Below are 144,179 nucleotides of genomic sequence, written 5' to 3'. Positions count from 1 at the left end.
TTTGGCGCCTGAAGGACCTCATTGGTTTTGGCGCCTGATGGACCATTAGGTTCTGTCAAATGGACAGAAATGTTGGCATTTTTCTAGTCATATTTCAAAAAGTCTCAGCTGCTCTGGGTGAAACTATCACTTTGCTATAGGTAGATGATGTGTACAGGTTGACATTACGGTATGTTGTCATTTGTAAGAAGCAATTTCAATTGTGGCAAGCAGCATAGGCCGCTCTTACACTTCTGCAGAGAAAAATGGTATTCTACAACTACTCTATCTTCTGATTTACGGATACATGACAAATACAGTACAGACCAAAAGTTTGGACACACCTTCTTATTCAAAGAGTTTTCTTTATTTTCATGACTATGAAAATTGTAGATTCACACTGAAGGCATCAAAACGATAAATTAACACATGTGGAATTATATACATAACAAAAAAGTGTGAAACAACTGAAAATATGTCATATTCTAGGTTCTTCAAAGTAGCCACCTTTTGCTTTGATTACTGCTTTGCACACTCTTGCCATTCTCTTGATGAGCTTCAAGAGGTAGTCACCTGAAATGGTCTTCCAACAGTCTTGAAGGAGTTCCCATAGATGCTTAGCACTTGTTGGCCCTTTTGCCTTCACTCTGCGGTCCAGCTCACCCCAAACCATCTTGATTGGGTTCAGGTCCGGTGACTGTGGAGGCCAGGTCATCTGGCGCAGCACCGCATCACTCTCCTTCATGGTCAAATAGCCCTTACACAGCCTGAAGGTGTGTTTGGGGTCATTGTCCTGTTGAAAAATAAATGATGGTCCAACTAAACGCAAACCGGATGGAATAGCATGCCGCTGCAAGATGCTGTGGTAGCCATGCTGGTTCAATATGTCTTCAATTTTGAATAAATCCCCAACAGTGTCACCAGCAAAGCACCCCCACACCATCACACCTCCTCCTCCATGCTTCACGGTGGGAACCAGGCATGTAGAGTCCATCGGTTCACCTTTTCTGCGTCGCACAAAGACACGGTGGTTGGAACCAAAGATCTCAAATTTGGACTCATCAGACCAAAGCACAGATTTCCACTGGTCTAATGTCCATTCCTTGTGTTCTTTAGCCCAAACAAGTCTCTTCTGCTTGTTGCCTGTCCTTAGCAGTGGTTTCCTAGCAGATATTCTACCATGAAGGCCTGATTCACACAGTCTCCTCTTAACAGTTATTCTAGAGATGTGTCTGCTGCTAGAACTCTGTGTGGCATTGACCTGGTCTCTAATCTGAGCTGCTGTTAACCTGCGATTTCTGAGGCTGGTGACTCGGATGAACTTCTCCTCCGCAGCAGAGGTGACTCTTGGTCTTCCTTTCCTGGGGAGGTCCGCATGTGAGCCAGTATCTTTGTAGCGCTTGATGGTTTTTGTGACTGCACTTGGGGACACTTTCAACATTTTCCCAATTTTTCGGACTGACTGACCTTCATTTCTTAAAGTAATGATGGCCACTCGTTTTTCTTTACTTAGCTGCTTTTTTCTTGCCATAATACAAATTCTAACAGTCTATTCAGTAGGACTATCAGCTGTGTATCCACCTGACTTCTCCACAACGCAACTGATGGTCCCAATCCCATTTATAAGGCAAGAAATCCCACTTATTAAACCTGACAGGGCACACCTGTGAAGTGAAAACCATTTCAGGTGACTACCTCATGAAGCTCATCAAGAGAATGCTAAGAGTGTGCAAAGCAGTAATCAAAGCAAAAGGTGGCTGCTTTGAAGAACCTAGAATATGACATATTTTCAGTTGTTTCACACTTTTTTGTTATGTATATAATTCCACATGTGTTAATTCATAGTGTTGATGCCTTCAGTGTGAATCTACAATTTTCATAGTCATGAAAAATGAAAAAAAAAGAAAACTCTTTGAATGAGAAGGTGTGTCCAAACTTTTGGTCTGTACTGTATGTCGTATTTTTATTGTTTTGGGTTTTTTTGCAACATTTTTTTCAGAACGACAGTATATTTTCTACCCGTAAAAACACTAGAATCACCTCATGCATTTTATTTTTACACCTAAGCTTTTTGCCATGTTTTTGGTGATATTTTTTTTAAAGTTTTTTTTGTTTTTGCCTTTTGTTCATGGTGTTTTTCCCCTATAGAGAAGATGATGAGTTAACGCCTGAAACAAACACCAAAAGGCCCCAGCATAATGCGCTTTGAAAAGAAGTCAGAAAAAACACCTAATGAACATCAGGAGCAAAAATAAAAAACGCTTTTGTGTGTCCTATCTTTCATATTTCCTTTTGACCTTCAGTAAACAATCTGGAGCTGGTGTTTTTGCTGCATAGATGCTCCAAAAAATTTAAAAAATAAATTACACCGGAACACCACCGGTACCTATGTGAACTCATCCTTACCAGTGTATCGTTCCGTGGGATGAATAGTGATCATAATGTCTTTTCTTTGCAGATGTTGCTCCTGTGGGTTTGCTGCAGGGACTGCATCCAGGTGCAGCACAATATAAGTAGGTGCGTATAAAGTATTGCGAAATGCGAAATACGACATGAGATATTGTTGAATGGGATCAAAGAGGTTTCAAGGACTTTCAGTGAAAGGGGTTTCCCCACAATTCACCTATATCCACAAGAGGAATAGGCGAAGCTCGGGACCACCGTCCTAGCCACCAATGGGACCTCCATCAATCAGATAGAATAGGTGACAAATATTGATTGTTGGACAACCCCTTTTATTGACTTATTCCCTGATAAAGGGTGCACTCACACGTGGCAGAATTTTCTGCCAGAAAATCCACAGGTGCAGATTTGTTTTGGTGCGAGTTAAGCCTCTTGCACATGACTGTATGGCTTTTTAAATTTTTTGCGGTCCACAAAAAACAGATCCGCCCAAAATACGGATGACGTCCGTGTGCATTCCTGATAGAACAGTACTATCCTTGTACGTAAGGCTACTTTCACACTTGCGGCAGAGTGATCCGCCAAGCAGTTCCGTCGCCAGAACTGCCTGTCGGATCAGGCAATCTGCACGTAAACGGACAGCATTTGTAGACGGATCCGGATGCAGATCCGTCTCACAAATGCATTGCAAGAACGGATCCGTCTCTTCGTTTGTCATATGGACAAACAGATCAGTTTCTATTTTTTTTTCACATTATTATCGGTCTGCGCATGAGAAGACTGGAAGGACGGATCCGACATTGAGGTATTTTTTTACATTTCAATGTAAATTAATGCCAGATCTGGCATTCCGGCAACTGATCCGGAATTTTGGACGGAGATAATACCACAGCATGCTACAGTATTTCCTCCGTCCAAAACGCCGTTCAGTGACTGAACTGAAGACATCCTGATGCATCCTGAACGGATTTCTCTCCATTCAGAATGCATGGGGATAAAACTGATCAGTTCTTTTCCAGTATTGAGCCCTTATGATGGAACTCAGTGCCGGAAAAGACAAGGATAGTACTGTTCTATCAGGGGCCAGCTGTTCCGTTCCGCAAAAAACGGAATGCACACGGACGTCATCCGTATTTTTTGCAGATCCGTTTTTTGCAGACAATACTGAAAAAGCCATACGCCTTAGGCCTCTTTTACACAGGCACCATGTTTTAGGGCCGGATAAGATACGGGTGCATTGCGGGAAAATGCGCGATTTTTCCGCGCCAGTGCAAAACATTGTAATGCGTTTTGCACGCGCAAGACAAAAATCTGCATGTTTGGTACCCCGACCCAAACCCGGACTTCTTGACAAAAGTTTGGGTTTGGGTTAGGTGTTCTGTAGATTGTATTATTTTCCCTTATAACATGGTTATAAGGGAAAATAATAGCATTCTTAATACAGAATGCATAGTACAATATCGCTGGAGGGGTTAAAAAAAATAAAAATAATTTAACTCACCTTAATCCACTTGTTCGCAAAGCCTGGCATCTCTTCTGTCTTCATCTTTGCTGTGCAGTAGGAATAGGACCTTTGATGACTATGGATCATGTGACGGACCATGTGATGAGCGCAGTGACGTCACCACAGGTCCTTTTCCTGTGCACAGCAAAGATGAAGACAGAAGAGATGCCGGCTGCGCGAACAAGTGGATTAAGGTGAGTTAAATTATTATAATTTTTTTTAACCCCTCCAGCGCTATTTTACTAAGTATTCTGTATTAAGAATGCTATTATTTTCCATTATAACCATGTTATAAGGGAAAATAATAATGATCGGGTCCCCATCCCGATCATCTCCTAGCAACCGTGCGTGAAAATCGCACCGCATCCGCACTTGCTTGTGGATGCTTGCGATTTTCACGCAGCCCGATTCACTTCTATGGGGCCTGCGTTGCGTGAAAAACACACAATATAGAACATGCTGCATTTTCACGCAACGCACAAGTGATGCGTGAAAATCACTGCTCATGTGCACAGCCCCATAGAAATGAATGGGTCCGGATTCAGTGCTGGTGCAATGCGTTCACCTCACGCATTGCACCCGCGCGGAAATCTCACCCGTGTGAAGGGGCCTTATGTGGACAATAATAGGACATGTTCTATCTTTGAACGGAATGGAAAAACAGAAATATGGAAATGGAAGGCATACGGAGTACCTTTCGGGTTTTTTGCAGATCTATTGAAATGAATGGTTCCGTATATGGTCCGTATATGGTCCGTATATGGTCCGTATACGGAACGCAGAAAATGGAAAGGAAACAGAAAAAAAAATGTTTGTGTGCAAGAGGCCTGTGGATTTTGTTGCGGATTTTTTCTGTATGAGAATTTCGCCATCAAATTCAATGGGAAACGGATTCTGTAGTGGAAAATGCTGCAGAAAATAACACAACCAAATCTGTGCAGATTTTGTCTCAGATTTTCCCCCAGCTTTTTCTACTTAGGGCTCATTCACACGACGGTATATTTTTTCTGTTTACGTTCCGTTTTTTGTGTTCCGTATGCGAAACCATTCATTTCAATGGTTCCTCAGAAAAACAGAAGGTACTCCGTGTGCATTCCGATTCCGTATGTCCGTATTTCTGTTCCGCCAAAAAATATAACATGTCCTATTATTGTCCGCATTACGGACAAGGATAGTACTGTTCTATTAGGGGCTAGCTGTTCTGTTCCGCAAAATACAGAATGCACACGGACGTCATCCGTATTTTTTGCGGATCCGTTTTTTGCGGACCGCAAAATACATACGGTCGTGTGAACAAGCCCACTATAGTTGTCTGAAGGTTTACAACAGTGCTTCTCAACTCCAGTCCTCAGGGCCCATTTACCAGTCATGATTTGAGAATATCCCACAGAATGAATACCTGAGGTAAGTCCTGATGCACTGACACTAATTAGATCACCTGCTCAATACTAAGGCCCCTTGCAGACGAGTGTGTCCGGATTAGGTCCGGATGCGTTGCGTCTGCGATCAGGGAAAATCGTGCGAGTAGGTACGCAATTGCGGTCAGTTTTGACTGAGATTGCCTTCCGATGTTCAGTTTTAATCGCGCGGGTGCAATGCGTTTTGCATGCGCGTGATAAAAAACGGACTGTGGTACCCAGACCGGAACCCGGACTTCTTCACTGAAGTTCGGGTTTGGGTTTAGGTGTTCTGTATATTTTATTATTTATTATTTTCCTTTATAACATGGTTATAAGGGAAAATAATAGCATTCTTAATACAGAATGCATAGTACAATGTGGCTTAAAAAATGTGGGGTTAAAAAATAAAAAAAAACATTAACTCACCACATCCTGTTGTTAAAACATTAACTCACATAAAACATTAACATTCAGCAGGACCTGCGCTGACGTCACCGCGCGCACCTCGTGGTGAGTGCGATTACGTCATGAAAGGTCCTTTTGCAGGTCCTGAAAGAAGATGATACCAGCTGCGCGAACAAGTGGATGAGGTGAGTTAATGTTTTTTTTTATTTTTGAACCCCTCCAGCCCTATTGTACTATGTATTCTGTATTAAGAATGCTATTATTTCCCCTTATACCATGTTATAAGGGAAAATAATACAGTAAATTGACTTTTATCAATTAACTTACATCATCTCCTAGCAACCATGCGTGAAAATCACACCGCATCCGCACTTGCTTGCGGATGCTTGCAATTTTCATTACGCGAAAAACGCAGAATATAGAACATGCTGCGATTTTCACGCAACGCATAAGTGATGCTGAAAATCACTGCTCATCTGAACAGCCCCATTGAAATGAATTGGTCCGGATTCAGTGCAGGTGCAATGCGTTCACCTCACACATTGCACCCGCACGGAATTCTCGCCCGTGTGAAAGGGGCCTAAGGAAATCCTGAAAACATGACCGGCAAGTGGGCCCCGAGTACTAGAGTTGAGGAACCCTGGTTTACAGGACAAATGTTACAATTTCACCATTGTCCTGTCAGATGCTCACTTCAGTTTCATTTCCAGATGGGGCATTATGTTAACGCTGGCCACCCATTTACTGCTTTGGCTCCTGGCTGTGATCAATGACTCTGTGCACCAAGACATGGAGAGCTTACATTCAAACACCACATCAGGCAAGTAATCCTGACCCAAAACCTACAATGCCTGTGCAATATTTTAGGACTTTTTCCATCCTTTTTGAATACTTAATGGTCATTGAGTTCCATAATTAACTTAATGTTACCTCTGTCTCTAGATGAAGTTGAAGGCACCGGATGCCTATGCCCTAAATATTCCACATGTTGGACCTTTCAGCGAGGCTATGTAACGTTATACCCTTTCAACCTTGAGTACAGTCTGATTTGTGCATCCATGCTTTTCATAATGTGGAGGAATGTTGGCAGGAGAGAAGTTCACCACTCTGAATCCTCCCACCCTGCCTTTCGTCTGCACGGAGTCCTTTATGGTCCACTTCTAGGTGTCAGTGCGCTACTAGTTGGAATTTGCATCTTCATCCAGTATCAAGTACAAGCTTCAGGGGGAGTTGTGGTCACTGGCTCCTTCATCTTATATTTTATGTACAGTATCATTCTGCTCTCCATCATGGTTATAGCCTGCATCATAGGGATAATTGCCCAAACATTTAAAGATAAACGGCACCTGGAGCACACAAGAAGGGATAATGAAAATAGTGAAACCCCTGAAAAACAGAGCAAAGAAAAGAGGCAGAAAAAGAGTAAAGAATGTAGGCATAGGAACGTGGAGAATAAAGACCATGGACAGTCGGAAGGAGAAGTAGAGGAGAGCAGACAGTCAAAAGAGGTAGAAAATAGTAACATTGAGTTTCAGGAACATATTGGGTGTAGCACGACAGCTGAGGAGGAAAACTGTGAGCATGATGAAAAACAAGCAAACAATGAAACACACAATGGAGATACTGAAATGCATGACCTGCATAAAGAACATGAGGAACATCTAGACCTCAATAATCATCCGACAAAGAGAAAAGTCAGCACAGAGATAAACACACACCAAAGGGAGAAGAACATCCACCACAGAAGTCTACCTAAAAACTACACCCGCAGTCTGGAAATTATTCTCCTGCTTGGAGCTGCCCTTGGTCAATTCTCCATTTCTTATTATTCCATAGTCGCTATTGTAGCCACTGGTTCATGGAATCTGCTCAACTCTTTAAACCTGTGGTCCTCCATCCTGATGATCCTACAGCATATATTTCAGAATATTTTTATTATAGAGGGAATGAGGAAAGAGCACAAGGAGCATTACTATCTACAGGCCCACAAGGAGAACAAAGAGGAACATGAGGAAGCCCCTCGTAGGCTCTCCATGGTTGAGATTCGAAGGGCATCTGTGGCTTATTTGCAAAGCGTTGGACAACTCAGTGTCAGCCGCAGATTGGTGAAGGAGGTGGCGCTTTTTTTAGTGCTCTGCAATGTTATGGTGAGTTATATTCTTTCCCAAAAAGTTTTCTAGCCCCAAATGAATGTGAAAAAAGAAGTAATTACAGACTTAATGTCCCCATACACATGCCAAACTTTCCTTTTTTTGGGACCCACCAACACTCTAATATGCATGGTGAGCTTCCAACTCTTTCTCAACAGATGATGTACAATAATGTATGATCATTTGGTTTCCCGAAAGATAAACCACCATCAGAGGTGTCCAGCAGTGAGCAGCTTCACCTCTATCCCCAATGAAAACACATACGTGCTCAGCCAAGCCAGACGTGTATGTGTATGGTGAAGTCGGCAGCTACAGAAGTTGTATGGTTGCTTTTGTTTCTCCAAGATCTACCAGAAAAAAATAACATGGAACCCACCTATACGTTAAAACATGTTATCATCTATCCTCGGTCCGGTTTGTATTTTCTTGTGCTAGGCCTCCTTTTAGAGGGACATATAAACCAAGATTGTCTGCATGGATTTGAGCAAATGCACTAAGGAGGGTTCTCCTTAGAAGTCTAGAATTGGAAGGATTGGTCGGTCTATTGCAAATCTGGTTATATATTGTATATAAGGAAAGTCTTCATTTGTATGTCCATCTAAAAGGAGGCCTACCACAAGAACATATAAACAGGACCTTTTCGTGTAAATTACATGAAATCAGTGTGGGCGGGTGACATCACTTTTACAACTTTAAGAACAAAGAAATTTGTAACTGACTGACCAATCCTTTAAATTCCAATTCCACGAAGACAACCTTCTCTAGCACAGCACCTCCCCCCAACAGTGAGCTGATCACCATAGATCAGTGATGGCTATTTTTTTTGCGGATCCGTTTTTTGCGGACTGCAAGATTCTGAAAAAGCCATACGGTTGTGTGCAAGAGGCCTAACTCTGTTCATTGGTAATAGTGGTGGCCAGCCCAGTAGATGTCAAGTGTCTTTAGGTGCCCTCTAAGGCTATTTTTTTTATACTAATGATGGAGGAAAATGAGACGACAGACATTCTGTAGATGTAAACTGGCATACACACTGCATTATGATGGTTTACCTTTCCATATTACAAACCATGATTATTTTTTTTTCTTTTTTGATTTGCAGTTCTGGATCATGTCCGCTTTTGGAGGTCATCCTCAGTATGTAAATGGTCTGGAGCTTGAATATTATGGCTATTCAGTCTGGTTTGCAATTCTCAACGTTGGGCTCCCATTATCAGTCTTTTACCGGATGCACAGTGTTGGAGGGTTGCTGGAGGTCTATGTCACTGCGTAATGCAGTTCTCTCATCTCAAGGTCTACAAAGATCTACATTGCAATATGTCAACCACAGAACGTTTTGACAGCGCAGTAGACACTACTACAATCCACAATCGTGTAGCATTATTGAGTATTCATAAACTGATGACAATAATATGGGGAGCTTTCTGCTGATTGTAGACATCAAGTTTTCTGCTTAACATCCTATACAAACCTGTGTTGCCCTATATGTTATCATGAGGACACCAGTGGTTACTCATAGTGTTGGGCTGCTGACTGGTATGGAAGCGAGTAGACATTACCCTGTAAGCCTGTCTTGGGGATAGCAAGGTTTTGGACCACAAAAAGGTACCAATGTGATATCTGCACAAGGTTTAGGGGTAGACTGATATAAATAAATCTGGCAGGTTTTTGGTGAGATGACCTGCAGACTACAATGTTGTACAACAAATAGCCCCCTTATGCATCCTAAGGGACAGCTACATGATCATACCTCTTTACTTTCAAGGAAAGGCCCCACCATGAATGGAAAGCATGCCGCACATGCGTAGCTTTCTCCATTGACTGCTATGAGACTACCAAAACTAGCCAAGGCTACCTCGGAGCTCACTGGCTTGGATATTTTCCGAAGTCTTATAGCGATGAATGGAGGAGTGGCCATGCATGCATCATGTCCTCTCCATTGTTATGAGACGTCCAAAAAAAGCTGAGTGCACTCACTTGGCTATTTTGGGAAGTCTCATAGCAGTGAGTGGACATGAGACATCCAAAAAAAGCTGAATGCACTCAATTGGCTATTTTGGGAAGTCTTGTAGCAGTGAGTAGACAGAAAATTCATGGTGGGGCCCTATTTTTGACATAGCAGTAGGTTTCAGAAGAACCAGTATGTTTTGCCAATGACGTGGCATCTTTAGGGGTATAGGGGCTCTAGCATCAAGACCACCACCACTCTATTAGAAATTTATTAGCTATCCAAAATCCTCCCATGGACCGGGATCATTTGGAGGCATGATATGAGCTATATCATTCATAGATAAATAGAAAAGGCTATATTGTTGCGCCCAGATATAAAATTAGCTCTCCTCTAGAAGGAAGAAAGCTGCCTGTAAGCCAATGTCTGACCCAATAAAGAGCCTTGAAATGAAACTATGGCTTGGCTAAAATCCCTAGTCATTAGAGTTGAGCAAACCCGAACTGTAAAGTTCGGGTTCATAACAAACTTTAGGGTTTTCGGCACCCGGACCCGAACCCGAATATTTACGTAAAAGTTTGGGTTCAGGTTCGGTGATTTTTATGCACAGCAGCCAATCAACAAGCATCATACTACTTGCCCCAAAAGGCCATCACAGCCATGCCTACTATTGGCATGGCTGTGATTGGCCAAATACAGCATGTGACCCAGCCTCTATTTAAGCTGGAGCAGGGGCGTACACAGAAATCACTGGGCCCCATAGCAAGAGTCTGAATTGGGCCCCCAACCCCGCCCACTACCCACCCCTGGCCCATCCCACCTCCTGGCTCCTCCCCTGCCACACCCAATAAAAAATGTTATACATGTTCTACTGAAACTATTAGAAACCTTTAAGAAATAGGTGCTGAATTCAGGTGCCTATAGCGCTTTATAATCCATACTCTCTCTGTATGGGAGTAAGGATCTCCCTGGGGCTGCAGTGAGCCATGTACAGCACACATCACTGCTCCTGCCTGTCTGCTTTGGTAAAGTTGGGCATAAATGGACGATGTCAGGCTTTAGTAGAGTGGGCACAGGGCGTCATATGTATGCGAGCACAACTGAATGAGTGCAGGGCAGGAGCCCGCATATATATCACTCCTCCTGCCTGTGCCCACTGCGGTAAAGCCTGACACAGCCCATTCCCCACATCTTAACCCCTTTGTTACCAGCGCCATTTTTTCATCACTTCTCTCACCCCAAAAAAATGTAATAAAATGTGATTTAAAAAGTCACACACACTCCAAAAGGGTATCAATAAAAACTACAGTTCATCCCGCAAAAAATGAGCCCCCACACAGCTCAGTAGATCATATAACTATAAAAAAGTTATGGGGGTCAGAATATGGTGATGTAAAAAAGTGTATAATTTTTTTTTATCAAAGTGTTAATGTATTTTTACACTATTTAGACATAAAAAAAACCTATACATATGTGGTATCATTGTAATCGTACTGACCCAGAGAATGAAGGGCACAGGTCAGTTTTGCCACAAAGGGAAAGCTGTAGGAACAAAACCCATAAAAAGGTGGAAAATTTGTGGGGTTTTCCCACAAAAAAAAAGTTATGGCTCAAGGAAGATAGGGAAGGAAAAATAAAATGCAAAAATGAAAAAACCTCTGGTATCTTAAGGGTTAAAGGGGCTATCTTATCCCTATTATGCCCCCCAAATTGCCCAGGCACCACATACAGTTAATACTTATGCCCAATGGGGGGGTGCAGACAATAGCAGGCTGCGTCGGAAATGAGCCTCCCTAGCGTCACCCGCGATGCTAGGGAGGCTCGTTCCCATTGTGGCCTGCTATTGGCTGCTCCCCCCTATGTCGCTGGATGTATTAATCTGCGTGACGGGAGGGAGGCAGTGGCGGCTGTGTGGGCATCAGGAGCAATGCAGGTGCTGGGGAATGAGGTAAGTAAGGTGCCTGGCCCCGAGCATTTTGGGGGGCATTATAGGGGTTGGACCCCTTTAACTCATTGCTGCTGATGCTAAGTGTGCACCAATCATATTCTCCCCCCGCCCCTGCAAGGTGACTGATATGATGGGGGGCCCTATAGGATCATAGAGCACTCAGGAGGACAGTGTGCTTCCACCCTCTTCTCCCCGGGGAGTGAGGGGGGGGGGGGGGAGTAGGAGGAAAGCACACTGTCCTCCGGAGTCCTCTATGATCCTACAGGCCCCTTTCCCCCCAAACCCCACTGCTTGCTGCTGCCCTCCCCCTATCAAGAATACCCATATCCAACCAATACCATATATGAACTTTATATTAAGTCTGCTGCTGTCCTCTTACTGTGGCACACTTCTGTGTTCTCTGGCCGGTCTTTCAGTATGGGCCAGGGGTGTGCGGCACTTACTGGCTGATGACTTGAGGGCTGATGTCTTGAGGGCGGGTGGCAGATGGCGGGCAGCACGTGAGCGCAGAGCATAACTCTGCCACGCCGAGTGCACTCCTCTATTAGGGTGACCAGACGTCCGGTTTTTAGACTCCTGGTCCTCCGTCCGGCACAAGGCCAGGATGGACTGCCAGAAGTCCTCCTTTTTTGTGGTCATCAGCGACTCTAGACTCGACGAGTATGGGGCACTTTAAGGATCACTCACATCACGGCGTAGAGCGCACCGACATCAGTCGCACTTCCGGCAGCACCTGCATCGCGCCAGTCAATTCTGGTTTGAGCAGGCGCGGCCACGCAGGAAGTGGAGGAACAGACTCTGAGGAGCGCAGCTGCGCTGAGGTACTCACTGGTCTGTGCTGTGGGCCGTCGGGGATTGCTCAAAAGGGGGGAAGGGCAGGCACTGGTAATTTTGAAAGGGGTTAATAATACCTACTGTGTGGGTCCTGGGAACAGCTGAAAGGGGGAAATAAATAAGTGTGAAGACGGGACTGAAAGGGGTTAAATACTGTGAATGAGGGACTGCTGAAAAGGGTTTATGTTAAGGCCCTTCACAGTATTTATTAACCCCTTTCAGCAGTTCCCCATTCACAGTATTTATTAACCCCTCGGGGGACTGCTGAAAGGGGTTAATAACTACTACTGTCCCTCCAGGACACCCATGACCCCTCCACAAGTTCTTGCCTCTCCTCCACCCGGTTCCCGGCAGGCAATTGGGGCGTGGCTTCGCAATGGTGGGCGTGGTTTGTAAGTTTAGGGGGCGTGGCCGGCGAGGTCCGTGAAGCCAGTAGCCACCCTAGTCTGCAGAAATTCATTCACAACTACCCCGACATGTCTGAGCTGCTGCATAAAGTGCGGGCCGTCTGTGCGCGCTTCCGGCGTTCACATCCTGCCGCTGCTCGCCTGTCTGCGCTACAGCGTAACTTCGGCCTTCCCGCTCACCGCCTCATATACGACGTGCCCACCAGGTGGAACTCCACCTTGCACATGCTGGAGAGACTGTGCGAGCAGCAGCAGGCCATAGTGGAGTTTCAGCTGCAGCACGCACGGGTCAGTCGCACTGCGGAACAGCACCACTTCACCACCAATGACTGGGCCTCCATGCGAAACCTGTGTGCCCTGTTGCGCTGTTTCGAGTACTCCACCAACATGGCCAGTGGCGATGACGCCGTTATCAGCGTTACAATACCACTTCTATGTCTCCTTGAGAAAACACTTAGGGCGATGATGGAAGAGGATGTGCCCCAGGAGGAGGAGGAGGAGGAGGAAGAGGGGTCATCTCTAACACTTTCAGGCCAGTCTTTTAGAAGTGACTCAGAAAGAGGATTTTTGCAACAGCAGAGGCCAGGTACAAATTTGGCCAGCCAGGGCCCACTACTGGAGGAGGAGGAGGATGGGGATGAAGCATGTTCACAGCGGGGTGGCATCCAACGCAGCTCGAGCCCATCACTGGTGCGTGGCTGGGGGGGGATACGGAGGACGCAGACGATACGCCTCCCACAGAGGACAGCTTGTCCTTACCTCTGGGTAGCCTGGCACACATGAGCAACTACATGCTGCAGTGCCTGCGCAACGACAGCAGAGTTGCCCACATTTTTACGTGTGCGGACTACTGGGTGGCCACCCTGCTGGATCCCCGTTACAAAGACAATGTGCCGTCCTTAATTCCCTCAATGGAGCGTGATTGGAAAATGCGCGACTACAGGCGCGCTCTGGTAGACGCGCTACTGAGAGCATTCCCGACTGACGCCGGGGGACAAGTGGAAGCACAAGGCGAAGGCAGGGGAGGAGGAAGAGGTCGCCAACGCAGCTGTGTCAGCGTCAGCACCTCAGAAGGCAGGGTTAGCATGGCCGACATGTGGAAAAGCTTTGTCACCTCGCCGCAACAACCGGCCCCAACTGCTGATATGGAGCGTGTTAGCAGGAGGCAGCATTTGAACAACATGGTGGAACAGTACATGTGCACACGCCTACACGTACTGACTGATGGTTCTGTATCTCCAAATTGTCCACATGACCAGAGCTTGCCCTGTATGCCTTGGAGGTGCTGGCCTGCCCTGCAGCCAGTGTACTCTCTGAACGTGTATTTAGCACGGCAGGAGGCGTCATTACAGACAGACGCAGCCGCCTGTCCACAGCCAACGTGGACAAGCTGACGTTCATTAAAAGGAACCAGGCTTGGATCCCACAGGACTTGTCTGTACCTTGTGCAGAATAGACATTTATACCACCATCAAACATACATTCTTGTACTCAAGTCAAGTACAATGATTCTTTTTTTATTTTTTTTTATTTGTCCCAATATTTTGGGGGCTACCTACCCCAATAAAAAATTAAAATAAAACATTGTTGGCTACCTCCTCCTCCTTCATTGCTGCCTCCACCTACAACACCACATCACCGCCTCCACAACCTCCGACTCCATATCCACCTCCTTCTCTGAGTTGCAGGTTAATCATTTGTAATTTTTAGTTATTTTATTTCATTTTAAGTTATTTCCCTATCCACATTTGTTTGCAGAGCAGTTGCCATGCTCTTAAGCACATTTTACTGCCTTTTACATCCCTCTAGCCTTTTCAAGGACTATTTTAGAGCCATTTAAAAAGAAATTTAAAAAGTGCCAATTTTAGTGCCCTAAATTGAAAAATTCTTATTTTCAATTGTCAGGTGACATTTTACCATTTTTGGCGTATACAAACCCCTGCTGTGCCTGGGTGACAGGGGCCTAAATCTCACAAAATCCTCTGTTCTATTGCTCGGTGACATGAACCCCCTTTTGCCGTGAATGAACCCCTGCTGTGCCTGGGTGACAGGGGCCTAAATCTCTCAAAATCCTCTGTTGTATTGCTGGGTGACAAAAAAAACTTTTGCCGTGAATTAACCCCTGCTGTTCCTGGGTGACGGGCCTAAATCTCTCAAAATCCTCTGTTGTATTGCTGGGTGACATGAACCCCCTTTTGCCGTGAATGAACCCCTGCTCTGCGGGAACTAAATTTAGTGAAAACTTCTGTTACTGATCGGAAGATGCGCGATTACAAGCGCACGCTGACGATAGCATTCCCACCTGACAGCGGGGGCACAGCGGAAGCACAAGGCGAAGGCAGAGGAGGAGGAAGTGGTCGCCAACGCAGCTGGGCACCACCAGCACCTGAGAAGGCAGGGTTAGCATGGCCAAAATGTGGAAAAGCTTTGTCAGCCTTGGGGGTGCTGACCGGCCCTGCAGCCAGTGTATAGTGTGAACGTGTGTATAGCATGGCAGAGAGCATTATCACAGGCCACAGCCAATGTGGACAAGCTTACGTTTATTAAAATGAACCAGGCTTGGATCCCACATGACTTGTCCGTACCTTGTGCAGAATAGACATTTATACTAGCCTCAACCATCCATTCTTGTACTCAAGTGCACTTATTCTTAGTTTTATTTTGTTATATGTCCCAATATTTAAAAATAAAAAATAACACAAATCTGTGTTGGCTACCTATTCCTCCTTCACCGCCGCTTCCACCTACACCGCCACATCCACCGCCTCCTCAACCTCCTACTCCTAGATCCAGATTGTTATTTTTAATTTTTCTGTATTTTATGTAATTTTAAGTCATTTCCCTATCCACATTTGATTGCAGAACAGTTGCCATGCTCTTAAGCACATTTTGATGCCCTTTGCAGCCCTCTAGCCCTTTCCAGGACTATTTTAGAGACATTTTAGTGCCCAAAAGTTCGGCTCCCTATTGATTTCAATGGGGTTGGGGTTCGGGTTCGGGGTCAAGTTCGCCGAACCCAAACTTTTTTTTTCAAGTTCGGCCGAACCTGCCGAACCCGAACATACAGGTGTCCGCTCAACTCTACTAGTCATGTATCAAGATTTTTCTTTATGGGTCAGGGTAGTTACCAATAGGTGGCACTAGACATGTTTTCTTTCTTCTGGAAGAGAGCTAACCTGCATATCCAGGGAGCATTATCTGGAAGACTCCTGGCACCCTTATCCGCAAGGAAAAATAGTAGAGCGAGAGCTGTGCTTGGATATAGTACACAGCATGACTTCCCCTTTATTCTGATCAGTGTGCATCTCTATCTTCAGTGGCATCACCTGAAGCTCCTGGGCTCTGATTCAGTCTGTTAGCGGACCCCCACCTATCTAGCGCCATTAACACTACTGGTCTCCTCTTAGGATCTTTTCAGCTCTTGTAAGCTACATGGCCTGGCTGCAGCATCTGGGCAAAATTGATCAGAACTATCAATGTGTTTCTATAATGGGGGTGATTATAGATATAGAACTTCTGAGTGCAGATCATGTGTTGTTGTTGTAATTTACTGTCTTTAAAAAAAATCTTTAATTTAAAGTTATATTTTTAAAGTAAGGCTTCATTAACGTGAGCCTCCGGTTCCAAATAGAAATGTACAATTAGCAGGGGAATGCATGGTACACTTACACCGTGCCCTGCATTTCACCGACTGAGCTCCTGATCTGCCAATTCCTGGGCTCCTCTTCTGCCACCCAATATGGTTGTGCCACTTCTCAGACTACCTGATGCACGCTGCGCATGAGTAGTTTGAGGCACTTCCTGCCGCTTCCAGATTGGCTAGCGCTACTCACATGAGCAGCAATAACCAATCAGAGAGCAGAGCTGGACAAAGGAGACGTGTCCTGGACTACTAATACACAGTGTGCATCATGCAGTCCATGCCTTCCCCAGCTAATTGGAAATTCATGTCTGGAACCAGAAGGTTTCTTTAAGAGCTCATGCACATGACCATATGTATTTTGCAGTCTGCAAAACACGGATCCGCAAAAAATACGGATGACGTCCGTGTGCATTCCATATTTTGAGGAACAGAACAGCTGTCTCTTAATAGAACAGTCCTATCCTTGTTCGTTATGCGGACATACGGAAACAGAAAGAAGACGGAGTAACTTCCGTTTTTTTTGCGGACCCATTGAAATGAATGGTTCCGCATACAGTCCGCAAAAGAAATAGAACGGTCAAGGAAAGAAAATATGTCATAAGGTTGAATTTTAGAGTCTAAATTTGGCTTATGGCTCATGCACACAAACATATTTTTTGTCCGCATCCGCATTCACTTTAACGGGGCCACAAAAGATGTGGACAGCGCACCGTGTGCTGTCGGCATCCGTATGTCTGTTCCATGGCCCCGCAGAAATATAGAACATGCCCTATTCTTGTCCGCATTACAGTCAAGGATAGGACAGTTCTATTATGGGCCGGATGTTCCGTTTCAAAAAAATGCAGAACGCACACAGCTGATATCGGTTGCGTGCATGGGCCCTTAAAAAAAAAGTTACTCAAATACGCAGGTAAACGATGTACACTCACTACAGCACGCTGCGGTTTTTGTCCGGCCGCCTCTTGGCATGTTTGCCCGGCCCGCCCCCGTTATAGCGAATGGGGCCGGAGTGGACTTCCGCCAGCACGGTAGACTTGCTGTAGCACGGATCCGGCAGGCTGTTCCCCCGCCAGAACAGCCTGCCGGAAAAGGCTACCGCAAGTGTGAAAGTAGCCTAAGCTACAAGTTGTCAGTACTACAAAGCCCTGGAAGTCGTGCCGGATTTTCATTTTTATTATTGCCTATTATAGGGAGAGAAGAAGCAGGATAATAAACTGCATTTCTTATATTATTATTTAATTATTGTTAATGCTTTTGGAAATGTCTCACAATTTCTGTTGATATTGGTTCATGTTTTGAAACATAATAAAAATATGACTATTTTTTAGTAAAGCATAAAAACAAGGCAGTTTTGTGAACGGCAAGGTCTATGGTTTACTTAATCCGGATTTTGATTTTTGTTATGGGGCCCCACTCTGCTATGGGCACTATCGTTTACTTGGTAAGCGATCTCCGCATTTGGCATTGTGACTTGCATTGTCATGAAACAGACAGGATACTATCTTCTAGGCCTTAAGGCTAGGTCTACACGACGACATTTTGCGCAACATTTTGTTGCACCAATGTCGCGCGACAATTTTTATAATGGCAGTCTATGGTGTCGCACTGCAACATGCGACATGCTGCGACTGCGACGCGACAGTCGCAGAAAATCCATTCAAGATGGATTTTTCTGCGACTGTCGCGTCGCAGTCGCAACATGTCGCATGTTGCAGTGCAACACCATAGACTGCCATTATAAAAATTGTCGCGCGACATTAGTGCAACAAAATGTCACACGAGAACTGTTGCACCCTATCTGTCGCGCGACAAATGTCGTTGTGTAGACCTAGCCTTAGTGGGCGCTCATGCTTGGCTGTCTAATTTAGGGTCCTTACACGCCCTCCTTCCCTATGTCTTCCTAAGGGCTCTTTCACACAAGTGAGTCCCTTGTGGGAATCGCGCTCCGAGTGTGAGAGAGATCATGCGGTCTTGACTACCTAAGCGCACAGATTTATCATGATTGATAATGCGGTGTGCTTCTGCCTGACCTTTCTGCAATGGAATCATACTGACATAAAGCTGTCAGTATGATTCAGATACACAAAGGTCAGGCAGAGTAACACCGCATTATCAATCATGATAAATCCCTGCGCTTCTGTAGTCCAAACCTCATAATTAGTGTTGAGCGAACTTGTGTTTTAAGTTCGGCGTCTAAAGTTCGGGATCAGGTTATCGATGAATCGCGTTATGGATTCCGCTACCCCGGACCAAGTTATGGTCTGTGGTAGCGGAATCCATAACGCAATTCTTCGATAACCCGAACTTTAGACGCCGAACTTAAAACACAAGTTCGCTCAACACTACTCATAATCCCTCTCTCACACAGAGCGCGATTCCCACAAGGGACACGCTCGTGTGAAAGAGCCCTAAGGGCTCATGCAAATTGCGGATCCACAAAACACTGATACCGGCCATGTGCATTCCGCATTTTACGGAAAGGCCAGCCCCTTATAGAAACAGTCCTATCTTTGTCTGTAATGCGGACAATAATAGGACATGTTCTAAATTTTTGCAGAACGGCCATGCAGATACGGAATGCACACAAAGTCATTTCAGTTTTTTTTTGCAACCTTTGAAGTGAATGGTTCCACATATGGGCTGCAACAAAAAAAAACAGACACAGAAAAAAAAATAAGTTTGTGTACATGAGCCCTAAGGCCTCTTTCACACGGGCATTATGGATTAGGGCCGGGTGCGTTCAGTGAAACTTGCACTATTTTGCAAGCAAGTTCAGTCAGTTTTGTCTGCGGTTGCGTTCAGTTGCTCAGTTTTTTCAGCGCGGGTGCAATGCGTTTTGATGCGTTTTTCATGCGCATGATAAAAAAACTGAAGGTTTACAAACAACATTTTTTAGCAACCATCAGTGAAAAACGCATCGCACCCGCACTTGCTCGCGGATGCAATGCGTTTATTCACGCAGCCCCATTCACTTCTTTGGGGCCTGCGTTGCGCGAAAAATGCATCGCACACGCACTTGCTCGCGGATGCAATGCGTTTTTCACGCAGCCCCATTCACTTCTGCGTGAAAATAGAGCATGCTGCGATTTTCACGCAACGCGCAAGTGATGCGTGAAAATCACTGCTCATGGGCACAGCGCCGTCGAAATTAATGGATCCGGATTCAGTGCGGGTGCAATGCGTTCACCTTACGCATTGCACCCGCGTGGAAATCTCGCCCATGTGAAAGAGCCCTAAGAGTTACCCTGCAGAAGAGAAAACACGTGACTGATCAATAGTACGCTGTATCAGTTATCATTTGGCATCCAAACATAGTGGACTTTGTTAGCAAATTATCTGCTTTTAGTGTACACAGAAAGATGCCAGCTCCCGGGCAGATTTATTGGGTAGACCTCAGATAATGAAGTGGAGGTGGGGATGCTTGAGTCCAAACAAGTTCTAACGCTTAACCCCTTCAGGAACCTGCCATTTTTCACCTTAAGGACCAGGCCGTTTTGGGAGAATTTTGATATATGTCACTTTATGTGGTAATAACTTTGGAACGCTTATCCAGGCCATTTTGAGATTGTTTTCTTGCGACACATTGTACTTCATAACAGTGGTAAATTTCAGTCAATAGGTTTCTTATTTATTTATTTTTTATCCCAAATTTACCAAAAAATTGGACAAATTAGCAATTTTCCATATTTCAATTTATCTACTTTTAAAACAGATAGTGCTACCTCATATAATAGTTACTAGAAGAAGGACCCGGCTTCGCACGGGTATATTTTATTGAATGTTTGTGTGTGTCGTTAAAAGATATAGACAGTGTCCCCCATAAGAGTGACCTCTACAGCACCCCGTCCCCTAAACAGTGACCTCCACAGTACCCCGCTCCCTTAACAGTGACCTCCACAGCAGTTGCCCCTTTAATAGTGGCCCCTGCCCCTTTAACAGTGACCTCCACAGTGTCCTCCCCTTTAACAGTGACCTCCACAGTGTCCACCCCTTTAACAGTGACCTCCATAGCGCCCTGCCCTTTTAATGCTAGGGCTACACGACGACATGTGTCGCGCGACATTTTGTCTCAACAATTTTTATAATGATAGGCTATGGTGTCGCACTGCGACATGTGACATGCTGTGACTGCATCGTGTCGCAGTCGCAGCAAGGCACATGTCGCAGTACAACACCATAGACAATCATTATAAAAATTGTCGAGTGACATTGGTGCGACATCAATATCGCGCAACACATGTAGCAGTGTAGTTGTGCCCTATATGTCATGCGACTTATTGTCACGCGACACATGTTGTTGTGTAGCCCTAGCCTAAAGCTGACATACAGCAGTGAAGAAAAATGGCTGGGTTGTTATGGAAACCTGGAGTAAAACTGTGTGTATGTGGAGACTAAGGGCCTGAGAGCTTCTATTGGCTGATAAGGGACATGTGACCGTGTGTATGGCAGTTGGGATATGAAGAGAAAGATTTGCAGGCTTGTATTGGCTAATGCAGGTCATTTTTTTGGGAATATCTCAGGAACGTTACGTCCTAGAGAACTGTGACCCCCCCCACAAGATTTCTTTCCAGGTAGCAAGGGATGTGTATACCAAGTTTCATTGAAATCGATGGTTGTGTTTTTGAGTAATCGCGGAACATACATACATACATACACACACAAACACATATATATATATACACACACGTTATATATATATATATATATATATATATAGATACAAAAAATTGGACTGCACTTCCAGCAATTCGTGAAGAAAATCTGAGTTTATTCACCCATCTTGTGGCAAAGCAACGTTTCGGCTCCAACTGAGCCTTTCTCAAGCTTGAGAAAGGCTCAGTTGGAGCCGAAACGTTGCTTTGCCACAAGATGGGTGAATAAACTCAGATTTTCTTCACGAATTGCTGGAAGTGCAGTCCAATTTTTTGTATCTACAAACGTGGGGTAAGCACCTGCTGCCGTCCTTGGATTTTGCACCCACATACTAAGGGTGGTGCCGCCTGTATTTTTATTTTTTTATATATATATATATATATATATATATATACACACACAGTACAGACCAAAAGTTTGGACACACCTTCTCATTCAAAGAGTTTTCTTTATTTTCATGACTATGAAAATTGTAGATTCACACTGAAGGCATCAAAACTATGAATTAACACATGTGGAATTATATACATAACAAAAAAGTGTGAAACAACTGAAGATATGTCATATTCTAGGTTCTTCAAAGTAGCCACCTTTTGCTTTGATTACTGCTTTGCACACTCTTGGCATTTTCTTGATGAGCTTCAAGAGGTAGTCACCTGAAATGGTTTTCACTTCACAGGTGTGCCCTGTCAGGTTTAATAAGTGGGATTTCTTGCCTTATAAATGGGGTTGGCACCATCAGTTGCGTTGTGGAGAAGTCAGGTGGATACACAGCTGATAGTCCTACTGAATAGACTGTTAGAATTTGTATTATGGCAAGAAAAAAGCAGCTAAGTAAAGAAAAACGAGTGGCCATCATTACTTTAAGAAATGAAGGTCAGTCAGTCAGAAAAATTGGGAAAACTTTGAAAGTGTCCCCAAGTGCAGTCACAAAAACCATCAAGTGCTACAAAGAAACTGTCTCACATGCGGACCGCCCCAGGAAAGGAAGACCAAAAGTCACCTCTGCGGAGGAGGATAAGTTCATCCGAGTCACCAGCCTCAGAAATCGCAGGTTAACAGCAGCTCAGATTAGAGACCAGGTCAATGCCACACAGAGTTCTAGCAGCAGACACATCTCTAGAACAACTGTTAAGAGGAGACTGTGTGAATCAGGCCTTCATGGTAGAATATCTGCTAGGAAACCACTGCTAAGGACAGGCAACAAGCAGAAGAGACTTGTTTGGGCTACAGAACACAAGGAATGGACATTAGACCGGTGGAAATCTGCGCTTTGGTCTGATGAGTCCAAATTTGAGATCTTTGGTTCCAACCATCGTGTCTTTGTGCGACGCAGAAAAGGTGAACGGATGGACTCTACATGCCTGGTTCCCACCGTGAAGCATGGAGGAGGAGGTGTGATGGTGCTTTGCTGGTGACACTGTTGGGGATTTATTCAAAATTGAAGGCATACTGAACCAGCATGGCTACCACAGCATCTTGCAGCGGCATGCTATTCCATCCGGTTTGCGTTTAGTTGGACCATCATTTATTTTTCAACAGGACAATGGCCCCAAACACACCTCCAGGCTGTGTAGTGTAAGGGCTATTTGACCATGAAGGAGAGTGATGGGGTGCTGCGCCAGATGACCTGGCCTCCACAGTCACCGGACCTGAACCCAATTGAGATGGTTTGGGGTGAGCTGGACTGCAGAGTGAAGGCAAAAGGGCCAACAAGTGCTAAGCATCTCTGGCAACTCCTTCAAGACTGTTGGAAGACCATTTCAGGTGACTACCTCTTGAAGCTCATCAAGAGAATGCCAAGAGTGTGCAAAGCAGTAGTCAAAGCAAAAGGTGGCTACTTTGAAGAACCTAGAATATGACATATTTTCAGTTGTTTCACACTTTTTTGTTATGTATATAATGCCACATGTGTTGATTCATAGTTTTGATGCCTTCAGTGTGACTCTACAATTTTCATAGTCATGAAAATAAATAAAACTCTTTGAATGAGAAGGTGTGTCCAAACTTTTGGTCTGTACTGTGTGTGTGTATATATATATATATATATATATATATACACACACACACACATACATATATATACACATACACGATCACTTTACATTTCCCATATGTCTACTTTATGTTTCGATCATTTTGTTAATGCCATTTTATTTTTGTAGACGTTAGAAAGCTTAGAAGTTTAGAAGCAAACCCACTTTTTAAGGACCAGTTCAGGTCTGAAGTCACTTTGTTGGGCTTACATAATAGAAACCACCCATAGATGACCCCATTTTAGAAACTACACCCTTCAAGGTATTCAAAACAGTTTTTACAAACTTTGTTAACTCTTTAGGTGTTCCACAAGAATTAAAGGAAAATGTAGATGAAATTTCAGAATTTCGCTTTTTCGGTAGATTTTCCATTTTAATCCATTTTTTCCAATAACAAAGCAAGGGTTAACAGCCAAACAAAACTAAATATTTATTACCCTGATTCTGTAGTTTACAGAAACACCCCAATTGTGATCGTAAACTGCTGTACAGACACACGGCAGGGCGCAAATGGAAAGGAACGCCATATGTTTTTTGGAGGGCAGATTTCACTGGGATAATTTTAAGTTGCCATGTCACATTTGAAGACCCCCTGATGCACCCCTAGAGTGGAAACTCCAAAAAAGTGAGCCCATTTTGGAAACTACAGGATAAGGTGGCAGTTTTGTTGGTACTATTTTAGGGAGCATTTGATTTTTGGTTGCTCTATATTACACTTTTTGTGAGGCATGGTAACAAAACATAGAAACATAGAATGTGTCAGCAGATAAGAACCATTTGGCCCATCTAGTCTGCCCAATATACTGAATACTATGGATAGCCTCTGGCCCTATCTTATATGAAGGATGGCCTTATGCCTATCCCATGCATGCTTAAACTCCTTAAGCAGGAAGGCTATTCCATGCACCCACTACTCTCAGTAAAGTAATACTTCCTGATATTACTTTTAAACCTTTGCCCCTCTAATTTAAAACGATGTCCTCTTGTAGTAGTTTTTCTTCTTTTAAATATTCTCTCCTCTTTTACCTTGTTAATTCCCTTTATGTATTTAAAAGTTTCTATCATATCCCCTCTGTCTCGTCTTTCTTCCAAGCTATACATGTTGAGGTCCTTTAATCTTTCCTGGTAAGTTTTATCCTGCAATCCATGTACCAGTTTAGTAGCTCTCCTCTGAACTCTCTCCAAAGTATCAATATCCTTCTGGAGATATGGTCTCCAGTACTGCGCACAATACTCCAAATGAGGTCTCACTAGTGCTCTGTAGAGCGGCATGAGCACCTGCCTCTTTCTACTAGTAATGCCTCTCCCTATACACCCAAGCATTCTTCTAGCATTTCCTGCTGCGCTATGACATTGTCTGCCTACCTTTAAGTCTTCTGAAATAATGACCCCTAAGTCCCTTTCCTCAGATACTGAGGTTAGGACTGTATCACTGATTTTATATTCTGCTCTTAGGTTTTTACGCCCCAAACGCGCCCGGCATCTGGGCGCGGGCGCGTTTGATACAGGATGTCGGGCGCATGCGCAGTGCGGCGAAAGTAAGACGGCGCGTAGTACGCGCGGCAGCCGGGACCGCGCTCCTGCCGCCCTTTACTGCGCATGCGGCCGTTGAGCGCGGTCCCGGAATCGGATTTCGGCTGTCAGTCACAGAGGCAGGGGGCGGGGAGAGGGCCATGTAAGACGCCGAGGCCGCTGCCCCCGTGACTTCAAGCCTGACTTGAAGCACGGGGCAGCAGCTGAATATAACATCGATTTCTGACTGAGCATACATGCTGCAAAACTAACAAAAAGTGCATCAGGAAACGACTATACAGCACTATAAGGTACTGTAAACAGCTTAATAGGCGATTTTTGGGTGACAGGTTCCCTTTAAGTATGGTTTCCATTAATTTCCCCACGATTGAGGTCAGGCTTACTGGCCTATAGTTGCCTGATTCCTCCCTACTACCTTTCTTGTGAATGCACACATTTGCTAATTTCCAATCTTTTGGGACGACTCCTGTTACCAGTGATTGGTTAAATAAATCTGTTAATGGTTTTGTTAGTTCACCGCTAAGCTCTTTTAATAGCTTTGGGTGTATCCCATAAGGCCCCTGTGACCTATTTGTATTAATTTTAGACAGATGACTTAGAACCTCTTCCTCTGTAAATACACATGCATCAAAAGATTAATTAGGTCTTCCTTCCTAACTGAGGTCCTTTTCCTTCATTTTCCTTTGTAAAAACTGAACAGAAATATTCATTGAGGCAGTCAGCTAGTTCTTTATCTTCTTCCATATACCTTCCTTATTTTGTTTTTAATTTGGTAATTCCTTGTTTTAGTTTCCTTTTTTCATTTACAGTTGCAAGAAAAGTATGTGAACCCTTTGGAATGATATGGATTTCTGCACAAATTGGTCATAAAATGTGATCTGATCTTCATCTAAGTCACAACAATAGACAATCACAGTCTGCTTAAACTAATAACACACACATAATTAAATGTTACCATGTTTTTATTGAACACACCATGTAAACATTCACAGTGAAGGTGGAAAAAGTATGTGAACCCCTAGACTAATGACATCTCCAAGAGCTAATTGGAGTGAAGTGTTAGCCAACTGGTGTCCAATCAATGAGATGAGATTGGAGGTGTTGGTTACAGCTGCCCTGCCCTATAAAAAACACACACCAGTTCTGGGTTTGCTTTTCACAAGACACATTGCCTGATATGAATGATGCCTCGCACAAAAGGGCTCTCAGAAGACCTACGATTAAGATTTGTTGACTTGCATAAAACTGGAAAGGGTTATAAAAGTATCTCCAAAAGCCTTGCTGTTCATCAGTCCACGGTAAGAAAAATTGTCTATAAATTGAGAAAGTTCAGCACTGCTGCTAATCTCCCTAGGAGTGGCCGTCCTGTAAAGATGACTGTAAGAGCACAGCGCAGACTGCTCAATGAGGTGAAGAAGAATCCTAGAGTGTCAGCTAAAGACTTACAAAAGTCTCTGGCATATGCTAACATCCCTGTAAAACACTAAACATGAATGGATTTCATGGAAGGATACCACAAAGGAAGCCACTGCTATCCAAAAAAAACATTGCTGCACGTTTACAGTTTGCACAAGAGCACCTGGATGTTCCACAGCAGTACTGGCAAAATATTCTGTGGACAGATGAAACCAAAGTTGAGTTTGGTAGAAACACACAACACTATGTGTGGAGAAAAAGAGGCACAGCACACCAACATCAAAACCTCATCCCAACTGTGAAGTATGGTGGTGGGGGCATCATGGTTTGGGGCTACTTTGCTGCGTCGGGGCCTGGACGGATTGCCATCATCAAAGGAAAAATGAATTCCCAAGTTTATCAATACATTTTGCAGGAGAACTTAAGGCCATCTGTCCACCAGCTGAAGCTCAACAGAAGATGGGTGTTGCAACAGGACAACGACCCAAAGCATAGAAGTAAATCAACAACAGAATGGCTTAAACAGAAGAAAATACGCCTTCTGGAGTGGCCCAGTCAGAGTCCTGACCTCAACCTGATTGAGATGCTGTGGCATGACCTCAAGAAAGCGATTCACACCAGACATCCCAAGAATATTGCTGAACTGAAACAGTTCTGTAAAGAGGAATGGTCAAGAATTACTGCTGACCGTTGTGCACGTCTGATCTGCAACTACAGGAAACGTTTGGTTGAAGTTATTGCTGCCAAAGGAGGGTTCACATACTTTTTCCACCTGCACTGTGAATGTTTACCTGTTTACCTTTTCTTTGTGTGTTATTAGTTTAAGCAGACTGTGATTGTCTTTTCTTGTGACTTAGATGAAGATCAGATCACATTTTATGACCAATTTGTGCAGAAATCCATATCATTCCAAAGGGTTCACATACTTTTTCTTGCAACTGTATATATACAGTACAGACCAAAAGTTTGGACACACCTTCTCATTCAAAGAGTTTTCTTTATTTTCAGGACTATGAAAATTGTAGATTCACACTGAAGGCATCAAAACTATGAATTAACACATGTGGAATTATATACACAACAAAAAAGTGTGAAACAACTGAAAATATGTCATATTCTAGGTTCTTCAAAGTAGCCACCTTTTGCTTTGACTACTGCTTTGCACACTCTTGGCATTCTCTTGATGAGCTTCAAGAGGTAGTCACTTTAAATGGTCTTCCAACAGTCTTGAAGGAGTTCCCTTTTGCCTTCACTCTGCGGTCCAGCTCACCCCAAACCATCTCGATTGGGTTCAGGTCCGGTGACTGTGGAGGCCAGATCATCTGGCGCAGCACCCCATCACTCTCCTTCATGGTCAAATAGCCCTTACACAGCCTGGAGGTGTGTTTGGGGTCATTGTCTTGTTGAAAAATAAATGATGGTCCAACTAAACGCAAACCGGATGGAATAGCATGCTGCTGCAAGATGCTGTGGTAGCCATGCTGGTTCAGTATGTCTTCAATTTTGAATAAATCCCCAACAGTTTCACCAGCAAAGCACCCCCACACCATCACACCTCCTCCTCCATGCTTCACGGTGGGAACCAGGCATGTAGAGTCTATCCGTTCACCTTTTCTGCGTCGCACAGTGACACGGTGGTTGGAACCAAAGATCTCAAATTTGGACTCATCAGACGAAAGCACAGATTTCCACTGGTCTAATGTCCATTCCTTGTGTTCTTTAGCCCAAACAAGTCTCTTCTGCTTGTTGCCTGTCCTTAGCAGTGGTTTCCTAGCAGATATTCTACCATCAAGGCCTGATTCACACAGTCTCCTCTTAACAGTTGTTCTAGAGATGTGTCTGCTGCTAGAACTCTGTGTGGCATTGACCTGGTCTCTAATCTGAGCTGCTGTTAACCTGCGATTTCTGAGGCTGGTGACTCGGATGAACTTATCCTCTGCAGCAGAGGTGACTCTTGGTCTTCCTTTCCTGGGGCGGTCCGCATGTGAGCCAGTTTCTTTGTAGCGCTTGATGGTTTTTGTGACTGCACTTGGGGACACTTTCAAAGTTTTCCCAATTTTTCTGACTGACTGACCTTCATTTCTTAAAGTAATGATGGCCACTCGTTTTTCTTTACTTAGAATTTGTATTATGGCAAGAAAAAAGCAGCTAACAGTCTATTCAGTAGGACTATCAGCTGTGTATCCACCTGACTTCTTCTCAACGCAAATGATGGTCCCAACCCCATTTATAAGGCAAGAAATCCCACTTATTAAACCTGACAGGGCACACCTGTGAAGTGAAAACCATTTCAGGTGACTACCTCGTGAGGCTCATCAAGAGAATGCCAAGAGTGTGCAAAGCAGTAATCAAAGCAAAAGGTGGCTACTTTGAAGAACCTAGAATATGACATATTTTCAATTGTTTCACACTTTTTTGTTATGTATATAATTCCACATGTGTTAATTCATAGTTTTGATGCCTTCAGTGTGAATCTACAATTTTCATAGTCATAAAAATAAATAAAACTCTTTGAATGAGAAGGTGTGTCCAAACTTTTGGTCTGTACTGTATATACACCCATATATACACACGCACACACACACACACACACACACACACACATAAGGGTGGGCAGAGTCTGCAGCCCTATGCATGATTTAAACAATTAGAATCATTTTTAAAATTATTTTAGGGTTCCATAAGGAGATAAAAAATGTAAAAAAAAAAATTATAAAAAAAAAAAAAAAAGCATTCTTTCCACATACCTTAGGGCCCTTAAGGTGAACGCATTGCACCCGCACTGAATCCGGACCCATTCACTTCAATGGAGCTGTTCAGATAAGAAGTGATTTTTACACATCACTTGTGCGTTGCGTGAAAATCGCAGCATGTTCTATATTCAGCGTTTTTCACACAACGCAGGCCCCATAGAAAAGAATAGGTCTGCGTGAAAATCGCAAGCATCCGCAAGCAAATGCGGATGCGGTGAGATTTTCACACATGGTTGCTAGGAGATGATATTAGTAAATTGATGAAAGTCAATTTACTGTATTTTCTCTTATAACATGGTTATAAAGGAAAATAATAGCATTCTTAATACAGAGTGCTTAGTAAAATGTGACTTTAGGGGGTTAAAAAATAAAAAAATTAATTCACCTCATCCACTTGAACGCGCAGCCGGCATCATCTTCTTTCTTCTTCTTTCAGGACCTGCAAAAAGACCTTTCATGACATAATCGCGCTCACCACGTGGTGACGTCAGCGCAGGTGCTGTAGAATGAAGATAGAAATCTATCTTCATTCAGCAGGACCTGCACTGATGTCAAAGGTCCTTTTGCAGGTCCTGAAAGAAGAAGCAAGAAGACTATGCCAGCTGCGCGATCAATTGGATAAGGAGAGTTCTTTTTTTCTATTTTTTAACCCCTCAAATCCACATTTAAGTAGGCATTCTGTATTCAGAATGCTATTATTTTCCTTTATAACCATGTTATAAGGGAAAATAATAAAATTAATAGAACACCTAATCCAAACCCGAACTTCAGTGAAGAAATCCGGGTTCGGGTCTGGGTATCACATTGAGTTTTTTATCCCGCGAGTGTAAAACGCATTGCACTCGCGCGGAAAAAACTGAACATCGGAACGCAATCGCAGTCAAAACTGACTGCAATTACGTGCCTACTTGCCGTGTGAAGGTGGCCTTAGCTTTAATGCCAGAAGTTCACGTTGCTTTACTATGAAGGGCTGTACTGCGAGGGTTGCCATGCCAAACAGACAGGCCCCGGCCGCTGGACTTGTCAGTGTGACTGGGAACCGAGCCAATCAGGTTTCTGACCCTGTGTGCAATTCTAGAGCTAGGTGGGGGATTTAAGACAGCTGATTCCTATGAACATTGCCTGTGCTTGCAAGTTTTCTAGGCTCTATACCGCGCAACTTCATTCTGACATTTCTGGTCATCAGACTACTGGCTTGTTTTTGGGGATTTACCCTTTTGCCTGCTGCTCCTGTTTATATTGACTATCGGTAACGGACTTTGGCTCTCCTCTGGATTAACCACTCGTGTACTGCACTGATCATGTATGTCTTTTGGTTCTGGCTCTTTGTACCTATCTGGTCATTCCGGAAGGTCAGCTACTAGTTTGCCCACACCAGTTATCAACTCCACAGATATATCCTGGGTCCCTAGCAGCCAAGTCCATTCTGCCTTGTAGCGGGCAGGATGGACTTGGCTTCTAGGGCTCTGGTGAATACCTAGAGTATCCTTAGGGCTCACGCACATGACCGTATGTATTTTACAGTCCGCAAAACACGGATCAGCAAAAAAAAAAAAAAGAAAGACATGTGACACCAGTTTATTTTTTGCGGATCCATTATAACAATACCTGTCCTTGTACACAAAACGGACAAGAATTGGACATGTTCTATTTTTTTTTGTAGAACGGACATGCGGAAACGGAATGTACACTAAGTAATTTCCATTTTTTTTGTGGACCCATTGAAATGAATGGTTCCGCATACGGACCTGTAAAAAAATGGAACGGAAATAAAAAACGGTCGTGTGCATGAGCCCTTAGTTTCATAATACCCTGAGTGACTTTGGAAGGCTGGTAGCAGTTTTTGACACCTAATAATTCTACAATTTGAGATCTCTGTATCTTAGGATGTACGTCAAGGCCTCAATGTGCGCATGGAGCTGTCAAGGCCTCAAATGCACAGCAGCGTCCCAATGAGTGTCGGGATCAGATTAATGACTTTATGGAGTAGATAAGCTATGGTTCGGTAACCTCTGCACTGACACTTAACGACGATTAATATTTATAGATCAGTTTATTAATATAATTTAATAGATTACATCTGATTTACATAGAGGAGCCGTAGTGTTATCTAACAAGGGATTCAAAGAGCAATTCCTCCTTAAAGGGGTTGTCCTGTAATCAACACTCATCACTTTATCCCATCTATGGGATAGGCGATAAGTGTCTGATCGCTTTTGGGGGTGGTGCTCTCACTGCTGCTGAGACCCCCAATGATGGCGGGATCCTGCGTTCTCCACCCGAATAGGGCAGCGGCTGCGTAATTCAAAGTCTAAGAGACTGAGGAAGATAGCCAAACAGTGTACTCTGCTATCTCCATTAGTCCCAAAGAATTTGAATGGAGCTTCTCTATTCAAATGGGGGCATGGGCGCCTATTCTCATGATCAGCACTTACAACCCGTGGATACGTGTTCCCATAAGTACTGATTATGGGACGCCCCAGTAAAGTTATAGACGGCTTCATTCAATCAGCGTCCATGTATTATGAAGACATTACTCCTCTAGAGCTAGTAGCCCCCTAAATGTATTTTTATGGTCCACATTCAACCTTCACGTCCTGTCACTGCTGTGTAGGGAGGTGAACAGAATTTTTGGGGATAAATTTGGGGCATTTGGAGCACTTCACACATTTTAAAGTGCATGTTAACCTTCATACACTATTTTTCATACAAGAATTAGGGGGAGATTTATCAAGATCAAGGTATAAAAATCGCCACTTACGTTTTTTTTTCATGCAGTTTGCAACTTTTAAACTGCACTTTTCTGGCGCAAACTAAATGATACATGTCCCCTTTAGTCTACAGGATTTTCCGAGATTTTTTGAACTGAGACGGCCTACCCTTCAGGTCATCAGTATCTGATCAGTCAGGGTCCTACACCCGGCACGCTGACGATCAGCTGTTTGATAACAGCTTAGCCTAGGCCACGTGACGTCACGTTCATCGGTCACATGGCCTAGGCGCACCACGCCCCTTTTGAGGTGAATGGGGTGGAGCAGCGATACCAAGCACAGCCACTATACAATGGGCGGAGCTGTACTTGCTGAGCAGGTAGAAGGCCGCGGCGCTACTGTGAGCAACGATGCCTTCTCAAACAACTGATCGGCGGGTGTCGGACCTTGAAAGGCATTCCGTTATGCATTCCGTCATGGAATTGCGTTATGGTCCGTAGTAATGAAATCCATAACGCAATACAGCATATACCCAAACCCGAACTTTAAAATATGAAGTTCGCTCATCCCTACTGATGACCTATCCAAAGGATAAGTCACCAGTTCAAAAATCTTGGAAAGCCCCTTTAAGTAACTTTTTAAACACACGTATGACTTACTATTTTACAGATTTTGGCACAAAGCTTGTATTATAGTCTAGAGCTGCAATAATATCTCTGCAGGGTTCAGAGCTGAAATCTCCCAGCACTCCTTGGTGATATGCACTAAAGGATGTGCCATCTTGTGGTCAGATGCTGAATGAAGGGGGAGCTGATGGCAGAGGAGTTTTATTTTATTTTATTTTTACAAAAAGGTCAGAATAAAATAAGTGACAATCGCCACATCAATTCTCTTCCATCCTGTCCTGACACCTTCTGGGTTCCCTGCTCATCCCTAATGCCAGGAAATATGATTGCTGAAAATAGTGGGTGCCCACCGTGGGAAGCGATTGGCTGAGTGGTCCCATTTCCTGTTTTAAGAGGCACCAGGAAGTAGAAGCTAGAGGGGGGGGGGGGGGGTTGGTGGGTGTAAAGCAATGAAACGAGAGCGACGGAGGATCAGTACCCCCTTTTTTTTTATATTTTAAGCCATTCAGATTTTTTACAAGCATGGACGACCCCTGTAACAGGAGGAACTGCTCTTTCACACTCGCCTCACCCACAGTGAGGAAAGTACGCGTGGAGCAAGAACATTGCGGACATTTGGCTCAGGTGAGGTGTGGCCCATTATGAAGCTGGCAGAAGACACCAGAAATCATAATTCAAAAGCAGCTATGAAGCCACAAACTCAATCTCAACCACAAACTAAATCAATACGTAAAACGAAAAAATATAAAAAGTAACAAAAGCTTATCAGTAGTACACATGGAGTGATGGGATACGCGATCTTTCCATGAAGCAGACAGTGGTTTGGTATACAGTAGTCAATAACTTGTGCAAACACTTGAGAGCCTGGGAGGGAGCATCCTACGATGAGACTCCGTGACTTGATGGACGACAGGTACTTAGCAGTGGTTAATCTTCCATGGTGAAAGGCTAAACTCTTTGGATTTCAAACAGCCTGACGTCAGTGTCATACCAGATAGGAGGATCCATGTTCCTGAAAATGAAAGCCAGAGTCAGAACCTTCAAGGGACACACAAATTAAGGGCTCATGCACATGACCGTATGTATTTTGCGGTCTGCAAAAAAAAAAGTGGACGACATCAGTGTTGCGTCCTTTTTTTGCCGATCCACTGTAAGAATAGGACATGTTCTATTATTTTTGCGGAACAGACTTACTGACATACTGAAACGGAATGCACACATTCTGTTTTTTGTGGAAGTGAATGTGACCACAAATGGGCTGCAGAAAAAAAAAGAATAAATGGAACGGACACGGAAAGAAAATACGGTTGTGTGCATGAGCCCTAAAGGTACAAAACGAATGGCCTAGGAGAGGTCCTCAGGATCAGATTGATGGGGGTCTGAGATTTGGTACCATTGCTGCTTACCCTTCATTACCAGACACAGCGCCATACTTTTAGTAGTGGCTGTGCCTGGTATTACAGCAGTTCATTCCCAGCCACAGCCACTACCAAAACTATGGAGCTGAGCCAATGAATGGGGAACTCGAATCAGCCGATCACCAGGGGTTGCCAAGAGTTAGATACAAACCAATCTGATCTGTAGTCACAGAGAACCCTACTAAATCAAGTCACAAACCAGAACACCATCTGCACTCCAAAACCTCAAGTTCAATGGTCCATTTTACACCGTGCATAGCAGATCGGCATTCAAAGGAAGAGCTTACGTTGATGTCAAAACGCTCTTGGGCCATGTTCACACACTGACCCCTTGTATAAAATATCCAGGTTGGCAATATTCAAAATGTATGCCAACAAAATACGACTTTTGGCAATCTAAGGAGGCTAGTTTTTCATTGACAGATGTCTTAAATGGGAGCTCGCTCCTCTTCTTCTTGCATTCCTCATACAATAACAATTATGGAGCATCTCGTCTTGTTGTACTAGTCCTTTATTATTCCTTGTAGAAGTTATGAAAAAATTACTATCAGTTTTCAATAAATGTCCAGATAGGTTGTGGTGTCAGGCCCCGGCCCTAAGGGTCCCTCAATGGGGAAAAAAAAGGGGTAAAAGAAGGAACCGGAGCACTCCAATCCGATCGTGTGTTTATTGACACCGAACAAAAGCAATGTTTCGACCGAACAAGTCTTTTTCAAGCAATAATTTTCCATTTTCAAGCTAATATATAGCATGAAAAAGACTTGTTCGGTCGAAACATTGCTTTTGTTCGGTGTCAAACACACGATCGGATTGAAGATTGGAGTGCTGCAGTTCCTTCTTTTACCCTTTTTTGCCATTTAGGAGCAGATGGTGGCACGGGGGGGAGCTGATGGCACGGGGGGGAGCTGATGGCACGGGGGGGGAGCTGATGGCACGGGGGGGGAGCTGATGGCACGGGGGGGGAGCTGATGGCACGGGGGGGGAGCTGATGGCACGGGGGGGGAGCTGATGGCACGGGGGGGAGCTGATGGCACGGGGGGGGAGCTGATGGCACGGGGGGGGAGCTGATGGCACGGGGGGGGGAGCTGATGGCACGGGGGGGGGAGCTGATGGCACGGGGGGGGAGCTGATGGCACGGGGGGGAGCTGATGGCACGGGGGGGGAGCTGATGGCACGGGGGGGAGCTGATGGCACGGGGGGGAGCTGATGGCACGGGGGGGAGCTGATGGCACGGGGGGAGAGCTGATGGCACGGGGGGAGAGCTGATGGCACGGGGGGAGAGCTGATGGCATGGTGGCACGAGGGGGGGAGCTGATGGCACGGGGGGGGGAGCTGATGGATGGCACAGAGGACAGATGACATGTGGGGAGCTGATGTGCACAGAGAACTGAAGCATTGGGGGTCCGATGATGGTACGGGGGGGGGGTCTGATGAGTTTTTATAAAGGAAAACATTCTTTTAATGTGTTTTCTTATTAGAGTACTCGATTATTCGTTGGATTAATCAATAGAATATAAAATAATCGAGAGCTGCAGCCCTAGTCTCCTGGCAGCACTGATTAGATAGTGTCAGACTGTGCAGGGACACCCCCCCCCCAACTGGTAACACTCATCTGTACCTTCAATGTGAACTGTTAACAAATCATTCATAACTTCTAGAGGGAATAATAAAAGATGGGTACAACAGAGTCATAAGAATGGATGCTCCAGAATTGTTATCACAAGGGGAATGCAAGTAGATACTAAGACATGTCAGGAGAGGTGACAGGTCCTCTCCCTGTAGACATTCAAGTCCTGGGCAGTAGTTATCATGCCCCCTAGGAATCTGTACATCAAATACCATCCTCCACACAGGAAGACCTCTATGAATTTTTTATGTTGGTAGGGACAGGTTACATATAACAGGACTCCCTTAAAGGGGTTGTCCCATAGACATGTATCAGTTATCCACAGGATAGGTAATAAAGGTCTTATTGATGGATCCTTAGAATAGGGGTCCCAAATGCGCCGACAGTGAGGAGGAGTATGAATGGAGTGGTGGTGACATATGTGCCCTGTCGCTCCATTAAATGACTATGAAGCTGCCAGAAACAGCACTGTGCAAGCAGGATCCACCGCTCCATTCAACCTCCTCCTCGCTGCGGTCATGCACTGAGCAGGCGTTACCAATAGTCTGAATTAAACTGCACATCCTAATAAGTTACACTATACATCCACTGTGTTAGTCATATTTCTACTACATTAGTATAACATGCTCACCTCAGGTAGATGACCCCCCACATATACGTGCGAAACCACATAGCAGTGCCTGCATTGGCCTGATATTTGCGGATCAGAATGGGGTGAGGCACAGGCAGTAACCCCACCAGGGTCCCATGCTGTAGAAACTTTAGGATTTCAGACTCATCAGTCAGTCCCCTGCAAAGTACAGAATGCTCCTATTAAAATTCATTATCTCAAATCGCCTCTTTTCCCAAAATGAAAATAAATAAATAGAAAAATCATCATAGGCCTCGCCACGTTTGAAAACACCCATACTATTAAAGGGGTTGTCCGAGTTCAGAGCTGATCCGGACATAGCTCCATTTTCACCCCTCCGGCCCCCCTGATACAAGCATCGGAGCATTTCATGCTCCGATCCTCTCTCTTGCCCTGCGCTGGATCGTGCAGGGCAAGGGTTGTCTGTTCATATTTTTACACTGCTAGAAGGAGGCTTCCACCAAGCAGTGTTACCAGTGATGTCACGGCACTGATGGGCGGGCTTTAGCGCTGCCCTAGCCGTTTTACAGGCTAGAGGAGCGCTAAAGCCCGCCCATTAGAGCCAGTGACATCACCGCATCTTCAGAAAAAAGCTTTTGCCCTGCGCGATTCAGTGCAGGGCAAAGGAGAACATCGGAGCATGAAATGCTCAGATGCTTATATCAGGGGGGCTGCCTGGGTGAAAATGGGGATATGTCCAGGTTCAGCTCTGAACCTGGACAAATTAAAATAAATATTTGTCCCATACTGCGAACGGCGTAACAGAAAAAAAAAATCAAAATGGTTGATTCGCCATTATTTCGTCACTTTACTTGCCAATTTTTTTATTTATAAAAAAGTTAATCAAAAAGTCATACACAGTAAAGTATCAGTCAAAACTACAGATGGTCCCACAACAAATGAGCCCTCACACGGCACTGTAGACGTAACTATAAAAAAAAGTTATGAGGGTCAGAATATGGTGTTAAAAAGAGAAAAAATATCCAAACTTTTATTTTATTTTCAGTATCAAAACAAAAGAATAACTATAATAATGTAGTATTTTTGTAATCATACCGACCCGATGAATGAAGGTAACAGTTCAGTTTTACCGCATAGGGAACGCCGTAAAAAGAAAACTTGTGAGACTGTAGCAGCATTTTTTTATTTCCCCAATTCCACCCCATTTGGGTCTTTTCCCAGCTCCCCACTTCATCATATGCAATATTATGTAGTGCGAATAGAAAGTGCAACTTATCCTGCAAACAACAAGCCCTCATACGGCTATGTAAATGGAGAAAAAAAAAAAGTTATGGCTTCCGAAAGCAAGGGAGTGAGAAAAGAAAATGAAGAAAAACTCTCCGGGGCTCAATGAGGTTAAATAAAAGGAGCGCTGCAGAAGTTGGTCACCTACAATGCAACTGTATGGGACGCATTTAGCCAAAATATTTTTTAACCAGCTTTACTCCCTTCTTTCCCTATACTGCTCGCACTACCAATGGCACCACAGGTATGGCTCTTCTGTCCCCAGCCCAGTCTTACTTGTCAATGCAGATCTTCTCTACTTGTGGAACCAAGACCTGCAAAAGCCTCATGATGGTCTGCAGGGGCAGCTTCACCTTCCAGGACATAACCTGTGGGTAATAACCAATAGTTGACAGGTTGCATTACATGTGGTCCATATGCATCATTGACTTTCTGTCTCTGACCAGAACATACCAACATGGAGGCCACGATTACATTTAAAGAGGTTTTCTGGGGTCTTAGGAGAAGTCATCAATATCAGTGCCAGGAGTCAGCCAACGGTTTCTTTATAGGCCAGTTGCGTCCATCTGTAACATGGCCTTTGCACAACTCAGTCCTATTCAAGTGAATGGCGCCTAGCTGCAATACCGAGCACAGCCACTATACCATGCTGTTCCTGGTATATCATGAAGAGGCTGCACCGCTCACCTAAGCACTGCAGCCCCTTAAAACAGCCGAGTCGGCAACCAACAATATTGTTGACCTATCCTAAGCCCTGGAAAATCCCTTTAAAAAACCTCTCTGCTGATTTTTCTCAGGGATGATCATTCTGATCATTGCATATCTTGCAATAAGTTCTCCAGTGTCCCAACAGTATAAATGTATTAGGACGGTGGTCAGAAAAGGGACAAAAGTGATGACATGCAATTACCGTACTTCATAGTAATAATATATGATACCTTTTTTTACCAGATAGATTTTTATTAACGTTTTAATATAAAAATAGTCAAAAACAAGTACAAACAATGACCAATACGATGCAGGAAGCTAAATCAGCAAAGTGAGGCCCAGTTCACACTTCAGTTTTTTGGTCAGTTATTTCCATCCGTGATTGTGAGCCAAAACCAGTAGTGAACCCTACACAGAGAAGGTATAATGGAGAAATGTCCTCCTGTTCTGTGTTTTTTTTTTTTTTTTTACTCGTACCCAGTTTTGGCTTACAATAAGGGCCCATTCAGACAGCCGTAGTGCTTTGCAGATCCGCGAAACACGGATACCGGCCGTGTGCGCTCCTGCAATTTGCGGACCACACCTGGCCGCAACCATAATAGAAAATGCCTATTCTTGTCCGCTATGGAGGACAAAAGAAGGACACGTTCTATCTTTTCCGCTGAGCCGCGGAACAGAACCACGGATGCAGGCAGCACGCTGTGTGCTGTCCTTATCTTCTGCAGCCCCACTGAAATGAATGGGTCCGCATCTGTTCCGCAAAATTGCGGAATGGATGCAGACTCATTTATACGGCCGTCTCAATGAGCCCTAAATGATAGAAATAACTAACCACATAACTGAAGTGAGAACTCAGCCTTAGGGCTCATGCACACGACCGTATGTATTTTGCGGTCCGCAAAAAATACGTATGTTGTCAGTGTGCATTCTGTATTTTGCGGAACAGCTGGCTCCTAATAGAACAGTCCTATCCGTATCTGTAATGCAGACAATAATAGGACAAGTTCTATATTTTTGCGGAACAGACATACGGAAACAGGAATGCACACGGAGTAACTTCCGTTTTTTTTCTCCCCCGACAGGAACATATATACTACTCGGTATGTATCATCCACTGCCAAAGCATGCACATATATTCACTACGTTCATCCCTCTAAATGACCATCGGATATTAAACTAGGGCCGGGTACATGTCACCGCTTCGTTTTCCGATCCAGCAGAACAACAGAAAAAAACAAAACAAAAAAAAACAGATCCTTTACTTTGAGCATCCTTGATGCTCAGTTATGCACATTTTGCATCTGTTTTATGAATTTTTTTTTCTATCTAAAATAAAAGGATCTCAGATGGAAATGGTTAAAACGGATGCAAAATGTGCATAACTGAGCATAATGGACGCTTAAAAGACAGGATCCGTTTTTTTTAAATCTATTTTTCTGACGGATCAGAAGAACGGAAAACAAACCCAGCCTAAGCAAGTCCTCTTTTGAAGAGGAAGAGCCAGGAATTCATCCTAGTCATATGCCATCAGTGTCACACTTTAAAGGAGTTGGACATAAATAGGATATGCCATAAACGTCTGAGACGGGCACCTATAATCAAGAATGGGGTCCTGCCATGAATGGGAAGCAAGCTATGCATATCCATGGCTTTCTGCAGTCACTGCAATGAGACTCCTGAAGATAGTGGTGGAGGGGTGGCCGCGCATGCGCAGTGCGCTCTCTGTACATGGCATGGCCCCGTTCTTGAGATAAATGCAGTTTCCAGAGGTGGGACCCGCACCTATCAGATATCACTATGCCATAAATGTCCGAATGAGACATCCCCAGTAACCTCCACGCATTGCATGATGATCCAGGCTTGTTAAGGTGATAAATATGTTCCACTTCCTCTTTTACTATTTTGGGATACATGGGATTTTACTGCTGGACTTCACTCCGAGTCACATCTAAAGGAGCCGGTGTTTGTAAAGTGATGAGCTGCGCTGTGAAATCCGCAGAGCGCTAGAATTTATGACAGGAGCATTGTCATATACCTGTCCTGGTAGGTGATGTATAAGTGCTGAGATCGCTTGGGAACAGTGACCAACCACTCCTTCTTCAGGCCCAACAGTATATAACATGGTGCTCCTGAAGAAGGCAACTGTCCGCCATGTCCTAAACTTACCGTCTCTTCAAACTACTACATCCCACAAGAAAGTTAGACAGATGATGAAAGTATGATAGGTGCAGGTCTGGTCTTCAAGTGCCCAATCTCAGCAGAAGAGATGGCAGTGTGACCAATCTAGCCTTAAAGAATCCACCATCGTAACCTCCTCTCTCATAGTCTCACTGCTCTTACAGTAAAGAATCCCCAGTGTTTTCCCTAGATGAATGCCTCTTTGTTAAAGAGCATCTGTCAGCAGGATTAACCCTATTAAACTAGGAATACTGCCTGGTGGGGTTTATCCTGCTGATTGAATCAATACCTCTTGTGTTAAAATACGTGGCCCCGTTTATGAGAAATCAGCTATTAATTAGGGCTTCAGTGCACCGGGCCCTAGCTCTTCGGAGCACCTCAGCTTTCCATCCATAGCCACTCCTCCTCTCCCGGACTGATAGGAATGGGCATCATCACGGTCCTGCTGCCTGGCCCTACAATCGCATGCCTGCGCCACTGAATCTTCACCCAGCACATGCGCAGTTAGCATCTCAGCAGCAGGGAGACAGAGATGTCCTGCACATGCACCAATTGATTTAACGGCGCATGTACAGTATTACAAGGCCAGTCAAGAGGACAGAGAGGATGCCTGGCCCTGTCCGTCATGGAGAGTGGCTAAGGGTGGAAAGCAGAACAGCTGAGGTGCTCCAATAAGTTAGGGCCCGGTGCACTAAAGCCCTCATAAGCATAATTAATAAAGGTCTGATTTCTCATAGACTGGCCCACAGAAGACAGATGTTGTTTTAGTCAGCAGGATCAACCCTACCAGAAATTGTGGCTGGTTTAATAGGATTGATTCTTTTGACCAATGTTTTTTTTTAACAAAGAAACGTCCATCTAGAGCAGGGGTGTCAAACTCAAATTCATCGGGGGCCGCATCAGCAGTTTGGTCACCCTCAAAGGGCCGGTTGTATCTGTAGGATGTATACGGTTGTATACTGTATGGGGGCAGGAGCCACAGGGTGACGTTATACTGTATGGGGGCAACAGGGAGATGTTATAGTTTATCAAGTGCCACGTGCAGTGCAGATTGCAGGCAGGGCCAGAGCCTCAGAAGACAAACAGCACAACCTTTATTTCTGACACCCCTGCAGATGAGCGTTCCTCCCGGAGCCTGTCCACATCGCAGCTCCCGGCCTGACCTGCAAGCGCTGACTGGGGTCACATAGCATTATACTAATTTATGATGCTATGTAACCCTTACAGTTCTGGAATGTGTTGGATAACACTGACAATGTGTCAGCCATAGTGCCCCCATATCAGTGGCAGCCATAGTGCCCCCATATCAGTGGCAGCCATAGTGCCCCCATATCAGTGGCAGCCATAGTGCCCCCATATCAGTGGCAGCCATAGTGCCCCCATATCAGTGGCAGCCATAGTGCCCCCATATCAGTGGCAGCCATAGTGCCCCCATATCAGTGGCAGCCATAGTGCCCCCATATCAGTGGCAGCCATAGTGCCCCCATATCAGTGGCAGCCATAGTGCCCCCATATCAGTGGCAGCCATAGTGCCCCCATATCAGTGGCAGCCATAGTGCCCCCATATCAGTGGCAGCCATAGTGCCCCCATATCAGTGGCAGCCATAGTGCCCCCATATCAGTGGCAGCCATAGTGCCCCCATATCAGTGGCAGCCATAGTGCCCCCATATCAGTGGCAGCCATAGTGCCCCCATATCAGTGGCAGCCATAGTGCCCCCATATCAGTGGCAGCCATAGTGCCCCCATATCAGTGGCAGCCATAGTGCCCCCATATCAGTGGCAGCCATAGTGCCCCCATATCAGTGGCAGCCATAGTGCCCCCATATCAGTGGCAGCCATAGTGCCCCCATATCAGTGGCAGCCATAGTGCCCCCATATCAGTGGCAGCCTTCGTGCCCCCATATCAGTGGCAGCCATAGTGCCCCCATATCAGTGGCAGCCATAGTGCCCCCATATCAGTGGCAGCCATAGTGCCCCCATATCAGTGCCCCATATCAGTGCCAGCCATAGTGCCCCATATCAGTGCCAGCCATAGTGCCCCATATCAGTGTCAGCCATAGTGCCCCATATCAGTGTCAGCCATAGTGCCCCATATCAGTGTCAGCCATAGTGCCCCTATATCAGTGTCAGCCATAGTGCCCCCATATCAGTGCCAGCTCTAGTGCCCCCATATCAGTGCCAGCTCTAGTGCCCCATATCAGTGCCAGCTCTAGTGCCCCCATATCAGTGTCAGCTATAGTGCCCTATATCAGTGCCACCCATAGTGCCCCATATCAGTGCCACCCATAGTGCCCCATACGCCTAGAGTAGTTCAAATCTTATTGGTCCTGGGCGCAGTAGGAGCCGAAGGTAGCAGAAAATTCTGGCTTCGTGCATGCGCAGTAGACTGGAATCTTCTGCTACCTTCTGCTTGCTAAACAAGATGGTTCGGCGCAGGCGCAGTAGGAGCCGAAGGTAGCAGAAAATTCCGGCCCACTGCGCATGCGCGAAGCCGGAATTTTCTGCTACGTTCGGCCGTCTTTATCGCGCATGCGCAGTGGCCCGGAATTTTCTGCTACCTTCGGCGCGTTCACGCTACGGCTGAATCCTCCACGCCTGCGCCACCAAACCCCCGGTAGAGCCAATGAGGAGCCGAGGTGAGTGACACACCTCCCACGTCACTACCGGAAGTGACGTGGGTAGCAAAAAATTCCGGAACACCGGCGGCGGCCACGCGGGCCACATGACTAGGTCTGGCGGGCCGGATTCGCCCCGCGGGCCTTGTGTTTGACACCCGTGATCTAGAGTAAAGACACATAGATGGAGATTCTTTACTGTAAGAGCAGTAAGACTATGAGGCTCTCTGCCAGGGGAGGTTGTGCGCTTTAAAATTTCATTCACGGGCATGAAATTGTAGTGAACTAATATATTTATACAACCTTTATCCCAAGCTAAGTCTGTTATTCTCAGTTCATATACTGCATATTTCACCCAATATATTTGGTGCAAACCTTTCATTCTAACAGCCTAAGGCTTTTCCCTCACCGAATAACCCAGGGGGTCTCCCCTTTCCCTCTTCCTATCAGTTAAATAGGTTTTACACCCATAATTTAACAACTGTCCACATATCAGTAAATTAAAGGTGTTATCTAAACTATAAAACATGCCCCCCCAATGCCTAGGCCCCTCATTTAGATTATACTTACTAGGGTTGTCATGATATCAAGATTTTGATACCATAAAAAAAGTATTGCGATACTCGATACCACGTGAAAAAAATAAAACACCAAAAAAGCCGCGTGCATTCTGCATTTTATGGAACATCCGGCCTATAATAGAATAGTCCAATCCTATTTTTTGGGGGAACAAGGCGACTAAAAAATTTCAAAATTGCATGGTTTTAATTTTTCTTCTGTTACAGCGTTCACCGCATGGGAGATATTTAATATTTTATTGGTTTGGACTTTTTCAGATGTGGCGATCTGTAATATGTTTATTTTTTTATTGTTTATATATTTTATATGTAAAATTGGGAAAGGGGGTGATTTAAACTTAATAATTTTAAACTCTTTTTTTTACTAATTATGAGCCCCCTTAGGGGGCTAGAACCCTTGTTCTATTCACCTTACTAGGCTGAATAAAATGTTACACTCTCCCTTGTGCCCTGTGCTTTCTGCACACAGCAGCAGGGAGCTTACCATGGCAGCCAAGGCTTCAGTAGCATCCTGGTTTGTCATGGTAACCGATCGGAGCCCCACAATTTCACTGCTGGGACTCCGATTGGAAGCTACCACTCAATGCACCACCAATGAGGAGGAGACCCTGTGGCCACTGCCACCAGTAACTATAACTAACCCGGTAATACAAATGTAGGATGCGGGTGCTGGCAGTAGCACATACCCGGCACCCGGCCTCTACGACATAGTGCTGCAATCCCCGTCAATTAACCCCTCAGATGCGGCACCTGAGGAGTTAATTGCCGCGGTTCGTCGGATCGCAGCGCACTGTCATAGAGGGCAGCTGCCAGGTATGTGATACCGCCAGACCAATGAGAAGAGAGGGGAGGAGGGGGGGACATTTTTCTTTCTTCTGCATTGCCTGATGACTGCACACCCGCTGAGTCTCTTCAATGAGAACCACTACTCCATGAGAAGTACAAACCTCTGAGCACACTAACCATTTATCGTTAATGTCCATATTATCCTATTTTAGTGACTCAAACCCCTTATCTGTTTCCTCCCCATCATCCTGACTCACCCAGTCTGTAGATGGGTTCCATTGAGAGGAGACGCTGGAGTGTCGTCTGCTCTGCCGGCCTTTTGCAGACTCCTACGGGAAGTAATGAAATCACAGATAAGAGAAAATCCATATATCGAGTCAAGTACAAGTCTGCAGATGCAGAAGTGTTGTTTAGCTAGACCATATATACGATTCCTCATCCAGAGAGAATTGTTCTTCTCGTCTCTTACCACGTTATCTGCGTATACATCTGCTTTGTACCATTTATGAATTTCAATTATTTTTTTTTAAATCTAAATTTAAAATAGACTACCAGAAAATGAAAAAGGAAGACCTGAAAAACTTGATTTTTGTACTCATCGTAAAAATCTGTTTCTCTTCCGTTCATTGGGGGACACAGGCCTTGACCATAGGTATAGCTGTTGCCGCTAGGAGGCAGACACTAAGCACACAAAGTGTAAGCTCCTCCCTCTTCAGCTATATCCCTTCCTGCAGGGACCAAGCTAATCAGTTTACTGCAAAGGCAGTAGGAGAAGCCAGACAAGAAAATCACATTATGTGCAAACCCAGAACCACACAGGCCCGAAAAGGTCCATAAACAAAAAACTGGGTGGGAGCCGTGTCCCCCAATGAATGGAAGAGAAACAGATTTTACGGCAAGTACAAAAATCTAGTTTTCTCGTCCGTCTCATTGGGGCACACAGGCTTTGACCATAGGACGTTACAGAGCAGTCCCAATGGTGGGCTTAACTTCAACCCCCCTGCCAATCAGAGAACCGCTGTCTGCAAAACTCTACGCCCCAAAGAAGCATCAGAAGATGCAAAGGTGTGCACTCTGTAAAACTTGGAAAAAGTATGCAAAGACGACCAGGTCGTCGCCCTGCACACCTGAAGGGCCAAAGCCCCGTGATGTACCGCCCAAGAAGCCCCCACTGCCCGAGCTGAATGAGCAGTCACCCGGAAGGGCGGGACCCGATCCTTAACGCGGTACACTTCCACAATAGCCAAACAAATCCATCGGGAAATGGAAGTCTTTGACGCTGCCAGCCTTCGTCTCAGCCCCTCTGGAATAACGAACAGGGAATCCGTCCGCATGCCGTCTCGGACAGATAAACCCTCACGGTTCGTACTAAATCCAGGGTATAGAGCAACTGCTCCCGAAGATGAGACGGGTCCGGACAAAACAAAGGGAGAATAACCTCCTCATTTAGATGAAATGCCGACAACCACCTTCGGCATGGAAGGACTGCACAGGGCAAAGGACCACCTTATCCTAATGGAGGATCAGGAAGGGCGACCGACATGACAGAGCCGGAAGTTCCAAGACTCTACGGATAGAAGTAATTGCAACCAAAAAAGCCACCTTATAAGACAGGAAGCGCAGCGACACGTGCTGCAAAGGCTGAAACAGAGAAGATTGGAGAGCGTTGAGCACTAGATTAAAGATCCCAATGATCCAACGGAGGATGGAAAGGGGGTGCAGCATGCGACACCCCCTGAAGAAAAGTCAGAACCGCCGAAAGCGAAGCAAAATTTCGCTGAAAAAGAATGGAGAGCTCCGACACTTGCCCTTTGAGGGAGCTGAGAGCCAGCCCCAAGTCCATGCCCGACTGCAGGAAAGCCAAAAGTCGCAGCAAAGAAAAGCGATCGGGAGACAGCCGTCGCCGTTCGCACCAGCTAAAGTAGGACTTCCAGGTCCGGTGGTAGAGTCTGGAAGACGAGGGCTTCCTGGCCCGAATCATGGTCTGGAACACTGTATCCGAAAACCCACGAGCTTTCAGTACGGCGGCTTCAACAGCCATGCCATTAAATGTACCGACCCTAAATTCAGGCAGAAGATTAACCCCTGTGATAGCAGGTCCAGATGCCAAGGTTCGTCGGCAAGAAGGGCGACTAGGGACGTGTGCCACACCCTGCGCAGCCAATCTGGGACCACGAGAATGACGCGCAGTCCCTCGGACCTGATCTTCCGGAGAAGACGCAGAATGAGAGGAAGAGGCAGGAACATGTATGGAAACGTGAACCGTCTCCACGGGATCACCAGCATGTCAGATGCCAGGGCCATGGGGTCCCTGGACCATGCGACGAAGTCCTCGACCTTGTTGTTAAAGCGTGAGGCTATGAGATCCACATCCGGCTGACCCCACCTCTCGCAGAAGGCCCGAAAGATCTGCAGGTTAAGAGCCCACTCACAGGATAGAGACGCTCCCGGCTGAAGAAGTCTGCAATCCAGTTGTTGACGCCGGGTGTGTGAACCGTCGACAGTGCCGGAATAGGTTTCTCCGCCCAGCTGAGCATTAGCGCCGTCTCCACCATGACTGCCGGACACCGGGTGCCGCCCTAGTAATTGATGTACGCCACCGCCGTGGAGTTGTCGGACTGCACCCACACCGGACAACCCCTGAGATGGTCGGCACAATGGAGCCCGGCAAAGACGAATCGCCCTCAACTCCAGAACATTGATTGAAGAGAAGCGCTCCTCGTGTGACCATACCCCTTGAACAGAGAGATTTTCCAACACTCCCCCCCTAACCCTTGAGGCTTGCGTCTGTTGTTAACATCTTCCAAAGGAAAGGGAGGAACGAACGACCCGACATCAACATCGGAGACACTATCTGAGGGCCCGGCGCACTGGGGCAAGGAGACGCATTGGCCAATCCAAGGAGGCTGGGGAGCGATCCAAGCTGGACAGAATGGCTCGCTGAAGCGTTTTGGTAAGGAACTGCTTCAAAAGGTAGAGACCATGTGCCCCAGAGCCCGCATGCAGCGACGAATGGGAACCAGAGCTGGCCACAACAAGGGGAGAATCTGAAGATGGAGAGCGGATAGTTTTTCCGGAGGCAAGAACACTATGGGCTGACAAGTGTCCAGTACCATGCCCAGATAAGTCAACCGCTGTGATGGATAAAGACAAGACTTCTGCCTGTTTAGGATCCATCTGAAGCGCTCCAGGGTGTCTAGAACAATGTTCAAGCTGTCCACCGTCCCCTTGAACGACAGACCCTTCACCAGGATGTCGTCTAAGTAAGGGATAGCCACGATCCCCCTGGCATCCAGCAGAGCCATGACTGCCGCCAGAACCTTCGTAAAGACCCGGGGAGCCGTGGCCAGGCCAAACGGGAGGGCTACAAATTAGTAGTGAAATGGAGCATCCCGCCAGGTGCTTAACATCCCGGAAGTGGGCGGAGCCTCCTCTTCCCCTGCTCTGCTGTTGGTGTGGGGGCGGGGAGAACATAAGCCTCACCCCCAAAATGATGCCTGCCCACCCATTATCTCTTGCCCCCCCCCCCCCCCCTGTGCCGAAACACACGTCAGCATCCCCGGCCGAACCCAGACGCCGGCCAGGGAAAAATAAGCCGCACAGAAGCCGGGGCCTCAATTGACAATGGCCTCGGCTGCCCCCGAACCGACACGCCGACCAGGAAGTGGCGCTCAGGAGGAAATTCCGCCCCCCTCCTCTCCCAGGTGCGTTCAGGAGGACACCGCTGTGGAAACGGACGCCCCCAGTAGTAGGACCCAAATGAAGCAGGGGCCTCAATTACTAATGGCCCCGGCGGTCCTGGGGAAGCGGTTATATCGTGCGGCCACGCAACCGGAGCCGTCCTCTGAGCCTTGCACCAGGTGCCACTTAATTACTGCCCATGGTAGAGGGCGACCACATGGGGACCATAACACATGGGGAGGAAAGGGAACTGGAGGGGGGCACTGTGGGCAGTCTCCTACTCACCTGTCCGAAGTCTTCCACCCCCCTGGCTCCAGCCGAATGACCACCTTCGGTGTGGGGCCCCTTGGTGAGGGACACTACACCGTAAACAGAGGGGACTTTCACTGGAGCGGCCGTGGTGATGCGATTGCTGGCAGGAGACAGTTTTTTTTACGGGAACCTCTGGTCTTCCTTTTCTTCCGGAGAGCGGGAACGAGCAGGGGGTTTGGGTGACCCGCTGGTCTCCCGTCTAATGCTTGGGAGTGGAGGCTGTTTAAAAAACTGCCTGAATCTTCCCGCTAGAAGGGGAAAAAAAAAGAGACAAAATTAGTAAACTGGCAGACCTGCAACGCAGGAAGGTCTGCCTCCTACAGACACTAAGCTAAAGCTGATTAGCTTAGTCCCTCCAGGAAGGGATATAGCTGAAGAGGGAGGAGCTTACACTTTGTGTGCTTAGTGTCCACCTCCTAGCGGCAACAGCTATACCCATGGTCAAGGCCTGTGTCCCCCAATGACACGGATGAGAAAACTTAATGTGATTGAGCAGAGACTGACAAATTATAAATGGCTGGTGGTGCTTGGTCAATGATCGCACAACCAAGCTGGTGCCCCCTTTTTTTGGGGTTCTGCAGAAGGGTATATATTGAGGCAGGATCACATTAATAGTGGGTGGCATCTCCCCTTGCTGCAATACAGGGGACCACTCTGGCATGGTAATGGTCATGCAGATGCTGGATATCCTCCTGTGGTCATTCCAGGCTTTTTCAACTTGGACCTGTAGTTCAGCCAAGGTGGTTGTTGGCTGCTGTACACGATCCGTCGCCCCATCCAGTCCCAGACAATCTCTATCTGGGGATCGAGCTGACTAGTGGATCTGCTGGATATCCTGAAGAGCACATTGCGTAGAGTGGGCAGTGTGTGGGCACGTCTCCCGAGTCAAAAAAGACAGTAGGTCTGGTTCCACGATATCCTGAACATACCGAAAGCTGGTCAATGTTCCCTCCACAAATCCTAGACAGGAACGGCCACAGCAGCTAATAGCATCCCACACCCTGACACCTGGTCCTGATGGCAATAGGCTCTCCTCAGCCATCAATGGCGAACAATAATGTTCATTGATGAAAGCAGGTTTTCCCTTGGTAGTAATAATGGCTGCTGACCAAGCACCACGAACAGTTTATACATGATCAACCTCAGCTGAATTTCATGACATTTTCCAGGAGTTTTTTTCATTTTCCGGTAGTGTACAATGAGAGAGAATGTAGGAAAGGAAGGAGATATAATGAGGTCACACACACACCTCACTCTGAGACTCTGTGTCGCTCAATGGACGAGACTGGCTGCTCTCTCCAGGTGATGAAGGAGCTTCAGGGTCAACAGCTCGTAAAGTCCCATCTTCTGATACTTGGGCTTTCTCTGTCAGCTTTTCTATACCTGTTTGGGCGAACAGTCATAATGAATTTTAACAAGACTGATGGACACGTTAGCACAAGATCAAACAAACTTAAAGAGGTCGTCTCCCTTCAGCAAATGGCATTTATCACGTAGAGAAAGTTAATACAAGACACTTAGCAATGTATTGTTATTATCCATATTTCCTTCTTTTACTGGACCATTTTCCATCACATTATACACTGGTCGTTTCCAGGGGTGATGACCACCCTACTATTAATCAGCGGCGGTCATGCTTGCACACTATAGGAAGAAGCACCGTCCTTTCTAATGGCTGGGAGCGCACATAGGCACGCATGCGCAGCAGCTCCCATCCCAGCCACCAAGCATCTGCACTGCAGCGATAGACATAACCATGGATACGAGCAGTGTATAAAGTGATGGAAAAATGAATCCAGCCAGCAAAGGAGGCAATATGGACAATCACTATACATTAGTAAGTGCCGTGTAACAACATTCTCAACATGATAAATGCCATTTAGTAAAGTGAGACAACCGCTTTAAAGGGTGTAGTCTGAGGACAACCCCTTAATGGAATGAGGCAGCCACACTGATTAATTGATCGTCACTAGTAAGCTCCTAGTAGTAGTATATGGTGATAGCGAGTCCACTGGCATGGAGGACCCTCCTTCACAGGACCAATAAAGGGGCACTTGAGAGGGGCTTACTTCTTGGTAAAATGTACACATGATAACCAAGGATCACTGGTGTTTGGGGAAAAAAGAACTAGTAAATGTCCTATAGAGATACAAGATACCCGTATAGTCACAAGGAAAACTTACCAGGGGTGGCTATTAAACTGGTCTTTAGGGTGCCAGGTTCTGCTGGGGCAGCAGGCCGGGAGCCCTCCATGGATGCTCCATCTTGAGAATTGGTGCGTGATAAGGGTTCAGCCGTTTTCTTTTTTCTCTGAAGTGCTCGCTGGATGGACGAAGTGTCTGATGGGAGGTTTGCTAATTGGTGAAATACATTACGTTTCCGGATGATGGCATAAACTAGACTAGAATTACCTGGAAAGTAATAAGAAAGAATAGAAAGATATAAATACAAAAAGGGACAGAAAAAAAAAATGAGTCCCCATTCACAGTCAGAGAGGAGGTCCCTTCTTCCCAGCAAATAATAGGCGTCTAGCACCTGGAGTCCACAATCTCCTGACATGTCTCTAAGAAACCACATACAAAAAAAGAAGTACAGTAAGTGAAACTCACCGTCAAACTGATACTGGATGATATTGTTAAAAACTTCAAGAAGGAAGAAAACAAGATGATGATTCTGGGGAGAGGAGAAGAGGAACCATGGATTGGAGAAAGCTTCCAGGAGATGTAGAAGCTTGTTAGATGCCACCATGGAAAGAGACTTCAAGTACGGAGATACTGTACAATGAAAGAGAGCAAACGTGAGCACAAGACGAGCACTGCAAAAATATCAAGAATTTTAAAAAATCCTTCATTTACCAAGCCCTGTGAGATCAAGCGTCACGAGGGAGAACAACAGATTTGTTACAAAAAAAACAAACAGAAGTTGCAGACGTGTTCTATATTTTTTTGGAACAGTCATGTGGATAGCACAAGCATCACCCATCATGTGCTTTCCGCATCCGTACGTCCGTCTAAAAAGACAGAGCAAGTCCTATACTTGGCTGCAAAATGCGGACCACAGACACACTGAAGTCAACGGTCTCCAAAGAAATGTGGATGCAACCATGACGGTCGTGTGCATGAAGCCTTAAAGCTGGGGCGGCATGGTGGCTTTTGGCCACAGATCTCAGTGCCGCGCTGCCTACATCACAAGTAATCACAATTAATGTCAGAGAATGGGGTCAGGATGCAAAGTAGTGGATGCAACCATGACGGTCGTGTGCATGAAGCCTTAAAGCTGGGGCGGCATGGTGGCTTTTGGCCACAGATCTCAGTGCCGCGCTGCCTACATCACAAGTAATCACAATTAATGTCAGAGAATGGGGTCAGGATGCAAAGTAGTGGATGCAACCATGACGGTCGTGTGCATGAAGCCTTAAAGCTGGGGCGGCATGGTGGCTTTTGGCCACAGATCTCAGTGCCGCGCTGCCTACATCACAAGTAATTACAATTAATGTCAGAGAATGGGGTCAGGATGCAAAGTAAATGTAACCGCAACACAACAAGAAATCCAGAAGGGTTGGGTTTATTTCTACGGTCGTGTCGCAGCAAAATTCACTTAAATTGGTGTAGAAAGTGCGACATGGTAATCTTTGGCCGTGTCACTGTGTAGTCCCTGCCTAAACTGGTCGCACGACAGCAAACTACATAATGTTTTTGGTCGGCCGACACCTGATGTTGTTTGGCCCTAACCTTCTGCAAACGCTTCTGACACAGACAGAGCTGCGGTATGTAACCTTGTCAGGTTTGCTCTAGGCGCCACCTAATGGACAAAAGATAAAAGCAATCTTTCTTAAAAGGGACAAATTTGGGATTTTTAAAGGAGTTTCCTTGTGCACAGCTCCCTCAATATATGATCTAGAGTGGTTTAGCAGGCTAATCCTAGTCCTAGTGTCTCTGGTGGGGAAGATATTCATTCGGACATACCTGGATGTCTAGGGTGGTCGTGGTAAACACTTGGGGAGCCTTCACACACTGCAGATTGTGTAGCAGAATTTTCCATGACTTAAAATCAGCTCCATTTGAATGGGGTGCCAAGCACATGGATTTCTACAAGTCTCATACAGGTGAATGGAACCGATTTTCAGTCGCTGGAAAATTCTGCAACAAAATCCGCAGGATGTTAAGGCACCCTTAGAGAGTTTGTCCAGAATTAGAAAAACATGGCTTCTTTCTTCCAGACACAGCGCCACACCTATACATGGGTTGTGTCTGGTATTGCAGCTCAGTTCCACTGAAGTGAACGAGGCTGAGCTGCAATACCACATAAAACCAATGGGCAACCATGCTGCTGTTTCTGGAAGAAAGCATCCATGATTTAAATTCTGGACAATCCCTTTAATATTGCCTATTACATAATTTTAGTATAAGGGTACTTTCACACTTGCAGCAGAGGATACCAGCAGGCAGTTCCGTCGCCGGAACTGCCTGCCGGATACGGCAATCCGGACGCAAACTGATGGCATCCGGATCCGGATCTGTCTGACAAATGCATTGAAATACTGGATCCGTCTCTCTGGTGTCATCCGGAAAAAGAGATCCGGTATTTTTATTTTTTTGCATTTTTAAAGGTCTGCGCATGCGCACACCGGAAAGCCGGATCCGGCACTAATACATTTTAATGGAACTTAATCCGGCATTCCGGCAAGTGTTCGGGATTTTTGGCCGGAGAGGATGCTGCGATATTTTCTCTGTTCAAAAAACATAAGAGGGACTGAACTGAAGACACCCTGATGCATCCTGAACGGATTGCTCTACATTCCGAATGCATTAGGATAAAACCGATCAGTTTTTTTCCAGTATTGAGCTCCTGTGACGGAACTCAGTGCCAGAAAACAAAAACGCTAGTGTGAAAGTACCCCAAGGTTATGATTATATAGTCTTGAATAGTTAAAGGGTTAACGGGGATTGTATAGGGCAGGAACGTGTACCTATAATTTCATTTTACTTATTCTGCATAGGTACAGCATTTTTACCGGGGTCACAGCTCTGGTTTTCCATTACAGAACTCCAAATTCTCCGATTCCCTTCACACCAGTTCTTTGATACAATACAGACTGCCACCACTAGAAGGCGCACTTAGCATAGGGATATACACAGCATTAAAGGGGTCGTCTGATGAAAAATATTAATCACCGTACATATCCACAGGGTAGGGGATGATCGCAGGGACCCTTTCAATCGCTAGAACAGGAGTCCCAAGCCCTCCATGGTAGAGGAGTCTGAATGGGACCGTGATGACAAATACACCTTGGGATTGACGGTGAGGGTCCCAGGGGTGAGACCCTCAGCAATAACACATTGATCACCTATTCGCTAAATAGATCATAAATGTTTTGCTATGTGGGATAACCCCTTTAAAGAGTTTCTCTGGGCTTTTAATATTGATGACCTATCCTCAGAATAGGTCATCAATATCAGATATCGGTGGGGGTCCGACACCCGGCACCCCTGCCAATCAGCTGTATGAAGGGAATGGCTGCGCAGTGCGGACGTGTCGTTTCCCATCTCTCTTCTGCTTGCCCTAGATATAGCAGCAGTGAGCAGGTAGAGAGACGGGAGATGGCATGGGCACACTGCACGCACCTTCCCTTCATAGTTAGGCGGGGTGTTGGGTCGGAGGCCCGCCGATCTGATATTGATGACCTATCCTGAAGAAAGGTCAATATTAAAAGCCGGGAGTACCTCTTTAAGCTCAATAATAAAATCATGTGCAATGAGCTCCCCCTAGTGGTAGCAGAAAGAATTTTAGCATTTCATTAGTTAAAGGAGTTTTGTTGATCTCAAAAATTGGACTGGAAATGATGAAAAATGTAGCCTTACTGTCCTACTCAAACCTCCGCCATTTCAGTGGTCCAGGGGGCTTTGTTTCCAGTGCGGCAGCAATTATGTCCCTGACTACTCCATGTGATCACAGCAGCTAATCAATAGCATCAGCAGTCACCTGGGATAGTCGGACATGTCATCGCTGCAGTACGGGTCCTGTCACAGCAATGATATACCCAACCACTTTACATGTCTACTGAGATCAGCGACTGGCTGCAGTGATCATGTACAGCAGTCGGGGGGATCAGTGCTGTAACAGAGACCACTGGGGCCAGAATGGCAGATCGAAAACAACCCTCCATGTGCTCCCGCATCCATACAGCTTAATATACTAATACCCTGCCCTTTCCTTCCCTCCTCTACCTTATGCTGGCCGCAGATTTACTGCCAGATGATTCCACCGACAGAAACTCCTTCACCTGCTACCGGAGGAAACCATGATCACGCACAATGGATTTTCTACATGTTCTATTGTTTCCCCTGAGGTGTTTGTCTGCAGTTCATTTCCCACCATCCTTCACGTTAAAAGGATTTTCCAGGACTTTAATATTGAAGTTCTATCCTTGGATAGGTCATCAGTATGTGATCGGTGGGGTGATCAGCTTTTTCAGAAGGCACCGGCGCTCTTCTGAGTGCGCGGCCTTCTCGCACCTCACCAAGCACAGCGACGCACATTGTATAGCGGCTGTGGTTGGTATCTTGTGCAGCCGCATTCATTTCTAAGGGGCTGAGCTGCGCCTAGACACGCGACCGATGTCGTCACTGGCCTAGGAGAAGCTGAGAGAAGGTAGCGGCTCTACTGCGAGCACCGATGCCTTCTCAAACAGCTGACTGGCAGAGGTCCCGGATGTCGGATACTGATGACCTCTCCAGAGGACAGATCATCAGTATTAAAGTCTCGGAAAACACCAAAGCCTATAGCAGCCAAAAGCTATCTAATATCTATGGTCAGATTTAGAGCACTGTGCCGGCTGTGGAGTGTCCGGTCACCCCTGGAACCATGTGACACAATGTCTGGTTGAAGATCTTTCAGGAAAAACAGCTACACGTGCAGAAGAAGTCATCATGATAAAACCCCGTTCTGTTATCCCCATCCTTGTACCATTCACTATGATGGTCAGCAGGCAGTCATACAAGGGTTGTAACCGCTGGTGTCCACTGGTGATGATCTTGTGAAAAATCTGCATAGGGGGAAAAAAATATATAGTAGTTGATGGAGAGATATAAAGCGACCTATTGCCTACGTTGCAGACATCAGTCCCAGATGTAAAACTTGGTGCTCACCACAATCAGCAGGTCTGCATGTGTTCCTGTGAACACGGGGATATCCATCGGGACTCTCACAGAGTAGGGCTTGTTGAGGCGGACGCCAAAGTTCCTCTCGCCACTTAGCAGCAAAAGAATGAAAACGCCGATGTGCATCAGACCGACCCGAGCTGCAGGAAGAAACACAGTGAGCAGGAGGCACGGCGCGTGACAGAAGAGGCGACAAAAAGACCAGGGTGAGGGGCGAGCAGAGGTGAGGAAAGAAACAACGGGGGTGCAGTCTCACACTGGTCCGCTCGTGCATCGTTCAAGTAGTACAGAATGGGAACCAGAACGTCCAGGACGTCACTGCTCTTCAGAACAAAGAACAGGAACTTCTGTGGGGGTGAGAGAGACAGTAATGGTGAGAGACCAAGCACCCAGCCCGTGTGGCACCCAGTGCACCCCATCTTTTATGGACTACAGTCCAACATGGACTTAGAGCTGCAATAAGAACAAGTCCTGACCTTGTTAAAGTCACACAGTTTCCAAAACAGAACGAGCAGCTCCTGGTGGAATTGGATCTTCTTGGTGGAGTTTGGCAGATATGTCTGAGTGAGTGGATTCAGCAGAAGGCGGGCGAGTCCCTTTAAGATGAACTGGAAGTCCTAGGAGTTAAAAATAAGGTCCTGGGTCAGCATCAATATAAAAAAAAAATTATATATTATATATATCTTTGCGTTTGTATGTGTATTTCGCCATAGCAATGTGCACCTGCAAACAGGGTTGTGCTGGCTGAACCCCCCACATTTTTCTCTTTGTAGTATATATTGGAGGCGAGGCGATCTCCAAGCAGTCATGCACACCTGACCTTTTAGTCTGCCCTGGAGGTTGGTTTTAAAGTCAGTATAAAACCGAGTCTGCTCTCATAGCGCCTACCAGTAGCCATTTGGCTCCAGGAGAAGTATATAGTGGGCTCAGCATGCATGTTGGTACTTGCATCCCTGGATCCGATGAAAGCTGTAATGGCACCGGACGGGGTTAAAAGCAGAGTGTGCTTGGCGTGCATGCTGCACCTGCGCTCCCTGGACTTTGTGTGGCTGACATGGTCCATAACAGGTAGGAACTAGTGTTAGGGACCACTCATGGAGGCGACCTTGACGTGGCGAGTGGCTTATTACGCTTTGGCCAAAATGTACACCAATGCCTTATTCAACATCCAGCATAGAGGCAGGGCAGAGTGCTGGTTGCAGAGTGCGATTGCATTTGTGTTTTTGCATATATATATTTATTTATTAATTAAGTAAGCTTAATGAAAATAAGAAAAAGATGGCTGTAAAGGGGAGGAATTGTCTTTCCCCACACTCCAGAATTCTGGCTTCAAAAAGACTCAAAATAGGACTTTGCAAATTTTTGGGTTTATTTGTACTGACATTTTGCCACATTTTGCATTTGTATACTTGCTCCAGTTTAGAAAAGTGGACGTGGTTCAATTGTCGAGCTAATGGAAGTCACCCGAGGTGCTAGGGAGGCTTATCCCCGTCCCCGTCTGCCACTGGCTGCTACCCCGGCCCCCCTCCCGACAACGGATGTTTTCATCTGCTCACGGGGAAAAGCAGCGGGGGCAGGAGCGGCACTGGGAGAAGGGAGTGGGGTAAGTATATTCAGTGTGGGGGACCCGGGCATATGGGAAAGAATTTTATACTCTCAGATAACCCCCTTTAAAGTCGCAAAAATTGTCGCAATCTTACCCCAGTAAAGGGGGGTGTCATAAAAATTGTAGCAATATCTCAATAAAGAAGCAACAGACTTACAGATGCACCAAATTTGTCTCCAGCTCCAACGGTGGGACCTGCACCTATCTCGAGAACGGGACCCAGTCTTGCGGTCAAAGCAAATAGGAAAGTAGCCGAGTAGGTGTGCTTGGCTACTTTCAGGAACTCTCATAGAAGGTAAAGGAGAGCCACATATGCGCGACCACACCTGCACCTATAGGACATCTATGGCCCATCCTGTGGACATGTCATAACTGCCCAAATTGGACAACCTCATTGACTAGATTTATACCACACACCCAACCAGCATGCAGCATCCTCTTACCTCCTCCCTGTGGATCCGCGACAGATAATTCACAAACAGATTGTCCGGTGCTGGGTTCTAAGAGAACAGTGAACAGGATTAGTCTACGGTATAAGCGGTAGTGAAGAGATTAGGTGCCCTGTGTATGGCGGTAACGTACATCGCCCTCATCCATTGCAGTACTAGTAGTGGTTCCATCCATGCTGGGACTAGATGTGACAGCGGGGTCCGAGTCCAAGGTGACAATGAGCAACTGCGCAGAGACCTCGACCATCGGTTCGCGCGAATCCCAAAAAAGCAAGTGGTTGTAAGGAATTCCATAACCAACGGGGTCATATGCGCACACCACATTCAAGAGGGATGTGAAGAGGGGTAGGGCATGACTGCAGAGAGGAACGAGAGCAAAAGAAAATTAAAAATAGGCCATAAAATACGTAAGTGCTGAGAAACAAAAGGTCTGATTCCCCTATTAAAAAGGGACTCTCTACCTTCAGGGAGCCTTTTGGCCAGAACACCCCACATGCAAAGGGATCTGCAGATGGAAGCATACTTACCTGCATCCTGCTCCAGGGTTTCCACTGAAGCCGACACGCTCCAGTCCTCGCTGTAAAACTTCCCGTTTGACGTGATTGGGGCCATGTACCCGCTTGCATCAAGTCACTGGGTCACGTGACGCAAGGGGAACACCGCATCGCATACCCGATTTGAGGAAACATTGGAACAGGTGCTACATTAATATGGCACTCCATATTTCTCAATGTATTTACACCAGTCAACTGGCATCAATGCAATGATATATCCCCTCCTATGATGTTCTGCTGTTCTCTGCTTCCACTCACATATTACCAAACTGACTGCCTGCAGCCCAATAGGGGGAGCTCAGTGCACAGTAATTTATAGTTACCATTGCGCTAAACGGAAGTAGGTAAAATCTCTTTGCACCGAGCTCCTCCATGTGGCAACTTCAGGAAAATGCCACAATCTGTCTATAATGCGCCCCCATATGCCCGGGCCCCTCACAAAGATAGCAATTACCTTACTTCCCACCACCCGTCGCTTCTGATGCTGCGGCATGGCCGCAGCTGCATCTCCCCGTCGCATGGATGAAAATAGTAGGCTGCGATGGAAACGAGCATAAAGCATTATGCATAAAGCAAACTTTAGTTTCTTCTCTTACCACTGTTTTCCTTGAGTTTTCCCTTAGTTACGGCTGTTATAACCTCTACAACAGGGATCAGCAACCTTCGGCACTCCAGCTGTTTTGAAACTACAACTCCCAGAATCCTTCTTTCACTTCTATGGAAGCTACAAGAACAGCAAAGTAAATGTGCATGCTGGGAGCTGTAGTTTTACAGCAGCTGGAGTGCCAGAGGTTGCTGATCCCTGCTCTACAATATAAGGATCTTCTCAAGATTTGTCCTCTGCCAGTTCTCTGAGGCCAAAACTGCTTTCCCTCACTTCCTATACACACTTGCTGTAGCCAGCAGCTCCCTGCCAGCCAATCAGATTGGATTACTGAGAGACACGTTATCTCACTCCGCCTAATGCAGTGTGAAGGACCGCCCCCCCCCCGTTTTCTGTTTATACTAAAAGGAAGACAGTCAAGCCATAGAAACGGTCTTTTAAAAGACAGGGGACATTAATGAAAGTTAACTCAGGTCTACATGCCTAGATCTTAGGGCTGGCATCGGCACCTGGCATACCAGGGTAAGTGCCGGGGCCCACTGTGCTAATATAGCATGCTCTGCCTGCAGCGTGCATCACGTTCCCCTGCGCCGGCAGGTGCCGGCCGTATCACATACCCAGTCTTTATGACAAGGCAGGGCTGATCCGTGGCAATCAACCCCTTGGGTGTGGCACCTGAGGAGTTAATTGCCGCGGTTCGGCGGATCGCCTTGCCCCGTCATAGAGGCCGGGTATGTGATACTGCTGGCACCCGCAGCCTACGTTTGTATTAATGGTTTATTTATAATCATTTGTGGCGCAGTGTGCCCCACCCAATCCTAGTATTATAATCATTGGTGGCATTGGTCACAGGGTCCCCTCCCCTCCTCCTCAGTAATCTTATTGGTGGCAGTGGCAGCTTCCGAATGGAGCCCCAATCAGGTTACCATGGCAGCTAGGATGCTACTGAAGCCCTGGTTGCCATGGTAATCTCCCTGAGCTCTATCAGGGTGAATAGGACAGGAGTTCTAGCCTCTAAGGGGACTAATAATCTCTCCTATGCGGTGAACTCCAGAACAGGAAAAAAAAAATATATATAAAAAAGACGTAATTTGCCATTTTTTTGTCACCTTGCCCCCCCCCCCCCCCAAAAAAAAATAGGATAGGACTGTTCTATTATGGGCCGGATGTTCCATAAAATGCGGAATGCACGCAGCTTTTTGGGCGTTTTTTTTTTTGTGTGTGTGGTATTGAATATCATTATCGCAATTACCAACTCTCAGGGGGGAGGCCACTGGGGGGGTCAATACACTGTTAGGGGGCCAGGGTTATAATACTGTGTAAGGGGGCCACTAGCGGAGTAATTATATTGAATTGAGGACCACTGAAGGGTCATTATACTGTATGGGGGCCACTATACTTTCCAGGGGGGAACTGGGGGGCATAACACTGTATGGACATAAACATGGAGTGGGCCCTGCTAGGTCTAATAAACTAACAAATAAAATAAATAAAAACACAGTTCCACTTTAAGTGGCAGAAAACATTTTTGGTGACAGAATCCCTAATATGGGAGCCAGCTGGAGATTATGGTCTAACACTAAGGGAAAGCAAGAAATAATGGAACTTTGGGGACCTCATCAGTGCCAGCAACAAACACGTGAGTTCCCTGCATAAATATCCTGCCATTTACGTATTCCCAATTATGTCACAGCCGATGCCAAGTGGCAACAAGCACATTACCCTTCCCATAGACGTAATATTCTAAGGCTATTTATAACAGAAACCACAATGCACCGCATGACTGACATCAGCATCAGACGCGTCCGACTGACTTATAACTGGGGCCCTTGTTTTAAACGAAAAAGTAGTGTTTCATGCAAACATTTTTGTGAGCTCTGGAGATACGCACAATTAGGCAGTGATTAATGGGCATCAGATTTGTACCTATGACACTGGCCGGCCTGTTACATGTGCGCTTGGCAGCTGAAGGCATCTGTGTTGGTGCCATGTTCATATGTGCCCACATTGATGAGAAACATGATGTTTTAAAATATTCAAATGACCCTCTAGGAGCAATGGGGGTGTTGCCGTTACACCTAGAGACTTCGGTTCTTTTGCAATCACCTCTCCATTTTGATTGACAGGACCAGACAGCATACACATCATCAGGCCTGATCCTGTCAATTGAAGTGGAGAGGGCAATTCAGTTGTAGAGAGAGCAGAGCCTCTAGGTGTAATGACAACGCCCCCGTTGCTCCTAGTCGCTCATTTGCATATATTTAAACATCATATTTCTCAGCAATGCGGGCACATATGAACATGGGACCAACACAGATGTCTTCAGCTGCCAAGTGCACACATGTAACAGGTCAGCCAGTGTCATAGGTACAAATCTGCGGACAGATACCCTCTAAAAGGGACAGACTAGGGGTGGGCGAATCGACCCATACAAATCGATTTGTTCATCTGAATGAATTCTGTGTCTGTTAGGGGCTGTTCCTCTACAGACAAATCCCTGCTGATTGGCAGGAACAGACATCTTGCATGGCCCTGACATCCGCCCGCCTGCGCTGTTACTGCAAATAGTGGCACAGAGGCTCTGCCTCCGATTAGGAAGCAGCAACTGGTGCATGCGCTGCGAAAATTTGTTTAGTTAATTTTATTACTGTGGATTTGTAATCAGAGCTTCTGCACATGCGCCGCTAATCACAGTAACGGCACAAGCGAGACTGTGTCAGGGTCCGGCGAGATGTCCAGCCCTGTAATCCAGCGACCGGGATAGCGTCTACAGCTGTGGGGACACTCCATTCCAAGGAAAGACACTTTTCTGGAATTACCGACAGCAGGGGCACAACTATACAGGGTGCAATTGTACTCAGGTTGGACCCTGGAGCTTAAGGGGCCCAAACGGTCTCTGTACAACATACACCAATATTACAAAAAACATGTGATAGTTGGGAGACCGAATTATAAATGCTATACCGGGGCTCAGGAGCCTAAAGTAAAGCCTCTGCCCGTCAGTAGGATCTCACTGAAATAACTTCTTATAAATGACCAATAAATAGTTAAAGGGGTTGTCCAGGATTACAAAATAAGGCTGCTCTTAAAAAAATGGTCAGTATCGCTGCCCCTATACATTACAAAAATAAAAAAAGAATAAAAGTTACACTTTAAAGCATTCCTGTTTTAGGCAACTCCTCAGAATATGTTCTTGTGTGTGTACACGAGGAACAGCACTATTTCTGCCCATGATAGGACTTGTATTCAGATTTTTTCCCATCTACATGCGCCATCTCTAATTGCTCAGTTTGCCTTGAGACAGTGTGTGTAGACTAACTGCTATAATGTCTCCCATACACAGCACACACAGAAAAGAAGATCCTGCTCCCCTACATCTCTGTAGCACAACCTCAAAAGCAGCAGCATCTTTGTGTGTGTCTCTATCTCCCCTTCCACAGACTTCTATAGACAGTGGTAATCTGATCTCTCCAAGATGAAAATCCAGCTCCACCTGTTTCTCTCTGGAGACAGATTTTAAACAGTGAATTGGGAATGACTGATCATTGCAGGGTAGGAGAAAAGGAGACTGATAATTGGAGAAAGATGCATTTTTTACGTAATAAGATATATTACAAAGTTTCTGATCATCACTTGTATTATTAATTTATAGGAATAATTTGGTTATACTTTAGTACTATTATTATAACCTAATTTTTGTTCACATACCGATTCTCTGTGGAGCAAAAAAACTGCACCCATGGGTTGGTGGTACCGCTGTTCTCGGATGATGGTGGGAGATACATTGCCTCAGAGAAACATGTCAGGAGGAGTTTGAGAAGTTCAGTCCTAAAAGCAAATGAAGAACTCCAATTACATTTTTCACAAGGAAACAGCTGTCCAAATCTTACATTTTAGTTCTGGGAGAAGTCAGACTCTATGGTGTCCCTTGAATATTATTTTGGGGAAGAGGATCTCTCCTTCATCTTTCCAAAATGAGACTGGGCATCAAAAACATTACTAACTCCTGGGCAGGGTGGATTTGATTTAAATCAAACTGATTTAAATCACTAGTCAGTAAGGCTTGATTTAAATCATAGTTTTCTACATAAAGACCAATTCTTGCTGGTATAACTTATAATATGCAAGTAGATGAAGATTTTTAGAATAACAACTTTTCATATTAGTTTGATTAGGTTGATTCTGCATTCATAGGTTTGTAGGATTAAGGTCTTTTTCTCAACTCTGTTCACGTTATAACATTTTTGCTGTGAAGACGAGGCATGTGATCTCTGCTGAGTCAAATTCAGTTTTGAGAACTGCAAAAGTAAACCAAGCATCTGTGATAATATCTTGTAGGCAGAGAAACTGCCCAATAATCTTACAAAAACCTCTGGAAAGCATGACCTTGTGAATGGATTAATGGAATTTATTTACCAAAAAAATTAAACATAAAAACAGCCTTATTCTACATAATTAAAACAAACTAATCTTTATTTCATGATGGAATAACCTTTGGATGGTAATATATTTTCCTCAAAAAGCATTTAAAAATAAAAAATCAGATTTATTTAAAATAATTGATTTTTATCCACCCTGCTCCTGGGCCAGCGTATTAGTATTAGGGTTAGCGAATCATGGACCATATTACCCTATTGGTACAAATTCTGTTTTATTACTACTGGAGAAATGCTCACGTACCTGTTGAGATCATATGTGTGGTTGGGTGTTGGAGAATGAGCAAAGCCAACACCAGCTTCCCAGATGTATTCACAGCTGTCAAGAGTGTGGATGTCTTCTGCTGCATCCTACAGAGAAACAAAACTCTCATTTATAGCTGAAGGGGCAAGTTCACCACAAAGACGATTTCTACTAATCGGAGTAAGAATATCCTGTCTACCATGCTTCTGTACTCCAACTCTACCAATTAAAGGGGTATTCCCATCAAATAATTTATGGCATATCCACAGTATATGGGATAAATATCTGACAAATGCAATTCACACCTCTAGCCATTTTTTAGTTACAGGGGTTAAAAATCAGTCTGTTTGCAGAATATGAATTCTGGGTCCCATCAGCTGATGGCTCATTTGAAGCCTTATCTCAGATCCCCTGACCTCATAAACATTCATACTATCTAAATCAGGCATATCCAAACTGCGGCCCTCCAGCTGTTCCAAAACTCCAACTCCCAGCATGCCTGGATAGCTTACAGCTATTAGGGCATGCTGGGAGTTGTAGTTTTGCAACAGCTGGAGGGCCATAGTTTGGACATGCCTGATCTAAACTCTTATCTAACTGATAAGAATATGGATTAGATGAGTGTTTATGAGGTCAGGAGATCAGAGATAAGGTTTCACATGAGCTCAGCAGTGAAACTATGCAGACTGATTTTAACCCCTGTTTCTCAAAAATACGGCTGAAATTTTTTAATAAAGACCAATTGAAAAAAAAAAAACACAGGTTTTTAGCCCAAAATGAGTAAAATGCACCCCAAAGGGGTCCATAGATGTCCAAGTCACACAAAAAGGTATGCAAGAGTGAATTCATACTGCAGTACAGGCGAAACGTATCCTTAGGTTTCCATTCAGCTTATGAAGACCAAAAGGGTTAACTGCGCTATGCAAAAAAACTATATGTACAATGTGAATACACCTTTAGGCTATGTTCACACTAGGGGTGGGCGATATGGCCTAAAATCTATATTGCAATATAATTTTAAGCATGTGCGATATGCGACATATATTGCAATATATTGTTTTCTATATTGGGGGGGGCGTTTAAACTTTTTATTTAATAACTATTAGCCTCCTTAAGGGCTAGAACCCTTGTCATATTCACCCTAATAGAGCTCTATTAGGGTGAATAGGACTTTACACTCTCCCTGCTGCCCTGTACTTTGTGCACACAACAGCAAGGAGCTGACCATGGCGCCAGCCTCTCATCTGCCCCCCTTCAGCATCTGATCTGCCCCCCCAGCCTCTGATCTGCCCCCCCCCCCAGCCTCTGATCTGCCCCCCCCCCCCAGCCTCTGATCTGCCCCCCCCCCCCCCAGCCTCTGATCTGCCCCCCCACCTCCCTCCCTAGTATTAATCATTGGTGGCAGTGGCCACAGGGTCCCCCTCCTCTCCCCCCCCCCCCCCATCATTGGTGGTCTGATCCGCCCCCCCAGCCTCTGATCCGCCCCCTCTGGTAACGCAAACCCACCCCCCACCCTCCATCCCTCCATCCCTCCCTAGTATTAATCATTGGTGGCAGTGGCCACAGGGTCCCCCTCGATCGGAGTCCGATTTTCACCATATCGCCGGACCGCGATATGATCGCACTCTCTGCGCGCACCATTTTCTCCTGAGCCGGCACAGTGGAGGGAGAAGGAGGGAGTCCCTCCCTCCCCACTGTGCACGGCCGCCTGCTGAACACCAATGAGGACAGAGTAGGAGGAGGAGGGACTGTGGCCACTGCGCCACCAATAAATGTGCCGGCCATATCCCACAGGGTCCCCCCTGAAAATCCATATTGTGGCCCAAATTTATATCGCCTATACCGCCCACCCCTAGCTCACACAATGGATTTGATGGTTTTTGGCACGGTCAATATCTGCCACAGTTTCTGCAGCGTTATTTTAATTTCGATGCCAAGGATCCACTCGTGGTTTAGAGTCATTGAATATAGTCATTGAATATAGCTAAACCACGAACAAACACCCGCCACGGCTTCCACCGTGACACCGCGCCAAGAAAGAACATGTCTTTTCTTGGCATGATCATGGCTTTAAAGCTGCCAGCAGCGCGTGCAGGAGTGAAGCGGATAACACTCGGCCGCTGCCAGCTTTTTGGCGTGGAAACAGAGCCAAAATTCCTCCATCAAGAGGCGCTGTGTGAACTGGTCCAAAGTATGCATTTGCTAAATAAGCGTATCTGAGGCAGCGCTCACCGCTCCACTCTTCTTGTGACTTTGCACCGTAAACTCAGGGCAGAAGAGAAGATCGGCAATGGCAAGGAGCAGAGATTCAGCCAGCGGACGCGATCCATCGTCCTCCTCGTCCTCATCCTGAAAGAGACAGACGACGGGCAGTAAGCTCTTTACTGACTGACAACATGTAGCACACAATCAATACATAAAATAAGTATAATGAAAGGTTTCTCTGACGCTACCTGGCTACGCCCAGCGCCGGGCACTGAGGACCAGAAGAATCCTCGCCAGTCCTGGGTCCTCAAATATATACGGCAGTACACGGGTCAGCAAGCGAGCACAGTTCAACACCATCTGCTTTCCATTCTCTGAGTGACAGCCGCTGTCTGCGCCCGCCACCAGTTTCTCCACTGCCTGCCGGGCATGGATATTAAATATGTTAAGAGGGACAAATCTCCGAACCTCACCTACATGTTTCATCAGTGGTTTGTCATCAGTCACCTTGTAACATAACGTGGCCAGGTTCGATGGCGATTCCTCTCGTACTGCACGAATCTCAGCAGCTGGGATCAAAGCAAAGACATCCTGCACGGAGGTGGCCGAGTCAGACCAAAACTGGTCCCAGAAGGCATCATCTGTAGCTTCCACTGGCTGCAAGAAGCAACAAAACAGTAGAATTAAAGGGGTTGTCCCACAAAAAATATTGTACAGTTTTCAAACCAGTACCTGGAACTGAATATTTTTGTAATTGTAAAAAAAAAAAAAAAAATTTCTTTTAAATTTAGTACAGATACTGAGTTATTCAATAAAATGTATCTGTATAGCGCCGCCTGCTATTAGTTTTATTTCTTATTTCTTTGTCCTGCTCACTGAGATGGCCGCACATGCTCAGTTTCATCCTTCAACTGCCTCCTGAGCTGCGATAGGGAGAGCATGGACACGCCTCCTGAGCTGCGATAGGGAGAGCATGGACACGCCTCCTGAGCTGCGATAGGGAGAGCATGGACACGCCTCCTGAGCTGCGATAGGGAGAGCATGGACACGCCTCCTGAGCTGCGATAGGGAGAGCATGGACACGCCTCCTGAGCTGCGATAGGGAGAGCATGGACACGCCTCCTGAGCTGCGATAGGGAGAGCATGGACACGCCTCCTGAGCTGCGATAGGGAGAGCATGGACACGCCTCCTGAGCTGCGATAGGGAGAGCATGGACACGCCTCCTGAGCTGCGATAGGGAGAGCATGGACACGCCTCCTGAGCTGCGATAGGGAGAGCATGGACACGCCTCCTGAGCTGCGATAGGGAGAGCATGGACACGCCTCCTGAGCTGCGATAGGGAGAGCATGGACACGCCTCCTTGAGCTGCGATAGGGAGAGCATGGACACGCCCCCTTGAGCTGCCAGCAGAGAAGACACTCCCCCTTGAGCTGCCAGCAGAGAAGACACTCCCCCTTGAGCTGCCAGCAGAGAAGACACTCCCCCTTGAGCTGCCAGCAGAGAAGACACTCCCCCTTGAGCTGCCAGCAGAGAAGACACTCCCCCTTGAGCTGCCAGCAGAGAAGACACTCCCCCTTGAGCTGCCAGCAGAGAAGACACTCCCCCTTGAGCTGCCAGCAGAGAAGACACTCCCCCTTGAGCTGCCAGCAGAGAAGACACTCCTCTGCTGGCAGCTCAAGGGGGAGTGTCTTCTCTGCTGGCAGCTCAAGGGGGAGTGTCTTCTCTGCTGGCAGCTCAAGGGGGAGTGTCTTCTCTGCTGGCAGCTCAAGGGGAAGACACTCCCCCTTGAGCTGCCAGCAGAGAAGACACTCCCCCTTGAGCTGCCAGCAGAGAAGACACTCCCCCTTGAGCTGCCAGCAGAGAAGACACTCCCCCTTGAGCTGCCAGCAGAGAAGACACTCCCCCTTGAGCTGCCAGCAGAGAAGACACTCCCCCTTGAGCTGCCAGCAGAGAAGACACTCCCCCTTGAGCTGCCAGCAGAGAAGACACTCCCCCTTGAGCTGCCAGCAGAGAAGACACTCCCCCTTGAGCTGCCAGCAGAGAAGACACTCCCCTTGAGCTGCCAGCAGAGAAGACACTCCCCCTTGAGCTGCCAGCTTGATATAAATCTAGCAGAGCAATAGATGTGGAGATCTCTGGATCCATGTGAGGTACAGGGCTGGTTCTAGCTTTGGTAGAAAGAGAATGTCATGTACTATATGATGTCTGATTTTCATATTATACATTAGTCATGGGACAACCCCTTTAAGCATAAAATAGAAAATTAAAGGGGGGGGGGGTGTCTCCGGATGTTCAGCATCGATAGTCAATCCTCAGGATAACTCAGCAATATCTAAATCGGTAGAGGTCCAAGTCACGGACCCTGATCAGATATCAGATCCAGGTGACCTTTCCTGAAGAGAGGCCATCAACATCGAACGCTTGGAAAAAAAACCCTTAAAAGCTTGAATACTAGAAAAAAAATAATAATAATACGGCCCATGAGCTTTGGTAGGTTAGAGCGCAAAAGAAATAGTGCAAGTCCGATAATACAAATTTCCACAATCCAATGGTTGAAGAGGTATGCCCATCTGGACATGGATATGTCATGAACGTCCAGAGGTAGATTTTATTCCGCAGTTTTTGGATCTTCCATAGAAATGAAAGGAGAGAGCAGCGCATGTGCGGTATCCTCTCCGTTTCCAGCAGCGCAAGGTAGGTACATGTACCACCTCCGCACCTATCGGATATTCGTGGTACACCCGGTGAATATAACATAAGCATGCAGATGGGACAGCACCTTTGAATACCCCCTAGCCAAAGACGCTGAAGGGGAGAATTCTGAGAAGCAGCCAGGGTTGGGCAACATATAGAAGGTTTATGAGAATCATAAAGAAAACTAACAGCCCCTCAAAACCACCTAAGGTCACCAGAAAATGTCCAATTGACCCCTTCAGTGTCCTTACTTTTACACTAGGGGCTCAATACCGGAAAATAACTGATCAGTTTTATCCTAATGCATTCTGAACGGAGACCAATCTGTTCAGGATGCATCAGGATGTCTTCAGTTCAGTCTTTTTGACTAATCAGGCAATATATAAAAACGCAGCATGCTACGGTTTTATGTCCGGCCCAAAAAACTTTTTTTTCCCATAGGAATGTATTAGTGCTGGATCCGGCATTCAAAATACCGGAATGCCGGATCCGTCCTTCCGGCCTGCGCAGACCGAAAAAAGGGTGAAAAAATAAATAAATGCCGGATCCGTTTTGCCGGATGACACTGGAAAGACGGATCCGGCAATGCAATACATTTTTCTGACTGATGAGGATCCTGATCACTCTGCCGCAAGTGTGAAAGTAGACTAAACCTTCCACCACCCCAGGCCATTCATAAGGTTCTCCCTGGTCTCCATTATAGGGGTTGTCCCACGAAAAATACTCTATAGTTTTCAAGCCAGCACCTGGATCTGAATACTTTTGTAATTGCATTGAATAAAATTTTTGGCAAAGCCACCGTGTTATTCACTGAAATCTATCCGTATAGCGCCACCTGCTGTCTGTTTTTTTCTCATTTCTTTGTCTTGCTTACTGAGATGGCCGCACATGCTCAGTTTCATTTTTCAACTGCCTCCTGAGCTGTGAGGGAGTGAACTGCAGCAGAAAGGATACACCCTTTATCTGACAGCTTTAAATAAATCTAGAAGAACAATTAGAGCAATGAATGGGGAGATCTCTGGATCCATGTGAGGTACAGGGCTGGTTCTAGCTTTGTTAGAAAGAGACTGTCATGTCCTATATGATGTCCGATTTTAATTTTTTACATTAATCATGGGATAACCCCATTAACTCCTTCACCACACTAGTCCAGCAGGTATTACTGCCATTTACCCTTATAACCTAGAATTAAATCAGGGGTGTGAAAATCGTATCGCCCAACGCCCGGGACATGCAGTTTCGGGCGCTGGGCAGGTAGTTTGTTCAGTAGCTTAGCCCTGCTGCAGGCACCAGGGCTGAGTGGGTGTAGAGCAGTGACGCAGCGGCGGTGAAAGAGCAAAGAGCGGGTGTAGTGACAGCATGCTGAAGAAGAAATGACAGAGCAAGGGGCATTGATAGAACGCTCAACTCTGCCAGCATCCCTCAGAGGACCCCCTTTCTGCAGGTGTTGTCAAACTGGGAAGGTGAGGGGGGTCCTTTCCATGCCACATCAGCAGCTAATTTGCCTAAACCACCCAGAGGTACGGGTAGTAATGTGCTAAGAGCAACTGTGTGCACTAAACTAATTGCTGTGATCACATTAAGGCTCCATTCACACGTCCGCAATGTGTTTTGCGGATACACGGAGCCACGGATCCGCAAAACACGGAAAGCGGCAATGTGTGTTCCGCATTTTGCGGACCGCACATTGCCGGCACTAATAGAATATGCCTGTTCTTGTCCGCAATTGCGGACAATAGGACATGCTCAATTTTTTTTTTAATGAATGGGTCTGCACCCGTTCCGCAAAATTGCGGAACGGATGCGGATCCATTTTGCGGACGTGTGAATGGAGCCTCAGGCCTCGTTCACACCAGGCAGTGCGTGCCTAACTATATTGTGGGGCAGGAGGGGCGTAGTGGTCTGTTGAAGTGATTGGCACCATAACCATGTCCAACGGCTGCAATGCGATTGGCTGCACAGGATCGCAAGGCACATTAGGCCTGCGGTCCAGTCCAAGCAGCAGTGTGACCGGACCTCAGGCATAACTGTGCCTTGCGATCCCGTGCATCCGATCACCTGCGGCTGTGGCTACGGTGCCATTCACTTCAATGGATCGTCACGCCCCCTCCTGCCCCACAACATAGTGAGCCGGCCGCGATGCAGTGCATTCTGGACAGAATCATCTGGTGTGTACGAGGACTAAACTTAGAGTCATTTCACACCACAAAGACTGGAACGCAAGCCAACCACCACCCTGCATAAGGAAGTGTGGCGGTGCATTGAAATATGGTTTTGATTTTAAATTATTTTTTGTATCAGGACAAGTAGATTGTCATGAGGGACAAGTAGATCGAGCCCCCGCTTTAGGCTCCATTCACACGTCTGCAAATGGGTCCGCATCCGTTCCGCAATTTTGCGGAACGGGTGCAGACCCATTCATTCTCTATGGGGACGGAATGGATGCGGACAGCGGATTTGCGGAGCGCAGCCCCGATCTTCAGCTCCGCAGCTGCGGACAAGAATAGGCATTTCTATAGGGGTGCCGGGCGGGTGTGTTAATGGAGCCTTAGTCCTTCGACAAGTAGTTTTATTTTTTATTTTCATTTCCACACCCCTGTTTAAATAAACCCAGGTCACAGCGTATGCTACTAGAATTTGGACACTGAATTACAGTATTCTGTGGGCACTACAAGACTCTAGTATATTGTGGACTGTGTATGGCAGCATTATTTTGGCACTATATGGCAGTATTAGGTGGGTTATAAATGACAGTATATATTTGCACACCGTATATTATTTAGGCAGCGTAGAATGTCATTACTGTGTGGCCACTGCATGACTTAGGCCTCATGCACTTGACCGCATGTATTTTGTAGTCCTCAAAACGCAGATCTGAAAAATACGGATGACGTCCGTGTTGCATCCGTTTAGTTTTTTTCAGACACATTGACTTTAATGGGTCCGTGGTCCGCATTTTGTTCGGAACAGACATACGGATGCAGAAAGCACACAGCTCATCCACCCGTACATCCGCCCTGCAAAGAGATAAAACGAGTTCTGTTCTTGGCCACAAAATGTGGACCATGGACCCATTAAAGTCAATGGGTCTGCAAAAAAATAAAAAACACAACACAGACGTCAGATATTTTGCGGATCCTCGATTTGCGCACACAGTCGAGGGCATGAGGCTTTACTTGTATACTGCAGGAATGATTGTATAGCAGTATTATATGGGCCATCAATGCTCTGCTTGTGCACAGTATCTAAACCCCACTGCACTGTATATAGACAGAGAACAAGAGCTCCAATACACTAAAGGGGGGGGGGGGGCACCTTTCCATATAGTACCGTAATTCAATTCTATATTTTTATGCCAGTTATGTCGTCCCTTCTTGCTGGGCAACCAAATATAATAAAGCCAGAAATAGGGGACAGATGAACAGAAGCATGACTGCAGAATCAGACTACACAGGGTCTGTCTGTAGTCTGTTACCATGGAAACACATAGGCCTGCATAGCAGCTGTATCCACAAACAGAAGGATATTTAAGAAAACCCATTAGCAAATTTACCTTTCGTTTTATATGCATCAGAGCAATAAAAAAAAAGTGTGTGCAAAAGGTGAATGTCGCCTACGCCTAGAGGACAGAAGGTATGCATGCTGTTTTTACAGAACGAGATGTCTGCGCCGTCAGCTGCAACTCAGAAAACAACCAGAGGAAAGCGAACACGAGGTGCGAGGCACCGCACTCCCTACCACATGCAGCACAAGGTGACCTGTAGACCTACACTATTCTGAGATAATAGAGTGGGGGCCCTGTCAATGATCCTCATCTCCTGGCCACAAAGGAGAGACAATAACCCTCGCTCTTGGGAGGACACATCCTGTTCTGCTCCACACAGACAACACATTTTGATTAGAACTGGTACCATGTAATACTTCATTTCTCCTGAGGTGGCGCTACAGGAAAACTGAACACTAATTGCCAGGTTTCCCCATCGATCGCTGGGGGGTCGTAAAAACTTAGTAACTGCTTAAAGGAGTATACCGATGTCGTCCTTTCAAATAAAAATGGAGTCTGAGAGGGCCAAAATTAAAAATGGGGTTCATTTATCAAGGGACTGGCGACTATCTTAGTCGTAAGTCCCCTTTTTGACTGGCTGTGTCAAACTGTTTTCGACAGTTGGGCAGAGCGTATCGGGATACAGGCATACATGTTATCAAAAAACAGCCAGAGGCTGGCATAGTTTTTCCGCCGGGCACATGGACTGCTTCAGATTATCCTAATTTGTCTTAGGCCTCTTGCACACGACCGTATGGCTTTTTCAGTATTTTGCAATCCGCAAAATACAGATCCGCAAAAATGTAAGATTACACTCACCGGTAATCACTTTTCCGTGAGCCCATGACAGCATCCTTGAGAGACCGCCTCTATCCTGGACAGGAACTTTTGTGGAGAGCTCTTAAGGAGGCACTCGGCCCCCATACCACCAGTTCCTGTTTCCTGTATTTATTAATTTTTTGGGGGAGGGAATAAATGCCGGGTGCTGTCATGGGTTCATGGAAAAGTGATTACCGGTGAGTGTAATCTTAAATTTCCCTTATGCCCATGACAGCCCCCTTGAGAGAAGACTAGAATAGAAAAACAGTCGGGGGGGAGGGGGGTTGGGGGGCAACTGCCTGTAGGACTTTCCTACCAAATGATAACCGCTCTCTAGAGTCTAGCTCTAACTTGCAGTGGTGTAAGAAGGTACAAGGAGACTTCCAGGTAGCGGCCCTACAAATCTGCTCTAGGGACGCGTCTGCTCTTTCTGCCCAGGAGATAGAGACAGACCTAGTTGAATGAGCACCAAATCCTAAAAGGAGTGGGTTTCCCTGATGAGTGATAGCCTAAAAGAGATGGCACCAATTATCCATCGAGATAGTGTTCTAGATGAAACCTTATTACCTTTGTTCTTCCCCTAAAACTGAACAAAAAGTTGAGTATTTCCTCCAGACACTAGTGGTTTCAAGGTACTGTAAAAGACATCTCCTCACATCTAGACAATGTAATTTCTTCTCTTTCTCATTCTTTGGGAACTGACACAGAGAAGGTAGAACAATATCTTGGGACCTATGGAAAAAAAGAGACCACTTTAGGAAGAAAAGATGGATCAGGTTTAATGATAACTGTCATCCAAGATATTAGTATAGGGAGGAGAGGTAGAAAAAGCTGAAATCTCACTCACACGTCTAGCAGAGGTGATAGCGATTAGGAAAGCAGTTTTAAATGACAGAATTTCAATGGGTAAATCCTAAAGAGGTTCAAAAGGAGGTTCCATCAAACTAGGTTGAGATCCCACGGGGGAGCGGAAGATCTAATTACCGGATTGGTTCTGCTAACTGCTTTAAAAAAATCTCCTAACCCAAGGATGATTGGCGAGAGAAAAATCAAAAAAAGGCACTGAGGGCTGAGATCTGCACTTTGCGTGTACTGAGTCTTAGTTTTTTACTAAGCCCACTCTGAAGAAAATCCAAAATTTCTGGCATCGGAGGGGGACCCAAGGGATCTATTGGGATCTTAGAGAAGTTCAAACACGTCTTCCGTATTCTAAGATAGATTGTGGAGGTAATTTCCTTCCTACAAGACAGAAGGGTAGAGATCACTTATTTGGATAAACCTCTTTGTTCTAAGATCTTGCTCTCAGATACCAGGCGGCTAGATGAAGATTTACTACTTTTGGATGCATATTCAGACCTTAAAACAACAGATCCCGTCTGTCTGGAAGAATCCATGGGTCCGTGAGAGACAATTTCCTGAGCCAAGTGAACCAGGCGCTTCTTGGCCAAAAGGGGGCAACCAGAATAAGTGTTGTCTTGTGCGGTCTCAATTTTTAGTACTCTTGCTATTAACCTTAGTGGTGGAAAGGCATAAAGCAGATGGTCAGGCTATGGGAGAGCGAAGGCATCTATTCCTGTAGATAGATATTCTGGATTTAGAGAAAAAGAAAAAAAAAAAAAAAAAAAAAACACAACTGATGGCACTTCCTGTTCTGTCTGGTAGAAAAAAAGATCTGAGGACAGCCCCAAAGTCGCATTATCTGATTGAATATTTCCTGGTTTAGAGACCATTCGCCTTGGTCTAACCGGTTTCTGCTCAGGAAATCAGCTTTTTTGTTTTCTGTACCTTTTAAGTGAACCGCTTTGATAAATGGTACGCAGGGAATAATTAGAGAAAGAATATTTTCAGTTAGTGACATAAGGTCTTCTGATCTTGTACCTCCTTGCCTGTTCAAATAAGATACTACTGTAGTGTTGTCTGGAAAAAAAAAGCATGTATAGCAAGAAAAACCGCTCTTAGTTTTCTCATATTCTGAGAATCTTGACTTTCTAAGGGACTCCATTCTCTCTGCCAAACTTCTGACTGGCAGTATGCCCCCCATCCTGTTGGACTTGCATCCGTGGTAATTGATATTTGTTCCTGCAGATCCCAGGGAAGCCCCTGTAACAGGTTTGAGGGTTCTAGCCACCAACTTAGTTATTCCCTGACCTGAGGAATGAGAGGAAGCGGGGCATCCAAAGGGAACTGCGACCCCTGCCATTCCTTTAAGATCTGCCACTGCAGTTTTCTGGAGCGAAACAAGGCCCAATTGACCGCAGGGATCATGGAGGTCATCCTGCCCAACACCGCCATTCCTTGCCTGATGGTTCGGTTCTTTAGTGTTAGTAGAGATTTCACGTCTTTTAGCTAAGAAATATTGTGCTGAGGAAGAAAACAGCCTTGAAAAACAGAATCTAGGAGAAGTCCTAGAAAAGGACATTTTTTGGACGGAGTCAAATTTGATTTTTCCCAGTTTATCTGCCATCCTAATCCTTCCAAGATGTTTATTATTTCTTGAAGGTGGGGGGACAACATTGCTTCTGACTTCTGCTACAACTAGTATATCGTCCAGGTATGGTATAGCTAAAATGTGTTTTTCTCTTATATGATCCATAACTTCGGCCATTAACTTGGTAAAAAGCCTAGGGGGCTTGTGAAAATCCAAATGGGAGTGCTCTGTACGGAAAATGATGTATCTGCCCATCCATGGATATCGCCACTCTTAGGTATTTTTGTGAATCTGTATGAATTGGAATATGGTAAAAGGCATCCTTTATGTCTAAAGTTGCCATGACGCAATTTTTGAAGAGATGTTTCACTGTTAGTTGAATTGATTCCATCCTGAATTTTTTGTACTTCAGAAACTGGTTTAAATATTTTAGATTCATGATCATCCTGAATGATCCGTCTGGTTTGGGAACCAGGAAAAGGGACGAATAAAATCCTTCTCCTCTTTCAGCTTCTAGTACATGAACCACTGTTATGGACTATTGATACAAAATGGATACTTGCTTGTTGAGCTAAGATGGCGGCCAGGCATTCAGCCTACACCTATAAACTAGAATCTTACTTTGTGTTTTTATCATCTGTTTCTTTGTGGTTTCCGTTCAGCTCAAGCAAGCAGCTACAAAGAAAGAAGTAGGTTTCACCCAGGAGCAAGGGGGGAGTGAGGAGGAATTTCCTCTGGCCGTCAAGGTTACAGAAAAGTAGAGAGTTCATAGCCAATAGAAAATATATACTTTATCTTTCACCCCCCCTCACTCCCTCCTCTCATGAAACCCATGTTGTTTTCAGAAATAAACCAGAGATACTGATTAACTCCATGTAGTGAGTTGTCTGTCTGATCTCTCCGTGCACGTATCTTAATTAATTTGGAGCAGTACATCAAATCAAACTGGCAGTTTGGCCAGAACCAGAACAATTTTGGCGCCCAACGTGGGGCTCGAGGATTGGACCCTCTGTTCCTGTACCCCCAGAGACCAGATGAGGAGAGGCGCACTAACGGACACCGGGATCGCAACCCGTGATATGAGGTAGGAAAATTGAGTCATCTTGCCTATAAAGTGTCCCCTGGTGTAGCCTCTTGGTGTTCGTCTGAGGGAGGGGTGCGGAAGCAGTCTGGGACGTCCTCGAGGGCATGAAAGTAAGAACCCCATATGTTTTTTTAAAAGTCTTGATGTACTGTGTTGTGCCTATAAGTTGTGAAGACCCTGTTGACAAGTATCATTGACTGAGACATGGAGTTCTCCTGTGTTCCTGTATCGGAGTTCAGCCCGGTGTCTGACTCGAATCTCCATAAAGGGGACGATCACAGATGGGTGGAGAGCGGTTCGCGGTAGCCCAGAGTGTGCTGACCGGGACTCAAAGGTCTTCACGTCCAGTGATTACTCTATGCAGAGGTCTTTAGGCGGCTTCAGTAGGTACGAGAGATAATGGGAAATGAGGAAAGTGTCCCGAAGGGTTACTGTTCACCTGAACAGTACGTGGCGGACAGGAGAGGCAAATGTTTCATAAAAGGATTAAGTAAGTTGGAGAAGAGTTAAAGGTGTCTGTAAAGGAGGCATCCTATGTAGTGCTACCTGGCAAGTGTTGTTAAACGAGAAGAGAGGGAAGTTAGAAGATGATAAATTGACAGACATGGTCCGTGTGTGGTTGGACTGTAGTAAAGAATTTGAACAGACCGGGGGGAACTAAATTTTGATGAGAAAAGACAGATATTTCTGTAAGCCTGGTGTTGCATTGATACATGAATTGCCACCACCCTATAATGGCGCCGGGAAGAAAGCAGGTGGGTGGACCTGCAAAACATGTGGTCAACAGAATCCCTCCTCCCGTGATACGTGCCTTCCCTGTGGGGTTCCCCACCCACAAAACCACACCTTGGTAACTACTCCCCGGCACGTCCCATCACTTCCCGTGTTAGCTACAGCGCCATCTTGTCCCCAGGCAACGCCCATGAACGGACCTTTAATATAATTCGGTCCGGACCCCCCCGTCACTCCTATGTCACCCTTGCCCCTTCCTACTACCTTGTACCCCATGGTTAACCCGGACGGTACATTCATGCTACCCCACTCACCTGCCACCCTTACTCCTATAATGGTAGGGGGGCAACCTGATGAAGCAGAACAGGGGGATGCAGACGGTGCTGCAGAATCCACAATGGGCATACAAAATGCACCGGGTAATATGCAGACTCCTTCGCGGGGTACCCCGACAGACTACGGTGATCCACCAACTTTACCCCTGGCACCACAGTGGACTGTACCCATGACCGTGCGCCCATCACGACGTTCACAAGATCAAATACTGCAGGGTCAGATTACAGAGTTACAAAAGAACTTACAGAAAATTGAGCAGGGAAACCTTGAGACACTGAAAGAAGCCCTAGCACTTAACCGGCCACAGGTACCACCAAAATATGTGTCTTTCACCCCACAACAGTTATTCACCATAGTGAATTTACTGCCTGACCCTGAGACCCATCCCATGCCCTTTTTCAGGAAACTGTCCCAAGTGCATCAAACCTATGGGTGCACATGGTCGGACCTGCAAAGTATAGTGGAAAACAAGACAGGTGAAAACTCCACACTGATAATGGATCAAATCCACATCCCTGAACTTAAAAGGTGCTAACTTTGACCCCCGGGATCATGAGTCTGGAGAATTCTTTATAGAACAACTACAGAAATGGACAAAAGCTAAAATTAGCAGATCATTCCACATTGCAGGACAGCTGCGGGGGATCAATTGACCCCCACCTTTTTTCTTTTCACAGAAATGTTAGTTTCTGCTGTGTTAGTTTAAGCTCCTCTTTCTGATAAGAAACTGTCTCGCTTCTTGGTCTTTGTGGTTTTCACTCAAATTATGTGACACCCACAGATGCCGGATGTCTGACAATAAAATTCTGCACTGATTTATATGAGCAAGGGGATTTGCTGCAAACCATTTTGCACCTCATCCCCAATACTCTCTGGGCCAGAGGACCCCAGGATATTGGATACCTCAATGTCCCACCAGTCACTGTGACCCTGAAGGACCCCAAAGTCCTACCATACAAAGAGACTGGACCCAGTAGCCAGAGAAGCCCCTTCCTGTGTCAGAGCTATCCATGCTGCCAGCTCTCTTCTAAACGTCACATCTGACGTTGTGCTAGGTCATCCCCTCACTATTCTGGCTCCCCATGACATTTCTGCCATCCTCCAGCAGACTCAACCTAAACACCTCACTGCACAGCGCCACCTCCGGCTTCAGTGTAGTTTGCTTCTGCCAGATAATGTCACCATTCAGAGGTGCCACATCCTCAATCCTGCTGCACTCCTTCCTCTTCCAAGGGGGGAGTATACTGGAGAATCTGAAGATATTATTGATCTACAGGCACACTCGAGCTGACACCTCTGAAGCCAGAGGAAAAGCCCTAGCTGATCAAGCAGCAAAGGAAGCAGCAGTGAAAGAGGAAAGAGTCCAGTCAGACCAGATTATGATAACACAGGAAGACCTGGAACAAGAAGAAATCACATGGGACCTCCTGAAACAAATACAGAAACAGGCCACGCCACAAGAAAAATTGGATTGGCTAAAAGAGTCAGCCCAAGAAGAGAAAGAATCTGGACTGTGGACCCAAGGAGGGAGAGCATCTCTGCCCAAAGCTCTCTATCCTCTGATAGCTTCAATAGCTCACGGGCCCACCCACCAATCTAAGACCATCATGAAAGAACTAATAGACAATGGCCCCAGGTATAACCCCTGTCCTGGTGAGGCATACTCAGTCTTGCCTCATCTGTGCGCAGTGCAACCCGGAAGACCTGAGCCTACACCAAGCAAATGTCTCCCCAAAGCCCAGTACCCGTTCCAACGGATTCAAATTGACCACATCCAGATGCCAATGTGCCAAGGGTTTCAATATGTGCTAGTAGTGGTAGACTTGTTCTCTGGGTGGCCAGAAGCCTACCCCGTCCGAAACCAGACAGCAACCACTACTGCAAAAAAAACTGATGCAGGAGCTTGTCTGTAGGTTCGGAGTACCTGAGGTCATTGAGAGTGATCAGGGCCCAGCATTCACTGCTAGATTAACCCAAGAAGTCTGGAAGATGGTAGGGTCACACTTAGCCTATCACACACCCTACAGACCCCAAAGCAGCGACAAAGTCAAACGACTGAACGGGGTACTGAAGTCCAAGATGCTGAAAATGACTGGGGAGACAGGGCTCAGTTGGGTACAATGCCTGCCAATAGCACTATTTTCAGTTAGACACACCCCTAGGCCTCCACACCAAATTTTGTTTAGGACACGGCCTAGGATGGGACAGTACTTCCCACAGCAATTGCAAATGCATTATGAATCTGTTGCTAAATATGTGATTGCCCTGAGTAAACAATTGTCTAACATACGTGCACAAGTTTTCTCTTCCATTCCAGATCCGACTCCCAAGAGGGAATACACACTCTCAAACCTGGAGAGTGGGTGGTGGTAAAGAAACACGTCAGAAACACCCACGATACGAGGGGCCGTACCAGGTGTTGCTGACTACCCCGACCTCTGTAAAACTCGAAGGGAGGCTTACCTGGATCCACGCCTCACATTGTAAAAGAGTAAAGGCTGTCCTGACGACCCTGGAACAATAAGCCATGAGGGTCCACCTACTTATGACTTTGACTGTAGGCATATCAGCAGTGTTCACGCCACTGGGTGATGAATGGGACAATTCACTGACACGGCACCATCAAATTCTAGTCCAGGGGTTGAGACACTCAGAGATTGTTGGATCTGTACCCACAGTCCCGTGAGTTCAACCAGTATGCCTTATGTTGCAATTCCCTTGGAACTTTCTGAACTGATTGACCTGTCTAATTCTACCATCTTTCTCACTAGCATACACCAAGTTAAATCCAGTACAAACAAGGACAAGGAAGTAGCCTTACCTGTTGCAGGGTGGGCAGATGCCCCATGGCTCATGATAAACAGATCAGGACCCTCGGTAGATTATAGCTCTACTCCTTGGCAAGAGAGACACTGGGCTAATGTCACATGTTTTCCTAGCTGGACACACTGTTATTGTCTCCAAGTACAAACCAAAGGTATGACATTTAATCCACACATACACTCAGGTTGCAATGATTCAAAAACAGACAGCCACGTGCAGTGTATTGGTGTAGATGCTGAGAACGGAAAGGATCTGCCCTGTAACAACCGTACTGTACAGGATCTCCTGACAGGTATATTAGCTAACGACACCGAAAGTCAGTCAAAAGGATATGAGTTGGTGAAAGGGACACAATTAGCCAAACTAATTACCCGATTATTCAATGGCACAGCAGTAGAAGTTCCAGAAGACATATACTTAGTTTGTGGACACAAAGCATACAAATGGTTATCCGAGAATGTCACAGGCCTGTGCACCATCGCCAGGCTTACTCCTGCCACCTTTATAGTACCACACTCTCAAATTGACATAAATGCAGTACCTAAACACACCTTGTATCGTAGAGCCAAAGATAACACACCCAGACCAAATGGCAAGCCACATGTAGTAGAGACGAGCATTACCAACAAAATTGTTAGTTCCATCTTCATATATCCCATGATAGCGCAGATGTGGGATCATCTGGTAGTAGCAACAGACTACCTGGATGACCAAATATGGGAAGTGATGAGACTTATGAATACCTCAAACATTGTGCAAAACCAGTTAATCATTGTCACCAACCAACACATATTAGTTCTAGATTATGTTACAGCTAAAGATGGAGGTATGTGCCAGGTTGTGGGACCCTCTTGTTGCCATTACATAGACCCGCAGGGTAATTTGCAAGTTAAGGTGGGTATAGAGGAAATGGCGGATTTAAGAGATAAATGGCTGGACGCACATAAAGCTGGTAAAGATACATGGTGGTCTGATACCTTCTCTTCCCTTAACCCCAATAACTGGTTCAAAGGTATTGGGGGTTGGCTCATGGGAATTGTCCAGGTAATATTGCAGGTAGCCCTAATAATATTGGTGATATATGTAGTGATTAAGCTCGTTCTTATTTGTGTGACCCGCTTTTCAAAAAGAATGAAGAAAACTGATGAACGACCTATTATGCTCCTCTACGATGAGGAAGGACAGAAGGAAACATCGCTCCACACAGCTCCCCCTCCTCACAATGATGCCTGGCTGAGATAGGGTGAGATGAATCCCAGGGTATTACCACAAGTCCGAGCAACCGGGAGCCTACCTATAAGGGGTAGGTTATCGCCACTGCGGGTGAAGAGGATACGAATGGTATGCCCAGGGGATTCGCTAGGCAAAGGGAAAGTCTACAATCAAGTCTCCAAGGGGGGACTGTTATGGACTATTGATACAAAATGGATACTTGCTTGTTGAGCTAAGATGGCGGCCAGGCATTCAGCCTACACCTATAAACTAGAATCTTACTTTGTGTTTTTATCATCTGTTTCTTTGTGGTTTCCGTTCAGCTCAAGCAAGCAGCTACAAAGAAAGAAGTAGGTTTCACCCAGGAGCAAGGGGGGAGTGAGGAGGAATTTCCTCTGGCCGTCAAGGTTACAGAAAAGTAGAGAGTTCATAGCCAATAGAAAATATATACTTTATCTTTCACCCCCCCTCACTCCCTCCTCTCATGAAACCCATGTTGTTTTCAGAAATAAACCAGAGATACTGATTAACTCCATGTAGTGAGTTGTCTGTCTGATCTCTCCGTGCACGTATCTTAATTAATTTGGAGCAGTACATCAAATCAAACTGGCAGTTTGGCCAGAACCAGAACACCAAAACCTCCTTTTTTTAACAAAGAGGATTTCTTGTTTTAGTGCCAAACTTCTTACCGAATCCTGGTCTAGATATGTAAATTTTTTTACTTCTGGGTGGGGGGGGGGGGGGAGAAACTCCAGACGAAAACCGTCTTTTACAATACCTAAAATCCACGGACTTGAGGAGATCTTTTCCCAAGCGTGAACAAAAGAGGAGAGTCTTCCCCCCACCGGGACGACACCATCATTGCTGACTAGATTTGGACCGATTACCGGGCTGGCAGTTAAACAGGAAACCCTTCTCCTTCCTACTCCTATTGTCTTTCCAGAATTTCTGTCTTTTGTCTCTGATGAATTCTCTCCTGTTTTTACAAAAAAAAAGAAATTTTTTATTAGGTTTGGGGATAGGGAAACCTTTTTTGTTATCCGAGGCTTTATCCGAGTTCGTCCAGAACTGGCCCAAAAAGAAAATCACCTTGACGTGGAATTGCGCATAAATTTTTTTTTTGAACCTTTATCCCCGGGCCAGCTTTTAAGCCAAATCGCCCTTCTAGTGGAATTGACTAAGGTGGCAGATCTAGCATTCAACTTCAAGGCATCCGCAGACACATCAGATATAAAATCCACTGCCTTCAATATCGTAAGGAAAAACTCTAGTAATTGTTCCCTGGGAGTCTTATTCTCAATGTCGGATTCTAGATCTTGTAACCACAATTTTAAGTATCTTGCCGTAGATGTAGCAGCGATATTAGGTTTAAATGCCTGAGTAGAGGCTTCCCAGGCATTTTTAAGATATACCTCTGCTCTCCTGTCCATAGGATCATTTAGGGAACCTAGATCTTCAAAGGGCAGCTCTTTTAGACATTTTGCCAATTGGGGCGTCCAGTTTAGGAGGTCTGTCCCAACAAGAGGATTCACCTTCATCAAATAGGTATTTTCTTTTAAAAAATTTGGTATAAAGAACTTTTTATCAGGCTTTTTCCATTCTTTTTGTATCGGGTATTTTATATTTTCATTCACCGGAAAGACCCTTGATTTTTTATGGCTCAGGTCACGAAACATTATTTGTTGGATTGTTTTCTGTTCTTTAGATTCATCGACTTTCATAGTGGCTCTAATCGCTTTAAGCAGAGCGCAAGTATCCTCATGGGAAAATAGGGGTTTACCCATGGACTCCTCATCTGAGGAGGAATTAGAGCTATTCATGATTTCGCCCTGTTCCTCCTCAGAAGAAACTGAATCTGAAATCCTACTGGAGTGTCCCTGTTTACTTGGAGGTGATGAGGGAAGAAATTTTTTGAATTCTTTCATGGAATCCGCAATCTCGGATTTTTCAATATCTTTGATATTCTGGATTAGCGATGGGGTTTCTTCCTATACCATTTTGTTTACACCTTGTTGGCAAAACCACTTGGGCCAAGAGGGAGCAAGCTTCTTCCCACAAACTGCACACTCTTTCCCTCGGGTTTTAGAAGTGGCTTTCCTAGGGCTCTTTTTGATATTCTAAAATATAACAACAACAAAAATACTTCTATTAGAGCCTGTAAGATAAATAGATAAAGCTGGGGATTGACCCCCTTACCCCACCAGGAATACCGGTCTGGTCTCAAGACTGTCCTGGTCCGCTGACCACCCTTTTCTTCCATGATAGGCTTCAGGATTGGAGGGTTTACCATAAATCGCTTCCCAGGTGCTTTTAGGCTGGCTGGAGACCTTCTCCTGCGCACTGATGGGGTTTAAATACCCCTGGACTGGTCCCTGCTGATGTCCTTAGGTGGCCTTCGTGCAAGACGCACTTCCGGAACACTATGTGTTCTAAACACCGGAAGTCTCGTCGTCCACTTCCGGATCCCGCGCAGGACGGGAGACTATAACTCCTGCTCCTCCCCCTTGTCTCTGTAACAACTGAGAGACAAGGAGAAGAGAAGGAAAGGCCCAGGACCTCCCGAACACCGCCAGGAGTATCCGGTGTGACGGCACGACCTCCCGGTAGAGCCGGAAGTGCCCACGGACAACAACCCGGTTCTGAACGGAACCGGGAAGGTCTGAGAAATATGGGTCCAGACTATAGGCGGCTCCTAGAGGAGTCTTAAACCATACCAGGTAACCCCTTGTGGTAACTACTGTCAGGGCCCTGCAGCCTGTTGGAGCTCTCCAGAAATCATCCTATCCATAGGACAGGAAAGAGGAACTGGTGGTATGGGGGCCGAGCCCCTCCTTAAGAGCTCTCCACGAAAGTTCCTGTTTCCTGTCCAGGATAGAGGTGGTGTCTCAAGGGTGCTGTCATGGGCATAAGGGAAAATACGGATGACCTTCGTGTGCATTCCGTGAACGGAAAAGCTGGCCCCTAATAGAACAGTCCTGCGGACAATAATAGGACATGTTCTATCTTTGAACAGAATGGAAAAACGGAAATACAGAAATGGAAGGCATACGAAGTACGGAACGGAACGGAAATGGAAAAAAGTTTGTGTGCAAGAGGCCTTAAAGTAGGCTAATCCTTCGGCAGGGCAAGAGGAAACAAAGGCCGATGTCAAAACACCGGTCATTTGTAAATGTGCCCCACCGAGTACACACCTTAGGCCTCTTGCACACGTTCTGTTCATTTCAATGGATCCGCCAAAAATACGGAAGGTACTCCGTATGCCTTCCGTTTCCGTTTTTCCATTCAAAGATAGAACATGTCCTATTATTGTCCGCATAACGGACAAGGATAGTACTGTTCTATCAGGGGCGTCATCCGTATTTTTTGCGGATCCGTTTTTTGCGGACTGCAAAGTACTGAAAAAGCCATACAGTCGTGTGCAAGAGTCGTGTGCAAGATCCCCCAAGGGCTACTGTTCAGCAACTGCTCTGGTCCCTGCTGCACTTCACTTCCTGTTCCTGTTGTTTCTGGCGGGTTGAACCCAAGAACAAGAAGTGGAGAGCAGCAGGGACCAGAGCAGTGGCTGAGAAGCAGCAGTGGGATATCGGTAAGTCAGTACGGTATTTACTGGGGCACATTTACTGTCTGCACCTGTTTTTAGGCATAAAACTGATGTTTTTTCAGTCTCATTTACTACTGAAAATGCGCCTGTTTTGGAAGCATTTGCGCCTCATTTGCCCATTTTGAATTTTTTTACTAAATTGGAAGTTTTCTACCTTTTGTGCCTATTTTCTGAACAATTTATGTAGATGGGCCATATTTTGCGCCTGATAAAGTCGTAAAAACAGTCTAATGTGTACTCCACTCCAGGGCTGGCGTACTTTTTTGCATCTGTTTTGAGTGGTGAGCAGCTCCCCATTTTCCCTACGTTCATGGAGACATGCGCCTAATTTCAGCTCACTTGCGCCACATACTGAATACTGAAAAAGAACCACAAGAGGTCAGACTAATGCCAATACACCGAGTCTAATTTATGATGTGATTGATAAATATTCAATATCAAAACCAATTGTGTCACCAAACCCAGAGTCGGACTGGGGTACTTAGGGCCCACCAGTGTAACTGATTCTGGGGGCCCACCTTAGGGCTCCTGCACACTATTATTTTCTTTTCCCACTTCACTTCAATTGGGGACGCAAAAAAACATAAAAAACAAACGTGTGCATTCCGTGTCTGTATGTCCGTTCTGCAAAATGATAGAACATGTCCTATTATGGTCGGCATTACAGACAAGGATAGGACTGTTCTATTAGAGGCGGCTGTTCTGTTCCGCATAATGTGGAATGCACACACCCGGTATCTATGATTTGCAGACTGCGAAACATCCAACGGTCGTGTTCATGACCCCTTACAGTGATAACAGAAATATTAACCCTTTCATGACCAAGGATCATTGATGCCCCAGTGTCCAGGTCAAAATTTACAAATCTGACATGCGTCACTTTATGTAGTAATTGCTTTGGAACACTTATATATCCAAGCGATTCTGAGATTGTTTTCTTGTGACATATTGTACTTCATGATAGTCATAAATTTGAGTCAATATATTTCACCTTTATTTATGAAAAATCCCAAATTTACCCAAAATTTTGAAAAATTCACAATTTTCAAAATTTCTATTTCTCTGCTTCTAAAACAGAAAGTCATACCTAATATAATATTTATTACTTAACATTCCCCATATGTCTCCTTTATGTTGGCATCATTTTGTAAATGTCATTTTATTTTTTTAGGACGTTACAAGGCTTAGAAGTTTAGAAGCAATTCTTAAAATTTTTAAGAAAATTTCCAAAACCCACTTTTTAAAAGGACCAGTTCAGGTCTGAAGTCACTTTGTGGGGCTTACATAGTGGAAACCCCCATAAATGACCCCATTGTAGAAACTACACACCTCACGTTACTCAAAACTGGATTTTACAAACTTTCTTAACCCTTTAGGTGTTCCACAAGAATTAAAGGAAAAAATGGAGATGAAATTTCTAAATTTCACTTTTTTGGCAGATTTTCCATTTTATTCCATTTTTTCTTCAACACATTGAGGGTTAACAGCCAAACAAAACTCAATATTTATTACCCTGAATCTGCAGTTTACAGAAACACCCCACATGTGGTCATAAACTGATGTAAGAGTGCACGGCAGGGCGCAGAAGGAAAGGAACGCTGTATGTTTTTTGGAAGGCAGATTTTGCTGGACTGGTTTTAGATGCCATGTCCCATTTAAAGCCCCCCTGATGCACACATACAGTAGAAACTCCCAAAAAGTGACCCTATTTTGGAAACTAGGGGATAAGGTGACAGTTTTATTGGTACCATTTTGGGGAACATATGATTTTTAATTGCTCTATATTAAGTTTTTTGTGAGGCAAGGTAACTGAAAAATGGCACATTTTTATTTATTTATTTTTTACAAGAGTCATCTGACAGGGTAGATCATGTGCTATTGTTATAGAGCTGGTTGTTACGGACGCAATGATATCAAATATGTCTACTTACTTTCTTTGTTTGTTTCAGTTTTACATAATAAAGCATTTTTGAAAAAGAAATTATGTTTTTGTGTGTTCATTTTCAGAACGCCATATGTTTTTTATTTTTCCGCCGATCGTCTTGTGCAGGGGCTCGTTTTTTGCAGAAAGAGTTGAGGTTTTTATTGGTACCATTTTTGGGTAAATAGGACTTTTTGATCATTCATTATTACACTTTATGGGGGAAAGGTGACCAAAAAAATTGGCTGTTTTGGAACAGTTTTTATTTATTTATTTTTACAGCGTTTATCTGAGGGGTTCGGTCATGTGACAGTTTTATAGAGAAGATCATTACGGACGTGGCAATACCTAATATGTATACTTTTTCTTATTTATTTAAGTTTTACACAATAATAGCATTTCTGAAACAAAAAAAATTATGTTTTAGTGTCTCCATAGTCTGAGAGTCATAGCTTTTTTATTTTTTGGGCGATTGTCTTAAATAGGGTATCATTTTTTGCGGGATGAGGTGACGGTTTGATTGGTACTGGGGGATGGGGGTCATAAGCCTTTTTGATCACTTGCTGTTGCACTTTTTGTGATGTAAGGTGACAAAAATTGCTTTTTGGCACAGTTTTTTTTATTTTTATTTCTTTTACGATGTTCATCTGAGGGGTTAGGTCATGTGATATTTTTATCGAGCAGGTTATTACCGATGCGGCAATACCCAATATGTACACTTTTTTTAATTTTTTTTATTTGAAATAAAAAAATTATGTTTTAGTGTCTCAATGTTCTAAGAACTATAGTTTTTTTTTATTTTTTGAGCGATTTTCTTAGGTAGGGTCTCATTTTTTGCGGGATGAGATGAAGATCCAGTGGGGCTGATGGCTGTACTATACTTTGCAATGCTCTTACAGATGCCCTGTAGGTGGCAACACTGGACGCTTTTGAAAAGCGTCCATTTGCCATGGCAACCATCGGGCGCTGCCATCGCAGCACAGCAGCCCCAATGGTGGAGAGAGGGAGCCCCCTCCCTCTATTAACCCCATGGATGCCGCTGCCATGGCATCTATGGGTTTACAGCAGAGTGTCAGCATAGAGCCGACACTCTCTGCTGATGGCGGCGGCTCAGGAATGGAGCCGCCGCCATCACACACAGCAGGGGGACCGCATCGGAGGCAGGAAGCAGCCTTGAAAAGGGGAGCGGGGGGTACGGCCAGCATTGAGGGAGGCTGAAGCAGCGCAAATGGGGGCAGGAGGAATGTATGGGGCGGGGAGGGGGCGGATCGCAGGAATGTGGATGGGAGCGGGGGGAACTTCATAAGGGGCAGGCGGGGACAAGGGGGGGCTTGGAGGCGCACAGATCGGGGGGGGGGGCAACAGGGAAACTACCTGATTTCAGGCTCTGATCTGCAGAGAGCAGACCATAGCCTGAAACCGGCATTTTTTTACTGCCGCGATCCAATTGGTTAGTTTGCACAGACTAACCAATCGGATCGATTGCCGGCAAGGGGCCACTCCGATTGGTCCCTTGCCGGCATTACTGAACTGTATGCTGTCCGTGACAGCAGCAGGACAGGGGCAGAAGCTTTAATCCAAGCGCTTTGCAGCGCTTGGATTAGAGAGCTGGCTTGACGTTTATACACGTGCTAGCTGCACGGGGTATGTGCAAATATCACGTATATAAACGGATTGCAGTCGAGAAGGGGTTAAAGATGAAGGCAGGCATTCACAGCAAAATACATAAACATACATGTGCCAGAATTTACACATATATGGATATCCTGCACTTAAGTCACACCAATCGCTCATTGGACACATGTGGCACGCAAGACACTTGGGCCTCTTTCACACGGGCGAGATTTCCGCGTGGGTGCAATGCGCGAGTTGAACGCATTGCACCCGCACTGAATCCTGACCCATTCATTTCTATGGTGCTGTGTACATGAGCGTTGTTTTTCACGCATCACTTGTGCATTGCATGAAAATCGCAGAATGTTTTATATTCTGCGCAACGCAAGCCCCATAGAAGTGAATGGGGCTGCGTGAAAATCGCAAGCATCCGCAAGCAAGATTTTCACGCACGGTTGCTAAGAGACGATCGAGATGGAGCCCCGATCATTATTATTTTCCCTTATAACATGGTTATAAGGGAAAATAATAGCATTCTGAATACAGAATGCATAGTACAATAGCGCTGGAGGGGTTAAAAAAAGAATAATAAAAATTTAACTCTCCTTAATCCACTTGTTCGCGCAGCCGGCATCTCTTCTGTCTTCTTCTTTGCTGTGCACAGGAAAAGGACCTTTGATGACGTCACTGCGCTTATCACATGATCCATCACCATGGTGATGGACCATGTGATGAGCGCAGTGACGTCATCAAAAGGTCCTATTCCTCAAAGAAGAAGAAAGAAGAGAAGCCGGGCTGTGCGAGCAAGTGGATTAAGGAGAGTTAAATTTTTATTATTCTTTTTTTAACCCCTCCAGCGCTATTGTACTATGCATTCTGTATTCAGAATGCTATTATTTTCCCTTATAACCATGTTTCTCGGTACCAAACATGCCGATTTTTCTCACGCTCGTGCAAAACGCATTACAATGTTTTGCACTCGCGTTGAAAAATTGCGCATGTTCCCGCAACGCACCCGCACCTTTTTCAGCAACGCCCGTATGAAACCAGCCTTATACATGGCTCACATGCCACTGATGCATAGAACATATATAGCACACACCAATCACACATAGGAAACACGCAATGCACACACCAAGACATTTATGCCTAACCCTATTAAGTGTAGCACACTTAAAGGGGTTGTCTCACTTCAGAAATTGGCATTTATCCTGTAGAAAAAATTAATACAAGGCTCTTACTAATGTATTGTGATTGTCCATATTGCCTCCTTTCTATCACATTATACACTGCTTGAATCCATGGTTTTGACCACTCCGCAATCCAGCAGCGGTGGCAGTGCTTGCACACTATAGCTAAAGGTGTTGGCCTATGCGCACTTCCAGCCTTTCCCTATAGTGTGTAATAACCACAGATACGTGCTGTGTATAATGTGATGGAAAGGAGGCCATATGGACAATCACAATACATTAGTAAGTGCCTTGTATTAACTGCATGATAAATGCCATTTACTGAAGTGAGAAACTATTTAACCCGTTTACGCATAAATGTCTGGCATGAAATTGACCAAATCTTCACCTCCTCAGATTGCACATAATCTACATTATAATTAAAAGAGTTGTCCTACCATAATGACCTATCGCCTATCTACAGGATAGGTGATAAATATCAGATTGCTGGGGTCTGACTGCTGGAACACCCACTGATCGTGTAAAAAGGGTCCTGAGACAATCAATTACATTACCGCCAATCTATGTACACAAGGGTCTTAAAGGGGTTGTCGGGGTTCAGAGCTGAACCTGGACATCCCTCCATTTTCACCCCGGCAGCCCCCCTGACATGAGCATCGGAGCAGTTCATGCTTCGATGCTCTCCTTTGCCCTGCGCTAAATCGCGCAGGGCAAAGGCATTTTATTTTGCGCAGGGCAAAATAAAAAATAAAAAAATACCTGAGTGACACGATCCTAATGTGGAATATTTTATGTCCTGAAGCGAAGTCACCTACTATTTTCTGTGTGTGTATGTATATATATATATATATACATACACACACATACATTGCTGTATTGTCACCTTAGTTTACAGCACCATTCACATGCGGTATACTGAGGAACGGTGCACCTTTAATTCATGGATGACACATACACGTGGTTAATGTGGGGAGGGGGCTCGCTTTCCCTGCGACGCCTGTTCTTCAGACTGTCCACCGGTTGAGGGGGGGGGGGGGGGGGGGCAGTGACTTTCCTAGTTCACCTGTCTTATTCATATAGGAGAGTCCTGCAGCAGCCATGATGACAGCCAGGTGTTATCACACAGGCCATGTCCACCAGTCTACAGCGTCTCCCTGCTCGGACAGACGTGACACGTTGGGCTGCCCGTTGGCGTTGGCTCAGATCCCTGCTCCTACACCTTTGTTTACTCATCCTCGGTATTAAACTGCATGGCAGCTCCAGACGTAAGACACAGCGTGTGGGCGTCACCTCTACGACGCTGCGCTGGCTTCTGCATCTCCTGCCCCCTGTATGGACAATCCTTACAGAAAGGAAATTTGTGATGCAAATGGAGAAAAATGCGCAGGCGATAGGATCTGTGTGACTTTGAGAAGGACCAAACTGTGATGGCGAGACGACCGGGTTAGGGCTTCTCCAGGACGGCGGGTCTTGTGAGGTGTTCATGATACACAGTGGTTAGGACCTACCAAAAGTGAAGCTTGACAGGCTCACTGATGCACTTGAGGAGCAAAGGCTAGCCAGTCTGGTCCGATCCCCTACTGTGACTGCATATTCCCATTGACAGGTCAGAGCGTCCATACTGATCCCTGTCCACCACCAAAGGCACCTACAACGGTCACATGAGCATCAGAACCTGACCATGAGGCAGTGGAAGACCTGGTCTGATATATCACATTGTCTTTCACAGCTTGTGGACGGTCGGGTCTGTGTCCGTCACTTACCTGGACAAAAGGTGTCCCCATGGTTTGAGGGCCATGACAGAGAGTTCATGGCGTTGACTTGGCCCCTAAATTCCCATAGGACACCATCAGAGGTCTTGTGGAGTTGATACCTTGATGGGTTTGGTCAGGCTCAGACTGACCCACCGGGGAGGCGGGGGATTCTTTGGTGGGCCCCCAGTTTCCTGCGCCCGGAGATAAGACGGAGGAGTAATTATTTCTCTTGTTTCTCAGGAGAGATAATTATTGTAGCCACTAGGTGGCAGTATCGCACAGTGATGCAGCCTCCTACTGGTGTATATTGTACAGGAGCAGTATCTTCTACACTTCCCAGGCTGCTGGCAGTGAAGGAGGAGAGAACATGTCTGGCCATCCTCCTGCCCTCCCTGCTGTCAGAAAACTGCAGAAAAGGACTCCTCTGCGGTGCTGTGCTGATTTCTCAGGTGTGTGACAGTAGTGAGCTGTGGGAGACTGTAAGGGGGAAATAGGGGATTTGTTTATAGCAGACACAGATCTGTGTATGTGTGCTGCTCTCTGCAGAGTTCAGAGTGGCATTGGGGGGACTCTGCCCTAGGACCCCCCAATGCCTCTGCTTTAGGTGCACCCCCATTAGTGCCACAGCTCCAGATGCCCCCCCCCCTAATATTGCCTCTCCTCTAGTTGCCCCCCCTAATACCTCTGCTCCAGGATCACCACCATTAGGCCTATTGCACACGACCGTATGTCTTTTTCAGTATTTTGTAGTCTGCAAAAAACGAATTACGTCCGCGTGCATTCCGTTTTTTGCGGAACGGAACAGCTTGCCCCTGATAGAACAGTACTATCCTTGTCCGTTATGCGGACAATAATAGGACATGTTCTATCTTTGAACGCAAACGGAAGGCATATGGAGTACCTTCCGTTTTTATTTTTTGCGGATCCATTGAAATGAATGGTTCCGTATATGGAACGCAAATATAAGGAACGGAAACTGAAAAATAAAACCAGTTGGTGTTTGCTTGGGCTTTGTTAAATGTTATGACCTGCAAAGGGGGTTGGATTTATGCCTGAAAAATTCTGCACAGTGCGTCACATTCTCCAGTATTGACACGTATGGTTTACATGGCGGTAGTGATGATATTCCGTATTTACAGGCATCACTTCTGCCATGTAAAGAGATACTGGTGGTGGAGGATTTAAAGGGGTTGTCCAGGTTTTCAAGTTATCCTCTCCACACCATAGGGCATAACTATATGATTAGTGGGGTCCGAATCTGACCCCCACTCATCCCAGGAACGGGTCCTGTTCCCCCTTTTTGATGGTGTGACAGGCCACACATACGCCTTGCTGCTCCATTTATTCTCTTTGGGACCACTGGAAATAGCCAGCGCTGTACTCTGCCATCTCCAGCGACCCCATAGAGAATGGATGGAGAGGCAGGGCATATGCTCAACCTGCCACTCAATTAAGAAGGGGGATCAGTGGGGGCTCCAGCGTTCAGACCCCCACGGGTCACTTAGTTATCCCCGGTCCTGTGGACACAGGCCCTTTAACAGGCGAACTTTTCTATTTTACTTTGACACATATTTTGGCCCGGATTTTAAATTTTAGTTTTTTGTTATTTTTGCACCCAAAGAAAACCTTTAAAGATAGAGAATGTGAAAAGGTCCAACAGCTATGACACGACAGGTGATAAGTGTCTTATTGATGGGGGTCTGACTGCTGGGACCCCCATGATCAAGGGAACGTGGTCGTAAAGGGGTTGTCCGGGTTGAGAGCTGAACCCTGCACATACGCTTATTTTCACCCAGGCAGCCCCCCTGAGGCTAGCATCGAAGCATCTTATGCCCCGATGCGCTCCCTTGCCCGGAGCTAAATCACGCAGGGCACGGGCTCTTTTGTTTATCATAACACACCGCCAGGCGGAAGCTTCTGCCCGGCAGTGTGTTCGGTGACAGTCACCGGCTCTGATGTGCGTGCTTTAGCGCTGCCCTAGCCGTTTTACTGCGCTGTGTGTTCTGAACTCACTTTCGGGGGCCCATTCTTGAGACCCGCACCTATCTGACCTTTACAGCATATCCTAGCTATGTGCCATAATTGTCCCCAAAGGGAAAACCCTATTAAGACGTCAAGGACTTATGGCGTCGGCAAGCTAAAGAGTTAATTCTAGTTTCTAACAGCCACCGGCCTGAACACCGACCCGTTACAGTCAACTCACAAAACCACTTTTGGGCACAGGCCATCCCTCCATGCCGAGGATATCGCTGCGTGCCCGATCCAGCCCCAGTCCAGTGAATCGGTTCTGCAAAACGGATCGCCATCTGTTAGCGGTCCGTTTTTTTTTTTTATACCCTGGGCTGAACACACCCTCACTGTGCGTACAACTAAAGTAACACATATGTAATCCACAGCACCGCGATAATACGTGGATCCGTTCTTGATCGCCTCTTTCACGATCTTCTAAAGCTACTATATCCCGGGATGGTGAATTATCGGATTTAGAAAACCATGACGAAAAATGAATCAAATATAAGCAGTTGAAGGGGTGTGCAGCATTAAAAACGTGGCTGCTTTCTTCCAAAAACGGCGCCACCCCTGTTCTTCCAAAAACGGCGCCACCCCTGTCCACAGGTTGCGTGCAATATTGCGGCTCAACCCCATTGACTGCTATACCAGGCACAACCTGTAGACAGGGGAGGCGCTGTTTATCTAATCCTGGACAACCCAACACCGACTGATTTGCTAGATTGTTGATCGTCGTCAATGAATTGTATTATAGGGGAGACTGGATCCCAGTACAGGTAGGTAGGTAGAAAGGTAGGTATCATGTACATGTATGAGTCATCACCATATGTAACACATACACCTGCAGCTGCTCGGGCCCCTCCCCCCGTTACCTGCGTTTTCGTCGTCAGCTGGATGACCGCTTTCCGAAAGTTCAGCTTGGTGTCGGTGTTCCCCATCCCGCCTGTGCACGGCCCGGTCCAGATCCCTGCCAGATCCGCCTACAGCAGCCAGGGAACCGGATCAGTCCGTCAACGCGTAAAGCCACACCTCCCTCCCTGCGTCACTGGACCCGCCCCCTCCCTTCAGCTGGCGTCCCGTGTCCACCCCCCCTCCGGTCGCGGCGACCTCTCTAAGACCCCGCCTATGTGGCGAGGAGGCCACGCCCGCTCGCCGTAGAAAACGCTCCATTCACCGTTGGACGCTGACGTAATGCGGTCCCGCAAGGGTTAAGGATGCAGGATTCCCGGATGATGATGAGGGGGGGGAAGGAGGTGGACGCGGCCTCCAATCAGCTTGCAGATTGGAGGTGATGGGCGGGGTTTAGCCGGTCCAGGCCTTGGGATGTGACGGGATGATTTTACTGGGAGCCGGGATACAGGGGAAGAACAGGGTCTGGGGAGCCGCACAGGCCGCAGGGAGGCAGTGCTGGGCATTGTAGTCCGTGCCAGGGCCTCAGGCTGCCCATAGGGGGTGCAGTGTCTATCTGTATACATGGTGGGTGCAGTGTAAACATTGGACGTCATTGCAGGCTCTGTCTATGGGTCATTTCTATAGGAACCGACCCCGAATCGTCACCTGACAGGTCCACGCGTGTCCTCATCCTGTATGTGTGACCAGCCCTAGCCATGGAGGACGGCGCTAGTGTAAATCGCAAGTATAGATTGGCGCATTTCTCTCGTTAGAAATTGAAGGGGTCAGGTCACGGTAAAGCGGTTGCTACTGAAGGGAAGTGTTGTCATAGGGGCAATCCCACCGCTATCACGTGCGTAGTCGTAGCCTCCAGCCAGACAGATGTTGGGAGCGGGAAGAATGGAAGAGTTCCATAGCAAGGAGGAAGAGCCTTGGTATGACCACCATGACCTGGAGCAAGGTAAGAGGGGCTGTGTCATCCGCTGGACTCCCACCGCGACCGCTGGACTCTTGCCTGAGGGTCCGATTCACACCGGTCAGGCTGGTCGCAGCCGTTTCTGAACCCTGTTCCGTTCCTCTGAATGGCGAGGTTTTGGCGGCGACTTCCCTTTCAGAGGAATTGGGAACTCACGGAAATTCCTGCAAGAAAATCTTAAGACCTGCATCAAAGGGGTTGTCTCACTTCAGCAAATGGCATTTATCATGTAGAGAAAGTTACTATAAGGCCCCTACTAATGTATTGTTATTGTCCATATTGCCTCCTTTGCTGGCTGGATTCATTTTTCCATCACATTATACGCTGCTTGTTTCCATGGTGACGACCACCCTGCAATCCAGCAGTGGTGGTCGTGCTTGCACACTATGGGAAAAGGTTCCGGCCTCTCTAGGAGCACATATAGGCCAGGGCTTTTTCATGTAGTGTGCAAGCACGACCACCGCTGCAGGATTGCTAGGTGGTCGTAACTAGGTTTGAGCGAATCGACTTCAGATGAAAAATCCAAAGTCGATTGGCATAAAACCTTGTTCCAAAACTTTACGGAGCAGGAGCTCCGTACAGTATTAGAATGTATTGGCTCCGATGAGCCGAAGTTATTGCTTTGCGAAGTTTCGCGAGACTTTGGGTAATAACTTCATAAATTAATTTGTACTGTAAAAAAACATTTCCCGAACTCGGGTTTGGTTCCAAGTGGTTCCCTGGAACCGAACCTGAGTTCGGGAAATGGTTTGTTTTACAGTAACATAGTATATAAGGCCGAAAAAAGACATTTGTCCATCCAGTTCGGCCTGTCATCCTGCAAGTTGATCCAGAGGGGAAAAAAAACAAAACTGTGAGGTAGAAGCCAATTTTCCCCACTTTAGGGGAATAAAAAATTCCTTCCCGACTCCAATCAGGCAATCAGAATAACTCCCTGGATCAACGATCAGTAGCTATAGCCTGTAATATTATTACACTCCAGAAATACATCCAGGCCCCTCTTGAATTCCTTTATTGTACTCACCATCACCACCTCCTCAGGCAGAGAGTTCCATAGTCTCACTGCTCTTACCGTAAAGAATCCTCTTCTATGTTTGTGTACAAACCTTCTTTCCTCCAGACGCAGAGGATGTCCCCTCGTCACAGTCACAGTCCTGGGAATGAATAGATGATGGGATAGATCTCTGTACTGACCCCTGATATATTTATACATATTAATTAGATCTCCCCTCAGTCGTCTTTTTTCTAAAGTGAATAACCCTAATTTTGATAATCTTTCAGGGTACTGTAGTTGCCCCATTACAGTTATTACTTTAGTTGCCCTCCTCTGGACCCTCTCCAGCTCTGCTATGTCTGCCTTGTTCACAGGAGCCCAGAACTGTACACAGCACTCCATGTGTGGTCTGACTAGTGATTTGTATAATGGTAGGACTATGTTCTCATCACGGGCATCTATGCCCCTTCTGATGCAACCCATTATCTTATTGGCCTTGGCAGCAGCTGCCTGACACTGGTTTTTGCAGCTTAGTTTGCTGTTTATTAAAATTCCTAGATCCTTTTCCATGTCAGTGTTACCGAGTGTTTTACCATTTAGTATGTACGGGTGACTTGCATTATTCCTTCCCATGTGCATAACCTTAAATTTGTCAGTGTTAAACCTCATCTGCCACTTATCTGCCCAAGCCTCCAATCTATCCAGATCGCTCTGTAGTAGTATACTGTCCTCTTCAGTGTTAATTACTTTACACAGTTTAGTGTCATCTGCAAAAATTGATATTTTACTATGCAAGCCTTCTACAAGATCATTAATTAATATATTGAAGAGAATAGGAACCAATACTGACCCCTGAGGTACTCCACTAGTAACAGTGACCCAATCTGAGTGTGTACCGTTAATAACCACCCTCTGTTTTCTATCACTGAGCCAGTTACTTACCCACATACAGACGTTTTCTCCCAGTCCGAGCATTCTCATTTTATATACTAACCTTTTATGTGGTACAGTGTCAAATGCTTTGGAGAAGTCCAGATACACGACATCCATTGATTCGCCGCTGTCAAGTCTAGAACTTACCTCCTCATAGAAACTGATTAAATTAGTCTGACATGACCGATCCCTCACGAAGCCATGCTGATATGGCGTTATTTGCTTATTTCCGTTGAGATGCTAACATAGCATCTCTTAGAAAACCTTCAAACAGTTTACCCACGACAGATGTTAAACTTACCGGCCTATAGTTTCCAGGCTCTGTTTTTGGAGCCTTTTTGAATATTGGCACCACATTTGCCATGTGCCAATCCTGTGGGACATTCCCTGTCAGTATAGAGTCAGCAAATATCAGAAATAAGCGTCTGGCTATGACATTACTTATGACATTCCCTTAGGATACGGGGGTGTATGCCATCTGGTCCTGGCGATTTGTCTATTTTAATCTTTTTAAGTCGCTGTTGTACTTCTTCCTGGGTCAGACAGGACACTATTAATGGGGAATTTATTTTTACATTCAGCATTTCATCTGACAGTTTATTTTCCTCAGTGAATACATTGGAGAAAAAAATATTTAACAGCTTTGCTTTCTCCTCGTCGCTCTCTGCGACTCCCCCCTCATTACTCTTTAAAGGGCTGACCCCTTCAGATTTATACTTTTTACCATTTATATAATTGACAAACATTTTAGGATTAGTTTTACTCTCTTTGGCAATTAATCTCTCGGTCTCTAGTTTGGACGCTTTTATTTGTTTTTTACATGTTCTATTTTTTTCCTTATAGTTTTTCAGTGCTTCCGTGCTCCCCTCCTGTTTTAGTGTTTTATATGCTTTCTTTTTGTCATTTATTGCTTTCTTTACAGTTCTGTTTATCCACATTGGTTTCTTTTTGTTCCTTAACCTTTTATTACCATACGGTAGGTACCTCTCACAATGAGATTTTAGGATGTTTTTAAAGATATCCCATTTTGTGGCTGTATTTTTTTTTGGAGGACTTTGTCCCAGTTAGTTCGGCCTATGGCCTCTCTTAGTTGGCTAAATTTAGATTTTTTTAAGTTTAGTATTTTTGTTCCTCCGTGTAGAAACGCTCTTTTGAATGATAATTGGAAGGTTATTACTTTATGGTCCCTATTTTCAAGGTGTCCCCGACCTGCACGTCTGTTGTTCTGTCCGGCCTATTGGTTAATACTAAGTCTAGTATGGCCGTCCCTCTAGTCGGGTCCTGAACCAGTTGGGAAAGGTAATTGTCTTTGGTTATTGCCAAGAACCTGTTTCCCTTATGAGATATACAAGTTTCAGTTTCCTAGTCTATATCTGAGTAGTTGAAGTCCCCCATAATAACCACCTCATTATGATTTGCCGCCTCATCTATCTCGTTTAGTAGTAGATTTTCTGTGGACTCTGGTATATTAGGTGGTTTATAGTAAACTCCTATTATTGTTTCTGCCTCCATGTATTTCTACCCACAGTGACTTCACATGTTCATGGCCCTCACTTATATCTTCTCGGACTGTGGGCTTTAAACAAGACTTTACATAAAGGAGAACCCCCCCTCCGGTTTTTGGGATCCTTTCTAAACAGACTGTAACCTTGTACATTAACTGCCCAGTCATAGCTATCATCCAGCCATGTCTCAGTTATTCCCACATGACATAGTCCTCATCACAAATCACTAATTCCAGTTCCCCAGTTTTATTAGTCAGGCTTCTGGCATTAGTATACATACAATTAAAGAAGACCTTTCACCTGTAAAAACATTGTGAACTAAGTATACAGACATGTAGAGCGGCGCCCGGGGATCTCAGTGCACTTACTATTATGCCCGGGCACCGATCCGTTCTCCCGTTATGCCTTCCGGTATCTCCGCTCTGTAAGTTATAGTAGGCGGTGTCTGCACGTGTCCTGTGGGCGTCTCCTTCTCCTCGGCTGCAGCGCACAGCTCACAGCCTGGGAGAAAAAAACCTGCGATTGGCCAGCGCTGCAGCCGTGGAGAAGGAGACGCCCACAGGACAAGGGCAGACACCGCCACCGCCTACTATAACTTACAGAGCGGAGATACCGGAGGGCATAACGGGAGAACGGAGCGGTGCCCGGGCATAATAGTAAGTGCAGTGAGATCCATGGGCGCCGCTCTACATGTCTGTATACTTAGTTCACAATGTTTTTACAGGTGAAAGGTCCTTCTTAAGAGGTTTATGTATATTTTTTACCCTACACCTTTCCTTCTGAACTGTTCTAGTCCCTCCTTCCATTCCTCCCCCAGTCCCATTACTTTGCCCCCGGTCTGTATCTGCACTATCTTCCCCTCCTATAATGTAATTTCCCTCCCCCCGTCCCTAGTTTAAACACTCCTCCAACCTTCTAGCCATCTTCTCCCCCAACACAGCTGTCCCTTCCCCATTGAGGTGCAGCCCGTCCCTATGATAGAGCCTGTAGCCGATAGAGAAGTCGGCCCAGTTCTCCAGGAACCCAAACCCCTCCTTCCTACACCAGTTCTTGAGCCACTTGTTAATCTCCCGTTGCCTTTCTTGTGTGGCTCGTGGTACAGGCAGTATTTCGGAAAATACTACCTTAGAGGTCCTTGCCCTCAGCTTTTGACCTAAATCCCTGTAATCATTTTTAAGGACTCTCCACCTACCCCTAACTTTGTCATTGGTTCCGATATGGACCATGACCGCTGGATCTTCTCCAGCCCCTCCCAGTAATCTGTCAACCCGATCCGCGATGTGTCGAACTCTAGCGCCAGGAAGACAGCACACTGTTCGGCGATCACGGTCTTTGTGACAGATTTCCCTATCTGTTCCCCTAATAATGGAGTCTCCCACTACCAGGACCTGTCTGGCCTGCCCTGCTCTCCTAGTTCAGGTAGGACCTGCCAAGTCCAATAAAATATTGTACTACTATAAAATATAACAATCACATACACTACAATATAAAATGGTACCGGTAAACTGAGGTATAAACCTTATTAATCCATCCTATTCTAGAAAAGGGCACTTGAAAAAATCGCATGTAATGGCGACAGTTGTGTTGATTGTATCACAATCTGCAGTCCACATTGTTGTCTAATTCCTAGAAATGAAAGATCGCAAACAATGTAGGCGGCACTAGTGATGTTCATTGTGCCACAAACCGCAACTTATTTTGAAATGTCCCAGTGGTATATATCAAGAATTACTCCAAGTGCTGGTTCAAATAAACAGTTCCAGCGTTATAGCGTAATAAATCACTCCAGGTGTAATCCTCTTCTTACCATCGGTATGACCGCCCTGAGCGGTAAGTTCACTGCTGTTCAAATTTAACAGTTCAGGTTCCTACCTGACGGGTTTTGGGGCGTCTACACCCCTTCCTCAGTGGTTGAAGCGCTCTACATCCCACTCCTCTTTTTATACTGCATTCAGTAATCTGAAATCTCCGGATTCTGGATCATTTCAATACAATTCCTTCCATTGCGGTTTTAATGCGGTATGGCTGCGGTTTTTTCAGTTTAGATGCGTTTTTTCTAAAAATGTAACTAGCATATTATAAAACTGTGCCCTGCTGGATTTTTTACGTAAAAAACATTTTATTACATATGAATATTAAAATGTAAAAAATGACATAAAAGTCACAATATAAAAATATAAATAAATAAATATACTGGAACATACAAATGCCATCTGTGGGTCGAAGGTCTTTAGGAACATTATCTGTATAACTACAAAAGGATAAAAATGCAGAAATATGGAGAGGGGTAAATGGGTAAATGGTAAAATTCATAGTAGAATGGATTAGTAGATGAATTTTACCATTTACCCATTTACCCCTCTCCATTTAAACATTTTTCTTAGTTGCCACCGAAAAAACTTAATAACAAACAATCAAAAAGTGCCATTTACACCAAAACGATACCTATGAAAAATACAAGTTGTCCCACAAAAATCAAGCCCTCACACAACTCCATAGAAAGAAAAATTAAAAAAGTTATGGGTCTTGGGAAGCGGCAATGCAAAAACATTTTTTTCTTTTTAAAAAAAAAAAGGGGGTTTTATTGAAAAATTGTAGTAAAATGTAAAAAAAACACTATGTATTTGGTATCGCTGTAATCGTACTGACCCAAAGAATGAAGATATTATGTTATTTGTACCAAAAAATTAACGCTGTCAAATTTATAACGTAAAAACGCTGTGGCAGTATTGCTGTTTTTCCTATCTCCCTGTCAGAAAGAGTTAATATAAGTTATGTGTACCCCAAAATGGCGCCATTAAAAAGTTAGATTTTTCCCGCAAAAAACAAGCCCTCATAAAGCTATATAGACGGAAAAATAAAAAGGTTATAGCTCTTGGAACGCGGCAATGAAAATAAAGGAAGAAAAAACGCTTGGTCAGTAAGGCCCAAAACAGGCTGGTCACTAAGGGGTTAATGTACATGCCATTTTTCTCCTGGCAGTGCCCCCTGCTGTTTATCCTTCTGGTCCACCTTCTCCTGCATTCAGAGGTGGACTGACATGCTCAGCGGCTTCCCTGTTCCTCTCAGTGCCCGCGTAGTGAAGAAAGCAGGTGTATCGGCCCGGACGGCGTTCATTCATCCCTACTCTGGAAGTAGATCGCTATATCTCTCTCTAGACAGTGGAGGAGGAAATGATGGGGGTCTCACAGGGGGCTATATGTTTCTATGCTAGGGAGGAAGGGGTTAGCAAGAGCTAATTACAGCACATCCTGAGAGATGCAGGGGCTTCATAAGCTGCTGCCCCCTTCACACAGGGGAAAAAGTCCTCCAGATAAGTGAGTTAGGCCTCATGCAGACGACCGTGCCTTTTTTTGCGGTCCGCAAACTGTGGATCCGCAAAAAACGGAAGCCGACCACGTGCCTTCCGCAATTTGCGGAACGGAACGGGCAGCCCATTGTAGAAATGTCTATTGTAGAACGGGCAGCCCATTGTAGAAATGACCCAGTGTGCATTCAATCTCCGTATGTCCATTCCGCAAAAAAATAAAACATGTCCTATTACTGTCCGCATTACGGACAAGGATAGGACTTTTGTATTAGGGTCCGGATGTTCCGTTCCGCAAAATGCGGAATGCATATGGCCGGTATCCGTGTTTTGCGGATCCGTAATTTGCAGACCGCAAAACAAAAATGGTCGTGTGCATGAGCCATGGTAGTCCGTAGCCACCTAGTAATTGCATATACAAGGCCATATATTGCTAGCGGTTTTTGAAGTTGAACAGATTCCTCTATACCTAAAACAGAGGACCCTCTACCTCATACAGGGGTTCAGGGCGTAGCTATAGGGCAGGGATCAGCAACCTCCGGCACTCCAGCTGTTCTGAAACTACAACTCCCAGAATCTTCTATAGGAGTTACAAGAACAACCGAGTAAGTATGCATGCTGGGAGCTGTAGTTGCTGACCCCTGCTATAGGTGGTGCAGAGATAGCAGTAATCCCTGGCGCACATAGGAAGGCATCAGTATTATAAATGGCACACGGTAGGTGGGGGGCTCTGTTACATATTGCACTATAGGGCCCAGGAGCTTCGGGATAAGCCTCTCAGCAGTTTTATATGCAGACACACTTGCTTTTGTTAAAGGGGTGTTCTTGCCTGGAGCATTGATGGCATATAGCAAAGATATGCCATCAGTTCCCAGAGGTGGTACCCGCACCTATCTCCAGAACAGGGCGCCCAAAGTGCAGGGAGCGCGCTCGTGCATGCGCTGCCCCCCTTCCATTCTCTGCTATGAGAGTTCCAAAAATAGGTGCGTGCAGGCTTGGCTATATCTGGCAGTCCCATAGCGGTGAACTGAGAGGTGGCCGCGATTGCGCAGCTTGCTCTATATTCCCCCCTATGTGAGTTCCGAAAACAGCCAAGCGTGCTCTCTTGACTTTTGTACGACTTCCATAGCAGTGAATGGAGTGCAAGCCACGGTGTGCTCTTCTTCACTTCTGGGGCCCCATTCTGGAGGGAGGAGTGGGACCCGCACCCATCTGACATTAACAGCATATCCTAGCAATGTCCGAGATGGGAATGCCCCTTTAAAGGGCACCTGTCAGCAGATTTGTACCTAACCTGTTACATGTGCACTTGGCAGCTGAAGACATCTGCGTTGCTCCCGTGTTCCTATGTGGCCGCATTGCTGAGAGAAATGATGTTTTAATATATGCAAATGAGCCTCTAGGAGCAACGGGGGCGTTGTCATTACACCTAGAGGCTCTGCTCTCTTTGTAACTGCCGTGTCCTCTGCACTTTCATTGACAGGACCAGGCAGTGTAAACGTCATCAGGTCTGGTCCTGTCAGCTATAGTGCAGAGGGCGCAGCAGTTGCAGTGAGAGCAGAGCCTCTAGGTGTAATGGGAACGCCCCCGTTGCTCCTAGAGGCTCATTTGCATAATTTAAAACATCATGGTTATACCCTCATTGCACCAAATACCTAATTTGCATATTGTGGAAAAGTATAACAACTCAGGAATGGAGCCTCGGATCAACTAAGGAAAAACAGTGTGACCCACAGCTATGCAAACAGTTGGATAAGGAGGTCGCTGGTGAAAGATTCCCTTTAGACACTCGGGAAACAAAACAACAACAATGAGTTGTCACTTCAAAGCATGATTTTTCTTTCGAAATCCCGTAGACTTTTGTCACTTATGTCTCCACTTTGTTCTTGCAGCCTGCCATTAATTTACAGCCGTCCATTGTATTTCTATGAATTATGAATGTGAGGTGCCTGACAGTCTACGTGGCCGTCAGACGTGAACACTACGTGGAAGGGGAAATATGAATAATATATAACATTCATCATGGAAGCGTTCTTTATGTATTAGGCTACGTTTACACAATCAGGTTTTTCCGAAGCAGTTTTGGAGCCAGGATCACTCCCACGAAAAAGCTGAACGTGTAAAACCCAGCCTCGGCCATAGAGTGGTGGTGGTCGTTCTCAGGAATAAGATGCGCCTTACAAGGCTGAGGCTACACCTTGACTTTTTGTAGAGCTTTTGATTGAATTTAAAAAGGGTTTTTCCGAGACTTTTATCCTCAGGATAGGTCATCAGTATCTGATTGGTGGGGGTCTAAGACCCGAGAACCCCTGCCGATCAGCTGTTCGAGAAGGCATGAGAGCTAGCAATAGTGCCTTGGCCTTCTCGCTGCTTTTCCTAGGCCAAGTGACGACACGTACATCGATCACATGGCCTCGGCGCAGCTCAGCCTCATTAAGGCCTCATTCAGACGGACCGCACATGGCAGCAACCATAATAGAAAATGCCTATCAGGCCCCACTGAAATGAATGGGTCTGCACCCGTTCCGCAAACGGCCGTCTGGATGGGCCCTTAAGTGAATGGTGCAATACCAAGTGCAGCCACTATACAATGTACAGCGCTGTCTTTGTTGAGCTGACAGAAGGCACATGCCTTGTCAAACAGCTGATTGGCGGGGTCCTGGTTGTGAGACCCCCACCAATCAGTATCTCGGAAAACCTCTGAGATTGAGCGACAGCTGAAGTCCAAAGCAGTAAATTGACTTGTATGCATTTGTGCGCACTGCAGAGGTCACTCTGTTGTTAAAATCAATGCGACAAAAAAGTGTAGTTGTAGCCCCAGCATAATTCTCATTTTCTCCACCAGATCTGCATCTGGCAGCCGAACTGGGGAAGACCCTGTTGGAGCGCAACAAGGAATTAGAAGTATCTCTGCAGCAGATGTACCTGAGCAATGAGGACCAGGTGCAGGAGATTGAGGTAACCGGCCAGCACCTGGTGTAAAAGAATGCTTGGACTTCAATATTGATGACCTATCCTTAGTATCCGATCGGTAGGGGTCCGACTCCCAGCATCCCTGCCGTTCAGCTGTTTGAGGAGGCTACAGCCTGTTCCTAGGGCAGTGACGTCACGTTTATCGGTCACATGGCCTACGTGCACCTCAGAATAGGCCTGGGCTGCAATACCAAGCACAGCCATTATACAGTGTACGGCGCTGTGCTCGGTGTGCTCACCGGAGTTCCACAGCCTTTTCAAACAGCTGATCATTGGTGGTGCCAGGAGTTGGACTCCCAAGTATCAGATGTGGATGACCTATCCTGAGGATATATCTTCAGTATTGATCTCCTGGAAAACAGGGAGACTGCCACTGATCAAAATATTAAGTTCGCATACCCTCGTATGGACGAACCTGTATACTGCTGCTCCGTTTATTCCCTATGGACTGAGTGCTTGGCTATCTCTGGCAGTCCCATAGAAATGGAAGGAGCAGCAACAGACAAGTGCCACCTGACGCTCCATTCATATGGGGTAGAGATCCACAGGGCAGGGGCTAAGTATCTGATCTGTGGGAGTCGGACCACTGGGACAAAACTCTTACTCCCTTTCCTGTGGATAGGGTATACATTTCTAACTTGGCACAACCCTGATCTGTATTCCCTATTAGCACTCACAGCGAGGGGTGGCCCTGTTCAGGAACTCCCTCTATGAGCCAGAGCAGAGGGACACTCCCATTAAAGGGGTTCTCCGGGTTTTATTATTGATGACGTATCTTTAGGATAGGTCATTAATATCAGATCAGCGCATCTTCCCTTCATACAGCTGATCGGCAGGGGTGCCCGGTGTCAGACCCCCGCCGATCAGCTGTATAAAGGAAAGACGCGCTCAGTGCGCGTGTACCATATTCCTTCTCTCTTCCTGCTCGCTGCTGCTATGTCTATGTCAAGCAGGAAGAGAGAAGGGAGACGGCACAGGCTCACTGCGCGCACCTTCCCTTTAGCAGATCGGCGGGGGTGTCAGATCCCCCCCCAATCTGATATTGATGACCTATCCTGAGGATAGGTCATCAATATTAAAAGCCCGGAGAACCCCTTTAAGGTGAACCCTGTGTATCCTTCCATTACATGGTTAGCTATTCATCTGAATAACCCATATGTAATGCTACATTTCCACTAAAGTAGCAGTGAAATGAATGGCCGGATGCTAATACATACAATGCTTCAGGTGTCTTAAGCACTGCGACTGTTCACATTGTTATTCGAAGTCTCCTTGAAGGGTTCCCTTGCCAATAAGTCAGTGAGGTCCATTGGTCAACATGGCCTTAGAGTTTTTAGAGAAACTTTCTTAGTGTAATTCAAAATGCTACCTGCTAGCTTATATACAGTAATAATGGATTTATAAAACTTTATGAAAAAGTCTGTTGTCATCAGCATCTTTCATTGGGTCCTGGCAATGAGTGTGGAATTTCTGCAAGACCTCCCGCACCCATGTGCAGGTAGCCTTAGGTATCTCATCCTGCTCTGATGAGAGGCAAAAACCCCAAACCAGCAATGTCTACAGATGGGTATCTTTTGTTTGGCAGATAAGCTACTTTGATTACCCTTTTCTCATGGGGCATTGTCTGAAAAATAAGTTTCCATACACGGGTGTGTCTCTTCAATGGGAAAACAGTGCTCCTTCCAGGACTGGAAAGTGAAACAGTACCCCCTCCGGAACTGGAGAGTGAAACAGTACCCCCTCCAGGACTGGAGAGTGAAACAGTACCTCCTCGAGGACTGGAGAGTGAAACAGTACCCCCTCCAGGACTGGAGAGTGAAACAGTATCCCCTCCAGGACTGGAGAGTGAAACAGTACCCCCTCGAGGACTGGAGAGTAAAACAGTATCCCCTCCAGGACTGGAGAGTGAAACAGTACCCCCTCCAGGACTGGACAGTGAAACAATATCCCCTCGAGGACTGGAGAGTGAAACAGTACCCCCTCGAGGACTGGAGAGTGAAACAGTACCCCCTCGAGGACTGGAGAGTGAAACAGTACCCCCTCCAGGACTGGAGAGTGAAACAGTACCCCCTTCGGAACTGGAGAGTGAAACAGTATCCCCTCCAGGACTGGAGAGTGAAACAGTACCCCCTCCAGGACTGGAGAGTGAAACAGTACCCCCTCCATACACCTTTGGCCTAAAGCACTGTTGATTTTGTATAACTTAAAATACACACGAACTAAATAGCAAAATAAAAAATCCGAGTTTTTTACTTTTGTGTTCTTTGTGGCACTGCAGTACCTGAGTAAACAGCTGGAGATGCTGCGGCAGGTGAACGAGCAACACGCCAAGGTGTATGAGCAATTGGACACAGTAGCACGAGACCTGGAAGTCACCAATGTCCGGCTTCTACACGAAAACAAGGTGGCCCAACAGAAAATAGAAAGGTGAGGAAATTGCGAAATGTGAGGAACCAGACTCTACTTTGCTCAGATCTAATCATCATCTCCAGCAGCAGAGCCGTATGTTCAGGAGCCCAGTCTGGCTAACCATCGATGAGTTTTCATGGAACAATTTACCTACTAGGGGAGGGAAACACTTATATTTCATCCAGACCTGATTGTCAATATTCCTTATCTCCAGTTTAACAGATACTATAGATGGTCTGCAGAAGCAGGTAGAGGACCTGCAGAGACAGGTTGAGGAATTGCAAGGTCTGGACAAGGTACGAACCAGAAGGGAGAAGAGAGAAAGGCGTCGCACTATCCACACCTTTCCTTGTTTACGTGAACTGTACCCTAGTAACTGGTAAGATATGACTATAGAAAACATTTTAAAACTTTAGGGAACCTTGAGGCACATGTTATATTTCTTACTCACAGACATTTTACATAAGTACTAAGGGGCACATTTATTAAGACCTGCATTTTAGATGCCGGTCTTAATAAGCTCTATACCTGGCGGTGGATCACTGAAATATGTACAGGCGCAGGCCTCTACATAACTTTGTGTATTCACCGCCGATTCTATATATAGGACAGCTTTCTTGTTTTCTTACATTTAGACCATTTTCTATGCCTAAACCAGACGTAGAAAATGCCGTCCCGTCCCCTTCCCCAAACACGTCACTTCATGCCACCTTTTATAGACCTAGCATAAGCGGGGGAAAGTCACAGATTCTTCCAAAACATGGTGTGCAACAGGATTTGCGCCAGGTATATGCCACAAAATTGGCGTATATGTGTAAATGACACCCAAATATTCTTTGTTAAAATTTCCTACTATTTGTTTTTCTGCAGAGAGTGTGTGTAAGTCCTTTACCTAGTTGCTGGGCTGCTAAATCTGACGTAAATCCGTCAAAGCACTGCTTCTGTTTCTGATGGCTCTCTCTGCTCTCCTCCTCCCTTCTCTCAATATTAAGAGATAGCAGCAGGGAGGGGGAGGAGGTTGTACACAGCAGATCTAAGCAAACTCAAAATCATTCAGAGCCATCTAAGCACAGGAGACCAACATCGGTAAAATAACTTTACTTATGCATGGTAGAAATCTTCTCAAAGTTTTTTTGTTGATGGTCCAGTATGCTTGTGCGCAGGTATGATGAAACAGTCAGCAAGCATGCTTCTTGCCTGGACCTGTCTCAGAGACCTTTACAGATGGAAAATCAGCGTTTGCAGATGGCTGTGAATGCTTTGAGGGCGCAGGTAGCAGAGGAACGGCAGCGGAAGGAGAGGGCCGAACAGGAGTACCAGGCTGTCATCCAGGAGTACGCTGAGCTGGAGCAAAGAGCTTGTGAGATGGAAAACTGCAAGATGCGTATAAAAGAGCTGGAGAGTGAACTGCAAGAACTACAGCAGATGAAACAAGTGAGTTTATTCAGATCCTAAGGCTGGGGCGATGTGTGGTTACATGGGAGGTGTAGTAATAATTGTAGGAATACTGTGATTGCAATGCAACCGCAAGGGTGACCTGGTGACTGCTGCAAAAGTAAAGGTGGCCATGCACCTTCCCTAGATGACTCTTCAGCCAACAGCTATTCCTTTTAACTCCCCCATACACACGCATTGGAAAGAGGGGAGCATGCAGCTGCCAGACGCCTGAGAACAAAACCATCAGGCATGTTGAAGTTCATCCTTCATCATCATATGTTGGGAGGAGAGCCAGCACACCCCCGTGCGTAGTCATCCAGTCCTGCTGAAATTGGCATGTTCAACAGACATTGCTCCTATGCATATGGGCACTTTTACTCACCACCATTAACCCCTTAAAGGGGTTATCCCATAATTGATGTAAAAAATTAAAATCAGACATTATATAGTACTTGACAATACCTTTCTAACAAAGCTCGAACCAGTCCCATACCTCACATGGGTCCTGAGATCACCACCGGTCCAATAGCTCTGCTCGATGACCTTCAGCCTGGCAGCTCAGGGGGCATGTGCTTTCTGTTGCAGCTCTCTCCCTGTAAGGGCTCATGCACACGAACGTCTTTTGCATTCCATATACGGGCCATTTTCTGCGTTCCGCATACGGTCCGTATACGGAACCATTCATTTCAATGGGTCCACAAAACATGTGGACAGCACACAGAGTGCTGTCCGCATCCGTTGCTCTGTCCTGTCCTATTCTTGTCCGTTTTGCGGACAAGAATAGGCATCTCTATAATGGGCCTCCTGTTCCGTACCGCAAATTGTGGAAGGCACACGGTCGTGTGAACAAGCCCTAACTGTCACAGCTTCTAGCAGAACATATGGCTTGTGGCCGTTGAAGATTTAAAATGAGCACGTTCGTCCAGCTCAGTGAGACGGGCAATTAATAAGGAAAAGAACAAACAGCAGGTGGCGCTATACAGGTACATTTTATTGAATAACTCACTGGCTATACTACATTTTTAATTATATGCAATTATAAAAGTATTCATATCCAGGTGCTGATTTGAAAAATGTAGAATATATTTCGTGACACAGACCCTTTAAAGGGAACCTGTCATGTGGATATTTGATTATAATCTAACTAATTATATACAATCATTAACTACTAAAAAGTACCTTAGATGTATTCACTTACTGGTGTGACAGATGGTTACCTCATAATATACACACAAAGATGCCACATGCCGCATGCTAATGAGCTGATTTGAGTCCAGCGTGATGTCATTGAGTCCAGCGTATATTTAATTCAGAGCTATAGCCACTCCCCTGCCCACCTGCTGCTGATTCCTATGGCAGCAAACTGTCATTCAGCAGCAGGTGGGCGGGGAGAGTCAGGAGCTCATGAATATTCATGACTCATCATTATCAGCTGGAGATTTTCAATACAAGATGTTGGCAGATTGACTGGGTCAATTAAAGAAAGTGACCCAGCATTTTGCTAAGAGAATCAGTCACTTATTTATGTTGCCCTTAGTTAGGACACCATAAAACTGGTGACAGGTTCCATTTAAGGACATGGCGTATTTTGGATGCAGTGATTTTGTTATTTGCACAACCACTTTATTTTCCTTTCTTAAAGGGGTTACATCCTCTGGAAGGAAACTAAACACAGCAGTAAATGTTATAAGATACAATAAAAAAATTACTCACCTCTCAAATTCTCTGCTGATCTGGCACAGACAATCCAATGGCCCCTTGGTCTTTATTCGCAAGTGGCTGGCATGTGACCACTGCAGCTAGTTGGTGGCCTCAGCAGTCACCTGCCATTCACTGCACAGCGATGGCAGCCATGATGCTACTAGGCCACCAATTGACTACAGCAGTCAAACGCTGGCCATAAAGGACCGGGTTCCCAACCGGAATGTCTGCGCTGGATCGGTTGAGAATTGAAGAGGTGATTATTGTGGCATTTGCAGCTCTTTCCATTATAATTTTTTTGTGGTCAGATATAACCCTTTTTATATGGACAAGCCTGTGCTGTAGATGTATGGTGCGTGGTGCAATAATAATGCTGCTATTTTGCATGACCAGATGGATGTCGTGTGGCCCCACCGGAAACTGCTGGATAGAGCATGTGTTGTAAAGACGGAAATTGCCCCATATTTATCATCTGACATAGTGTATAGCTGACGTGCCCCATGTCTCCCTTGCTCTTTAGGACAGGGAATGCATGAAATGTTGGCTGAACGCGTTGTTGGGTCCATGGGCCATTTTTTTCCATCCGTAATTATGATATCATTGTGCTCATAAATGTCACCAGTGTGCTCCTAGAAACAAGCGCCCTAATTGTCTGTAATTGTCTATGTAGGAAGACAATTGGACAAAGACAAAGAGCAATCATGCTTTCAAAAAGCCTTTGTATCCGAAATCTGCAGATGCATTCAGGCAGACGGATGCTGCAGCCTAAAATATGCGATGGCGAGATGAATTCTCAGCAATCTAATTACTGCACTGTATACTTGATAACGGTTCATATTTTTATATATTCACACAGGTGAAGCGTTATCTCCTAAGCCGGGGGGATAGCCTATCACAGGCACTGCTAGAACCCCTTAACAAGACCCCAGAAACGGATGACCCAGAGCCATTGGAGGGGGAGGAAAACGTGAGCAGGAATCCAGCGTCTCCAAACTCAGCCGTCAGGAAAAGCTGCAGCGACACAGCGCTGAACGATATCGTAGGGAGAGACGCCGCCAGCCGCCACGCAGGGAATTATACCCTGCACGCCAACACGAGGCGCCGTGGTATGTCTATTCTGCGAGAGGTGGATGAGCAGTATCACGCGCTGCTGGAACGTTACGAGGAGCTGTTGGCCAAATGCAGGAAACACGAGGACAACCTCTGCCATGCCGGAGTGCAGACTTCTCGTCCGGTGTCCAGAGACAATTCCAGCAGAGACCTCCCTGCCGAGGAAGAAGAGCCCGAGAGAGCACTGACCCTGCAGCTGGAGGCTGCCGACCGACGGCTGGAGCAGAGTCAACCCGAGTACAAGGCTCTGTTTAAAGAGATATTTAATCGCATCCAGAGAACCAAGCAAGATGTTAGCGCTGGGAAGGGTCCTGGTGGCAAGTGAAGGCCCATCAAGACCAAATTTTACAGTGTTGCTGCCCCTGCACACTTATGTTCTCCCTGCCTGCGGAGCTCTTTTCTCACTGCTCATAGCAGACTCCACTGGTGCACTTACGTGTCCACATATGAATAATCCAGTGGTCCATTTTCTGAATAAGCTTTGCTCTGCACAGCCAATGCATTATTCATGTATTACTATTACTATCAGCATAAGTGAAATCTGCAGCTCAGGGTCTCTTTAGACCTTTATCGTGGGTTACGGTCCGACTTCATCCATGGTCCTGGCTATCCCAGGAAGAATTGGCTGGTACGTAGTGTAGAACAATACCTATTACCCCGTATCATAGAAGTCGATATGCGTTAGTTCACATTTGCAACACTAATTGTTAACCATGTAGCTCCAGTCCGTATACAACACTATAAAGAGCGGTGTCACCGCCAGCCTATCTATAACTGGCTGGTCATTACAGGTATATACAGCATGCCTGTCGCGTGGCACGTGTTTCATACAAGGAGGTTTTTGGAGAGGTCCATTGCTGTCTGCATCAGTGTTTTAAGCTCAGCAGAATTCGCCTCTGCACTCCGCTGCTAAATGTATTATCCTTTTTACCTTTGTGCGTCTGTGTGCGTCTTTCCTTCCAAACCCAGGTAGAACTTTTTCGACTACAAAAAAAATAAAAAACCCAATAGGCCATTTATACCTTTTTTAATACACTACAACCTAGGCACCATAATGGTGATCTATCCAGCATTGCAGGTGAAGAGGGCCCTGCCTCTCCACAATCACAGCGTCCCTGGACCTGTCACTGTGACCCATCGCTGAGCAGCTACCAGTAATATATGAACATTAACGTCATACGATCACCCTATGAAAGCCATGCTTCCAGCACCTATGCAGTTAAAAGATGGCGTAGAGGTGCTGCGGGAGCCCTATCGTGTATGCAATAAGATGGCGGTTTATTGTGTGTTTTATTCAGAATAGTTTCGGTTTTGAACATGCCACCCCGGACCCTGCGTGCACACCCCAGCTGACCTCCATTCACTGCCTATATGCTCACATCACTGCTGTGTACTGACAAATGTGACTGCACTTACAGCCTTACTGCAGAGTCATTTCATAGGAAAGGACTGACTTACCAATCCCATGCCATCGCTTTCAGGGTCCTCTAGGGGGGTCTCTATTCACCTGGCTACAGTGATCATTTGTCATAAGCATGTGTCACTGCTGCAGCCAGTCACCGGATGTAGCGGGAATGTTTCGACACCACAGTGGTCACTGATACAGTGGACACAAGTTGTATTGATATGTCAATTCTAGTGGTGGGTCAACAGAGACAGACGCAGGACCTGGGAAGGCGGGCAAGTGGTTGTTAAAATGACTCTCCAGTTTAAGAACACTTTAGTGGGGAATTCACAGAACACTTACCTGGTCACCTCCTGTTCATCTTTACAGTTGCAGATCCTCTGATTCCCTTCTCTTCTGTCATCCAAGATGGCTGCACCACTTTTCAGACTACCTGTTTTACACTGTACATTTGGTAGTCCAAGACATCTTCCGTTTGTCCAGACCGGCTCTTGGATTGGCCAGCACTCCTCAGGTGAGCAGTGCTGGCCAATCCAAGGGCAACAGGGAGTGTCTTGGACCACCAAATGTACAGTGTGCATCAGGTAGTCCGAGACGTGATGTGGACATCTCGGATGGCAGAAGAGAAGCCCAGGAATTGGCAGATCTGCAGCTGAAAATATCAAAAGGAGGTCACCGGGTAAGTTCTGATCGTTCCCCAGTTCGTGTGATTTTTTTTTTTTTTTTTTTAACCAGAGGGCTGATTTAGGGCTCATGCCCACGGCCACAAGTGTTTTGCAGTCTGCGAATGGCGGATCCGAAAAACACAGATCCTGGGAGAGTGCAAGCCTGTGAAAATGTCTTATCCTTGACCGCAAGAATAGGACATGTTCTATATTTTTCCAGGGCCACATGGTGTGCTGTCCGCATCTTTTGCAGCCCCATTGAGATGAATGGGTCCACATTCAATCTTCAAAAAAACACTGATCGGATGCGGACTGAAACTACCGCCATGTGCATGAGCCCTTAAGGTGAGAAGCTTATTGTAAAAATGTCATGGGGCTGGACAACTCCTTAAAGGAACCCGGACACAACCCGATCTTCACTCCTTCACCATGAATGAGTGGAGCATCAGAGATTTTCGCGCTCTGATCCTTGCCCTGCGCTGCATCGCGCAGGACAAGAGCTGTTTGTTTACATTTGGACACTGCTAGGCGGTGGCTTCCCCCTAGCAGTGATCCCGGTGACGTCACCGGCTCTAATGGGCGGTCTTTAGGGCAGTGCTAAAAACGTCCCATTAGTACCGGTTACGTCACCGGCTCACTGCTAGGCGGAGGCCTCTCTTACCCATGGAGAGCTCAGTACGTCACCGGATCTCCAGAAAATTCCCTTGCCCTGCGCGATACAGCGCAGGGCAAAGGGGAGCATTGGAGTGTGAAAAGCTCCGATGCTTCACTCATTCATGTTGCAGATCGGGTTGTGTCCGGGTTTAGGTCTGAACCCGGACAACCCCTTTATAAAGCGGGCCTTCAGATCAAGAAGAAAAATTCTCATTAACTGGGCAAACCTGGTGACCTCCTTTTCATTTTTTAGCACCAAATCCATGAATTCCCTGGCTCCTCTTGTGCCATACACCAGTGTTTCCCAACCAGTGTGCCTCCAGCTGTTGCAAAACTACAACTCCCAGCATGCCCGGACAGTCTTTGGTTGTGAGGGCATGCTGGGAGTTGTAGTTTTGCAACAGCTGGAGGCACACTGGTTGGGAAACACTGCCATACACCACTCCTCAAACTATCTGATGCACAGTGTGCTTGGGTGGCCATAGACACTCACTGTGTGTTCATCCCTGCTCTTGGATTGGCCAGTGCTGCTCATGTGAGAAATGCTGGCCAATCCAAAGACAGCAGAAAGTGTCTTGAGCTACCTGATGCACAGTACGCATCAGGTAGTCTGAGAAGAAGTGTGGCCCTCATGGATGACAGAAGAGGAGCCCGGGAACTGACGGATCTGCAGCTGAAAACATGACCAGGAGGTCACCATGGAAGTGTTCTTTTTGTTACCCAGTTAATATAAATGTTGTTTTTTTCCTTTAAAACCGGCGGGTCGTTTTAAGACCCTATAGGAGCCATGCATCTAAAAAAAATTAAAATTAAAATTCTTGAAATGTCAGGTGTTATTTCAAAAATGTATCACTGTATGCTACTTTCTTCTCAGACATGTTGTCCTGTCACACCACCATAGATAGTTACAGAGAAACCACTTGAAAACAATAAAACGCAGTGCGGTTACGTCTGTCGATGTCACGTGAAAACTTTTGCAAATCTGTGACAGGGTGTGCTGCAGTAAAGTCTAGTTTTGCAAAATCAGGCAACTTTGCAAATCATTTTGATTAGAAGTCTCTAAGGCTACATTCACACAAACCGGAAAAACTGGCTATGGGGCTATTCACATGGCCCTTTTGTTTTTTTAACGGTCATTGAATAGCGGCCGTTAAAAAGTAGGATATAGCCTATTTTTGGCCGTTTTTACCCCCTGACGGACCGCATTGAAATCAATGGACCCGTTTTTACCAGCCATTAGGACAGGAGGGCACTCGTCTAATGGTCATTAAAAGCAGGTAAAGTGCCTTTGAGGGGTTGAAATTTTTTTAAAAAAAATTGTCGCCTCATCCACTTGAATGCGAGGGAACACTGGTTCTGCACTGGAGGGAGAAGGACCTGACGCTCCCAGCGTTGTCACGTCACATATGATGCTGGTAGCGTCTCTCCAGTGCAGAAGTAGTGTTCCTCATATTCAAGTAGATGAGGCAAGTGGGTTTTTTTTGTTTGTTTTTTGATCCAGCAGAATGGGGGGGGGGGGGGGGGGACACTATATCTATACTGGATGGCACTATTTGGAGTATTTTATATACAGGGATACTTTGGGGGGGTTATATATACGAGGGCCACTATGGGGTGCATTATAGACACTGGGGGCAATATGGTGGCTATTATTTATATAGGGGGCACTATGGGGGTGTATAATATAGACTGAGGGCACTTCAGGTTTTGGGATGTTAAAAAAGAAAACAGTGACATTCAACCTTTTTTCATGACCATTTTTAACAGCCATGGAAAACATATGCAAAACGGCCAGAAAATGATGCAGAATGGCCATGAAACACTGACAGTGTGTCCGGTTTTAATGGCCGTCGTGTGAATGTAGCCTTACTGTTTTGTGTCTACAGCTCCTAGGTAGATCTTTGTGTCTCCGTGGTAACAGACTACAGTCTGATCCTGCACTCATACTCCCTTTTCACCTGTCTTATACCTCTTTCTAAGGGCTTATACAGACGACTGTAGTGTTTTGCGGATCCGCAAAACACGGATGCCGGCCCATGTGCGTTCCGTAATTTGCGGACCGCACATCGCCGGCACTATCTTAGAAAGTAACTATTCATGTCCGCACGGCGGGGACGGAACGGAATTACGGATGCGGACAACTAGGGATGCGGACGGATGTCTGCATTTTTTGCAACCCCTTTGAAATGAATGGGTCCGCACCTGTTTAAAAAATTTCGGAACGGGTGCGGACCCGTTCATAAGGCCATGTAAATGGACCCTTTACAAGGCCTAGAATCCTGCAGATAATCGCTAATGATCGTTTATAAAAACGCTTGTTAGCTATTATCTGGCGGTGTAAATGCACCGCCGATTACCTGATGAATGAGTGAAACGTTCATTCATCGGGTAATAGATCACTTGTGCAGTCACAAAAATTATCATTTGCCCGCCACAGATCGTGCTGTGTAAACATCATCTGCTGCTGGCAAACAATGAGTCTATGGGGATGAGCAATGGCATTAGCGATCACTTCTCCCTATACTGTGGAGGAGATCGCTGCATGTAATAGCAGTGGTCTCCTGCACCAGCGAGCAGGCGATTGCCGGGAAGGGACGCTTCCCTCCCAACAATCTGCTGTTGTATCGTCAGTTTAAAGAGACCTTTTGATGGCTTTCACACAGTCAGTGTTTGGTCAGCGATTTCTATCAGTGATTGTGAACCAAAACCATGTGCGGGACAGTAAGGCCTCTTGCACACGACCGTATGTATTTTGCAGTCCGCAAAAGAATACAGCTGGCCCCTAATAGAACAGTACTTTTCTTGTCCGTAATGCGGACAATAATAGGACATGTTCTAGCGGAACGGGAAGGGAATGCACACGGAGTACCTTCCGTTTTTTTTTTTTTTTTTTTTTGCGGACCCATTGAAATGAATGGTTCCGTATACGGTCCGCAAAAACATCGGAACGGACACGGAATGAAAATACGTTTGTGTGCAAGAGGCCTAATACAGAACAGGTGCTGATCTTTCCGTTATACCTTATTTAGACTTACTGACCAAAAACACTGTGTGAATGAGGCCTAACATAGGTAGCAAGAGGCCTAGCGGGATGTTACAAATAGAAAGCAATGTAGCTGGCGGATCAGACTACATAGTTTGTAGTCTGTAACCTTGGAGACAATGAGCGCCAATATTCTGGTGTAAAGTAAGCCAATTCATAGGAGGTATAAAGTTAGACTACACACTCTAAGGGCTCCCGCACACGGCCGTAGTTTCCGTCTACTTCCGATCCGCAATTTTTGAGGATCGAATACAGACCCATTCATTTCAAGGGGGCCGCAAAAGATGTGGACCGCACACAGTGTGCTGTCCACATCCGTATGTCCGTTCTCCGGCCCCACAAAAAAAAAATGGAACATTTCCTATTCCTGTTTTCGGACAAGAATAGGACATTTCTAGAGGAGTGCGGAAAAAAATGGCAGCATGCAGTCGGCGGGGATCCTTGTTTTGCGGACCGTAAAACAGATGCGGTCGTGTACATGAGCCCTAAAGGTGCGGCAGGTTTATGATCCAGCTGTGATACATCTGGCACGCTTTTAGATCTGTATGTGTTTTTCTGTTGGTTTTTTACTGCTCATGTTACTATACTAGTATATTTTGCCTCTCCTGTAAACAACCGCAGGGTCAAAATAGGCCAAAAAGGCATGTATGAAAGTTCCCCTAGGCTGGGTTTCCATGTATGGGCCACAAGGCAGTGCCGCAAAACCGCAGCAGTTCCAACACATGGTTTTCGGCTCTGTATGGAAACCAAGGCTTAGGCTTCGCAGACGACCTATTGGAGGCAGTATTATGAATGTGCTTTTGATTAACGCACCCTTGCTTGGTGGTATTATGCAGTCGTGGGAACTCATCTGGTCAGCTTATTGCTGTTTTACGCCAGCCTTTTCCATATGAATTGTGTCCTGGGTTAAAACATTATTTATTCTGTAATATATAGGTAAGAATTAGTTTATATATTGTCACTTGCCTTTTGACCTGTATTCTGCCCAGTACTGGGAGTCCATACGACCGTCGGCATCAACAGCTTTTATAGGTGATGCCCAGGTATTGGACGCTCTTCTGATGAGGTTGGCATGTGAAGTCCATAACATAGACATCTTTATATGTGTACAATTCTCAGGTTGGGGGTGACGTCCTCCTTTCGGGGGTCAGTGTTAAGTTTGCCTCTACTGGAATGACAGTGACATCTCAGTATTCGCCTCAAACAGGCCTCGTCCATATAGAGTGGCCATATAAAGGGAAACTTTAATTTACTCTTCTACGTAAAGTTGCTTTATTATTAAGGTAATAAATATACTAGAATATAACAAAGAATTGTGTGGGCTTCTTTTTCTTATATAATTAACGACGGGTTTAAACCACAAATAACTAAATCTGGCCTTTCCATCTCCAGACTTTCCGCAGCTCCATTTACCTCCATCTAATTACTCAATAGTATCCCCGTACTGTATCCTCCATGCTAGGGACACCATGGCCTTCCTTATGGCATCTCCATGCTAGGGACATTATAGCTTTCCTTATGGTATCTCCATGCTAGGGACATCATGGCTTTCCTTATGGCATTTCCATGCTAGGGACACCATGGCCTTCCTTATGGCATCTCCATGCTAGGGACACAATGGCCTTCCTTATGGCATCTCCATGCTAGGGACACCATGGCTTTCCTTATGCCATCTCCATGCTAGAGACACCATGGCCTTCCTTATGGCATCTCCATGCTAGGGACACCATGACCTTCCTTATGGCATTATCATGCTAGGGACACCATGGCTTTCCTTAAGGCATCTCCATGCTAGGGACATCATGGCTTTCCTTATGGCATCTCCATGCTAGTGACACCATGGCCTTCCTTATGGCATCTCCATGCTAGGGACACTATGGCTTTCCTTATGCCATCTTCATGCTAGGGACACCATGGCCTTCTTTATGGCATCTCCATGCTAGGGACATCATGGCTTTCCTTATGGCATCTCCATGCTAGGGACACCATGGACTTCCTTATGGCATACCCATGCTAGGGACACCATGGCTTTCCTTATGCCATCTCCATTCTAGGGACACCATGGCCTTCTTTATAGCATATCCATGCTAGGGACATCATGGCTTTCCTTATGGCATCTCCATGCTAGGGACACCACGGCCTTCCGTATGGCATCTTCATGCTAGGGACACCATGACCTTCCTTATGGCATCTCCATGCTAGGGACATCATGGCTTTCCTTATGGCATCTCCATGCTAGGGACATCATGGCTTTCAAGGCTTGAAAAAGACTCTGTGAAATGGAAACGTTGCATGGTTGGTGAATAAACCATATGCGACTGAAGACAGAAAGTGCTGTGGTAATTATTCTCTTCTATGGATTGCTGGGGGCCCTTCGGGCTTGGACCTAACACCGCTGGCACCGCCACTATTGGGACAGATTTAATACATCTAGTGAGTAGTGCTGTTTTCTTCTCTAAATAAATCTCCATGCTAAAGACACCATGATCTCCCTTATGGCATTATCATGCTAGGGACACCATGGCCTTCTTTATGGCATCTCCATGCTAGGGACACCATGACCTTCTTTATGGCATCTCCATGCTAGGGACACCATGGACTTCCTTATGGCATACTCATGCTAGGGACACCATGGTCTTCCTTATGGCATCTTCATGCTACAGACACCCTGGCCGCCCGTTTGCACCCTCTGCACTTTGACAGGGCCAGACAGTATAAACGTGATTATGCTTGGCTCTGACTTCTGCCTCTAGGTGTAACGGGACCAACACAGATGCCTTCAGCTGCCAAGCGCACATGTAACAGGTCAGCCAGTGTCATAGGTACAAAACTGCTGACAGATGCTGTATAAGGGTACACACAGCAAATTTTGTTGCAGAAATTTCTGCAACTGAAAATACGTTCCATTTATTTGAATGGGGCTTGCAGAAATGCTTGCACCCAAAACAACCTCACCCAGATGAATGGAACTGATTTTCAGTCACAGAAATTTCTGCAACAAAATCTGCCACGTATGAGGGCACCCTAAGGCCCCTTTCACACGAGCGAGAATTCTGCGCCCGCACAGAATCCGGACCCATTCATTTAAATTGTTCTGTGTACATGAGCGGTGGTTTTCATGCATCACTTTTGCATTGCGTGAAAATTGCTGCATGTTCTATATTCTGCGATTTTCACGCAACGCTAGCCCCATAGAAGTGAATGGGGCTGGGTGAAAATCGCATCCGCATGCAAGTGCAGATGCGATGCGATTTTCACAAATGGTTGCTAAGAGATGTTTGTAAACATTCCGGGTTTTATAACGCGCTTGCAAAACGCAGTAAATCGCATTGCACCCACGCGATAAAAAGTGAACTGAACGTGATCGCAAACAAAACTGAATGGCTTTGTTTGAGAAATCGCACAGTTTTCACTGAACGCATCCGAACATAATCCGGACATGCTCGTCTGCAAGGAGCCTAAGGGATTATATACACATCAGGGATCAGCAACCTCCGCCACTCCAGATGTTCTGAAACTACAATTCCCAGAATCCTCTTTTCACTTCTGTGGGCGTTACAAGAATAGCCGAGTAGATTTGCATGCTGGGAGTTGTAGTTTCACAACAGCTGGAGTGCCGAAGGTTGCTGATCCCTGATATATATGAACGTATTGTTCTTCTGTTTCATTGTTTTACAGGTCTGTATGCGGAACCATTCATCTCAATGGGACTGGAAAAAAACGGAAATGACTCCGTGTCCATTCTGCAAAAAAATAGAACATGTCCTATTCTTCTCCATTTTGCGAACAAGGACAGGTCTTGTTACAATGGATCCGCAAAAAAACGGATGTCACGCGGATGTCATCTGTTCTTTGGGGGGGGATCCGTGTTTTGCAGACCGCAAAATACATACGGTCGTGTGCATGAGCCCTAAGGCCTTTTATACATCATTGAATCACAGACATGCTGTCAGTGGTCCCCAGGGTCTGCTCAGTCATCCTTTGACTTTAACGTGTGTATTCACACTTTACTTGTTTTCCATGGACCCCCCCGAAGCATGCCCTATTTTTGTCTGTGATTTTGGATCCCTCATGCACATTATAGTCCATGAAAACTGGAATTTCACAGAACATTGGTAGGAGATGCTCCAGAAAACGAATTTTCAGCCTAGCAGTGTCTGTGGGATCAGTGGCGTATCTATCACGAGGCAAACAAGGCATTTGCCTAGGGCGGCACTTGCCAATGAGGCGGCAAAATGCCTTTTTTGCCCCTTTTCCCATCAGTCTTATATGCCGCCGGTATACTCAGAAAATCCGATGGTATATTCTAACCCCCAGGCGTTCCCATGGTGGCAGGGACGCTTGCCTGGGGGTTAGAATATACAGGGCAACGCCGCTCACAGGAGAACATTTAAAAACTAATCAGTAACTCACTGACGTCACGCGCCTGTGCCGCCTAGTGGGAGGAGCAGGCGCGTGACGTCAGTGAGTGAGCGCCCGCACTGCCTGCTGTTACCGGAGCTAAGACCTAGTAAGGTATACAAGTAAAGAGATCACCAATGAATAAAGTTAAAGTTACTGATTTGTTTATAAATGTTCTCCTGTGAGCATCGGGGGGGATCTGTTGATGGTACTATTTAGAGGGGGGGGATCTGTTGATGGCACTGTTTAGGGGAGGGGGATCTGTGGATGGCACTGTTTAGGGGAGGGGGATCTGTGGATGGCACTGTTTAGGGGAGGGGGATCTGTGGATGGCACTGTTTAGGGGAGGGGGATCTGTGGATGGCACTGTTTAGGGGAGGGGGATCTGTGGATGGCACTGTTTAGGGGAGGGGGATCTGTTGAAGCACTGTTTAGGGGAGGAGGATCTGTGGATGGCACTGTTTAGGGGAGGGGGATTTGTGGATGGCACTGTTTAGGGGAGGGGGATCTGTGGATGGCACTGTTTAGGGAGGGGGATCTGTGGATGGCACTGTTTAGGGGAGGGGGATCCGTGGATGGCACTGTTTAGGGGAGGGGGATCCGTGGATGGCACTGTTTAGGGGAGGGGGATCCGTGGATGGCACTGTTTAGGGGAGGGGGATCCGTGGATGGCACTGTTTAGGGGAGGGGGATCTGTGAATGGCACATAGGAAGGGGTGGGGTTTAGAGAGAAAGGGGTTTGGCCTTGACAGGAAGGGGTGGGTCAAATTTATATTAGGGGGGTGCCCGAGTTTAGTCTCACCTAGGGCAGCACAAAACCAAGATACACCACTGTGTGGGATAAGGATGACACATGGAGAGCAACGGACACAAGGATCCTTCACGGACATCTTCACAAATAAAAGCCACTGACCATCTTGTCACTGATGTCATCACGGACTTGTGAGAGAGGCTTAACTAGAAAAAAGTTTTACTGCAATTGGAACACGTTTCAAATTGGGATAAATCATTCTTTCCATAGCAAAATATTGTTGCGCACATGAAGTGATGGCCTGTCCTGAGGACCCACACCCCTGCCGATTAGCTGCTCAGGTGAACGACACAGATCATCACTGCAGCACTGGTCCCATTGAGAGCAGCCTATAGTAACAGGCTCTGTCCACTACACAATCGATGGAGCTACCCCTGAACAGAGGGGGTGCGGGTTGTTGGACCCCCACCGATCAGCTGGTAAAGGTGTATCCTTAGGATAGGCCATCAGCCCCTTTAAAAATGACCTTTCAAATCAGACAAACTTTCTGATATTGGGTCAGACTAGTGTTTCTATGACCACTACATGGGTATGTGATGTTGACCTATGCCTTAGACCAGGGGTCAGCAACCTCCAGCACTCCAGTTATTGCACAACCACAGCTCCTAGCATGGTAGAAGTTTTATATTATCCCTAAATAGGGATCTAACCATGTTGTCTGCAATGCTCCAAATCTTAAAATTTAGCCCAGGGGCAAAAGAATGAGAACATATGACTTAGGCCTCATGCACACGGCCGTGTTCCGCGGCCGAGAGCGGACCGTGGAAACCCGGCCGGGATTCCTGCTGACAGCATGAGCGCACGGCGTCATTGGTTGCTATAAGGCCGTGCGCTTCATGCAGCCGCTGCTGTACAGTAATACACTAGTATAGTGTATTACTGTACAGCAGCGGCTGCATGAAGCGCACGGCCTCATAGCAACCAATGACACTGTGCGCTCATGCTGTTAGCAGGAATCCCGGCTGGGTTTCCACGGTCCGCTCTCGGCCGCGGAACACGGCTGTGTGTGCATGAGGCCTTATGGTGGTATTTGAGTCTTTTTCTGACCCCAAACGACAGAAGACCTTTTATTAGCAAACACCTGGGTGTCACCATTGCAGCCTAAATATACAAATGAGCCAATAGGATTGTGATGTGTTTTAACAAAGAATTATGTATATGTAATGCCCCAGAGGTACATTACCACCCCCACTATCTTCTGTGGTTGACCTAATGGCATCCCCTTTATTTATTTCCAGATCCTGCAAAATGTGTATCCCTATTTCCCTGTAATGTTATGTTCAAATGTAATGTACCTGGTTCACCAGCAGATGGCGGCATAAACGGCAGAGGTACTTTGCCTAGAATGGAACCCTTCTTCCATTCTAGCTCTCTCCCTAGAGAGGGAGGAGTTTAGTTAGTGAAGGTCAGTCTAGCCTACCCCTTCTAGGGGTGAAGTTGAGTCTAGCTTACCCCCTGTAAGGGGAAGGCAGCAGGCCCTCGTCCCTACTAGACGAGCCCTGCAGAAGTGAGTCTAGAGTACCTCCTGTAAGGGGAAGGTTGTGTGCCAGTCCTGTCTGCTCTGCTGGAACAAGAGAGAAGAGCAAAGAGCCTCAGAAGCCAGGAGGAAAAGTTCCCTGGATAAAGATAAAGATACAAATAAATATAAAGACTGAGTCACAGAAAGCTAAGTTCAACAGCTAGAGAGCAACAAATGTAGCAGAAACCACGTGTGTTTGCCTGCCAGAGTTAATGCCATAACCTGCTGGTAACCAAGATAAAGTTAGAAGATTGTTTTCCTGGTGAAAGTTTACTCAAGTAAAGCTGTTTTCAACTATACAGGTCCTTCTCAAAAAATTAGCATATTGTGATAAAGTTCATTATTTTCTGTAATGTACTGATAAACATTAGACTTTCATATATTTTAGATTCATTACACACCAACTGAAGTAGTTCAAGCCTTTTATTGTTTTAATATTGATGATTTTGGCATACAGCTCATGAAATCCCAAATTTCCTATCTCAAAAAATTAGCATATTTCATCCGACCAATAAAAGAAAAGTGTTTTTAATACAAAAAAAAGTCAACCTTCAAATAATTATGTTCAGTTATGCACTCAATACTTGGTCGGGAATCCTTTTGCAGAAATGACTGCTTCAATGCGGCGTGGCATGGAGGCAATCAGCCTGTGGCACTGCTGAGGTGTTATGGAGGCCCAGGAGGCTTCGATAGCGGCCTTAAGCTCATCCAGAGTGTTGGGTCTTGCGTCTCTCAACTTTCTCTTCCCAATATCCCACAGATTCTCTATGGGGTTCAGGTCAGGAGAGTTGGCAGGCCAATTGAGCACAGTAATACCATGGTCAGTAAACCATTTACCAGTGGTGTTGGCACTGTGAGCAGGTGCCAGGTCGTGCTGAAAAATGAAATCTTCATCTCCATAAAGCTTTTCAGCAGATGGAAGCATGAAGTCCTCCAAAATCTCCTGATAGCTAGCCGCATTGAACCTGCCCTTGATAAAACACAGTGGACCAACACCTGCAGCTGACATGGCACCCCAGACCATCACTTCAGGCATTTTGGCATTTCCCTCTCTCCAGTCTTCCTCCAGACTCTGGCACCTTGATTTCCGAATGACATGCAAAATTTGTTTTCATCCGAAAAAAGTACTTTGGACCACTGAGCAACAGTCCAGTGCTGCTTCTCTGGAGCCCAGTTCAGGCGCTTCTGCCGCTGTTTCTGGTTCAAAAGTGGCTTGACCTGGGGAATGCGGCACCTGTAGCCCATTTCCTGCACGCGCCTGTACACGGTGGCTCTGGATGTTTCTACTCCAGACTCAGTCCACTGCTTCCGCAGGTCCCCCAAGGTCTGGAATCGGTCCTTCTCCACAATCTTCCTCAGGGTCCGGTCACCTCTTCTCGTTGTGCAGCGTTTTCTGCCACACTTTTTCCTTCCCACAGACTTCCCACTGAGGTGCCTTGATACAGCACTCTGGGAACAGCCTATTCGTTCAGAAATTTCTTTCTGTGTCTTACCCTCTTGCTTGAGGGTGTCAATGATGGCCTTCTGGACAGCAGTCAGGTCGGCAGTCTTACCGATGATTGCGGTTTTGAGTAATGAACCAGGCTGGGAGTTTTTAAAAGCCTCAGGAATCTTTTGCAGGTGTTTAGAGTTAATTAGTTGATTCAGATGATTAGGTTAATAGCTCGTTTAGAGAACCTTTTCATGATATGCTAATTTTTTGAGATAGGAATTTGGGGTTTTCATAAGCTGTATGCCAAAATCATCAATATTAAAACAATAAAAGGCTTGAACTACTTCAGTTGGTGTGTAATGAATCTAAAATATATAAAAGTCTAATGTTTATCAGTACATTACAGAAAATAATGAACTTTATCACAATATGCTAATTTTTTGAGAAGGACCTGTATACAAGGTCTGGACTCAATTCATTCTACAAATCCCTCAACTATTCACCCTATTTGCGGACGACTACGCCTGGGGTTCCAGGATATCCAGGTAGAAGCACCGTGACACATGCACAGCCACATCTAAAGGGACATTATAGGCTACCCTTACACCACGCTGGCATTCCTACACCTGGCTACTACCAATTCCATCTACTAAAGGGTACTCTGTCCCTTGTTGCTTCAATGCAACTGGCGTCACGACAAAAACTTTTATTTAAAGGGACCCCCTGGCTCACGTCTATGCCCGCCGCATATATATCTTCATAGTATGGACTGGACTCAATTAGAATACTACATATACCACGTAGCCATAAAGTTTTAAAAAAGGTTATGTACTTATAACAGTTAACTATATGCCAACCTCAGGTGCCCTGTAAGGCCTCTTTCAGATGGACGTCCCGGATTTGCTCCGGATGCATTCCGGGTGCATTGCAAAAAACCTTTGATGACGTAATCGCACTTACCACGTGGTGAGTGCAGTGATGTCAGCGCAGGTCCTGCTGAATAAAGATAGAAGATCCTTCTATCTTCATTCAGCAGGACCTGTGCATACGTCACCACGCTATACGTCATTAAAGGTCCTTTTGTAGGTCCTGAAAGAAGACGATGCCGGCTGCGCAATCAAGTGGATAAGGTAAGTTAATTTGTTTTTATTTTGTAACCCCTTAATCGACATTTTACTAAGCATTCTGTATTAAGAATGATATTTTTTTTCCCTTATTACCATGTTATAAGGGAAAATAATAAAATCTACAGAACACCTAACCCAAACCTGAACTTCAGTGAAGAAGTCCAGGTTCGGGCCTGGGTACAACATTCAGTTTTTTATCACGCGCGTGCAAAACACATTGCACCCGCGCGATAAAAACTGAACAACGCAATTGCAGTCAAAACTGACTGAAATTGCGTGCGCACTCGCACAGGTTTCCCGCAATGCACACGCAACGCATTCTGAGCAAATCCGGGACGCCCGTGTGAAAGAGGCCTAAGTATGTCATCCTATAATGCCCCCATAAGTAGCTCAGCCCTACAATGCCTGCCACAGAGTGTCTGTCTCCAATACCGCTGTCCCCCGTATTACTACCCATATGTAGGAATGAGCGAACGTCTGTTTTCAAGTTCAGCGTACAAGGTTTGGGATATCAAAGTATTCCATTATGGATTCCGTACCACGGACCATAAGTTATGGTCTGCGGTAGCAGAATCCATAACGGAATTCTTAGATATCCCGAACCTTGTACGCCGAACTTGAAAACAGACGTTCACTCGACACTACCTATATGTCCCCCCTGAATGCCTGACTGACTTCTTTCTGTCATGTCACAATTTTTTGGCACTATAGACCGAAATAATTCGGGTACAACCCCCAAAATCAAAACACTGTGAGGGGTTGATGTGTTTTATGGATAATAACTTTTTTCTGGACAGTCCGTAAAAATAGGCGACTTTTTCCTGTGTCTGTGAAAGAAAATAAGTGTGTCCGTGATTTTTTGGGGTCTCTGGTGGTATTTAACTAGATTATTTTGGTGGTAATTTTTATTTTACAGCTCACAGTAAATGCCGGTGATGGGATCCTATCAGTATATTGAGCTAGAGACATGTATTAAATAATCTTTATCATTCATTATGGTTTTCCAATTTGTCCGTAAAAAAATATTGGCTGTCCGTGATTTTGGGATAAGTTGTCCACAAAAAAATGAAAAAATCTGGTTGGCATGGCAAGCCTGGCAGTTGCCCATAGCAACAGATTCCAACTTCCATTTTTAACTATATCTGGAAAAATAAAAGCCGTGCACTGGTTACTACGGACAACCTGCCCCACGAGAAGCCGTCGTTCTCAGGCGCGGAACTGAAGCGCTCGGAGCTATTGTTTCCAGGCGGAAGATTAGAGCGTTGCACGCCACACAGGAAAAGCATTACAGCCAACATGGCGGTCGCCGCTTTGCTGCCGCGGTGGTCGTTATTTCGTGCTCTCGGCCCCCTCGGTATCCGTTATTCCTCCGGTTTCCAGAGCGCCTATAGTTTAGATAAGTTATATCCTGGCGGTGTGGCGCGGACGTCAGAGGTGAGCGGTGCGGGGGGAGGGATGTTGTCTGCTTGGTGGGTGATTGACAGCTGCTTCCACCAATGAGGGGCATGTGCGGGGCTGTCAGTGACCTACGTGAGCGGCCATCATTGCGGTGACATTGGGAGGCAGAGAGAAGCTATACATTGTGTATTGGTTAATGGCAGACGTGTTATACTGCTGAGGGCAGCTCCATTTACATGGCTGCACATGTCTTCCTGAGATGGCAGAGCTATCCCTGGTCCTTTCCATAGGACATTAATGTGGTGGTCACGTGCGGCCATCGCTGTGATGTTATGACCTACGTGACGCCATAGCGTACAGATGAGATGCATGAAGGACGTGCGTCCATTCCATTTTTCTCAGCGGGAGTTGTCTGGTATTGCAGCTCAGCCCATTCATTTCGAGGGGGTTATCCCACGACAAACCTTTATCACCTATCCACAGGATGCATGAGCGCCGCCGGGACCTCCACAATCACTAGGACCACCCCCAGTTCCAGAGGAGTTTGAGGAGCGGTGGTCGAGCATGCTCATTGAGATGGCTCTGCGCTCTCGGTGAGCGTGCTCGACCACTGCTTCATTCAAACGCCCCCTGACCCGGTGGCTGATAATCGTGGGGGTCCCAGCCGTTTGGCATGCTGTGGATGGGTGATAAATGTCGTTGGCGGGTTATACCTGGAGGGTTTTTTTTTTTTTTTTTTTTTAGCCAATTTCATTCTAACCTTCCCTCATTTGTTTCTATTCATCTAGGTGAAAAGTCTGGATCTTATAGACATTCCTGTTGGTGAGTGTGCTGTAAAAAGAGTTGCTTATAAAATATATATATTGCTTAATAAAGGGGTTTTCCCATTAGGACAACTTATTCCCTATCCACCGTCTCAGTGGGGGCCCCGGTGGTCACATGAATTGGGGGCCATGGTCCCCGTTTGAATGGAGCAGCGGTCACCAATATGCACAGCCTTCCTGTTCTGCTCTATGGGGCTGCTGCCTGTGTGTCTGCCCCTTCAGACGGGGACCACAGGCCCAGTTCCTGTGTGAAGGGTGGGGGCACCGACGGTCAGACCTCACTGAAAAGTTGTCTGAGGCCACATTCACACATACGTGTGTTTTCACAGACCACGGTCCGTGAAAACCCGGCTTGCCGACCTGCTGAGTGCACGAGCGAACGGCGTAATTGGTTGCTATGACGCCGTGCGCTTCGTGCCGTACAGTAATACACGCGTATAGATCATACATATATTAGCAATCAAGGAGAGGGAGGAGCTAGCTGAAGAAACAGGAAGAACAAGGGTGCACGAAGTGGCTTGGCCCGCCCTTGGTGCACTTAACTGCTCATTTGCATATGGATTAAAAGTACTCCAGAATTAAGCAACGGATCGCTAAGTAAAAGGTATCATTACATTGAGCTCAGCTAGCTCTACAAGACTTTGAGGGACATTTATCAAGACTGGCGTGTCCATACCCCAAGACTGGCATTAGATGCACCTACAGGCTGGCGCAGACTTCAGCTGTAGCTTCCACCGCTTTCTGGTGAAAGTTATAGTAAATGTGACGTGTGGCTAAGCCCTGCCACTCCCACTAAGCCACTCAAAAAGTCACAAATTATGGTACAAACATGGCGTGCACCACAATCTGCGTATTTTTTTTTATGCGACAATAGTGGCGTAAAGAGCTGAATAAATGTCCCTTGGTGTATCTGTCTTAGGCCTCAAGCACACGGCCATTGTGCGGCCATTCCGTGCCTTGGGGACCACAATTGCAACATCAACTTGAATGGGTCCTTGGACTGTCCGCACCGCAAAAAAATATGACATGTCATATTTATTTGCTGTGCGGAAAAACGAAAAGAAACACCAGGGAAGCACTCCGGTGTTCCATGACTCCGTTCCGCATCTCCGGAATTTCGGACCCAACAGCCGTGTGCATGAGGCCTTATCAGTGAATTTCGTGATGAGTGATTCCCTTTAACATTGTGAACACTTAGCGTACACATAAAGTTGCATCAAAATTGCAAGAAGACATGAGTAAGGTCTCGTTCATATCTCCGTTAGTGGCTTCGGCAGGCTGTTGCAGCCTGCCGGATCCTCTACTTCCGGCCGATTAATTACTAAAATATATTTCCTCAGATCGTCTGACCATCTCGTACAGCAAGAGCAGTGGTCCTGGAGGACAGAACGTTAACAAAGGTGAGGGGCGTGACACAAGGTCAAGAAAACATACGCCAATTTCCAGATAATCAAGATATCCCATGCCACATACAAAGCTCCCATGACCACTGGATGACATGACAGAATGTCCCTGCACTCTCTGCTATACCATATCTGGTGTATGTGTTGGGTGGTGTTACCACACCTCCTGTTCTAAACTCTGACTAAGGCTCCATTCACACGTCCGCAAAATGGATCCGCATCCGTTCCGCAATTTTGCGGAACGGGTGCAGACCCATTCATTTTCAATGGGGCCGGAATGTGCTGTCCGCATCCACATTTGTGGATCCGCACTTCCGCATCCGTGTTTCCGTTTCCGCCAAAAAATAGAACATGTCCTATTCTTGTCCGCAATTGCGGACAAGAACAGGCATATTCTATTAGTGCCGGCAATGTGCGGTCCGCAAAATGCGAAATGCACATTGCTGCTTTCCGTGTTTTGCGGATCCGTGGCTCCGTGTATCCGCAAAACAGGTTGCGGACGTATGAATGGAGCCTAAGGGTACTTTCACACTTGTTTTGTGAGGATCCGGTAGGCGTTCCGTTGCCGGGACTGCCTGCCAGATCCGGAAATCCGTATGCAAACGGTTATCATTTGTAGATAAATGCGGATCCGTCTGACAAATGCATTGAAATCCTGGATCCTTCTCTCTGTCATCCGGAAAACTGGATCTGGTATTTATTTTTTTCGCATTAAGACATTTCAATGGGAATTAATACCGGTATGCTGCAATATTTTCTCCGGCCATATACTGTAAGAGGGACTGAACTGAAGACATCCTGGTGCAACCTGAACGGAATGCTCTCCATTCAGAAAGCATTAGGATAAGGCTACACGAACACGACTATGTGTTTTGCAGTCCGCAGATGACATCCGTATGCCATCCGTTTTTTTTTTTTTTTTGCGTATCCATTGTAACAATGCCTAAAACGGACAAGAATAGGACATGTTCTATTTTTTTTCGGGGCTACGGAACGGACATACTGATGTGGACAGCACACCGTGTGCTGTCTGCATTTTTTGCGGACCCATTGAAATGAATAGGTCCGCATCCTATCCGCAAAAAAAACGGAACGGACACAAACAACGTTTGTGTGCATGTAGCCTAAAACTGAAGCGTTTTTTTTCCGGTATTGAGCCCCTAGGCAAGTTTCACACAAGCGAGTTTTCCATCCAGATGCGATCCGTTTTGTGAACACGTAGCATCCGGATTGAATCCTGACCCATTCTCTTTTTCTTTCTTTTTTTTTTTTCTCTCTTCACACAGTTAACACAAAGGCTGAAGTGCGATTCCACTTGTCCTCAGCTGACTGGATCCCTGAAGATGTCAGGCAGAAGATCTCTGTGCAGGTAAGCGTTTGGTTCTTCGATCATCGCTCGAGGTGTTCAGACATTGGACAAATATGAAGCTGGTCTTTTTTGTTATCTGTTGCATGCACTGCCACTGGTGTTAAAGGGAACCTGTCACCGGAATTTTGTGTATAGAGGTGAGGACATGGGTTGCTAGATGGCCGCTAGCACATCCGCAATACCGCACATCCGCAATACCCAGTGCCCATAGCTCTGTGTGCTTTTATTGTGTAAAAAAATGATTTGATACATATGCAAATTAACCGGAAATGAGTCCTGTTCCTGACTCATCTCAGGTTAATTTGCATATGTTTCAAATCGTTTTTTTACACAATAAAAGCACACAGAGCTATGGGGACTGGGTATTGCGGATGTGCTAGCGGCCCTCTAGCAACCCATGTCCTCACCTCTATGCACAAAATCCCGGTGACAGGTTCCCTTTAAATGGTTTTTCCAAGAGTTTTTTATTTACTGATGAGGTCATCAGTATCTGATCTGATTCCAACACACCTGGGACCCCCGTCGATCAGCTGTTTGACAAGGCACCAGCTTTGCCTAGTCCTTGTGATGTCCCGCTCATCAGTCACATGGCCTCGGCGCAGCTCAGCCGCATAGAAGTAAACCGGGCTGAGCTGCGATACCAAGCACAGCCACTATCAAATGGACAACGCTGTGCTCGGTGAGCAGGGAGAAGGCAGCGGTGCTACTGTGAGCATCGGTAACTTCTCAAACAGCTGATTGGCAGGGGTCCCAGGTGTTGGACCCCCACCGATCAGTTAAAAAATCTCAGAAAACTCCTTCAATTTCCCCTTCATTGACTGTAACCAGATGTGACTTTTATGCCTGCTGCACTGTAAACTGACTATACAGTTCTGATCACACTTTTACTATTGTGTTCCTGATGCTTTTTGAGGATTAGAATATGCTGCAGGATATTCCTGTTAAACTAAAAGAAACCTGTCAAACTGGTCATTTACAGGAAAAATGGGTCATTACTCATTGCTGAGTGGGAGTTCTTAGCATGTTTTTGTTGGGCACTATATATCTTCTTCCTGGAAAAGGATCTGATCCATTCAGAACAAAGCAGGGACACCTTTTTCATAAAAATTAGGGAAGTTTGTATTGATGTAATTTGATTTTGTTCTTGCACAGAATATGCATCTCTACATTGAGCTGTATTACAGCCTAATGTGGCCATATCAAGTGTAGCTGTCAGCAACCACTTATGTGGCTGATAGCAATTCCTCCTGACACCTTATCCACACCCTTGCTCATGCGATCAGAGTGAGTCAGGAAGTTTCCATAGATGGTCAGCTCAGAGGGTTCAGATGACGGCCATCTAGTATGTATGGGCACTGCATGTTAGAAAGCGCTACATAAGCTGTATTTATTCACAGTAAAGATGCTCATGTTTCATGACATAATCAATCTGTCTGCTCCTCCATTACCTAGAATAAAAACCGGATAAACCGCGAAGGAGAATTAATTGTAGCTTCACAAGTGAGCCGTCACCAGATGCGCAACCTGGCCGACTGTCTGGATAAAATCCGAACCATGATTTCTGAAGCCAACCAAAAGCCGAAGCCTGTGTCGAAGGAAGATGCTCAGCTGAGGCAAATCAGGTCCGGTCATTTACTAGATGGCTAGATACATAGATTGTTGGTTCTGTTCATACAGTTTTAAGTAACCTTATAAATTCCTGAACTGGAGCCCCAGACAATCCTTCGGTGAGCTCGGGCTCATTTGATGGACCCCAGTGGTCTAGCAGAAAACAACCCCATTTGGAGCGAAGAACAATTATTTGCCCCTATGAGTTAATTCACGAGTAACCCTTTAGACCTTCCTGATGACATGCACCCAGCGCGGTTTGAAAAACTGATTAAGTGGACACATGATTTTACAGGAATACATCGGTTTCACCCACAGTGCCAATGGTTACGGCCACACAGTTTTGCAGCTGAAACAGCTGCGTTCAAGTAAAATCATGTGCTTCCCTAAGGCCGAATGCACACGGCCGTGGAACACGAACATGAGCGGTCCGTGGTATCCCGGCCTGGCATCCTGCTGAGAGCAGGAGCGCACGGCGTCATTGGTTGCTATGACGCCGTGCGCTTCATGCCGCACTACAGTAATACACTCGTATAGATCATATATTACTGTAGTGCAGCGGCGGCATGAAGCGCACGGCATCATAGCAACCAATGACGCCGTGCGCTCCTGCTCTCAGCAGAATGCCAGGCCGGGATACCACGGACCGCTCACAGCCGTGTACCTTCGGCCTAAAGGAGTTACATCCTACGGTTTTCAAACCAGCACCTGGATGTGAATACTTTTGTAATTGCATATAATTAAAAATGTAGTATAGCCACTGACTTGACAAATAAAATCTATCGGTATACCGCCACCTGCTGTTTGCGCTTTTTGTGTCTCTTCTGTCTACCTGCTGAGGTGGACGTACAACCTGCAGCAGAAGGGACATGCTCTACGAGAAACGACACTCTCCCTCAGCTGCCAGCTTGAAATAAATCTAGCAGAGGAATGAATGGGGAGATCTCTGGATCCATGTGAGGTACAAGGCTGGTTCTAGCTTTGGTAGAAAGAGATTATTCTTGGATAACCCCTTTAATAATCAGTAGAGATAAGCGAAGCGACTTCGGATGCTACATCCGAAGCCGCTTTGCTAAAAGATTCGTCTCCGTACAGTATTAGGCTACTTTCACACTAACGTTTTTACTGGATCCGGCAGGGTTCAGCAAAAACACTTCCATTACTAATACTACAATCGTCTGCATCAGTTATAAACGGATCCGGTTGTATTATCTTTAACATTGCCAAGACGGATCCGTCATGAATGAACTCTATTGAAAATCAATGAGGGACGGATCCGTTTTTGATTGTGTCAGAGATGCTCTGCATCCCAGGACGGGAAGCAAACCACAGCTCTCCGGTATGAGAATGGAACGTATTTTGGAGCATTTCGTTCTGTTCAGTTACGTTTTGCCCACATTGACAATGAATGGGGACAAAACGTTTTTTTTTTGTTTGTTTGTTTTTGTTTGTTTTTGTTTTTTCCCGGTATTGAGACCCTATGACGGATTTCAATACCGGAAAATATTAACACTAGTGTGAAAGCAGCCTTAGAATGTATGGGCTCCGATGAGCCAAAGTAAGTTATTTACAAAGTTGCGCGCAACTTCGTAAAATAACTTTGGTAATTGATTATTACAGTGGAAAACCTTGGAACCAAACTTGGCTTCCGTTCCAAGGTACCACCGGAAAGTTTTGAAGTGGGTTTTCACTGTAATAATCAATTACCAAAGTTATTCAACGAAGTCCCGCGCAACTTCATGAATAACTTACTTCGGCTCATCGGAGCCTATACATTCTTCGTACAGTATTTATAACAATTTTTTTTTTAGCAAAGCGGCTTAGAATGTAGCATCCGGAGCTCACTTTGCTCATCTCTAATAATCAGCTTGAAAACCACAGCCGCCGTATGATGCCACGGTTTTTGATGGCATCGCAGCAGTGTCAGTGACACCACATGTGGCCCTACCCTCACAGCATCAATACGGTCTGATATGGTTACTTGGGGGATGTCTGGTTTGGGCACAACCAAACAGGCAGTACTGACACCTAAGGGCACCTTCACACCTGGTAAATTTTCTTGCAGAAAATTTCTGCAACTGAAAATCGGCTATATTCATGTAAATGGGGTTGCCTTGGCGGGAAGCATGTGGATTTCTGCACGCCCCTTTTCAATGAATGGAACGAATATTGGGTCACAGAAGTTTTCTGCAACAAAATCTGCCACGTGTGGAGGCACCCTAATAGAAATGACTCTTATACACAGAGCTCCTGCCGTCAGTGACACAAGTCTATGTTCTTGTGGCTGTGGGATGGCAGTGTGCTGTGCGGTCGAGAACACTGCGGCAAAGCCGGGGTGTTCTCTTGGCAAGTAGAAATGCACATAAAGACCGAGGCAGATCTTGCCACACGTTTATCTGGCACGCAGCACATTACTTCTCCTTGTAATAGTATGTCTTATTTTGTCTTCAGGCTGGAAAACATAAACAGAGAACGCTTGCGCCAGAAGAAGATCCATTCTTCAATAAAACAGAGTCGTAGTGTAAACTTGGACTGAGGACAAGGCTCACGTCTTACTTTTCTGGGACATGGCCTCCACACTCGGGGAAATGAAACCTTGTCTTGTGCCTAAACCTGAGGTCCTGATGGCATCACGTGGTTCATAGAGACTGCTGGGTGATTAATGGTCAAACTTGTGGCATCCACACCTTGAGTAATACGAATTATGACCAATAAAAGTGACTTAATAAATCTGTGTACCGAAAACTGGCGTCAAGATTCTCCATAGGCTCCAGAAGTCCGATTTATGTTCTAGTAGATGTCATTGGGGAGGGATCATCTTCAGAGCTGTATGGTGGAAAGGAGAAGGCAGTACATTACCCGACCTGTGGTGGCTTAGGCTACTTTCACAGTAGCACTTTTGCTGGCTCCGGCAGGATTCAGCAAAAACGCTTCCGTTACTGATGATGCAGCCGTCTGCATCTGTTATGAACGGATCCGGTTGTATTATCTTTAACATAACCAAGACGGATACGTCATGAACTCTATTGAAAGTCAATGGGGGACGGATCCGTTTTCTATTGTCAGAGAAAACGGATCCTTCCCCATTGACTTGCATTGTGCTTCATGATGGATCCTTTTTGCTCTGCATCCCAGGACGGAAAGCAAACCGCAGCATGCTGCTCTCCGGTATGAGAACGGAATGGAATGCATTTTGGAGCATTCCGTTCTGTTCAGTTACGTTTTGTCCTCATTGAAAATGAATGGGGACAAAACGGAAGCATTTTTATTCCGATATTGAGACCCTATGACGGATCTCAATACCGGAACATATTAACGCTAGTTCTTTCCGTGTCCGTTCCGCAAAAAAATAGAACATGTCCTATTATTGTCTGCATTACGGACAAGGATAGTACTGTTCTATTAGGGGCCAGCTGTTCCGTTATGCAAAATACGGAATGCACATGGACGTCATCCATATTTTTTGCGGACCGCAAAATACATACGGTCGTGTGCATGAGGCCTAAGAGGTATTCTGGTTGTTTGAAGTTAAGTTATCCCCTATCCACATCTTGTTGCACTTTGTGCACAATTATATGGCATGTGTGGGGTTGAATGATCAGTACTACGATCGTTCCTGCCGACAAATGAGGATTTTAGGTGCCGCATGACAGATGCGACCACGTTATGAACAACGTTTGCTCGTCACGTGAGCGGTGGCACCTTTACACATCCCTGATAATTGCTCCAATCCTCATGTAAAAGGGCATTAACAATTGGCATTGTACTACATCATCACTGTACTACACTGTACACAGGGTGGCATGACAACCTAGTGCCACCATCAGTTAGCTGCCATGGTCACGTGTTGGGAGGACACGCCATCACCTGAGCAGTGTAAATAGTCTGATGGGGAATTTGAAAAGTAAGTGCGTCATCTTTACTTTATTTTTATTTATATATATATATATATATATATATATATATATATATATATATATATATTTTAACACGTGTAGGTTAATCATAAATGGGTTTCGGCCGGGGCTACACGGCAGACGACCGCAGTGCTGCGGCATCTCAGCCAAATGAAAGTGAATGGGGGTCATGTAAATTGCAAGTTCGGTCACAGCTGGATGCAGATACAGTTAAATACAATGGTGACCTGTCAGCTCCTTGCTCCTGCTTCCGGGGGTCAGTGCAGGCAGGTGCAATATAGTGATGTCATAGTGCCCACAGTACCTAGCCACAGTCAGTGGTGGGCTGTTATGGGGGCACTCTCCCCCACGTATCGCTGTGGATAAGGGCTCATACGACCGTATGTATTTTGCGGTCTGCAACAAATACAGATGACGTCCGTGTGCATTCTGTATTTTGCGAAACGGAACAGCTGGCCCCTCATATAACAGTCCTATCCTTGTCCGTAATGCGGACAATAATAGGACATGTTCTATTATTTTGCGGAATGCACACAGAGTAACTAACGTTTTTTTTTTTTTTTGGCGGACCCATTGAAGTGAATGGTTTTGTACACGCCAAAAAAACGTAATGGACACTGAAAGAAAACTTGTTTGTGTGCATGAGACGTAACACCTATGGGGTCAATATTGCTGGAATTTCGTGGGGAACTATGGCTGCCAGATGAAATTTATTGGGGCAATGGTTGACCCCAATTATGGCGTCACTGGCTATGAAGGGGCACTGTGGATAGCACAAGAGGCACAGAATTCTGGAATTTATGTTATTATGTACTCTATGTAATCCCCTAATATATATAATACATATCAGGCTAGGTTTACATCTATGGTAAGATTCTGCTAGAAGCCTCAATCGTAAATTTTGGGGAAAAAGCTATATTGGTAAATGTGTTGGGTGTAAAAGTGGCAAAAAAACTATTGCAGATAAAGGCATAAAATGGGATGTGCGGATAAAGTTTAAATTTTAATACACCATAAAACTGGCATAGAAGATTGATACATTCCCCCCCCCCCCCCCCCCCAAAAAAAAACGTTCACCTGAACAGTTATCGACCCTCGGCGCCATGAGCAAATGTTCTCATTAGAAGCAGCCTTGCTAGGACACCTAACACTACAAATCCTAGCAACGCTCCACTCAGGCCTCATGCACACAAGCAAACTATAGAACACGGATAACGGCCATATGAGTTCCGTCCTATTGTAAAAAGTTCTATTCTTCTCTGCAAAATGGAAAAGAATAGGGCATTTTTTATTTTTATTTTTTTGCAGTACGGATGTGGATAGCACACATTTTTTGCAGCCCCATAGAAATGAATGGGTCCGCATGCAATCTGCAAAAAGTGTGGATCAGATGTGGACCAAAAACACAGTCGTGTGCATAAGGCCTAACTTAGTTATTTCACAATGAATATTACTTAGGCCTCTTTCACACTTGCGTTGTTAGGATCCAGCGTGTACTCCACTTGCCGGAATTACACGCCGGATCCGTAACACCGCAAGTGAACTGAAAGCATTTGAAGACGGATCAGTCTTCAAAATGCGTTCAGTGTTACTATGGCAGCCAGGACGCTATTAAAGTCCTGGTTGCCATAGTAGTAGTGGGGAGCGGGGAGCAGTATACTTACCGTCCGTGCGGCTCCCGGGGCGCTCCAGAATGACGTCAGAGCTCCCCATGCGCATGGATGACGTGATCCATGCGTGTGGGGCGCCCTGACGTCACTCTGGAGCGCCCCGGGAGCCGCACGGACGGTAAGTATACTGCTCCATCGTTCCCCACTACACTTTACCATAGCAAACAGGACTTTAGCGTCCCGGCAGCCATGGTAACCATTCAGAAAAAGCTAAACGTCGGATCCGGCAATGCGCTGAAACGACGTTTAGCTTAAGGCCGGATCCGGATCAATGCCTTTCAATGGGCATTAATTCCGGATCCGGCCTTGCGGCAAGTGTTCAGGGATTTTTGGCCGGAGCAAAGAGCGCAGCATGCTGAGGTATTTTCTCCGGCCAAAAAACATTCCGGTCCGGAACTGAAGACATCCTGATGCATCCTGAACGGATTTCTCTCCATTCAGAATGTATTAGGATAAAACTGATCAGGATTCTTCCGGCATAGAGCCCCGACGACGGAACTCTATGCCGGAACAGAACAACGCAAGGGTGAAAGAGCCCTTAAAGTGGTATTCCCATCTGGGATATTTATGGCATATCAATAGGACTGGGGACAGAACGGCCTCGCGTGGCATCCTGGTGCTTGCGCTGCTTGTTCTCCATTCGCTGCTATGGGACTCCTGAAATTAGCTGAGCATGCAAGTCCCATAGCACTGTAAAACAAAACATACAATGCAACAGCTCTCTGCAAACCAAATAAAGTACAAAATTGCATCATAATTGCAAGTGCTATACTAATAAGTTAGAGATGCTTGGCAAATCATTTTGTACAAAATTATTTGAGCCCGTCTGCTGCACGCCAAGGCGATCTCTGTAAGACGGGAACCTAACACTAAATTCTACCTGTTATGTGCCATGACGGCCACCATACAATTCAGGGAGTGTAGGTTCCACATGCATGCTGGGCCCGCCTCCATTATATCCAAGGAATGCAGGTACCAACATGCATGCCGGGCCCACTCCACACCAGTCCCATAGCACTGATTGGAAAGTAAGCTGCCCATGCGCAGTCTGCCCTCCATTTACTTCAGAGTCCCAGAGGTCGGACCTACACCAATGTGACACTTATGGCGTATCCTATCGATATATACCATAAATGTCCTAGATGGGACAACCTTTTTAACTCCCTCCTTGAGAAAATCCTGCATACAACCCCTGAAACCAAAGAACGCAAAATAAAGACACAGAACACATTATTTGGTGGATAAATGGTCAAATCCTTTATTTAAAATACTAAAAATGGCAAAAACCCAACTTACAAAGAGTCACCCTCCATACACTCAGGTGGAGGAAACCTCTAGGGAACCATGGCTGATGCCAATATGTGGCTGCCACAAAAACAGAGGGGCGGGGGTGCAGCAGAGGGCTCCTCTAGTTGGCTAAGCGGATGTACCTTTTCTGCCACCGGCCGATGGACTTTCCTGCTAGATCAGGGATCAGCAACCTCAGGCACTCACGATGTTCTAAAACGACAACTCCCAGAATCCTCCTTTCACATCTATGGGAGTTACAGTAACAGCCAAGTAAGTGTGCATGCTGGGAGTTGTAGTTTCACAACAGCTGAAGTGCAGAAGGTTGCTGATCCCTGTGCTAGAACCTGCAAATGTCATCAAAGTACAGTGGGCGAATGTGTCCTCATGGCACCGAATGAGACTCCATGCCCTTTTTTTTTTTTTTTATAAGGGGTCTTGTCTTATGACTTACGATTTTGTAATGTCACAGGTGTCTATGACTGATGTTCATGATGCCACCTTTCTTGCAGTGTGCCGAAGGCTTAACCCTTTAGTGACTGTCAATGTGCCATTAAGCCCTTCCCGACCACATTGCGTTGATATACGCCAGTTTGGACAAGTGCCATATATTTACAGTCCCCGATGATCGCAGCGTTTCCTGCTCCGAGGGAGCGGGTATGTTCTGTTACTGCCATCCAGGTGGCGACAGTGAGCACTTGCACCAGTGGCTCTTTTTTAACCCCTTCCAGACCACACCATGTAGATGAGCAGACTAGCAGCATAGTTTTGTGTGTGACCCTGGACCCTTTTCTAGGACACCCTCTTGAGGATGGTGCAGCAATGAGATGACCATACGCATCTTGACCTTACTCCAGCAGGTGGCGCAGTCCTTAGCAGTTACAGTCACCATTGGGTACAAAGCTTGATGGTGACATTGTTATTATAAGCCTGGCGGTTACTATGAGGAGCTTGTCACGGGAAACAGCTTGATGGTGTCAGTCTTTCACTGAGGCACACAGCCCTGTGATTATACATCTCTCCCTGACAACAGTTTTTGAGAATTCCTGCTAAGATGTGACGAGGCATCCAAACCCGCTTTACACATCAGGCAGGCAACATGGAGGACAGACATGGAACACTACAGGTGGGCTTCTCCTACACTCAAAGCATGGATAAAATAATTTAAAGGTGTTATCCTGGAAAAGATATCCTCAGGGCCCAGCACCCCTGCCGATCAACTGTCTACGGCTAGGGCTTCATGACGACGTAGTGTCGCGCAACACATATGGCACAACTACACTGCAACATGTGTCGCGCGACATTGATGTCGCACCAATGTCGCGCGACAATTTTTATAATGATAGTCTATGGTGTCGCACTGCGACATGCTGTGACGCGACAGTCGCAGAAAAATCCATCATCATTATAAAAATTGTTGTGCGACAAATGTGGTCGTGTAGCCCTAGCCTAAGGGAGCTGCAGCACTCACTAGTGATCTGTGGCAGCTTACCAAGCACAGCGCCATACGCCGTGTAGTGGCAGTGCTTGGTATTGCAGTTCAGCCCCCTTGACTTGAATGGGTTGAGCTGCAACTAGGTACGGTGAAGTCACATGACCTAGGAAGAGGCCGCTGCGCTCACGGAGTGCCCAGCCTCTTCCAACAGCAGAATGACGGGGTCCCAGGAGTCAGATGTCGTCACACACTGTGGATTTTGGTGCACAATTGTCGGCGACTGAGAATCAGTTCTAATCATTTGAATAAAGAGGCAAGCACATGGGGGCACATTTACTAAAGTGTTTGCGCCGGTTTTTAGTGTAAAAAATGCTGTTTTAGACAGTCTTAATTTTTTAGTTTCGTTTAGTTTACTACTGAAATTGCATCTGTTTTAGAGCCTTTTGCACCTCGTTTGACTATTTAGATTTTTTTAGACTAATTCAGAAGTCTTTTTTCTGACTAATTATGTAAGTCGCCTGATTTTGGCCATAAAATTAGACCAGCGTATTTCATTTGTCTGTCTTTCTTTTGCCGAGTATTTATTAAGTTGCACAGCCGTTGATGAACTAGACTCGGCGTATTGCTATTAGTCTGCCCTCTGGTGGTTGTTTTTCAGTTAGACATATTCACTCAGGGCTCATGCACACAAACGTATTTTCATTCCGTGTCTGTTCCGCTTTTTTTGCGGACCATATACGGAATCATTCATTTCAATGGGTCCGCAAAACAAACTGAAGGTACTCCGTGTGCATTCCGTTTCCGTATGTCCGTATTTCCGTTCCACAAAAAAATAGAACATGTCCTATTATTGTCCGCATTACGGACAAGGATAGGACCGTTCTATTAGGGGCCAGCTGTTCCGTTCAGCAAAATACGGAATTCACACGGACTTTATCCGTATTTTTTGCGGACCCGTTTTTTGCGGACTGCAAAATACATACGATCGTGTGAACAAGCCCTTAGACTGGTCTAATTTTATTTCGCATTTTTGCAGAGAAAAGTCACGTCTCCTGACTAAACTGCGACTTTTAATGCAAGAAAAGTCGCACTTCACCACTGAAAAGAGACAAAGAAAAGTACGTCAGCCCTGGGGTGGAGTAAAAATTTGACTGTTTTTGCGACAAATTCAGGTGCAAAAAAAAGGTGCACCTACATAACTAGATCAGAAAAATGGAGCAAAATTTTGAAAAATTAACTGTCTAAAACATTTTTTAGACTAAAAACAGGCGCAAACACTTTAGTAAATGTGACCCATTTTCTCTCAATATCACCAGAAACCATTGTCTTCTATAGTTTCACTGGACAAACCAGGGCAAACTGGGCTCCTGCATAGGTCGCACCATTCAGGGGCACTAGTGAACAGGTGGAGGGGATGGCTTTTTCCTGGCTTTGTGGTTATTTGCTTCTCAGTAAGGCCTCTTTCATACGAACGATACGGATTCTCTCAGGATACGTTCAGTGAAACTCGCACCATTTTGCAAGCAAATTTAGTCTGTTCTGTGTTCAGTGGGTAGGTGCCCAGGCTGCTCTGCCTTTTTAACCGTTACTCCTCCCCCAGCTTCTTCCTTTGCCCGCCCTTCTATTTCCTTGTATCATCCCTAGGTCCAGCCGAGATCCCGTGCCTGCGCACTGCTTCGCCGGCTGGCGCATGCGCACTAGTTGAATTGATGCCGTACCCAAAATGGGCATTGCAGTGTGCATGCCCCGGCCCGGCGAAGCAGTGCATAGGCGCGGGATCTCGGCCGGACCTAGGGATGATACAAGGGAATAGGAGGGCGGGCAAAGGCAGAGACTGGGGAGGAGTAAAGTGAGAAGAAGGCGGAGCAGCCTGGGCACCTACACACTGAACGCCGCCCCTGGACACTTGCGGGTGCTCATTTGCATATGAATTAAACTTCGTTTTTCCTGCTTCTGGATGTCTAAAGAATATAACAAAGGTACCGTTACAATCCTGTATAGGAGTGCTACAGCGCCATGTAAGTGCTGTATATGGTCATATAGTGCTGACAGACTCCCTTTAAGCCCTAGGGACATATACAAGCCGGCAATCCCGTGTACACGTGTGCATAGAACTTCTGTGGGGCTCAGCCCAATTATAGTCCTTAATAATGTTCCAGCACATACGGTAGAATCAGTAAGGCGGCACTCACCATTAGTAGAAAACAATTCCTTTCTTCGTCTACAGCAGACAATACATAAATGGCAGGGGCGGACAATCTTTCCTGCAGCTCAGAGTAGCAACGGCCGTTTTGCGCTAATTGCGCTTCTTCTGGCCACTGACGTCGGTAACAGCTCAGTTTTACCGCATAAGGAACGCCGTAAAAACGAAACTCCTCAAACTATGGCAGAATTGTTGGGGGTTTTCTTTCCAATTCCATCCCATTTGGATTTTTTTTTTTCCAGTTTCCCACTACATTGTATGCAATAAGATGGTGCCATTAGAAAGTACAAAACAAACCCTCAAACCGCTACGTGAATATAAAAAAAAAAATAAATAATATATATATATATATATATATATATATAAAAATACAAAGTTACAGCATCAGGAAGGCAGGGAGTAAAAACAAATATGCAAAAACAGAAAATCGCTGGGTCCTTGGGTACTTTCACACTTACGTTGTTGGATTCGGGCAGGCAATTCCGTTGCCTGAACTGCCTGCCTGATCAGGACTGTATGCGAACGCAGGTCAATTACAGACTGATCAGGATCCTGATCAGTCTGACAAATGCATTGAAATACCTGATCCGTCTTTCAGGTGTCATCCGGAAAAAACAGATCAGGT

The 144,179-nt window shown here is 45.9% G+C and overlaps 3 protein-coding genes across 3 annotated transcripts; 2 read left to right on the top strand and 1 right to left on the bottom strand.

Moving 5' to 3' along the window:
• Nucleotides 1-32,228: 32,228 nt before the first annotated feature.
• HID1 (HID1 domain containing) lies at nt 32,229-94,201 on the bottom strand. Its single transcript, XM_044296132.1, is given in 20 exon segments — nt 32,229-33,358; nt 36,023-36,181; nt 37,544-37,635; nt 44,391-44,462; nt 49,376-49,509; nt 50,310-50,537; nt 50,736-50,900; nt 55,093-55,171; nt 55,275-55,426; nt 55,543-55,633; nt 55,763-55,903; nt 57,336-57,392; nt 57,475-57,697; nt 62,208-62,327; nt 63,180-63,286; nt 65,412-65,528; nt 65,633-65,683; nt 65,685-65,804; nt 65,892-66,041; nt 94,020-94,201. Coding segments are annotated over 20 exon segments (2,388 nt in total). The 5' UTR covers nt 94,086-94,201; the 3' UTR covers nt 32,229-33,294.
• Nucleotides 94,202-94,455: 254 nt separating this feature from the next.
• CDR2L (cerebellar degeneration related protein 2 like) lies at nt 94,456-112,398 on the top strand. Its single transcript, XM_044296133.1, has 6 exons — nt 94,456-94,999; nt 104,599-104,711; nt 107,005-107,153; nt 107,350-107,514; nt 108,299-108,569; nt 111,130-112,398. The coding sequence occupies exons 1-6, from the start codon at nt 94,921-94,923 to the stop codon at nt 111,706-111,708; spliced, it is 1,356 nt and encodes a 451-aa protein (XP_044152068.1). The 5' UTR covers nt 94,456-94,920; the 3' UTR covers nt 111,709-112,398.
• A 15,309-nt stretch (nt 112,399-127,707) lies between these two features.
• Nucleotides 127,708-135,776, top strand: MRPL58 (mitochondrial ribosomal protein L58). Its single transcript, XM_044297621.1, has 6 exons — nt 127,708-127,874; nt 128,627-128,660; nt 130,003-130,062; nt 131,352-131,434; nt 132,887-133,056; nt 135,494-135,776. Exons 1-6 carry the CDS (start codon nt 127,737-127,739, stop codon nt 135,576-135,578), a joined length of 570 nt encoding a protein of 189 aa, XP_044153556.1. The 5' UTR covers nt 127,708-127,736; the 3' UTR covers nt 135,579-135,776.
• Nucleotides 135,777-144,179: the final 8,403 nt, after the last annotated feature.

The sequence above is a fragment of the Bufo gargarizans genome, chromosome 6, assembly GCF_014858855.1.
Source record: "Bufo gargarizans isolate SCDJY-AF-19 chromosome 6, ASM1485885v1, whole genome shotgun sequence".
NCBI classification, from domain to species: domain Eukaryota; kingdom Metazoa; phylum Chordata; class Amphibia; order Anura; family Bufonidae; genus Bufo; species Bufo gargarizans.
This window is presented reverse-complemented; position numbering and strand designations above follow the sequence as displayed.

Coding starts and splice junctions, on each gene's coding strand:
- MRPL58 (XM_044297621.1), top strand. CDS start 127,737: ATGGCGGTCGCCGCTTTGCTGCCGCGGTGGTCGTTATTTCGTGCTCTC. Junction 131,435..132,886: donor GGCAGAAGATCTCTGTGCAG/GTAAGCGTTTGG, acceptor TCCATTACCTAG/AATAAAAACCGGATAAACCG. Junction 133,057..135,493: donor GCTCAGCTGAGGCAAATCAG/GTCCGGTCATTT, acceptor TTTTGTCTTCAG/GCTGGAAAACATAAACAGAG.
- CDR2L (XM_044296133.1), top strand. CDS start 94,921: ATGTTGGGAGCGGGAAGAATGGAAGAGTTCCATAGCAAGGAGGAAGAG. Junction 104,712..107,004: donor ACCAGGTGCAGGAGATTGAG/GTAACCGGCCAG, acceptor GTGGCACTGCAG/TACCTGAGTAAACAGCTGGA. Junction 107,515..108,298: donor GAACTGTACCCTAGTAACTG/GTAAGATATGAC, acceptor GCTTGTGCGCAG/GTATGATGAAACAGTCAGCA.